Source organism: Rhinoderma darwinii, chromosome 3, assembly GCF_050947455.1.
Source record: "Rhinoderma darwinii isolate aRhiDar2 chromosome 3, aRhiDar2.hap1, whole genome shotgun sequence".
NCBI classification, from domain to species: Eukaryota; Metazoa; Chordata; class Amphibia; order Anura; family Rhinodermatidae; genus Rhinoderma; species Rhinoderma darwinii.
Window position 1 is genome coordinate 206,042,628 of NC_134689.1, and position 144,179 is coordinate 206,186,806.

Sequence of the window (144,179 nt, forward strand, 5' to 3'; positions counted from 1 at the left end):
AACAATAAGCAGAGATCTTGAAAAACGCAAGGAATTGATACAGGAATTATTTTGGAAAATGTTAACTTATTTACACAAAAAATATCAATCATTTGCTGAAGCTGGACAACCCCTTTAAGGCCATGTTTAGGATTTGCTGAAGATTTGCGTTGTATAATTTGCTGAGCAAATCCGCAGCATTTTACTGTACAATGCAAGCGGATAGGTTTTTAAAATCCCAAACCACATGCAGCATATTTTTTCATTGCAGGTTTATAGATGCGGATTCAAATTTGAAATCCCCAGCATGGCGTTTCCCTGACAGATTTATTGCATTTCAATTGCATATTTTCGCTATAGAAATCCCCAATTGACAATTTGACTGTGGATGCAAGTGTGTTTTTTGCTGCGGAATGGGGTGGAAGGGCTATTAGGAAGAAGGACTCAACCCTGAGAAGCAGCCATGTCTCCCTATAAAAGAATGGAGACAGAGGTTCACCTGCTAATAGACTTGGTAAGCATTAGGTCCAATAGAGACAGTGAGAGTTCATTTTTTTAATTGGGGACAAGATGTATTTGAGGATGTGGTAAGAGCAGAAGCAGCTGTAAACAGAGTTCCTATAAAAACTGTACATCTCTGGATGTTGTAAAATTACAACCCCCATCATTCTGTACACCAGAGGGGGTGAGATTTACACCACTTTAGTGATGAAAAATGTTAGCACTGACAGTGCAGTGACCACATGTGGGCAAAAACCACGCCAAAACGTGGTGGCCAATAGCTGCACGATCTTGCCGGTAATACCACAATGTAACTGGCAAAATAGTGCATCCATTGGTCACCACATGTGCTCGTGGTTTTGTCCGCATGCGGTAAACGCAACATAAGAACACACTCTAAATATTTTTGTGCACGCATTATTTGCGGACATATTTGCAACTTTTTTCATTTTAACGCCAATGACACCAATTTCCAAAAACGTGGACCGAGCTTAGCGAAAGAGGGTAGGGTCACCCGCTGGTCAACATATTTTTTATAAATCGCCATCAGAAATTGATGTAAATTATAGTGTAATTATACGCCAGCTCATCGCAGCCGTAGATATCAGCTTGTGGTTCACGGGTAGCCCAAGATGCACCAAATTTATTAAGAGGTGTGCGCCTCTTAATACATTTGTTGCTTTTTCCAGCGGGCTTTAAGACTAAAATATAAAATACTAGCCTTAGTTAATCCGGACCTTGGAGTTGAAATCTGTCAACAGAGGGCCTGTTACCTGTTAGAGGGTGAATGGGGGTCCCGCGGCCGCACACGGCCATTTAATCAGATCTGGTTTGCAACCAAGTAGTCCACGCCAGGAGAAATTTCAAGCCCACTCTATACCGGTACAAGAATGTCGCAGACACAGTTGATTCAATGTTCAAACTTTACTGGGGATTAACTCTCTTAGGTCCTATTCACATGAACATTGATTATATCCGTGTGACGGCCGTTAAATCAACGGCCGTCACACGGACCTATGCAATTCAATGGGGCCATTCAGACATGCAGTGTTTTTCATGCAGCGTGTTTCCGTTGCGTGAAACTCACTGAATGTCCTATTCTTGTGCGTTATTTGCGGATCACGCACCCTTAAAAGTAAATGGGTGCGTGAAAACCAGGGACAGTACACCAGTTCCTTGAAATGAAGAGAAAAAGTGAAAAAAAATTAAAAATAAAGAAATGTGCACCAACACTGACATCAACAACTGATGCCACATGAAATAAACACTGATGTCACACTGAACTGCAATGCATGAAAAACGTGTCCGTTTTTTGCAGACGCAAAACAGAAACGTTTATGTGAATATAGCCTTAGAGAGGCAGAATTCTTGAATGTTATATGTTAATGTTATATGCAATAACACAGTCTCTTAATTAATGCAACTATATACAGCGGCTGCCGGTAATGATGACAACCCGGCCATTACCAGCCCTTGATGGCTTGCAATCTTTCACTCCTGATGTTGGTACCTGACGGGAAGGTCTTCTGCTGGCCCCCACCAGACTGGGCTTATTGGATTCTGGCTGTACTTGTAAAGGAAGTTCTAAGAGCATCATGTGTTGACTGGACTTGCCGAATACTGCATAACTTTTGCCTCTCAAACTATCTGCAGCAGCCACTTGTTCGGCTTATAGGATTACAGATGGGGCCGTTTCTGGTGAGGGGCAAACCCGTTCCCTTTAACTGGGGCCCTTCATGGAACAGTAACATCAATAGCCAAGTCACTCTTTTCTCCTTCTACTAGCACAAACTCTACCATGTCTCCCTCTCCCAGACTGCAAGGGCACTTTGTCATACCGCTTTGCTTCAGATCCGTTCAGTGGACAATATATAAAGATATTATATATATAAAGATATTATTATATTATAGATAGCAATGATCCGCCTTATGAATCCATATCCCTTGTGAGCATTGAACCACTTTACTGCCCCTTGCACACGGACTGCTTGCACTTCTCCCAATGCCTGACTCTCCTCTGAGCTTGTCTGCTGACTAGTTTGTCCCATCAAGCAGTGCCTGGCAGGTGCTCCTGCAACTGTCACATAGCCTTGAGCAAAAGTTTGTGCTGCTAGCCCCACAGCATCGGGAGCAAAGTGTTTTCTGTAGCCTCTTGGAGACTGATACATTCTAGCAAAATGTCCAAGCTGTCCACAACTCCAGCCACTACGAGGGCCGACTGTTTTCTCTATAGGGTCATGAACACAACCTCCACTGCTTGTGTTTGCCCCTTTTAGCTGGGCAATCTCTGCTGCAAGTTCTTCAGCAAATTCCAGGAACACTGTCACGGGGACAGTGAGTAAACTCATGGATAATGCAGGGGTTGACCTATGGAGACTCAAAGTGTTAGGGTATGTTCGCAAAGTGTTAGGGTATGTTCGCAAAGTGTTAGGGTATGTTCACACGCTAAAGTAAAAACGGCTGTAAAATACGGAGCCGTTTTTAAAGCATCAAGCATTTCTTGATGCGTTTTTGGAGCTGTTTTTCTATTGAGACAATGAAAACAGGCTCCAAGAACGGCTCAAGAAGTTACATGCAGTTCTTTTTATGGGGCGTTTAATTACGCAGCGTTATTACGCTTACGGGAGGCTTATTCAGCAACTCCCGTCTCACTTCACCTGTGTCCTCAGGAGAACAGTCGGCTATCAAAAGGGGAGGACAAGTCTTTACTGCTCAGGGTTCCATATGTTACACAAAATGGCTTGACTCTTCATGGCTTTAATCGGGCCTAATTGCATACCTCCCAACTGTCACGGATTCAGTCCCGGATTTCGGGCTGTGTCCTGCTGTCCTGGGCGGCCGGGAGTATGTCCAGCTGTCAATTGTATCTGCGTCCTCAGGACGCAGATACAGTTGAACCCAATTCTGAAGCAGGGGACCATCAGCTCTCTGTTTAAGAATTAGTCGCCGTGGACTCCCCGGACAAATCGCTACTTTAAGCGCTGTGCTCGGGGGAAGCTCTTGACGTTACTATCCATATATGGACAGTGACGTCAGTGGCTATTCCTTAAGTGGAGTCCCTGTTGCCGATGATCTGCCCGGGGATTCCACTCCAAGAGAAAACCCCTGAGGTCACTGTCCATATATGAACATTGACGTCAGGGGCCCCTCCTAGAGTGGAATCCCCGGCCAGAGTCGGCAACGGGGATTCCGCTCAAGAAGTAGCCACTGACATCACTGTCCATATATGGACAGTAACGTCAAAGGCTTCCCCGAGCACAGCGCTTAAAGTAGCGCTGGGCCCGGGGAGACCTCTGTGAGCGGAGGAGCTCCCTTTGCTCCTCCGCTGTGAACTAATTCTGAAGCAGGGAGCTGATGGTTCCCCGCTTCAGAACTAGTGGCTACTTCTTGAGCGGAATCCCCGTTGCCACCGATCTGGCCAGGGATTCCGCTCCCAGAGGAAACCCCTGAGGTCACTGTCCATATATGGACATTGACGTCAGGGGCTCCTCCTGGAGCGGAATCCCCGGCGAGAGTCGGCAACGGGGATTCCGCTCAAGGAGCAGCCACTGACGTCACTGTCCATATATGGAAAGTGACATCAGGGCTTCCATCTAGGAGCAGAATCCCCAGCCTATGCTCTGGCTGGGTATTCCGCTCCTAGAGGGAGTCCCAATGGTGCTATCTGCAGGGGGGTGGAGCTATCTTCAAGGGGGGTGTGGCATTATCTACATGGACACTGTGACACTATATAGGGGCACTATCTACAGGGGACACTGTGGCGCTATGTACATGGGCACTATCTACATGGGCGCTGTGTCACTATCTATAAGGGCACTGGCACTAGGGACAGCTAAGTGGGCATTATACTGTATGGGAGCAACTATGGGGGGCATTATGCTGTATGGGGGAATTTGTTTGGCCATTATACTGTATGGGGGCATCTGTATGGGCATTATACTGCATGGGAAAATCTGTGTGGGCAAAATACTGTATGGGGCATCTGTGTGGGCATTATACTGTATGGGGAATCTGTGTTGGCTTTATACTGTATGGGTGCATCTATTGGGCAGTATACTGTATGGTGGCAGCTATGGGGCATTATGCTGTATGGTGGCAGATAGGGGCATTATACTGTGTGGGGCAGCTACTTGGTATTATACTGTGTGGGAGGCACTATGGGGGCATGATACTGTGTGGGCTGAACTTGGTGTGTATGGGCGGGGATTGGGTGAGATTAGAGGTGTGGCTTAAAAGAAAAAAAATTGACAGTTGTCCCTCTTTGTGATACTTGAAAGTCGAGAGGTATGTAATTGTACAGCATCACTCAGGGTTTTTAGGTCCCTCACTCAAGCACCTTACACTTGTGTCTATTACAGCTCACCAGTTTACTCCATGGTGTCTGTTTTTTGTGTCTGCTTGCTCATACATTCAGAGCAGGCCCCTCAAAGTCTTTCACCAGTCACACTGCCCTGCACCCACTTCCTCCTTCTATATATTCCTGCTAGTATAGAGCCATCTAGTGGCTAAAATAAATTATTACAGCAGATACACATGCAATACATACAAGACAAAACAAACAGACAATGGATCAGTCTGAATAAAAAGGATCTCAGTTCTTTTACGTAAGGTAGAGTACAGTGTTTAACCCCCTTACAAGCATAGGGGGGGGCAGTGAAGTGATAAGTAAGAGGACCCTACCGTCGCCAAACACTACTGTTTTTCTATTTTTCTGGATTTGTCAAGTAACTTGTTATTAACCACTGCCTGAGCAACAGAAGGACACTCGGCCTTTGGATATCATTGATTAAATTCAGCTTCAGTCCACTGTTGCTATTGGGTGTGTCATGACTGTGGGGTATGTGGACCCACTAGACTGCTCCACTCTAGCAGAGAAGCAGCTAGCCAAGCAATAGTCAATAACAGTCTCTCGGACAAGAGTACCTGGGAGGATGTACAGGCAGATGCTCAGAGTAGAAGACACGTGGCATGGGTGGTGCTTTTTTGTGGCAGATGACACTGGATGTGGCAGATGGCACCAGACGTGGCAGATGACACCAGACGTAGCAGATGATACAAGACGTGGCACATGACACCAGACGTGGCAGATGAGGCATACATGACTCCAACAATAGGCTTGGGAACTGGAACGAAACACAGCAACAGGATATGGGAAGCAGGAAACGGGAACACTGGGAGCATGTTACAACAAAGGGACCATTTTCATAGACAAACACAGGAAGACTAACATTGCTCTGGCAAGGAGAGGAAGGACAGAACCCTTTTTAAAGTCCAGTCCTGCGGTCATGGCTGCTGGTAAGTTGGACATGCCGGCGGTCAGCGACCGCGGCCATAGCAGTACCCCCCTTACGACCCCTCTTCTTAGGCGCAGAGCGTGAGAGGAACTTTAGGATGAAAGCTGGGGCATTGATTTTCTCCTTCGGCTCCCAGGACCACTCCTCAGGACCAAACCCTTTCCAGTCCACCAGATAGAATGTCTTTCCTGCTACCCTCTTGTAGTCCAGAATTTCTTTCACCTCAGAGATGTCAGAAGAACTGCTGGGAGCAACTACAGAACGAGGAGACTTACTGTAGCGGTTCAGAACCACGGGTTTCAGGAAGGATACATGAAATTAGTTGGGGTTTCTGAGAGTAGCAGGCAGCCGAAGTTTATAGGACACAGGGTTTATTCGTTGCAAGACTTCAAAAGGTACGAGGAACCTGGGAGCAAATTTGTAAGAGGGAATCTTTAAGCGGATGTTTTTAGAAGATAACCAGACTTTGGTTCCAGGGGAAAACTGAGGAGGTTCTCCTCTCTTCCTATTAGCATTCCCCTTCATGCATCAACCTCCTGTAGGATAAATTACCTGGCCTGCTGCAAGATGTGAAGAAAGTCCCCAAAAGCAGAGTTAGATGCGTGTGCCTGAGATGTAGCAGGAACTGGAAGAGGGACCCGTAGATGTTGGTTGTAAACTATGAAGAATGGAGTAGAGGCAGTAGATTCACTTGTGTGGTTGTTGTCGGAGATCTTGGCCCACGGAAGAAGCTGCACCCAGTTGTCATGCTGAATAGAAATTAAGTGACGAAGGTAATTCCCAATATTTGGTTAATTCTCTTGACTTGGCCGTTAGACTGAGGATGATAGGCAGAAAAAAAATCCAATTTTACATTGAGGCGTTTACAGAGGGCTCTCCAGAATTTTGAAGTGAATTGAACCCCCGACCGGACACGATGTGGAGAGACAAGCCATGTAGAAGGAAGATATGTTCCATAAAGAGGTTCGCCAGACAAGGAGCAGGGGGGGGAGACTGGTTAGTGGAATGAAATGTGCCTTCTTAGAAAAACAGTCCACCACGACCCAGACAGTAGTGCATCCAGCTGAAAGTGGAAGGTCCGTAATAAAGTTCATTCAATATGTTGCCAGGGTGCATCGGTCACTGGTAGAGGCTGGAGCAGACCAGCAGGTCTGGAATGAGCAGCTTTATTAGAGGCACAGACAGTGCAGTACGAAACAAAGTCCATAATACCTTTAGGTAGAGTAGACCACCAGTATTGGCGTGCAATTAGGTCCCGAGTTTTGCGGACGCCAGAGTGCCCGGCCAGTTTGGAACTGCATCCCAAGCGGAGAATCTTTTTCCTATCTGCAAGATGGACAGAGGTCTTCCCAGGAGGAATGTCTCTAATTTGCATAGGATTGACGGAAATAACACTGGAAGGGTCTATAATATATTGTGGGGTCTCTTCAGAGTCCTCCATCTCAAATGACCGGGACGGAGCATCGGCCCTCACATTCTTGTCAGCGGGACGGAAGTGGAGCACAAACTGGAATCGGGCGAAGGACAGCGACCGCCTGGCTTGACGAGGATTTAACTGTTGAGCAGACTAGAGATAGGTGAGATTCTTGTGGTCGGTAAAGATGATAATAGGATGTATGGCGCCCTCCAGCAAATGTCTCCATTCCTCCAAGGCCAATTTGATGACCAGTAACTCCCGATTGCCAATGGAGTAATTACGCTCTGCAGGGAAAAAAAGTCTTGAGTATTGGCCACACACTACTGCCTTACCATTGGAGTTTCTCTGGAACAACAGAAATGCACCTGCAACAAAAGAGGAAGCGTCAACCTCAAAAGGGAACTGACGGGATATGTCCGGATGATGGAGAATCGCGGCTGAAGTGAAGGCACTCTTGAGGCTGTTAAATGCTGACTCTGCCTCTGGGGTCCACACTTTAGCATTCACACCCTTTTTAGTAAGGGCAGAGATAGGAGCAGTCAGTGACAAGAAGTTTGGGATGAACTGCCGGTAGAAGTTTGCGTATCCCATAAATCGCTCTATGGCCAAAGGCCCTGAGGACTTGGCCACTCTAGAACAGATTTTACCTTCACTGGATCCATTTTGAGGCCTCGATTGGAGACAATGTAGCCCAGGAAAGGCAGAGAATTTTTCTTAAAGATGCATTTCTCCAGTTTAGCATACAAACGATTCTCCCTTAGCCGCGATAGGACATGACAAACATGCTTCTGATGCGTTGTCAGATCTGGTGAGTAGATCAGGATGTCATCCAAATACACCACCAAGCAGACATAGAGGTGATCCCGGAAGATGTCATTCACAAATGTCATTACACGGACCAAAGGGCATTACAAGATACTCGTAGTGTCCGTCTCGTGTTGAATGCAGACTTCCACTCATCACCACAGTGCAGAAAGTCTGTAGGAACAATTGCAAGTTGGAGATTTCAGGACCCTCACTTTCCCACATAGGATTATCCCATGCCAGAGCCTTGCCAGTAAGAAGGGAGATGATGAAAGCGATCTTTGTCTTATCATAGGGAAACAACCTTGCGTGCAGCCCGAAGTGAATCTGGTATTGATTAATAAATCCTCTGCAGGTCTTTGTATCCCCATTGTAGCGAGGAGGTAGCGGCAGGGACATTCTGGGATCAGCACTGACAGGAGGAGGCACCATGGAGAATCCAATCGATGCGCGATGGAGTTCACTGTCTGTAGGAACTGATCCTGCCATGACCGAAGTTCTCGCATGTCTATTTGCTTCACTTGGAATGCCGTCATGGTCTTGGGCTGACCAGCGGGGTCCGTGGCCTGAGGGTACCATCACGGCTGTGGGGTATGCGGACCCACTAGACCGCTCCACCGTAACGAAGAAGCAGCTGGCCAAGCAATAGTCAATAATAGTGTCTCGGACAAGAGTACCTGGGAGAATGTACATGCAGATGCTTAGAGTAGCAGACACATGGCACGGGTGATGCTTGGCGTGGCATATTACACAGGATGTGGCAGATGGCACCAGACATGGCAGAGGATACCAGACTTGGCAGATGACACTAGACATGGAAGATGATACCAGACCCAGCAGATAACACCAGACATGATGAGGCATACATTACTCCAACAATAGGTTAAGGAACAGGAACTAAACATAGCAATAGGATACGGGAAGCAGGAAACTGACAACAAAGGGACCATTTGCATAGACGAACACAGGAAAACTAACAATGCTCAGGCAAGGAGAGGAAGGGCAGAGCCCTTTTTAAAGTCCAGGGTGTTGCTGGGTTGATTTGTAAACTTTAGACAGGTTCACACGCTGGCCCTTTAACCCCTTTCCCAACATCCGCCATATATATACGGCGCACGCCGGGAGGGGGAATATGGAGCGGGCTCACGGGCTGAGACCGCTCCATAGAGCGAGTGTGTCGGCTGTGTGTTACAGCCGACACTTCCGGGTAACGAGCGGGATCCTGTTCGAGCGCGATCCCGCATGTTTAACACCTTAAATGCCGCGTTCAATAGTGATCGTGGCATTTAAATGACTAAAAACAGGGGTGCGACTCCCTGTAACGTCCCAACGGCACCCCCGCGGCGAGATCGGGGGGAGCCGTTGGTTAGCACAGCAGCCTGGGGGCCTGATGAAGTCCCCCAAGTCTGCCATTTTTTTCACATCCGGCAGGGCTTCACGGGAGACTGTCAGCATCACGATATACTGCAATACATTAGTAATGTATTGCAGTATATCATGCAAGCGATCTAACGATCGCTTGTTAAAGTCCCCTAGGGGGACAAGTAAAAAAAGTAAAAAACAGTAAAATAAAGTTTTTTTAACAAATAAAAAACATTAAAAAAATTAAAAGCTCAAAAAAAACAACTTTTCCCATTTTCCCTCAAGCGAGATGTAAAAAAAAATAAAAAGCTAACATAACTGGTATCGTCCGTAAAAGTCTGAACTATTACAATATATCATTATTTACTCCGCATGGTGAACGCCGTAAAAAAAAAAAATTTAAAACATCAGAATTGCTGTTTTTTGGTCCCTTCTCCCACAAAAAATTAAATAAAAAGAGATCAAAAAGTCTTACGTACCCCAAAATGGTACCAATATAAACTGCTCACCCTGCAAAAAACAAGCCCTCACACGGCTAAATCGACAGAAAAATAAAAACGTTATGGTTCTCAGAATGTGGCGACAAAACTCAAATTTTATTTTTAACAATCAGTTTTTTCCTTGTAAAAGAAAACTATATAAATTTGGTACCGCTGTAATCATATTGACCCACAGAATAAAGTTAACATACCGTTTTTACCGTACGGTGAACGCTGTAAAAACAAAACCACCCAAAAGGTTGAGGAATCGCTGTTTTTTTCCTACTCCACCCCACATATATTTTTGTTCTCGTTTCCCACTACATTATATGGTACAAAATATTGTGCTGTGAAAATCTAAAACTCGTCTCGCAAAAAACAAGCCCTCATACGGCAATATTGATGGACAAAATAAAAGAGTTATGGCTTTTGGAAGGTGGGGAAGAAAAACAAAAGTGAAAATACGAAAAATGGCTGCGGAGGGAAAGGGTTAAGACCGGGAGTGAGCGCGCGCGCGCACTACAGGACACAGGAGAGCACTGCAGCCATGTGTGTCAATGTCTCTGAGGAGTGGAAACATCGACATAAAGCTACTGTGCTGCGGTCGCGGCTGCTGGTTTGTGGGATGTGCCGGTAGTCAGCAACTGAGGGCATAACAGAATGCAGGGCGATCCTCAGGAAATGAGAGCAACCGATCTCTGATCACCTCTCGGCCGGTTGCTTGACGGCCTTGTGTAACACTGGTGGTGGGTCTGCATCTAAGTACACTGAAGGGCATGTCCTGAAGCTGCAGCTGGCTTGCTTCCCTAATGCGAAATCATACTGCTAGCCCAGAAGATACCTTTCTTAAATGGTTTGACATAGATGATATAGAGGACAGACCCTTTTTGGGATTATTGTTTCGTTGTTTGTCATTTGGCTCTTTTGTAAGATTTGTTTAGATCAAAAGCGGGGATATGTAGTGTGGGACTTTCCCTAACAGTCAATAGCCATAGAATAGTGCCATGAAAAAAACTGAGAGAGAAGGGTCTGAGTCCCCTCCACCATAGCAGGGCTATGGGCAACAGTCACGGCAAACGAGGATCTGGCCGATCACCAGATCAGAGTAGAGGACATTCGCAGGCTCCCCACGGCCCACAGTAGGAGATGAATATGAGGTATGGCACATGGGATAGCACCGGTTAAAATGGTGAAAGCTTACTAGTGTATTGGATTTGGGTATTTCAAATAAAGAAACATTTGAACTGGCCCGCTGGGTCTGGTTTCTATAAAAATTGTAAAATAAGAATAACAGAGCTAAATGAGAAAGCAGCATGGAGTAGATGGATTGTAGGGTCTTTTATAGAGCAACAAAAAGCCCAAGATATATTCACAGTAGGCACTAGAACAAGGTGGAGATAGGCAGCCTGAAGATGAGGAAAAGGGAGAGTTAATTTACAACATAGAACAAGTAGCAATGTCTCTAGTGGAACACACTGCAGTGGACCTAGAGGTCCCTGACTTGAGCACCCAGGGTACTCCAGAGGACACAGGGGCTAGATCTAAAAGCCCACTTTAAATGTCCACTGGCTCGGCTGCAGTGTACCCCACTGCAGACTCACATATAGCTCTCGACCCCAGAGCATATTGAGCTCTAGGTCAGGGCCACTGCCACTGAATTTATGCCTCCTCACTTTCCCACACCCCATAGGAGGAAATATCTGCCCCAGGGGAGGAAAAGTTTTGTTCGGAGTACATGGGGAGCTAATGATCACCCCAAAAATAAACCAGAAGGAAGTAGACAGGATGACTGTCATCTCTGGCCTCAGCCTACCCTGTTAGACAACAACTAATACATTGTACAAATCACCAGGCAGATAGAAGGATTTGTAGCGTCTATGGCCGCGCGGACCATCGTCCTGACAGCCATGGACGAGCAAGTTCCCGGCGGCATCTCCCTCATGGGAGACGCCGGCACTCACTTCCTGGTCTGGACACTGTCTCCCGCACTGTCGGAGCCTCATCTTAGCCTGAAACTCTTTGTTTTTATTAGAAAATAGAAAAACATAACAACATAACTAATACATAACATAAATCGCAACAATATATACAATATATACACAAAATACATTACTGCATTTTTTCCCATCCCTGGTCTTGGCCAATTTCCTCATCCATTTGCACTCATCCACATTCAACCTTTATCATATTCCCCCCTCCTCCCACCAGAATCCACTCACCCCCACTCACTCCCTTCCGTACTCATTCGTACTCATTCGAAACAATCAGCCGGAAATGTGTCAAACCCCCGGCCTACATACCTATATACATGGTGAAACACCATACACCGTACCGCACACATTATATACACCCTAAGATTTTTTTCAATTTTTAAAAAAAAAAATTGTTTATATATATATATATTTTTTTTTAATATATATATATTTTTTTATATATTTTTTTTTATTTTATATTAATATACTGACCCTAACTAATCTAAACTAACCCATCACCACACCAGGCCAACACCCCGCCCCATGTCCTCTCATGTCCGCTTAGTCCTGGCGTTGGCCTCCACCACCTCACCCTAAACCTCCCACTCAGACCCTCGCCCCATGTCTTCTCATGTTCTGCATAGTCCGGGCCCTCCCCACTCCCCCCAATTCCCCCATCCAACCTATCTAAACCCCTTTCACTATCCCTCACATATTCATAGCAACGAAACAACAAAACCACAACCCGAAAGCACCAAGTTCGGTTCCTGTAAGCCTTTATACTGCCTTTACGTATCAAAAAACAAAAACCTAAAGTGCACTGAACCAGCCTACCACCAGAAGGAAGGAGAAAAGAGACCCACCCGACCCCCCCAAGGTTAGGTCCCACCCATGCCGACACTTTCCCTATCGCTTCCCCTATCACTTTCCCCTATTGTTGTCCCTTCTCTTACCCTATGTTTAATCTAGCCCTAAACTTACCTTCCTTTCCCTATTATTCTCCCTATCGCTTTATTTTATGTGCCGAAACTAGGGCGAACCCCCCCCCCCAGACGAGCCGGATGAGCCCCCCCCCCCTGAAGGCCGATACCCTAAGGCACCCTAAATGAAAAGCCCCTCCATAAGCGAGAGGCTTTGGGTGCTCCCAGTCTATCGACCTCCAAAGAACGCACCTTCACCAGGTCACCGATGATGATCCCTACGACCTCATCAACCCGGAGGATTTTGCTCTGCGTAGATACTAAACACCGTGCTGTAATGACGGGGGAGGGGAGACACACAAGTGAGCCCTAATCTACACACCACTCAGTCCCTGCCTACTTGCAACGACCCGCCCTAGGCGACGGGGTACAACTGGGCGACGGTCCCTATGCTCAATAAGTGCACGACAGACAAACAGACAAGGGTACACAGAGCTAGGGGGAGAAAGGGGCAGTTGCCCACGGCAACACCGTGAACAACAAGAGAAGTGAACAAGCCGAGTCAAACCAGGAGAGTACGAGGTGCCACAACGCAGAGCAGGAGAGTAGTGAACAAGCCGAGTCAAACCAGGAGTGTACAAGGTACCAAACGCAGAGCAGGAGAGTAGTCAGCAAGCCGGGGTCAATATGAAGCAAGGACAATAGTACAAGAAGCTGCAGCAGGGCCAGGAAACCAAACGAGAAGAAATCACAAGCAAAGAGGAACAGGAAAGGCAGGTATAAATAGACAGAGGGCGGGAGCTAGCTCCGTCTGACCAGGCTGTGATAGGTTCTCCCACTCCTAAGCCTGCCACCCTGAGTGGTGGAAGATGGAGTCAGTCTCACAGACATAGAAGCAGGTGCAGACTGATTATCTATGGGTGTTAACCCCGAAGCTGTGCCTGGCAGATCCTTTACAGTACCCCCCCCCCTATTATGAGGGGCCACCGGACCATTTCTAAGTGGACCTGCTTTACTGGGGAAACGAAGGTGAAACTTCCTGACCAATATCCCAGCGTGAACATCCCGAGCGGGTACCCAAGTCCTCTCCTCAGGCCCGTATCCTCTCCAATGGACCAGGTACTGGAGGGAGCCTTGGACCATCCTGCTGTCCACAATCTTGGCCACCTCGAATTCTGCCCCCTCAGGGGTGAGAACAGGGACCGGAAGTTTCCTCGAGGGAGCCAAGGACGGGGAGCAGCGTTTAAGGAGGGAGGCATGGAACACGTCGTGTACTCGAAAATATGGGGGCAACTCCAGTCGGAAGGAGACAGGATTGAGGACTTCAATGACCTTGTACGGCCCTATAAACCGGGGAGCAAACTTCTTGGACGGGACCTTAAGGCGCAAATTTTTAGACGATAGCCACACCAGATCCCCGACCATAAACAAGGGGTTAGCAGAACGTTTTCTATCTGAGTTTTTTGTATGCTCTGGGACGCCTCTCGGTTCTTCTGAACCTGAGCCCAGACTGTGCACAGTTCCCGATGAACGACCTCTACCTTGGGATAGTTGGAACTACCAGGTGAAACGGAAGAGAACCGTGGATTAAACCCAAAATTACAGAAAAAGGGGGAGACCCCTGACGAGTTACTGACTCGGTTATTAAGGGAAAATTCGGCGAGGGGAATGAATGAGACCCAATCATATTGACAGTCAGAGATAAAACACCTTAAATATTGTTCTAGAGACTGATTAGTCCTCTCAGTTTGGCCATTAGTTTCAGGATGGAAGGCAGAGGAGAAGGACAGATCAATCTCCAACTTTTTACAGAAGGCTCTCCAAACCAATGAAACAAATTGTACCCCTCTATCAGAAACAATATTGACAGGGACCCCATGGAGACGCAGGATGTGTTTGACAAACAAGGTAGCTAACGTCTTAGCATTGGGTAGTTTCTTGAGGGGCACAAAATGGCACATCTTACTGAAGCGGTCTACTACAACCCACACCACCGACTTGCCTTGAGATGGAGGCAAATCGGTGATAAAATCCATGGAGATATGGGTCCAAGGTCTCTGGGGAATGGGCAAAGAACATAGTAAGCCCGCTGGTCGGGACCTGGGAGTCTTGGACCTAGCACAAACTTCACAAGCGGCGACGTAGGCCTTAACGTCTTTAGGCAACCCAGGCCACCAATAGTTTCTGGCAATGAGGTGCTTGGTACCCACGATGCCTGGATGGCCAGATAGTGCAGAGTCATGATTTTCCCTAAGTACCCTTAGCCGGAATTGCAGGGGAACAAACAGCTTGTTCTCAGGAAGGCTCCTGGGAGCTGAACCTTGATCAGCCGCAATTTCAGAGACTAAATCAGAATCAATAGCGGAAATGATTATACATGGAGGCAAAATACAAGCAGGATCTTCCTCCGAAGGAGGGCTGGCCATGAAGCTACGTGACAGTGCATCAGCCTTAATATTTTTAGACCCAGCCCTATAGGTAACCAAAAAGTTGAATCTGGTAAAAAATAGCGCCCATCGAGCTTGTCTCGGGTTTAGCCTCCGGGCAGATTCTAGGAAAACCAGATTCTTGTGGTCGGTAAGGACCGTTACCTGGTGCCTAGCCCCCTCCAGGAAGTGGCGCAACTCTTCAAATGCCCATTTAATGGCTAAGAGTTCACGGTTGCCAATATCATAGTTACTCTCAGTGGGCGAAAACTTCCTGGAGAAGTAGGCACAGGGACGGAGATGGGTGAGGGACTTGGTACCCTGGGACAAGACAGCCCCCACTCCCACCTCGGATGCGTCAACCTCCACGATAAATGGCTCCATTTGGTTGGGCTGAACCAGCACCGGGGCCGAGATAAAGCACTTCTTAAGGACCTCAAAAGCCTGGACAGCCTCAGGAGGCCAGTGGAGGAGATCAGCACCTTTGCGAGTGAGGTCCGTAAGAGGCTTAGCGATGACCGAGAAGTTAGCAATAAATCTCCTGTAATAATTAGCGAACCCCAAGAAACACTGTAACGCCTTCAGGGAGGCAGTTTGGGCCAATTCCGCCACAGCCTGGACCTTGGCGGGGTCCATGCGGAATTCATGAGGAGTGAGGATTTGACCCAAAAATGGTATCTCCTGGACCCCAAAAACACATTTTTTGATTTTCGCAAATAGTTTGTTTTCCCGAAGGACCTGGAGCACCTTCCTGACATGCTCAATGTGGGAGGACCAGTCCTTGGAAAACACCAGTATGTCATCAAGGTACACTACAAGAAATACCCCCAGGTAATCTCTTAAAATCTCATTTATGAAATTCTGGAAGACCGCGGGAACATTACACAACCCAAAGGGCATGACAAGGTATTCGAAATGACCTACGGGCGTGTTAAACGCAGTCTTCCACTCATCCCCCTCTTTGATGCGGATAAGGTTATACGCCCCCAGTAGATCAAACTTAGAGAACCATTGGGCCCCCTGAACCTGATTAAAGAGATCAGGAATCAAAGGAAGGGGATACTGGTTCCTTACAGTGACCTTATTCAAGTTACGGTAGTCAATGCATGGCCTAAGACCACCATCCTTCTTCCCTACGAAGAAGAAGCCAGCACCTACCGGAGAAGTAGAGGGGCGAATGTAACCCTTGGCCAGGCATTCCTGGATATACTCTCTCATGGCTTCACGTTCGGGACAAGAAAGATTAAATATCCTACCCTTAGGAAGCTTAGCTCCTGGTACCAATTCGATAGCGCAATCGTATTCTCTATGAGGAGGTAACACTTCGGAGGCCTCCTTAGAGAAAACATCAGCGAAGTCCTGAATAAACTCAGGTAGCGTGTTCACCTCCTCAGGGGGAGAAATAGAATTAACAGAAAAACATGACGTCAAGCATTCATTACCCCATTTGGTAAGATCCCCAGTATTCCAGTCAAACGTGGGATTATGCAACTGCAACCAGGGAAGGCCTAAAACCAAATCGGACGATAATCCCTGCATCAACAGTACAGAGCACTGCTCCAAATGCATGGAGCCAACAAGGAGTTCAAAAACAGGGGTATACTGTGTAAAATAACCATTAGCAAGAGGAGTGGAGTCGATACCCACTACCGGGACAGGTTTAGGCAAATCAATCAAAGGCATAGCTAGAGACATAGCAAATTCCACAGACAAGATATTAGCAGAAGACCCTGAATCCACGAAGGCACTGCCGGTAGCAGACCTACCACCAAAAGAGACCTGAAAGGGAAGCAAGATTTTATTACGTTTCATATTTACGGGAAATACCTGTGCGCCCAAGTGACCTCCCCGATGATCACTTAGGCGCAGAAGTTTTCCGGCTGCTTATTCTTACGCCTAGGACAGGTGTTCACTTGATGCTTGTCATCCCCACAATAAAAGCAGAGACCATTCTTCCTGCGGAACTCTCTACGTTGTCGGGGGGACACGGAGGCCCCGAGTTGCATAGGTACCTCTGAGTCTTCCGTGGAAGAGCGAAGCAACGGGACCTCGGGAGGCATCATGGGGGAGTCAGAGGGGAAAACACAAAAACGTTCAAGTTGTCGTTCCCTGAGACGTCGGTCAAGTCGTACCGCTAAAGCCATAACCTGGTCTAGGGAATCAGAAGAAGGATAGCTAACTAGCAGGTCTTTCAGGGCGTTCGACAGACCCAACCTAAACTGGCACCTTAAGGCAGGGTGATTCCACCGAGAAGCTACGCACCACTTCCTAAAGTCAGAACAATACTCCTCAACAGGTCTCTTACCCTGACGTAAGGTCACCAGCTGACTCTCGGCAAAGGCAGTCCTGTCAGTCTCGTCATAAATGAGTCCGAGAGCAGAAAAGAAAAGGTCAACGGAGGAAAGTTCAGGGGCGTCAGCAGCCAAGAAGAAGGCCCACTCTTGGGGCCCTTCCTGGAGCCGGGACATAATTATACCCACCCGCTGGCTCTCCGAACCTGAGGAGTGAGGCTTTAAGCGAAAGTAAAGCCTACAACTCTCCCGAAAGGAGAGAAAAGTCCTCCGGTCCCCTGAGAACCGGTCAGGCAACTTGAGGTGGGGTTCAAGAGGTGAGGTGAGGGGCACTACCATGGTAGCGTCAGGCTGGTTGACCCTCTGAGCCAGGGCCTGGACCTGTAGGGAGAGACCCTGCATTTGCTGAGCCAGGGTCTGAAGAGGGTCCATAGTAGTGTCAGGGACCAGGGAAGACTAGGTATATGGGCTTGTGATTATGTAATGATGGGGGTAGGGAAACAGACCAGTGAGCCCTAATCTACCCGCCACTCTGTCCCTGCCTACTTGCAACGACCCGCCCTAGGCGACGGGGTACAACTGGGCGACGGTCCCTATGCTCAGTAAGTGCACAAGACAAACAGACAAGGGTACACAAAGCTAAGGGAACCAGGAGTGTACAAGGTACCAAACGCAGAGCAGGAGAGTAGTCAGTAAGCCAGGGTCAGTATGGAGCAGGGTCAAATAGTTAGGAGCTGCAGCAGGGCCAGGAAACCACACGGGAAGAATCACAAGGATCAGGAAAGGTAGGTATAAATAGACAGAGGGCGGGAGCTAGCTCCGTCTGTCCAGGCTGCAATAGGCTCTCCCACTCCTAAGCCTGCCATCCTGAGTGGTGGAAGATGGAGTCAGTCTCAGAGACATAGACTCAGGTGCAGACTGATTACCTCTGGGCGTATACACAGAAGTTGTGCCTGGCAGATCCTTTACAGTAGGGCTCAGAAGGGAGGGAGCGCCATTTGGCTTTTGGAGCGCAGATTTTGTTTGGCATTTGTTCTGTTTGGGGTTTTGCTGGTATTTCAGTTTATAATGTGGGGGTATACGTAAGCTGTGCGGAGTACATCAGGGCATAATAAGAGGGTATAATAATGCAGTAAATAAATAATATTTCAGAGATATTTGGCCAATGTCGCACTGATAAATGGTGCCCGATCTTATCCGCTTTTGGACACTCTGCACATTCTGTGTCAACATATTCTGAGAGCCAGAACTTTTTTATTTTTCCGTCAAAAAAGCTGTGTAAGGGCTTGTTTTTTTGCGGGACAGGTTGTAGTTTGTATTGGTACTATTTTGGGGTACATGTGATTTTATGATCACTTTCCATTCAATGTTTTGTGAGGGGTGGTGATAAAAAAATTGTGATTCTGGCTTTGTTGGTTTTTTATTTTTTTTGCGGTGTTCACCGTGCGGGAAAAATAATATTATAATTTTATAGTTTGGGTCGTTACAGACGCGGCGATACCAAATATGTGTTTTTTAACGTTTTCCAATAATAATTGGCTTATTATAGGAAAAAATGCAGTGTTTGTTTTTATTAACTTGAAACTTTTATTTTTTACACTTTTATTCAACTTTTTTATTAACTTTTTTTTTGTCCCACTAGGGGACTTGAGGTCCTGCACCTCTGATCTTTAATCTAATGCATTGCACTACCCACGTGTAAAACTATGTTTGCAGACGCGTCTGATGACACAGTACCCTGTTAATGATGTGACGTAATAGTCCGTCAATTTGCATTAACAGAACAACTCCTGTGACGGACTATTACGTCACATAGCGTTAACTGGATTGCCAGACTATGTATATAATTACATAAGCATATATACCTACCTACCCACACATTATATTAAACTCACCCATTACGTGTAGAACTATATGCGCGCATTCAATATCCTAAGCGTGCTCAGCCCATTTAGTTAGGCAGTACACTGTGAAAAGTGGGGAGGACAGTGCGGCATGCGCAGTAAGCCTTTGATAAATCTACCGGCTAATGCACAGATACAGTGCCAGAACCAAGCTCAGTACATAAATACAGCACCAGGACTAAGCTCAGTACATATATACAGCACCAGAACAAAGCTTAGTGCATTAATAGAGCACCAGAACCATGCTCAGTAGATAGATACAGCACCAAAAACAAGCCCAGTACATAAGTACAGCACCAGAACCAAGCTCAGTACATATATATATATATATATATAGATATACAACACCAGAACAAAGCTCAGTACATAAATACAGCACTAGAACAAAGCCCAGTTCATAAAAACAGCACCAGAACAAAGCTCAGTACATATATATATATATATATATATATATATATATATATATACAACACCAGAACAAAGCTCAGTACATAAATATAGCACTAGAACAAAGCCCAGTTCATAAAAACAGCACCAGAACAAAGCTCATTACCTAAACAGTATACATCACCATAACCAAGCTCAGTACATTAATACAGCACCAGAACAAAGCTCAGTATAAAAATGCAGTATTCCGACTAGAATCAAGCTCAGTTCATACTGTATATAGAACACCAGAACAAAGCTCAGTACATATATATACAGCACCAGAACAAAGCTCAGTACATTAATACAGCACCAGAACCAAGCCCAGTACATATATACAGCACTAGAACAAAGCTCAGTACTTATATACAGTACCAGAACCAAGCTCAGTACATATATACAGCACCAGAACAGAGCTCAGTGCATAAATACAGAACCAGAACAAAGCTTAGTACATAAACACAACACCAGAACCAAGCTAAGTACATAAACACAGCACCAGAACAAAGCCCAGTACATAAATACAGCACCAGAACCAAGCTCTGTACATATATACAGCACCAGAACAGAGCTCAGTGTATAAATACAGCACCAGAACAAAGCTCAGTTCATAAATACTGTCATGCCCATGACCGCGGGCTGTCAGGCTCACACACCTCCTCACGCCCGCAGCCATGGATCTGCGAGCGCGGGCCCCAGTCTCCTCCTCAGCTCACCTCGGCCAGGTCCCGTAGGATGCGCGATCACGCTCGTGCCGCTCTTAAAGGGGCAGCGAGCACCGTACTCATAATTAATTTGGCCATAGTACCATGGACTACAAGAAGGGCTCAGCCCCTTCCTCCCACGCCTGAGCATTGTTGTCTCAGATTGAAGTATTTTTTTTTCTCTTTTCTTTACAATCCGGTCAAGACCTCCATGACGACACCTCCTGGCCACGACACATTTCTGAAGAGTCACATTTCTTCGGCTGCTCACTTTTCCAATGACTCTGAACCTATAAATGAATATAAAATTCTTAAGGTGCCACACTCTATGCCCCTGAATATAATCATATCATACACTGTAAACCCTGAATATAATAGTACCATACACTTTGCCTCTGAATATAATAATACCATCCTCTGTGCCCATGAATAAAATTGTGTCAAACACTGTAAATTAAAGCACCACACACACACACACACACAATGCCCCCTTTAGATCGTGCCCCTCATAGAGCCCCCTGTGGATAGTGCCCCTCATAGAGCCCACTGTAGATAGTGCCCCTCATAGAGCTCTCTGTAGATAGTGCCCCTCATAGAGCCTCCTGTAGATAGTGCTTCCCTTAGAGCCTCCTGTAGATAGTGCTCCCCATAGAGCCTCCTGTAGATAGAGCTCCCCATACAGCCCCCTATAGCAGTGCTCTCCATAGAGCCCACTGTAGATAGTGCCCCTCATAGAGCCCTCTGTAGATAGTGCTCCCCCTAGAGCCTTTTGTAGATAGTGCTCCCCATAGAGCCTCCTGTAATTTTGTTATTATAAATATATCCTATATATTTACAGCATCAGAACCAAGCTCATACATATATACAGTACCAGAACCAAGCTCAATTCATATATACAGCACCAGAACAAAGCTCAATACACAGGGGCGTTGCTGGGGTCTTAAAAGATCAGGGACACAAGCCCCTAGACATATATCCCCCCACCCCCCCAAAAAAATATTTTACATATATATCGGAGATAGCATATCTATAATACTAAGGCTCCTATAGCTACATCGTTGGATAGAATTAAATGTATTGTCTCAGCAGACAGTATCACAGATGATAGGCTTAGAGACATGGCCCCAGTAGACCGTATCACACATGACAGACTTAGGGCTCATTCAGACGAGCGTGAATTTCGTCCGTGGACTGTGCGTTGAAATAACCTGCTGGTGCTGTGTTGTATCTGGCTGGTTATGAAAAATGGGGGGGGGGGGGGTCTTTTTTTCCAATTATTCACTTAAGAAATAAATAAATTTAAAAAATCCCCCCCCAATTTTCATAACCAGCCAGAAACAACATAGCAGCAGCAGCCTAGCATTACCAGGGTGGGAAGGGCCACTGTTTTTGGCCTTTCCCAGCCTAATGATACCAGCCTGCGGCTGCCCCAGTGCTCTGCCTTCACTACAGATGGTCGGGTACTGGATCGTACCCGGCTCTTCCCAGTACCCCTGGTGGCGATTGGTACCAGGGTAATAATGGGGGTTAGTGTTAGCCTCTATGTTAGCCGTCATTCAGCCAGCAGCTATTACTAAAGCGGAAATAATAAAGTTTAAAAGAAAATACAAAGACATAGATAAAATAATTTATTGAAATAAAACCCCTACACACAACCCACGTTAACCATTTTATTGAAAATACAAAAAGCCGTCATCGAAGTAGTCCTCGAATCCGACGTAGTCCAACGACCGAACCTGTAAAAAAACACACGAAAAAAATAAATTGGTAACACATGTGCTAAACTTAGATACAGGGCCCATCAGACATGGGCCATGTATCTAAGAATACCATGTTAGACCCTGTATCTAAGCTTACCACAAGGTAGGCTTAGATACAGGACCGAGCAGACAGTAATCTTATACTGTCTGCTGGGGCCCTGTATCTAAGCCTAACGTGGAAGGCTTAAATACAGGGTCCATGCGTGATACTGTCTGTTAGACTCTGTATCTAAGCCTACCACAAGGCAGGCTTAGATATAGCACCCCAGCATACCGTAACGTTACACTTACCTCCTCTTCTGCTCTGGGTGCAGCGGATGTCTAAACACCATCTAGCGTTGTGTCGTCATCTGCGGCGCATAGCGTCCTGACGCGAGAAGACTTCAGGACTTCCGCTGCGCTCGGGAAGGAAGATGGGTAAGTATGTGTCATTACTATAGTAACAGGGCCCGTGCATTTGATTACATAGGCTCCAGTTACTATAGTAACTTTTAAAGATGCGTGCAGGCGGCCGAGGCCCGGTCGTAATTGTGTCCGCTGCAACACGAATGTGCCAGTCGCCGGAGATCCGGGGCACCGAGCCAAAGATCCGGGGCTTGGGCCCCGAAGGCCCGGTGCTAGCGAAGCCCCTGTTAATACATATATACAATACCAGAAACAAGCTCAGTATATATATACAGCACCAGAACCAAGATCAGTACATAAATAGAGCACCATAACCAAGCTCAGTACATATATACAACACCAGAACCAAGAACAGTACATATATACAAGACCAGAACCAAGCTCAGTACATAAATAGAGCATCAGAACCAAGCTCAGTACATATATACAGCTCCAGAACCAAGCTCAGTACATATATACAGCACCAGAACAAAGCTCAGTACCTATATACAGCACCAGAACAAATACAGCTCAATTTAGTGCAACCCCTGCCGTATAGGTTTGTACGGCGTAAAACTACAGCTCCCAGCATGGCCCAAACAGTGGTAAGGATATGCTGGGAGATGATGATTCACAAAAAAAAAAAATCATATCATAATCAAACCACCCATCATCTCGCTGCATATCATACAGTGACTATAGTGCTGATTAGAGGCAAAATAAACATTTACATTAAGGGCTCGTCCACAGGAAGCAGAATTTTCCGGACGGAATTTCAGACGGTAAAAACGCAGCAGAATACAGTAGCAGCATAGTGGATGAGATTTAACAAATGTCATCCACACAGTGCGTAAAATTTCCGAGCCGAAAATTTACCTGTGGTGCGTATTTTTCGGACCGCAGCATGTCCATTTCTGCTACGGAAAGTGTGCAGAATTGCTGCGTTTTTCAGAGGAGATGTCTCCATCTCCTAACATTGGGAAAAACGCAGCAATTTACGCACTGTTTTCTGCCGTTTTTTTTAGTTAAACAGTTTATAAATAATTACACATTGTTCTAATTTTTTCACAAGTCAGGAAATATTATAAATTAGATTCTAATTTATAACATTTCCATGTGCTGGTCACTAGAGGGAGCAATTCCCAAAATTGCAGCATTGGCATGTGGTAAAGCAACCTCATTGCTTTATGCTGCAAAATTGGAGAAGACACACTCGCTCTAGTGTGCTCAAACAATCCCCCCTCCTTTATCCTGGCTAGTGCCAGGAGAAAGGAGGGGGTTGAAAGTTCAAACCTCCTACACTGTGTGCCGCCATTTTTTGAGCGAATGCACAGTGTAGGAGGATTAGATACAGTGGTAATCACACAGTATAACACGAACATACGCACACATCACATACACAAACATAACTTACCTGCTCCTGCCGCCGCCGCTGTCGCTGGCTCCGCTCCCTGTCCTCGCTTCTCAACATATGGACGGAAGCCGCGACCGGAAGTAGTCATCTTGCTGTCCGGCCGCGGCTTCCGGTCCACATGAAAATGGCGCCGGATGTCGCTCTGTCGAAGACCTTCCTTTTGGACTGTGTGGGAGCGGCGCATGCGCCGTTCCCACACAGACGGCGTACACTATTAGTGAATGGAATGGCTCCCGTTCGCATTCTCTATGGGGATGTATGTGCCGTATTCCATCTCTGTATGTGTCGTTAATCGACACATACAGAGATGAAAAAAAAAATGGCAGCCCCCATAGAGAAGTAAAAGAAAGAAAAAAAAGAAAAACGTACAACACAAAAACACAAATAAATACAATTTATTTTAATTACATAATAAAAGCAATAACATATATAAAAAAAAAATTGTGACACCTTCCCTTTAAGCAAAATTTCTGCCTAAATTTTCTACAGCAAATTCACTGTGTGTGGACAAGCCCTACGTGGCTCACCGGTAACGTCTCAGATTCAAGTTTTCTCTTTTCTTCTCTATCCGGTCCAGACCTCTATGATGATTTCTTCCGGCCACAGCACATTTCTTCAGTTTTCCGCTCAGATGTCTTTAGCGTCTCACTTTTAAAACATTTCTGCACCTATAAAACATAAAATTAATTTTGCGCTGCCAATCAGCATCATTGTAAGACGCTGAATGGTCACGCTCAGAATGTGCCCGGCCATTTAGTGCTAATGCATGTATTTGTACCTGCGTGCTATAGACGCAGGTACAATTAGTGCAGGGGGGAGTGACGGTGGTTGGTTTCAGTGGCGCTGCCGCCCCCTCAGAGAGGCAGCAGCCTATAATATTCATTTGTATCTACGTCCAGAGGACGCAGATACAAGTGAACGTGGCTGTCGCTAGCACCGGGGCCCCCCAACAGGCATGAGGGGGCCCGGCCCATAAATGTTAGAGGCCAGGCGGCGCGGGCCCCTCATGCTGCGGGCCCGGTAGTTATGCCACTGTATCTATCTATCTATGTACTGTATCTATACTCTTTCTCTATCTATCTCATATCTATCTATGGCAGGGTACGTGTGTGTGTGTGTGTGTGTGTGTGTGTGTGTGTGTGTGTGTGTGTGTGTGTGTGTGTGTGTGTGTGTGTGTGTGTGTGTGTGTGTGTGTGTGTGTGTGTGTGTGTGTGTGGCAATGAGTTGGACGTGGTGTGTATTTTTTTGGAGCGGCTGCATGTTTGGGGGAGGTTTGTGGGGAGAACTCCATGATGCGGCAGAATTATTCATAACTATTCATATTTCTGCTGCATCTCTAGTTCCCGTATCAGTTCATTGACCTCTAGTTTATTTTGCGGCACAAGGGGAAGACAGACGTCTGCTGTAAGTGAGCATAAGGGCTCGTCCACACGATGCGGAATTGCCGTGGTTTTTCCAGACTAAATTTCGGACGTAAAAGCGCAGCAGAATACAGTAGCAGCAAAGTGGATGAGAGGTGGATAAGAGGTAACAAATCTCATCCATACGCTGCGTAAAATTTACAAGCAGAAATGGACCTGCGGTGCATATTTTTCGGAACGCAGCATGTCAATTCCTGCTGCGGAAAGTGTACAGAATTTCTGCATTTTTCAGAGGAGATGTTTCCATCTCCTAACATTGTGAAAAACTCAGCAAAATCCGCACCATTTTCTGCCCTAAAAAACGCAGGAAATGGTGCGTTTTTGCCGCAGCGGAAAGCCTCTGACTTTCAACGGAATTGCTGCAGAAATTTTCTGCCGCAATTCCGTTGTGTGTGGACAAGACCCTAAGTATTTTTATTATTTTTCATATTACTTTTTTTTTTTTTTTTTGCAGGTTCCGCTGGCCCTTTTGGACTTGTGAAGGATGATTTATTTGCTTATATTCTCTGTATGAAATTACATTGTGAATTATCAAGCAGGATGCCGAATTACTAAGATATGTATTATGTGAAAGTGATAATGTTTAAATGATTTAGTTTCGTGCAGCAGCCATCTTGTCTGGAGTTCCCATCTTGGTTTTATTGTAGTGAATAGGAAAGTCATTGCTCCTTTAATACAAGTAATGTTGATTTCGTATGTTTTATCTTTGACCTTGGTTCCTATGCGAAGATGGACAGGGAGGGAGATGGGAGGGTGGCAAGTATGTGTGAGGGAAGGTCTCCCCCATCTCCACGAGGACATTCTGTCCAAAAGAGATTAGACACCTGCAAAACCTGATGTGTGAAGAATTATAATGATGTATCTGGGATGTATTTTATTGTATGCTTTTTACTGAATAACAAATATTGTTACATTGTCTCTGATTGGTTTACCTCAAGCCTACACCCCTTCTGAATTTCAGTTTAACAGTTTGAGTTTGGTAATAAATCCTTCAGAGGAGCATTTTGAACATATCAGAGTGTCTGTGTGTTTTCTTCTCCTCTCTCGATATATATCGGTGAAATATCCTAATTAGGATACTGACTAATGGAGTCTGGCCTTGAGAGTCTGTTTGGACTCGTATAAATTTCAGTCTAATATATTTTGAGCGATGGATTTCCACGACAGACTACATCGTAGATTCGTTGGACTACATCGTAGATTCGTTGGACTACTGCAATGATCTATGTTTTTTTAAAATAAAGAAATAAAATGGCTAACGAGGATCTTATGGGGGAGTTTTTATTTCGATTTTCTTATGTATCTGTGTTTTTTTTTAAATACTTTATTAGCGCCTTACTAATAGCAGTTGTCTGTTTGACGACGTCCATTACTAAGGCGGGGCTTAGTATTAGCCAGTAAAAATACTATCAGTAATCCCCCATTATTACCCCGGTACCCACCACCACCAGGGGTATCGGGAAGAGCCGGGTACAATCCAGTACCCGAGCATCTGTAGTGATTATGAGGCTGGGAAAGGCCAAAAACCGTGGCCCTTCCTACCCTTGTAATGCTAGGCTGCGGCTGCTTTATTGTTTCTAGCAGCCGCAATGGGGGGGACTCCGCGTAGTTTTTTAAATAAACAATAAATAATTGACAAAAATAACGTGGGGTCCCCCTTATTTTCATAACCAGCTAGATACAACGAAGAAGCCCAGCATTACCAGGGTGGGAAGTGCCACAGTTTTTGGCCCTTCCCAGCATAATAATACCAGCCTGCGGCCGCTGTGTTGTGTCTGGCTGGTGTTACTAAGGTGCTAATAAAGTATTAAAAAACATAACTTCCTGTTTACACAGATTTTTGGCGCTGAAACCGCATTGGAATCTGCGCCATAAAACCCCCGAAATTGCCCTGCATTGATTTCAATGTGATGCAGAGGCGTCTTCTTCCCGGGCGCTCTCAGCAAAAAAAAGCAGAGTGTCCTTCCTTAGTGCAGCTTCCACCTCTGACCTTCTATTGAAATTAATGGGAGGCACAAAAAATCTGTGGCGCTCGTTTCCAAGTGTCTTTCATGGTGTTTTTTGCTCACAGTCCTTGTATCAGATTTAATGGATGCAGGCAAAAAACGAATTGAAAACCGCGGACAAAAAAACTGTGTGAACAAAGCCTAAGGCCCCATTCACACGACCGTAGAAAATCTCCGCAATTACGGACCTGTTCGGTTCTATTGGCCGCGGACACCTCTCCGTATCGCTATGGATATCTGTCTGTGCCGTAGAACTGTGCCGGGAATTATGGAGCATGCCCTACTTTTCGTTTTTTTACTTTGTATGGGAGCACGGCCCGAAAATGCGGCCACCAGCGGTCTGGAACCGGCTAAACCAGGGCACGGCCGTGTGCATGAAGCCTAAGAATGTATACACACAGTGAGGTATTGCTGCGTTTTTCTCACGTGGCCGAAAAGCACATCAAAAAATGCATGCGTTTTTACGGCAATTTTTTCGATGCGGTTTTCAGCTGCACTGTGTGAATACACCCTTACAAAATATTATTTATTCAAATAAAAACTCCCCCACACAAACCTCGGTAACCATTTTATTAAAAAAAAAAAGCAAAACGTAAATCGACAAGGTCCAAACTGTCCAGCAGAACCTGCAAAAAAAAAAATGTAGTTAGTTATATGAAAATTAAAAAATTTACCTACAGCAGACTTCTGTCTTCTCCCTTTTTAAAATGCAGGCGGTTTTTTGCGTGCTTTGTTCGTGCTTTTTGTATGTTTTTTGGCGCATAATTAGGACTCCCATTGACTATGAAAACATTTGGAGTGTTTTACACACCAAAGAATTGACCTGACGCCTCTTTTTTACGTTACGCTCTTTTTAACAACGTTCACGTAAAAAAGCGCATTGTATGTACTAACAGCGCGCTTTACCATTGATGTAAATGGGAAGCTTAATCAAGCGTTTTTTTACGCATTTTTTGGCTGAGGGCTGGGAGCAGACCTGCTCGAATGGGCCAGATCTATATCAGTGTCGATCTCGCCCGTTTAACCCCTCAGATGCGGTTCCCAATAGCGAGCATGGCCTAGCAGATGCATGTTCATTTTACACGGACAGGCAAGTAATACACCGCAATACAAAAGTATTGCAGTGTATTATAAAAGCGATTGGAGGATTGGATAGCGAAGTCCCCTAATGGGACTAGTAAAAAAGTTTTAAAAAAAGTTTAATAAAATTAATAATAAATAAATAAATAAGTGAAAAAAAAATTAAAAACCCACTTTTTCCCTTTACGAAATGCTTTATAATTAAAAAAGAAAAAAAGTTACACATATTTGGTATCACCGCGTCCACAACGACCCTAACTATAAAGTTCTTACATTACTGAACCTGCTCGGCGAACGCTGTGAGAAATAAGATAAAAAAACAATGCAAGAATTGCTGTTTTCTGTGAATACTGCCTTAAACAAAATGTGATAAAAAGTGATCAAAAGCCCTCATACAGCTGCATCGGCAGAAAAATAAAAAAGTCGTGGCTCTTAAAATATGGAGACACAAAAACAAATAATTTTGAAAAAACTGTGTTTTTAATGTGTAAAAAAGTAGTAAACATACAAAATCTATGGAAATTTGGTATTGTTGCAATTGTAACAACCCGCTGAATAAAGTTATTGCGTTCGTTATACCACACGGTAAACAGCGTAAATTTAGGATGCAAAAAAGAGTGGCAAAATTGATACTTTTTTTCTATTCCCCCCAAAAAAAGTTAATCAAAGTTAATCAATAAATTACATGCACCCCAAAATGTTGCTAATAAAAAAATACAACTTGTCCCGCAAAAAACAAGACCTTATACAGCTAAGTCGACACAAAAAATAAAAAAGTTATATTTCTTTGAATGAGATGATGGAAAAACTTAAAAAATAACTTGGTCATTAATTCCTAAAATAGGGTGGTCACTAAGGGGTTAAAGGGAATGTGTCGCTAGAATTATTATTTTTTTTTCAGTTAAACAATTAGTATTTAAGTGATTACACATTTTTTTATATTTTTTAATTTTTTCACAAGTCAGGAAATATTATAAATTAGATTCGAATTTATAACATTTCCATGTGCTGGCCACTAGAGGGAGCAGTTCCCAAAATTGCAGCATGGTCACTGTGGTAAAGCAACCTCATTGATATATGCTGCAAATTTGGGGTGGACACACTCTCCTCTAGTGTCCTCACACAATCCCCCCTTCTTTCTTCTGGCTAGTGCCAGGAGAAGGAAGGGTTTGAATATTTTCAAACCTCCTTCACTGTGTGCCGCCATTTTCTGAGCGACTGCACAGTGCTAGGAGGATTAGATACAGGGCTCGGCAGACAGTATCACACGAATATAATACACACATCACATACACGAACATAGATTACCTGCTCCTTCCGCCACCTCCGCTGGTCTACGCTAGTCTTCCTTGCACCTTCGAAGCGAAGCGTTGAACATATGGTCGGAAGCCGCGGCTAGAAGTCGCCATCTTACTGTCCAGCAGCAGCTTCCGGTCCACATCAATATGGCGCCGGATTTCGCTCTACGAACGAGCTTCGTTTTGGTCTGTGTGGGAGCGGCGCATGCGCCGTTCCCACAAAGATGGCGCACGCAACTGAGAATGGAACGGCTCCCGTTCGCATTCTCTATGGGGATGTATGTGCCGTATAGCATCTCTGTATGTGTTGTTAATCGACACATACAGAGATGAAAAAAAAAATGGCAGCCCCCATAGGGAAGAAAAAGTAAGAATACATTAAAAAGTTAAAAATAAAAACACAATTAAATAAAATTGTTGTTAATATTATATTAAAAGCAATATAATAATAAAAAAAATCATGACACCTTCCCTTTAAATTAGTTTTTCTTAAAATTAAATTTTACTTTTTGAGATACAGCTGCTCTGTATCCTGTATCGTTCACTAAGACCTGACAGAGCAGCTGTATAACTCGCTGAATCCTGTAAGCGGGACTGACAGGTTCAGTCTCAGCGGGTCACCAGAATCCACCTGTAATCGATCACATGTAAGTTATTAACTTAGATGTGATGGATAACAGGTGGATCCTGCGTGGACCCGCTTTCACTGAACCTGTGAGTCCCGCGTACAGGATTCAGTGAGTTATACAGCTGCTCTGTCAGGTCTTAGTGAACGATACAGGATACAGAGCAGCTGTATCTCAAAAAGTAAAAATAATTTTGAATAAAAACTTATTTGAAAGTTGCACCAAACACATTGACTGACATTTTTATTTAAAAAAATAAATTAAAAAAAATCACTTTCAAAAGATTTACATAGCCTTAAAATGTTTTATCTGACAAGAGAATAGAAAACTTTATTGCCAACTATGACAATCACAGAATAAAACATCTGCAATTTATATATTGAAAAATGTAAAAGCACAAACGGTCTAAATATAACAGGAAGAGAAACACATAAGGCCAGCACGTCAGACAATCAGATTAAATTATATAGAAACTTTTGCCCTTTATGAGCCCAGATGTCATCAAACATCACTGTAAGCAGCTTTGCACACATCCCAGTTTTCCCCAGCAACATTTGCTCTGATAATTGAGGAAACTTCTGTGCATGCAGTTCTTTCCTACCAGTTTAGGCTCACCAAGGAGAGACTATCATTAATAAGGAAGGCTTCAAACTTTCTCTTTTTAAAAATACTGATGTATGGTCAGAAGTTACTTTGTAAATGGAACAATCAATGCTTTCATTCTGCTTGCCAAGGTTATATAAAGGTACATGTATAAATGTAAATACAATTTCTCCTTTACCCTATACTAGATATAGTAGTAAACAAAGGCAATAGCGGGCACCACAGATAACTAAGTATCAGGGAGGTAAGTGCCACACACTGAGAACAATGTATGCAAAACATCCCACGGGAGAGACGAGGCCGTGTGTATGAAGGGCGCTTGCACACCAATATCAATGCAAAAAGTATACAAAAAGTTTATTTAAGCCATAAGTGCACAAAACACATGTGACCTACAAAGCATAAAAACCTGGATTCCTCCCACGTGAGGCAACCTATAACAGGATAAACCTCTTATCTGGGCGCTTACTATCACGAAATACAAAAGGTATAAGCCCAGCTGCTCCGAAAATAGCATCTATGTAACATCAGGTATTGTGCAGACATGTCAAAAAAGCTGCTGCCTGTATGAATGAGAAATGTACTTGTGGCTTTAATAAACTTTGTATACTCTTTGCATTAAAATTGGTGTGCAAGCGCCCTTTACGCCTCATGCACATGACCGTGTGCGCCGGCCGAGTCCCGTCAGTGATCATATCATGTCTTATCTTTCCTCGGATCGGGGACTCGGATAATTTTTCAATGACCTAATTTACCCACTAAAGTGAATGGGTCTGTGAAGACTATCGGGTGCCACTCGGATGCCATCAAAAATGTCCCGAGTGGCACCACGCTCGTGTGCATGAGGCATTAATGGTCTCGTCTCTCCCTTGGAGTATTTTGCATACTAGATACTATACAAATCTACTGTTATCCTCCCGGGGGGGGGGGGGGGGGGGGGGGGTTGTTGTTCCTATAACGTCTCTCTTGCATACACTTATGATTTAGGGCATATCTAAGTATGCCATAACAACAGGAAATATGGTCAGACAGCCCTGGGGTCTTTCAATGGGGCTGTCTGTCCATACTAGGGGTATTTTAGGTGCATCACAGGGATTCCCCTGTCTCTCCCTTTGAATGCCATGAACAGCGTAGATTGCGGAATTCAAAGGGTTCCCTCTGATCTCCACCATTAGAACAGCGCTGTCTCCGTGTATTACAGACGTTACCCTGCTCCAGATCGCACTGGCACACTTGAAGCGCCCGAACAACTGATTGCCTGCCGCTCAGGACGAGCATACTCATCCTCTGTCGTCAATAGGTTAAAAGAATATTCCAATGTAAGACATTTATAGCATATCCACGGGGTATGCCATAAATGTGATAGAAGCGGGTCCCAACTCTAGGAACCGCACCTATCTCGTGAAAGCGGGTCGCCCCGACCACCGTCCCGCCTGTTGAGGCCGGCACTTACCGTCACATCCAGGCAGAGAATTAATGGAGAGGTGGCCGCGCTTATACTAGACATATACTACGTTTAATCTTTATCATTCATTATGGATTTTTTAATTTGGCCCTAAAATATGTTGGCCGTCTGTGATTTTTGGATAAATTGTGCTGAAGTAAGAAAAATTCAGGTAGGCAAGCCTTGCCCAAGCACTGCACCCTATGCAGAGGAATCTCATGGGTATACAGCACTGGACCAGATATTAGGAGACAATACTCCATCCCTGGAACATTACCTCTGTACATGGCTGCCCTCACAGGGAGGAACACAGTGACGTCCTACTCTCATTTCTCTTCTACACAATTCAATAGTTCGCCCTTTATACAAAACCGAAACTGACAGTAGCACGCTCTGGAGGCGGGACGGGCGCACGTGCTTGTGGGCGGGCCCTGCTGCTCCGAGCTATCCAATAACAGTACTGCCCGGCTGCCGATATGACGTCACCATTAGCGGAAGAAAAAAAAAAAGATATCATCCGACACTGAGCAACCCTGAATGTGAATCGGTTTTGGAGACGGCCCCTCCCAATGACGTCACATCTGCAGCCCCGCCCCCTGGCCTGGCACTAGGAAAGGTATAGAAGAACGGAGAGCAGCGCGGTTCAGTATTGTTCACCGAATACTCGCGAAGCGTGTTGACAGTTACCCGTGCGGACATGGAATGTGGGGAACCGGAGTTCAATATCCTGCTGGCGACCGATTCTTACAAGGTGAGCGCTGCGCTGCGCCCGGGATGGATGGTGCGCCGTGCCAGCGCTATTACCTATAACGGGCTGCCGAGGGTCCATGGCCTCCTCGCTGACATTTAAACACCGGGGGCAGGGGGATGGACAGCATCCTGTATTGACAGCATGCAGCGCTTCTCGGTGTCCCTACGGGCAGGGTTATGGTGTGAAGGTCAGCAGCGTTATCACAGGGCTTGCTGCATACTCGCTTATGAAACAAGCGCCGTCCCCGGCAGGGACTACTGTGCGCCTGGGACATGTAGTCCTTGGGTTGAATGGCTGACACTTGACGCGGAGTTCCTCATTGCCAAGCACTAGTGATTGTGTGATATATATATATTCATACACATTGTGAAAGCCCTTGACCTCTTGTTGCACAAGTCTCGTCCTCCTGACAAGTTGCTGTTCTTGATCACTCTCATTGTACATTGGAGACGAGTTGAGGGTTGTAGTCACTTCTTTCGCAGCATGCGGGACTTTGGTCTAGTATGGCCACAAGTTGCAGAATTTGATGTGGGAAAATCTACACTTAATATTTACTTTTTTGCATGTTTTTTTTTTTTAGGTATAGATTTCAAAAGTTTTGGAATTTTATGCAGAAAATCTGCATCAACACTGCAGGTAAAATCCGCCCTTAATATCGTGTTTTTTTTAGGGGCAGATTCTATATTTTGATGCGGAAACAGGTGCAGATTTTGGTGCATTTTTTTAAATTTTTATTTTTTTTTTTTTTTTTTTTTTTTTTAGTTCGGTACAATTTTTAAACGAAAATGCAAAATAAATTGACGTGCTGTGGATTTTAAAATCTGCACCGCAGGTCAATTTACATTGAAAAAAAAAAATTCTGCATAGTGTATATGAGATTACTTGTAAGGGTATGTTCACACGCAGTGACCAAAAATGTCTGAAAATATGGAGCGGTTTTCAGGTGAAAACGGCTCCTGATTTTCAGACAGCTTTGTAACAACTCATGGCCGTTATTGGATCTGTTTTTCTTTGGGTCAATAAAAAAAACGCCTCCAAAAACGTCCCAAGAAGTGACATGCACTTATTTTTCGTGGGCGTCATTTTACGTGTCGTATTTTGACAGCGACGCGTAAAATAAAGGCTCGTGGGAACAGCACACCGTAAAACCCATTGAAAACAATGTGCAGATGTTTGTAGGTGTATTAGGGGTGTTTTTTTTCAGGCGTAATTCGAGGCGTAAAACGCCCGAATTACATCTAAAAACACTGCGCGTGAACATACCCTAAATGAGTACACTGCCGACTTGCAGCAGGAGAATCCTCCCGGCAAATAGGTAATACGCTTTGTGTGCATGTGGCCGGAGGGGGTTTCCAGATTGTTTCCACATTTTCCCAGGAATCTATAGATAAAAAAAAAAACAACAATTTTTACCATCTAAATGATTGTACTATCCTCGGCCGCCAGTATCGCCCACGTCCAGTGTGATGACTAGGCCGGATGCAGTGACTTTTCATCCATAGCGATGTGATGTCCCGCAGCGTGGACGAAACATCACGTCACACCGGACAGAGGGAAACGTTAGTCCATCTCTCACATTGTAATGCTATGGGAGACACGTTTACGATGGTATCCTCTCATTTACTACAATACTATATTATTTTGACTGTAATTTGTACGTGCAGTTGTTGTGTATCCCAAGCTGACAGATCTATTGACATCTAGGTAGGAGGAGAAGTTGTAGCAGTAATGTTTTGGTGTAAATACGCAAGCGTTCAATGCTCAGTTGTTTGTCAGTGAATATCAGCTAGAATAGCTCAATACACTACTCTATTGTCAAAACTCAGTGACAATCTGACAGACTAGAACCAAAAGCCAGTGTGAACGCCGTGCTACTAACGTTTTGGTCTCGGTACATTCAGTAGGTGTAATGGTGTAAAAATCAATCTTACGTTTCTAGCAATCTTGGGGAAAGTTAATCAGTGGTTAATAAACATTGTGACTGTTCTGGTCTGTGCAAACACAGTACGAGTCCAGCATTACAGTGTCCGCTTGGCGTACGCGCTAGGAAAGCTCCTGGCATTTCCGTCAAGTGTATCCCTAGACCCCCGTTCACCCGACAGAGGCGAACAGTGTCCTTTTTGGTCTGTCAGGCCGTATACTTTTTTTTTCAATGGTATTGAATAGAGTATTCTACGCAGAGGCATCTTGCAATAACGTATGGCGCGCATAATACACTTTTTTTTTTATTTTAACGTAGAAGCCTATGGAAAACGAAGGGTATGTTCACACAGCTTATTTTTAGCCGTAAACGCCCCAAAAAACGGCTGCAAATACGGGGGGCTGAACGCCTCCAAACATCTGTCCATTGATTTAAATGGGAAAAACGGTGCCTTTCCCAAGACATACACCAAACCTATTGTAAAAACGCTACATGACCAGAGCAAGTTTTCATTTTTGGTTTGAGGTACTCTTCAACTGTTTGGTGTTTTCCGAGCGCTCGTTCCTGAACAGCAGCCAAGGTTCTAGGGGGTCATCATTTCTTGATGTTAGAAGATTGTGACATTGTACACGGGGGATCAGAGTATATGAATCCGTAAACAGACTACGTTACTAGTATATACTGCCTCATTCAAGAAGGATATTTGGCTAGCTGCATTTCGTAGGGAGTTTTATCAATAGTTGTACTTTCACTTCTGTTTATAGTTTTGCAATGTCATGTAGTCTGGAATCTTAGTTCAGGGCAAAGTGCTTCACCAAGGTCAATGTTAGAATAGCGTTTACATGGCTCCCAGTAAGCAGAGCTACCTATACGCAGGGCTTGTTTCATGTTCTAAAACTGTCCCATCGTCCGTGTCTTGTGCCAAGATAGAATCTCTCTTCTGTTTTTGAAGTATCACAACTGTCTTTTTCTCATTGAAATCTATCCTTTAGGCATATACGTTCTGCTGTGTGAACAGGTGACCTTATGTTTGCTGTATATGATCCTGTACGTCTTGAATGATTGGAGGGGGAGGGGTGTTTTAAGTTCTAAGTAATGATATAAAAAGGATTTTCATATACAATAGAAACATGTGCATGCAGCTGTAGTTTTATTCCCAAAAATTATATTTGTCAGAGTAAGGCCCTGTACACATGACGTTGTGGCCTTAAGTTTAGCATTGGGAAAGCTCCCTACGCAGACTCTAAACGTGTCCATAGGGCTCTTAGTCCGACTGAGTCTAAAACATTGTCCTTTTGCCCTCCGTCGGGCTGGTATACGTTGGCATACTTTTTTTTTTTTTCACTAATACTACGCTATTTCATCCTGAGGGATCCTGCAAAAAAACTTATACCGTGCAGTATATGTATGTGTGTATATATATATATATATATATATAATTTTTTTTTTTTACATGGGAGCCTATGTGTGAGGGGTGCCACTGTATGGCATCCGTCACAGGCATACGTTAACATATAACTTGTGGAGAGTTCCTAGGGCTGGTGGTTCTCGGCCCTAGGGAAGCCCCTGACATCACGGTCCTTGTATAGATCGTAATGTCAGGGACTTACAACTAGAGAATCCCGGCCAGAGCATCGGTAGCGCACTGGCCCGGAACTCCAGGATTGGAGAAGCCCCTGACGTCATTGTCCATATATGGACAGCGATGGCTGGAGCTTTTAGCTACGTAGTCCGTGGCCAGAGCCATCTGTAGCTACATGCCCGAGGACTTTCGCACTGGAGCAGCCTCCGATGTTACTGTCCATATATGGACAGTGACGTCAGGGGCTCCTCCAGTCCTGGAGTCCCCGGCCAGAGCTCTTCCAATGCTGTGGCCGAGGAGTACATAGTTTAAAGCCCCTGACATCACTGTCCAAATATAGTGGAATCCTCTGCCAGATCATCGGCAAAGTCCCGAACATCACTGCCCATATATGGAGTGACGTCAAGGGCTTTCCCAAGATAGTCCCTGGCCAGAGCGCTTGCGATGCTCGGGCCATGAAATCCTTAGTATAAGGCCCCTGACATTACTGTTCATATATGGACAGGAAACTTAGGGGCTTCCCCAGGCTCAGCGCTTAAAGGGAACCAGTCACCAGCATTTCACCTATTGAACTCCACTCACCCCTCGCTGGCCGCTACTGTCAAATTTTCAATGCCGTTATCCCATCTCCTAAACTCCTCCAACCGTAAATATCTGCAAATGTTTAGCGCCTTTTATGGTAATAATCCGGCAATCTCGTTCGTTCATCTAATTATGCCCGCCCACCGCCGAAAACTTGCCCGCACTGAATGCTAAAATCTTGTCTGAGATGGCGTGCATGCGCCCGTCATGTATGGTCCGACAACCTTACCTTCTTTGTCTGGGCCTCAAATCTAGTTACTGCACGTGCCTTGTCTCGTGCGCACACACCAGAACAGGACCTCTATGTGCAAGGGCGGGATTTTGTGTGTGCTGGGGGGAGGCGAGAAGCTGTCAATCGAAAGTAAGGAGGCGGAACTAACTCTGAAAGCCCTGAGGAATGAAAATCTGACCAGGGCCGGCCTTAATATAGATGGTGCTCCATGCGAAATGATCTTTCGGTACCCCCATCATTTAAAAAAAAAAAAAAATGCCCCATCAAAAAAATTATAATGCTTCTTTAGTTCCCCCATACAGTATAATATATTACAACCCCTTCAAGGACACAGTATTTTGTCCTATAAGTGTGCCCACAGTAAGTGTCCCCCTGTAGATTTTGCCATACAGCCTCCCTGTAGACCATGCCATAATCCCCCATCTCCTCCTTGTAGATCGTGCCATACAGTCCCCCACCACCCCATGTAGACAGTGCCCCCAAACAAAAACTAAAATTCTACTCACCTAGGCCCCGCTCCCACGACTAACTGAGCTGCTCCACAACCGGATCCTTGCATAGGCCAGGGCACTCCTACCAAAAATTGCTTCGAGAAAGACAGACAGAAAATGGCTGAAAACAAGCACTACACTCGTTGGGTATGTTTACACGTTTTTTGTAAGGCAAAAAAAAAAATCGGCCTCAATTTCTTCAGGAATTTTGAAGCAGATTTTGTATTGACAGCGTTGTTTGACTTTTTTTTTTTTTTCTTAAGACGTTGAAGCTAATGCAAAAGACGCAGGCAAAAAAAACTCCAAATGGGCCCATCAGCCCCCCACTCACAGTAAAATGACCATCAGCCCACCACTCACAGATTCCCCCTTGTGGGGAGCGCCACACGGCCCCCTTGTGGGTAGTGCCACGCATCCCACAGCCCCCTTGTAGATAGCGCCACTGTAGCTCACTGAAGGAGCGCTGTGACCGGGGATTCCACTCCAGGAAAAGCTCCTGTCGTCTGTGTCCATTTATGGACAGTGACGTCATTGGCTTCTCCTGGAGTGGAATCCCCGGTCACAGCGTTGGCAATGCTGTGGATGGGGATTCCGCTTCAGGACATACATATATGGACAGAGACATCAAGCGGAGCGCTCCAGGAGCAGAATCCCCGGCTGCATGGGGACTCCGCTCCTTCAGGGAGCTACAGTGGCGCTGGTAGATAGCAGAGCAGGGAGATACTTCCTTGCTACAGCGGTAGCGACGGCACTGAGTGAAGAAGCGCCCGGGCGGAAAGGCGACTGCCGGGCATGGGCGCTTCTGAAACCAGCAAGAGAAGGGAGCCAGCGTAGCGCCCCCTTCCACCCGCTGGAGTGATGCACCCTGTGCGAAGGCACAGGACGCACACCCCTAAGGCCGGCCCTGGATATGACCCTCTTTTCTGCTCATTATCATATAGCATGGGAACACTAAAAAACTGAATAATAAAGTTAGAGCCTACTTAGAAGATAATTATAGGTTACATAAAAATGATTTTTCACCCACTTCCACTAGATATTGCTGGTTTAATAGGTGACATGCTGGTGACCGGTTCTCTTTAAAGTAGCGCTGTGACCAGGACTATAGGCGACGTATCCCACTGTATGCCTATACAGTGTGATACGTCTGAGGTATACGTTGGTACTCCTCCCGACGTATACCTCAGACGGAAGAAAAATAACGTGATGTGAACAGGGCCTAAGCCACGGATACCAATATGCAACCACTTGAAATGATACCGTGTCTGTTGGATTCAGTGGTGGCCCTTAATAAATAAACTAGCGCAGCTGATGCGCAATATATATTTAACATAGACTTCAGGCCCCATGCACATGGCCGTAAAAAACCGCAAAAACTGAGCTATTCACTTTCATTGAGCGCTGACACCTTTCCGTAGCACTACGGAAGGGTGTCCGTGCCGTGGAAATGTTCCGGGAATTATGGAACATGTCCGTTATTTTGCGGGTCGTGCTCCCATACTTTGTATGTGAGCACAACCCGAAAATGCGGTAGTCAGCGGCCGGCCGTACCCGCAATCGCGGGCACGGTCGTGTGCATGGGGCCTAAGACCCTTTCCTCTATTACACTTAGGCCTCATGCACACAACTGTATTATGGCTACATACAAGTGCATGGGACCTTACTGTACCTTGCTATCCCTGCAATTTCATTCGGACGCATACAAAGTTTGTTTTTTTTTCTTTCCCCTGTCCGTTTCCATATAAATCTGACAGAAAAAAAATTGTGGTGCTCTCTATCTGATACTTTTGTAGTTATTCTCTAGAAGCATCCCTGTATACTGCAGCACAGCATTTTTCTAAAAGAGAACAGCTTAACACATATGGCAACTGATGGAGCATGGTACGGCAGCACATGGAGGTCATACGAGACTGTATTCAAGTCTAAGGGTATGTTCACACAGCTTATTTTTGGCAGTTTTTCGGGCCGTAAACTGCCGAAAATTGGGAGCAGAACGCCTCCGAAACATCTGCCCATTGAGTTCAATGGGAAAAACGGTGTTCTGTTCCGACGGGCCGTTTTTTTGCGCGGCTGTTTTGAAAAACGGCCACGTAAGAAACAGCTGCGAAAAAGAAGTCACTTCTTGAACTGTTTTTGGAGGCGTTTTTCATTGACTCTATAGAAAAACCGCTCCAAAAAACACCACGAAAAACCCGACTTTTGAATAAAAATAGTCTAAAAATAAGGAGCTGTTTTCCCTTGAAAACAGCTCCGTATTTTCAGACGTTTTTGATTTTGTGTGTGCACATACCTTAGTAGTCATTTGCGTTGGAACTTAGCTGCTTTTTGTTTTATCTAGCCCTGGGGGCTTGGCAAGACTATTGAAGGTCTTCTGGCGTTTATACGCCAAAAAAAAGAAAACTGACGTAAGTTATAGTGGAAATCTACACCGCATTCCAAATTATTATGCAAATGTTATGTTTCACTGATTTTCCTAAATAGTCGATGCAAATGACACTCAGTATAATCTTCAAGCCCATCAACCGTTGGAGTATAATGCGAATTTTTATTGAACAAATCTCCTAATGATAACAGATTTTTTTTTTTTAGAAGTAAAAATCTCAAAATGCACTGTTTCACATTATTATGCACAACAGAGATCAAAACATTTTAAAGGTAGTAAAGAGAACTAAAATGGTAATTTGTTGAATTTGCAGCATCAGGAGGTCATATTTACAGAAATCAAAAGCTCTTTCAATCAAAAAAAAAACCGTAACAGGCCAAGTTACATGTTAACATAGGACCCCTTCTTTGATATCACCTTCACAATTCTTGCATCCATTGAATTTGTGAGTATTTGGACAGTTTCTGCTTGAATATCTTTGCTGGATGTCAGAATAACCCTCCCAGAGCTTCTGTTTTGATGTGAACTGGCTCCCACCCTCATAGATATTTTGCTTGAGGATGCTCCAAAGGTTCTCAATAGGGTTGAGGTCAGGGGAACATGGGGGCCACACCATGAGTTTCTCTCCTTTTTATGCCCATAGCAGCCAATGACACAGAGGTATTCTTTGCAGCATGAGATGGTGCATTGTCATGCATGAAGATAATTTTGCCACGGAAGGCACGGTTCTTCTTTTTGTACCATGGAAGAAAGTGGTCAGTCATAACCTCTACGTACTTTGCAGAGGTCATTTTCACACAGTCAGGGACCCTAAAGGGGCCTACCAGCTTTCTCCCCATGATTCCAGCCCAAAACATGACTCTGCCACCTCCTTGCTGACGTTGCAGCCTTGTTGGGACATGGTGGCCATTCACCAACCATCCACTACTCCATCCATCTGGACCATCCATGGTTGCACGGCACTCATCCGTAAACAACACAGTTTGAAAATTAGTCTTCATGTATTTCTGAGCCCACTGCAACCGTTTCTGCTTGTGAGCATTGTTTAGGGGTGGCTGAATAATGGCTTTATGCACACTTGCAAACCTCTGGACCATCCTACACCTTGAGGTTCGCGGGACTCCAGAGGCACCAGCGGCTTCAAATACCTGTTTGCTGCTTTGCAATGGCATTTTAGCAGCTGCTCTCCTAATCCTATTAATTTGTCTGGCAAAAACCTTCCTCATTATGCCTTTATCTGAACTAACCAGTCTGTGCTCTGAATCAGTCACAGTACGATGATCACGCTTAAGTTTTCTTGAAATATCCAATGATTTCATACCTTGTCCAAGGTATTGCACTATTTCACGCTTTTCGGCAGCAGAGATCATTTTTCTTTCCTATATTGCTTGAAACCTGTGGCCTGCTTAATAATGTGGAACGTCCTTCTGTAGTTTTCCTTTCATTGGGCACACCTGGCAGACTAATTATCACAGGTGTCTGAGATTGATTATAATGATCCAAAGAGCCCTAAGACACTACCATCCATTAGTTTAATTAAAAAACTAATAATTGAATGTTTGACACTTAAATCCAATGTGCATAGTAATTTGGAACACGGTGTATTCCCGTCTGGTATAGATTTTGCTTTGTGGGGTGTAGCAAGGTAGAGGGATTTGTAACCCCCCCCCCCCACCCCCCGATCGAACCACACCCCAACCGCCATTTCTGCATTAGAAAAATTTACCAGAATCCCAATCTATCCACAGGATAAGTGATCATTTTCTGATCTGAGAGTGAGGTCCGGACCTCCCAGATCCTCCTCGCTGCGCCCCTCACAGTGAGGGGGAGCTTGAAAGGAGTGGCGGTACAGCATGCGCCCGCCGCACCATTCGTTATTTTATGAGAGTGTTGTAAACATCTGAGCACTGTACATGGCTGTTTCCGTCAATCCCATAGACTATCCATTCAATGTCCTACTCACTGCGGTTGATCTGGGGATTCAGGACCCCAGTTCTCACGTTCGGGGAGGGTCCAAGTGATTGGGGCCCCAGCAATCAGAAAACTATCCTGTGTATAGGTAATAATTTATTTAAGATTTAAGGAAAACCCCTTTACAGTTTAAAAAAACAAATTATGCTCCCTGCTCCTTCTCCCATCTGAGTCACCTCAGCATGACGCGGCTCATGCAACGTACCGACGCCAGGCAGCGTCGGAATGTTGCATGCGTTGCAGCACTGAAGACTTTAAGTGCTGCTTTACATAGAAGACCCTCGCGCTGCTCTGCGTCAAGACCTTGTATAAGCCGCAGCATGCAGAGGGGAACCGGAGAAGTGAGGAGGTAAGGTGGGTACAATTGTGGCGCACTGTCACGGCCAGCAGGAAGATGCAACAGATTTATTAAGAGGCATGCACCTCTTAATGATACTGTTGCATCTTACTCCAGTGTAACAGATTACTAAGAATGGCATACAAAGCGCTGGTTTTATTAAATGTGCTTTGTTGCCAATTGACTTCAGTGAGCAGGGTGTAATGCTAAGGGCTTGTCCACATGTAATGGCATTGCAGCAGAAAATTGCAGGATTTCTGCTGTGGGAAAAACTTCACGATTTCCTGTTTTTTTTTTTTTGTTTTTTTACTGCAGAAAATGGTGCAGATTTTATTTATTTTTTTTTGTTTGTTGGGAGATGACATCTACTCTGAAAAACCCAAAAATTCAGTCCACTTTCCGAATTGACGTGCTGCGGCACAAAAAATACGCACCCTAGGTCAATTTCTGGTCGAAAGTTTTATGTTCTGTTCACACAGTTTTTTGCAGGCGGAATTTCTGCCTCAAAATTCAGTTTGGAAGTTTGAGGCAGATTTTCCTCTCCCTGCAAGCCGATTTTCGTGGCGTTATTCGCCCATGGTCATTGAGCACCGTGGGCATAAAACGCAGCGAAATACACATTCTCTGCCTCCCATTGAAGTCAATGGTCAGAGGCGTAAACGCCTCAAGATATGGTATGTCCCTTTCTCCCACGAGGCGGTTTTACCGCTCGTGGGAAAAAGACTCCTCCGCCTCCCATTGAAATCAATGGGAGGCATGTTCGGGACGTTTTTGATGAGTTTTGCGGCGCGGTTTCCGCGTAAAAAAACTCAGTGTGAAGCCTTACGCAGCGTGTGGATGAGATTTGTTAAATCTCACCCACTGTATTTTTCCATCCACAACTCCGGACGGATAATACACAGAAATTCCGCTACGTCTGGACAAGCCCTAATGCTACATGGAAAGTGTGGCCATACCTTCTGTTCTTGTCAGGGCTTCCAGCTGCCAGACCCCTGTTGATCCGCTCTCTGTCAGGGAAGCTGCCTATTTTGACAACCACTCTTTGATTATCTTAGCTGTTATCGATATTCGGTGAATCCTGTGTGTCCGAGACACACAGGACCCGCTCTCAGCCGAGCCGTTAGTTCAGCTGAACTGACGGAATCGCTGAGAGAGAGAACGGTACAGCTTCTATTTCTACAGGATACGTAGAAGTTGTGTCGTAAAAAGTAAAAACAAATGTAGTGTCAAATAAAAGTGCTTAAAATTACAAGAAATATTGATTTAAAGTGTACCTCCAATTATACTAACATTATTTCAAAAAATGATTCTAGTACAAGACTGAGCATAATAATCATTTTTTTTTAAAATAACTTTCATTAGCCACTTTTCTTCTAGTAGCAGCATGAACTGTCCATGCTGCCCGCGGCTCATAACTCTGCCATAGGAGACAGTGGCACCGCGGCTCCCATATCCAGAACGGCCTCCAGCGCTATAAAATGTAATGTGATCCTACAGCGCTGGAGACGGGAGCCGGGCGCACTCTCCCCTACTGCAAGCAGGCAGCAGAGACTTTACACAGAACGTGCTGCTTGTTGGAGGAAAAAATGCTATTGCAATTCATCTAGAAAAACTATTATTGTGCACAGTTCTGCACTATAATTTTTTTCCTAAATAATATCCGTATAATATGCTTTAACTGGTTGCCGACACAGGACAAGTATGCTCGTCCTGAGCGGCGAGCACTTCGCGCATTAGGACGAACATACTCGTCCTGTGTGACAGCCGTCTCTGCCGTCTCTGTGTGTGCGATCGAGAGCGGGGCTGTAATACACAGTCACGGCCCCGCTCTGACAGCGGAGAGGAGAGAAACATCTTCTCTCCGCTGTTAACCCTTTGAACACCGCGATGAAAGCTGATTGCGGCGTTCAAAGAGGGGGGACTGCACATTGATCGCGTCACAGAAAATAACTGACGCGATCAAAGCCCATAACTCATATGGCCAGGCAGCCCAGGGTCCAGTGAAGGACCCCAGGGCTGTCTGAACATATTTCCTGTTAGGGCATACTGAGGTATGCCCTAACAACTGCCTGTGTACGATCAGTAACAGGCTAATGTACTGGCCTATAGATCTATGCCAGTACATTACAGTTACAAAATCAAAATGATAAATCCCTTTATGGGATTAAAAAAAAAGTTAAATGAATGTAAAAAAAAAAAAGAAGGAAAATAAATAGTAAATAAAATACACAAACACATTTTAAAAAGTTTATTTATTATAAAAAAATATAAGTCCTGAAACATGAAATAATATAGACATATTTGGTATCGCCACGACCGTAACAACCTGTACAACAAATGTATACCATTATTTATGATCGGTGTATGGTGTAAAAAAAAAAAATATTAAAACTGCTGCGCAACTGCTTTTTTTTCCCCTGCATTTTAATCTAATTAAAAATGTATAGAAATTAAACGATAATGTATTTGTACCAAAAAATGGTACCTACATAAAGTACAATTCGTCCCGCAAAAAACAGTCTCCTACAACTACGTTGTACAAAAAATAAGAGTTATGAGCGTCGGGATGCAAAGAGGGAAATGTAAAAAAAATTGCTCTGTCCTCAAGGCCAAAATTGGCTGTGTCCTTAAGGGGTTAGTTAAAAAAAAAAAATTTCAAATGTATACATAGCGTTTATACACAGTATAGTACATCTCTGCTTTCATTCTCTGAAAGATTTTTTTTACACAAAACTGTTTGACCTAAAATGTATGACCCAAAACTGACAGCAACTGGTATGTGAGTTTTTTCATTACTGAAAAAATCCCAAAAATGTATTTTAAAATACAAGTTAAACATGCTCAACCAGAATGCAAAGTTCTCACATTTGTGTATCTACAGGGAATTAACACTGCACATAAAGCTTTGTGCTGATATTGCTTAGTGTACGTTCACTTGAATTACAAAATGTATATCACTGCCTTAATGAACGATTAAAATTGATCTTTATTATAGTAATCAGTACTAAAAAAATAGGCTTAATAGCCAAAAAGAACTGTGTAAGGCGAAAGCAGGTAGACCAGTAGGGAAACGCTAGTGGATACTGCAGTTGTCCATATGTATCTGCACTTGCGTATACAATAGAAGTCCCTATACGTTATGTTATAAACCTGGTGATCCCTGCCACTAGAGCTGTGTCCCTATAGGTGTGTCCCAACGCGTTTCAGCACTAGTCAGCTGGTCGAGCACGAGCCGAGCGCACGCCAGCCTAATATAGTCCTGAATCCCTCCCACCGTCTGGAGGCATGGCGCCCGACTGGCCAATCCCGAGCAGGCACGCTGGCAATACAAATGTGATTTTATTTCAGGGGATTGAACATATACGACTATCGGCTAGGGGGGTGATCTGGACAAAAGGATCCTGCAGAAAGGGGCTCAATGGATTTTCTACGGCTGATCTCATGCGGGTGACGTCACTCACGCGTGCCTGCTCGGGATTGGCCAGTCGGGCGCCGTGCCTCCAGACGCTGGGAGGGATTCAGGACTATATTAGGCTGGCGTGCGCTCGGCTCGTGCTCGACCAGCTGACTAGTGTCGTGCACGAGCCGGGTGAATGTCAATGGCGCTCTGCGTGTGCTAACCGGCCTACCTGTGTTTTTAATTCAAATAACTAAAATTGTGACCCCTGATGACGCGCACTAACAACTGAGGGTGCTGAAACACGTTGGGACACACCTATAGGGACACGGCTCTAGTGGCAGGGATCACCAGGTTTATAACATAACGTATAGGGACTTCTATTGTATACGCAAGTGCAGATACATATGGACAACTGCAGTATCCACCAGCGTTTCCCTACTGGTCTACCTGCTTTCGCCTTACACAGTTCTTTTTGGCTATTTAGCCTATTTTTTAGTACTAATTACTATAATAAAGATCAATTTTAATCGTGTATCTACAGGGCCGGTTTATACATCGATCTTGCAATTGCATCATTTTCTTTGTGTCAAGAGAAATTAATTACATTAGGATTTACATAAATTAGTGATGTAGCATATTTGTCACCTCTATTTAAATTGGCTTAATATGATATCCCTTCAGGGTTGCCAACCGTCTGTAAATTTATGGACAGTCTGTAAAAGGTGTTTTGTTTTTTTGTTTGCCGTCCGTAATTTCTGGCAGGACAAAAATTCCATTCTGGCCGCGGCAAATTTATGGGGGGGGGGGCAGACGGACGGAGCCAAGTGAATGACATTCTGAGTAAGGTCGGTGCTGGGAGTGGACCAGCCCAGTCACCTGACCTCACGTCAGTGATGTAAGGTCAGGTGACTGGACTGGTGTATTGCCGGGCAGGCACCAACCTCACTCAGACCGCTGCGTCATTCAGAGTTGCCAACAGTCCCAAATTTGCCGGGACTGTTCCGAATTCTCAGACCGTCCCGGCAAATTACTGTTCCGGGCCTGTCCCAGCAACTACCATATTCAATTGTATCTGTGTCCTGAGTACGCAGATGCAATTGAATACTATGGCATAGCAGGAAACTATCCGAACCCTGCTCTGACGTTCACTCCTCTGGGAGCGGAATCCCTGGCCAGAGCGTTGCCGGCTCTCTGGCTGGGGATTCCGCTCCGAGAGCGAACCCCAATGGCGCTATCTACAGGGGGGGCGGTGGGGTGAGGTGAGTCGGACTCACCAATCACAGCCCCACTTGCAGCATTCCTGTGAATAGGAGAAGGCTGTAATACTGTGAACAGCTGCTACTAGTGTGTCGGCATTTTACTGCCAAGTGTCAGACCACCACTGGTTAAAGCTGATAGGCCTATTCTCAGTATAGGCAATCAATATCTATCCGGATTGCCCCTTTAACTCCGTCCCACAAATGGGCATGACTGTACATCCATGTTAAAGATGGCTTAATGCAAATGAGCGTACAGTCACGTCCTGAAGATGAAGCAGGCACAGGAGCTGTGCCTGCGCCAGCTGCAGCGGGTGTCTGCTGTAATTTCCAGCTGACATTCCACTGCGACGGCGGAGATGGGAGTTCTCTCCTATCGTCTCTGTTTAACCCCTTAGATGCCGCAGGCAATAGCTATCACGGCATCTTAGTGGTTGACACAGGGAGGGGGCACCCTCTGTACCCCATCGGGCCCCCCGCAAGCTATTGCGGGGAGCTGATGGTTGCTATGGCAACCAGAAGGCCTGTCAAGTAAAAAAAAGTTTCAGAAAAAAAGTTTATATAATCAAAACCATAATCGCTCTGTTTTTCCCGAATTATTATAAAAGGACTTGATCAGGGAAAAACTATACATAATAGGCATCGCTGTGTACGTAACTGCCCAAACTAAAAATATCATGATTTTTTTTATTTATTTTTCTGCACCGTGGACACCGTAAAAAATGTAAATAAGAAACCATGCCTTTTTTTTATTTTTTTGGGTCACCTTGTCTAAAAGAAATAAACATTTTTTTTATAAAAAGTGATTAATAATTCGCAAGTACCCCAAAATGGTCAAAACTACAGTTCATAACACAAAAAAAACAAGCTCTCCCACAGCTCTCAAGTTAAAAAAAAATAACTTTTTTTTTTTTTATGGCTTTCAGAAAATGGCAACACTAAAACATATTTTTATTGTGGGAAAGTAGTAAAACGTAAAAAAAAAAATATATAAATTTGGTATTGCTGTAACAAACCACACAATAAAGTTAACATGTTTATACTGCATGGTGAACGCGTTGAAGATCCTAATAAACCGTGCTACAATTGCTGTTTTTTGGTTTCCTCGGCTCCCAAAAAAATGGGATAAGAACTGATTTAAAAAAATAAAAATAAATCGTATGTGCCCCTAAATGGACAATTAAAATTACAGCTCGTTCCACAAAAACCAAGCCCTCACGCAACTCCGTTCATGGAAAAATAAAACGTTATAACTCTCGGAACGGAAAGATGCAAAATGATGACCCAGGCTAATAATTTAGGTCCAGTAGTTTTTTAACTAAAAATCTCTCGTCCTCATTCGCTAGTCCCCATCGGTGGACCCTGTAGATGCAGCGGAGATGAGGACACTTTTTAGGGACTTGTGCTGCTTTGATTTCTTCACTAGCCCATTAAAGATTAAGCAATACCGGAGCGCAGATATTTTTACAATACCCTGCATTTACCACATAGCCGAGTCCCACGGTATGTACATAAAGCTGGCCGTGCACATCGTACAAATGGCATTGCATAAGGCTTACTTGCTTTCCTGATGTGCAGGTCGGTTGGGAACATTCCTTCAGTTTTAAGAGGTAATTATCAAGGCCCTAATATTTGGGAACCGGGGAGGGCCCAAGCAAGTCTACCCCAAAACGTAATTGTCTCTGTTGGAAGCGAGGTTGACTTCTATTATTGCAGGGCAAAACTTTCCCAGCGAATTTACCCAAACTGCACTTTTTTTGGGGTCCTTCCTTTGTTTGGAGAATGTGTTCCAAAAAGGGTATATGGAAGGTTCACCGTTTATCAGTGCGACGCCTGCCCCATAAAATACATGGCCTTTGCATAAAGCATTGGTTCAAAGTGTACCACACTAATCTATGGATTATTAATTTACCTCATTATTACGTCACCCTATTATGCCCTGATGTACTCTGCCCAGCTTACATATGCCCCCACTTTATAAGCTGAAACGCCAGTAAAACCCCAAACAAAAATACTACTAAGCAAAATCTGTGCACCAAAATCCAAATGGCGGTCCTTCCGAGCCTGGCAGTGTGCCCAAACAGCACTTCATGACCACATATGGGGTATTACTGTACTCCGGAGAACTCGCTCAAAAAACTTTCTAGATGCTGTTTGAATACTTTGAGGGGTGTAGTTATTAAAATGGGGGGGGGGGGGGAGTGGTTCCCAAAATATAGGCCTGTCAAAGCTACTTCTGAACTGGACCATATAAAAATAGGCTTCTGAAATGTTCTTGAAAGCTGTCTAAGGCTACATTCACACAAGCGTGACAGATTTTACGCACGTAAATCAGTGTGTGCATTGCGCTATGCATCAGTGTGCATTGCGAGTGGCATGCATATTTCACGCACTCACAAGCACCTTTTCTTTTTTTTTTTTTTTTTCAATATAATTGATGCGTAAAACACTGTCAGCACACAGATGTGCATGCGTGTGCGGTGCGTGGTTTTCATGCACCCATTGACTTCAATGGGCGGTTAAGTGAGTGAAAACACACCAATATAGGACATGCAGTGAGTTTCATGCAACGGACACTCGCTGCGTGAAACCTCACACGTGTGAATAGCCCTATTGAAATCAATGGGGCCTTGTGCTGTGCGTTGTTAAAACACATGGGTGAGATTCACTCTAGTGTGAATGAGCCCTTAGAAGCAGATACATTCACATTTATAAAAATGCACATTTTTGCTAATTTCCTCAATTATGGTGTTTTTTCATAAGCAATGAATTTATCAATCAAATTTTACCCCTCACGTAAAGTACAATTTGTCATGAGAAAACAATCTCTGGCATTCTTTCACCTATCCAAGAGATTCTAAGTTATTACCACATAAAATGACATTGGTCAGATTTTAAAAATGGGGCTCTGTCAGCAGGTCCAAAAGTGGCTGCGGCGGGAAGGGTGAATACTGCACTGTTAGGGCTTATTCAGACAAATGGGATATACGTCCGTGCAACTGCGAAAAAGTCACGACATGTCCGTTCTTTGGGCGTATTTCGCGCATCACGCACCCATTGAAGTCAATGGGTGTGTGAAAATCACGCGCACCACACGGAAGCACTTCCGTGGGATGCGTGTGATTCGTGCAACAGCTGTCAAACTATGAATGAAAACAGAAAAGCACCACGTGCTTTTCTGTTTACAAACATCCAAACGGAGTGTCATAATGATGGCGGCTGCGCGAAAATCACGCAGCCGCGCATCATACGGGGCTGACACACGGAGCCGTTAAGCGCAAAACACAGACGCTCGTGTGAATCCACCCTAAGGCTGGGTTCACACTACCTATTTTCAGACGTAAACGTGGAGTATTATGCCTCGTTTTACGTCTGAAAATAGGGCTACAATACGTCGGCAAACATCTGCCCATTCATTTGAATGGGTTTGCCGACGTATTGTGCCGACGACCTGTAATTTACGCGTCGTCGTTTGACATCTGTCAGACGACGCGTAAAATGACTGCCTCGGCAAAGAAGTGCAGGACACTTCTTTGCAACGTAATTTCAGCCGTTCTTCATTGAAGTCAATGAAGAACAGCTCAAGATTTACGAGCGTCAAATACGCCTCGCATAATGCGAGGAGGAGCTTTTACGTCTGAAACGACGCAGCTGTTTTCTCCTGAAAACAGTCTGTCTTTTCAGACGTAAGTCAGTTCTCGTGTGCACATACCCTTATGGTAAGTGGCATGATTTATGGCTAAAGCTGTCCAGACAATAGAGGTTTTGGATGGGTAAAAAGGCTGATTTGCACACGACCGTATTTTCATCTATCCTGAAATACGGTCCGTATTGCATCCATATTCCATCCGTATATACTAATCTGTAAAAACAGAGGGAGGATGCAAATGATGTCATCAGCATGTTGCATAGCAACGCTTCCGGAAATACAGACAGTATACGGATGCACATCAATATACTGTGCGTGTTTATGGAAGCTCCCATTGACTTCTATAGGAGAGTTCTTGCAATAATTACTTACAAGAATAGGACAGGTTGTATCATTTTTTCAGTACGGACACCCATCAGTAAAAATACTGAAAGGTGTCCGTGGCCAATAGAAATTAATGGGTCCGTAATTACTATCCATAATTACTGATATAAAATACGGTCGTGTGCATGGAGCCTTAGACTACGGCCGTCTTGTGACATATGCCAACAAAAAGATATCTGTGGAAAAGTTGATCTGCTTCTTGCATTTTTTTTGGTCGCCGTCCGGTACCATCTTTTAAAGTAGTTTATGAAAAACCACAAATTTGCACCTCCTCAATAGAAGCCCAGACTAGGCAACAGATCAAGACAGAGATTGATAGGTGATTTGTCATTTTATCTCATGCAGGTGTTGTCCAGAACAGATTTTCACATGCCAACCATGAACAAGTCGTTCAGAAAACATCAGTCTGAAATCCCTACGGTGTAGACCAATTGCTCTAGATTACAAAACTGTCCTAAGCTTATCCTAGTTTCTTAGGGTACGTTTACCCGACGTGGGCCATGTAAACGAGTGCCGATCAATGCGACAGCTCAGTGATCTGCGCTCGTTTTAAGGGAAATGTTCTGCCGACAACAATAATATTTAGGGCATCTAACAAAACAACCAACCGATGAACGAGCCTTTGCTTTCAGTGAACTCGCGTTGGCCCGATAATTGGCCAGTGTAAAAGGGCCCATAAGCCTCTGTTCACATAACATTTGAATATACACCTTATCAAGACAGATTTTCAGCGTCTGGGTGTTTCTATTCACTGACCACTGTTAGACTTCAGCACTTTAAATTCTTTACGTGATCAGTTTAAGTAAGCTAAATCCAAGACATTGGAAGTAGGCTTAGAATAGGAAAGATATTCCAGAAAATAAATGAAAGGAAATATCCATTATTCAAGCTACACTCACCACAAGTGCAAGATGTCAGCACATTTCTTGATGTCTACAGCCCAATTCTTGTGACTCATCCTGATCTATGAAAGCTCATGATTTGAAGGAAAAGAAACTGAAACTACATGGCGTTACGAGAAAAGGCGTGTGTGCAAAATCTCCTACACTCTCTAATAAAAGCTTTCCATTTCAAGCATTGCACATTTCACCACTCAGTCATTCAAGGACCTGATATGTTGCTTGCGACCCTGCATTTTCTGATTAATGAAAAAAATTCTAATGATCGGTACGCTTTAACAAGAACTCGTGAGAGCAACATTTTCTAGTGTTTAGGTATTTATTACAGGACCGTCTAGACAAGTCATAAAGAAAGGCTTTGGCCTTCATGGCGTCTGTACTGCTCATTTTAAAGAATTGCTAGTTTGTTGCGATGTGTACCAAAAACAAATGTACTTTGATTTCTTGACCCACACAACATCTGCATCGTTTATCAAGAGTTTGCTTTTGCAAATTAACTGAAGTGACCAGTAGAAAACTGTCATTTTTACAGTTGTCTTCAGCACTCTATTCCACAGCATAGTTTGGAAGTTCTCTGTAAAAGCTGGGAGATCTGGGAAGAAATATTGGCTAGTCATATCAATGTCTTATCGTACTATTTTATAACCGTAAAGAAAGTGTAGTAAGAGGGGCTGTCTCAGACTATATTGACATTTTCACAATCTCGGTCCCTCATTAAAACGTATACTTTTGTAATATAGTCGGCTTTAAAGTTCTCATCTGGTCTCCAGGGATGTGATGGCCAATCACTGACCTGGTCCAAAAGGAGATATAAAAAGCTTGATATACTTTTGAGTTGTATTTGTGTTTTTGTTTTGTTTTTCTTTTTGAATAGCTTATTACTCAAGCTGCAATGCGATAAGACCACTCCACTGAAATGGATGTGTTTTTATCTAGTACACAAATGGGCAGCAGTTAACCCATCAATATGTTCTGACAGCTTCTAAGCTTTTAAACCAACATTTTATTGGAAATTGCTGACTCGAACCTTCACATATTTTGCAAGAATGAAACTTCTATCTATTCATTAATTGAACATGTATGTATGTTCTTCCAGCACATTAGACCTAAATTCCAAACTGCTTTGTAGCTGGGAAGTTATGCTGTGAGTATTCCGCTATCAATGGAGCTGGCAGCTGGGCATTCTCTTTTGATGCTTCTGACCACCAGTCATGCATGGGTATAATTTTGTTTTCATATGTTTATGGCTATTATACAATGTTGAGATATCTGTATGGAAGGCATCCCGGCATAGTCCTTATGGCAATAGTTTGCTACATTCGTGGAAAATATCATGTAATCCATTTTTTATTTATTTTTTAATTGGCTCTACATCTACCACAATAAGAGCTGACGGTTTATTGGCTACTGCAGTACATTGTTGTTAGCAGACGTAATCATGTGTCAGCATTCATGATCGTGATGAAGTGTTTACTTGGAAAGCCTTTTCTAAAGGCCCTCTTGCACAAGGCAATGATCGGGTGAACGAGTTGTTTTTTTTGCCACGATTCGCAGTGAAACCCTGCCAGCTTACAAAAATCGCAAAAAGAAAAACTCATTTTGACTGTGACATGTGAACTCATCCTAAACGATCATTGCTCGGTTTGAAGGGAGCAAACTAGCACCAATCGACAAGCTGTTTTCACCGCTCGTTAAAGGTGGTTAAACGTGGACAATGTCTGCCCATGTCTTATTCACACAGACGTGTCCGTTTTGCGCGCGCAAAAGGTCCGTGTGTCAGCAGCATATGATGCGTGGCAGTGTGATCTTCGCAGTGTGTTTTTATGTTTGTTTACAAACAGAAAAGCACGAGGTGCTTTTCTGTTTTCAGTCATTTATTTTCCTACTGTAGCGCACATCACGCGTGGCACCCGGAAGTGCTTCCGTGTGCCGTGCGCTATTTGCACGCACCTATTGACTTCAATGGGTGCGTGCTGCGTGAAACACGGCCAAATATAGGATATGTCGTGAGTTTTACGCAGTGCACATACGTTGCGTGAAATTCACTGACAGTCTGAACGGCCCCATTCTCTAACATAGGTCCGTGCGACGCGCGTGAAAATCACGCGCGTAGCACAGACGTATAACATGTTCGTGGGAATAAGGCCTTAGGGTAAGTCCGCACATGGCGGTAATATCCACAGCAAAATGTTACACGTTTTGCTAAATACATTTTTGCGGATTTCACCTCTCATTGAAAGAAGTGAAGTCTTTGGTGAAAATCTGCAACAAAAATTGATATACTGTGGAATTTAAAATCTGCATCAGAGGTCAATTTGCACATAGAAATAGTTTCAGCATGTGTATGAGATTTGTTAATGTAGTTAAACGATTTAACAAACTTCTGACATGTCATAGTGACATGTCAGAAGTTTGGATTGGTGGGGGTCCGAGCACAGACTCCCACCGATCGCTAAAACGAAGCAGCTGAAGGACTCGTGTGAGCGCTAAGCCGCTTCGTATCTGTTCGGCTTTTTCCGGAAATCCGATGTATCGGATTACGGGCTCATAGACTTTCTATTGATCGCCGTTCTACCGCCAGTGGAGGGGGGGGGTTGATGGCCGTTCTACCGCCAGTGGGGGGGCTGATGGTCTTCAAGTGTTTTTTTTTTGCGTGACGTTTTTGTATTCGCTTCAACGAATCAAAAAAAAAAAAAAACGCAAGCAAATAACACCACTTAAAAAAAAAAAAAAAAGCGTCAAACCATGCTGTCAATTAAAAATCTGCCTCGAAACTCCTGAAGGGATTTTGAGGCAGATTTTTTTTTTTTTTCTGCCTTCCAAAAAGACCCAATGTGAACATACCCTAAGGCGGAATTCACACGAATGTGTGTGTGTTTTGCGCGTTGCAGTTCCGTGTGTCATAAGTGTTTGATGTGTGGCTGCGTGATTTTCACGCTTATGACACACCGTTTTGAGGTTTAGAAATCGAAATGAAGGAGGTTTTATTTTTCCCTTCATTTCTTGTTCTACTGTTGCGTGAATCACGTGCAGCACACGGAAGTGTATCCGTGTGCTGCGTGTGATTTTCACGCACCCATTGACTTCAGTGCACAAAAAACGCTCAAGTATAGGACATGTCGTGAGTTTCACGCAGAGGACACACGCTGCGTGAAAAACACGGAATGTCCCCATTGCCTTACACAGGTCAGTGCGACGTGCGTGATTTTCACCCGCGTATTACGGACGTGAACTACGCTCGTGTAAATAAGGCCTAAGAGTGTAGCGCTTGTTTAGTTTTGTTTTTTTTAGCCGTTCTCCCCCCGGGTTGCCTCGAGCCATAAAAAGGTTGAAAAACTGCTCTAATGTATATATTTTCCGAATAAATTATTATTTTATTTTTTTTAGGAAGTATAATATAGTTATTATTTTCATAGTTAAAGGTGTTGTGCCAAGGTAGACCTATCGCTTATCTACACTGTCTGATCTCTGGAAGCACCTCTGCTGGGACACCCCACCTATAACTAGAATGGGGATCCCAAGACCTCTGTTACTATTCACTGTACCCCCAACCTCCCCAGCAGTGTGGAGGAGCTTGTTTTTTGCCGCGGACAAGCATGAGCCCTGCCACTTCATTGACTGTCTATGGGACTAATGAAAAGATTCTGAACTCGGCTGTCTCCAGATTTAGGGCTTGTTTAGACGAACGTGTAATACGTCTGTGCAACGCGCGTGATTTTCACGTGTGTCGTACGGACCTATGTTAGTCTATGGGGCAGTGCAGACAGTCCGTGATTTTTGCGCAACGTGAGTCTGTTGCGTAAAACTCACGTCAGGTCCTATATTTGTGCGTTGTTCACGCACCCATTGAAGTCAATGGGTGCGTGAAAATCACGCATGCCACACGGAAGCACTTCCGTATGACGCGCGTGATTCGCGCAACAGCTGTCAAACTATGAATGTAAACAGAAAAGCACCACGTGCTTTTCTGTTTACAAACATCCAAACGGAGTGTCATAAGACTGCAGTTGTGCAATGAGGAGGAACAGGGGGCTATGGTGGGCCCCCCAGCGATCAGACACTTATCACCTATCCTGTCGATAGGTAATAAATTCAATAAAGGGGTATTCCCAGAATCTACATAGGAACAACCATTTTTTTTTTCTTCTATTATTGCTCCAATGCATCCAAAATATAAAATGAAGCTACTATCAAAAAATTAAGTTGTAAAATTGTTAGACCTACTGCCCACGTTCATCATGCTTTGAATGTAATCTTTTAACTGTCTGTGATTTTTGAAGAAAAATGTTTTATGTTTGTATTGTTATAATTTTTTCTGTTTCTTTGTGCAAGGTTACACATTATAAACAGTACCCACCAAATACAAGCAAAGTATATTCATACTTTGAGTGTCGGGAAAAGAAGACCGAAAACTCCAAGTTTAGGAAGGTGAAATATGAAGAAACAGTCTTTTATGGTTTGCAGTACATTCTAAAGAAGTATATGAAAGGTATGGCCACGGTTTGAAACAATTGGTGCTGTATTGTTTGTTTTGGTGTTTTTTTTTTTCATACCCTGAAATCAAAATCCTACAGCGAATCTCCGTGAAACATCTATGAAATATATAACTCTACATTCCATGGTCTGTTCACTGCTCTTGTGCTACTCCATACTCAAACATAACTTCTGTATTACTTATTCGAGAGCGAAGTGTAATGGTTATAGTGTGGAGATTAAACAGACAGATGCACTTATAATCTGGTGATCGAGCCTCTAAGTGCCCTATCTGCTACATAATGTGATTGGCGCTGTAATGTAGATAACAGTGGTTTTTATTTTGAAAAACAATCATTTTTGAGCAAGTTATAAGCAATTTTAGATTTATGCTAATTGGTTTCCTAATGGCCAACTTGGCGTTTTTTAACTTTTGACCAAGTGTGCGTTGTGCAGAGAAATGTATGATGCTGACCAATCAGCGTCATACACTTTTAAGCCATGGCCATTCTGTAGTCCCTTCCCAGCGCGATCTCGCGAGATCACGCTGTGCTGTGAGTACAGATGGACTGAATGGCCATGACTGAAGAGAAGTGTATGAGACTGATTTGGTCAGCGTCATACACTTCTCTCCACAACGCCCACTTGGTCAAAAGTTAAAAAACGACTTCCGGTTCTGGCGCTGCCATTTGAGGAAGGAGAAAGGAGCTCTCCAGACCTACGCTGCAAAAACATCGACTACTATATCCAGCAAACCCTCAAAACACACCAGGAGTGTCGGCATCAGACCCACAACCCGCAGCAGGCTAACTCCGGGAATTCCGGCATCGACAGCCATCTCCCCACGCTTACCGGAGGTTTCTAACGGTGTGCCCAGAACACCTCCGAGCAGGCCACGGGGGAGTCGCGGTGTAATACCCTCACAGCACCGGATAGCGACAAGGCACGACTGACTGACGTAACCGGTACCATGCAACTCCTATATACCTCACTAAAGCGGACTGCTCATTTTGGCGCCAAATACCGGAACAGCACATTGGTAGAGAGAGAGCGCCATCTCCCTGCTACACGCCGCCTCGGACACGTGCTGCGCCAGCTTTAACCTCCTGCAGCACACATACCCTGGCAAAATCAGGACTCACCCTTAGGGCAGAGACAAACGAACGCTGCGTTTTGCACGCGCAAAAAACATTTGACAGCTGCGTGTGTCATCCGTGTCTGATGCGCGGCTGCGTGATTTTCGCGCAGCCGCCATCAAAGAGATGAGGCTAGTCGACGGCCGTCACTGTCCAAGGTGCTGAAAGAGCTAACTCTTTCAGCACCCTCGACAGTGAATGCCGAACACAATATCGAAAAACCTGTTGAAAAAAAAAGAAAAAGTTCGTACTTACCGAGAACTTCCCGGCCGTTGCCTTGGTGATGCGTCCTTGGTGACGCGCCTCTCGACATCGGGCCCCACCTCCCTGGATGACGCGCCAGTCCATGTGACCGCTGCAGCCTGTGCTTGGCCTGTGATTTGGCTGGAGCTGTCACTTGGACTGAATTGTCATCCCGGGAGGTCAGACTGGAGGAAGAAGCCGGGAGTTATGGGTAAGTCAGAACTTCGTTTTTTTTTTTTTTTACAGGTTCATGTTTTTTGGGATCGGTAGTCACTGTCCATGGTGCTGAAACAGTTTAACTCTTTCAGCACCATGGACAGTGACTATCTCCTGACGTCGCGTACCGATAATTTTTTTGCCGGGTTCGGCCAAAACGAGTTCGACCGAACCCGGTGAAGTTCGGTTCGCTTGTCCGGCTTCGCTCATCGCAAAGACACTCCGTTTGGATGTTCGGAAACAGAAAAGCACGTGGTGCTTTTCTGTTTACATTCATCCTTTTGACAGCTGGTGCGCTGTTTCAGTCGGTTCGCAGGGAAGTGCTTCCGTGCAACCTGCGTGGTTTTCACGCACCCATTGACTTCAATGGGTGCGTGATGCGCGAAATACGCAGAGTTATTGAACCTGTCGCGCTTTTTGCGCAGCAGACAAACGCTGCGCAAAAAGCACGGACTGTCTGTACTGCCCCATAGACTTGTATTGGTCCATGTGTGCCGCGTGAAAACCACGCGGCCCGCACGGACCGAATACACGCTCGTGTGAATCCCCCCCTTAGAGAGAGTTACCACAAATTTGAAAACAGACACGATGCCACCGGTCACCCGGAAAGAGAAGCAGGTAGTGAGTCGCCCATCCTCAGACCAAGAAGATATAATGTCGGACGAGGAAGGGGGGGAGGGGACCTCGTATTCGACAATGATAGACTACAGGAAGTTGGCCATTGAAGTAGCAAAACGTATTACACCAGACATCCAGGACACTGGGCGATACCATATCAGCCTCACTGAAGGCACTGCAAAACGAAGTGTCACAACATGGCATACGTTTAGACGAAGTAGAACAAAGAATATCGCTGCTAGAAGATGACGCAGCAGATACACATGGCACAATACAGGAACTATTAGCTGAGAAACAAAAGATGCTTTCCAAAATTTATGACCTAGAGAATAGGTCGCGACGAAATAACGTTCGGATAGTGGGAATACCAGAATCCGTGCCGGCCACACAACTAAAACGCCTTTGTAAATATGACCTGCCGAGGACGCTGAATATGGAAGGACCGTGCAAAGTCGAAAGAGCACATAGAGTGGGCCCTGACAGGCAGAATTTATCACAACACCAAGGCCCAACGAAGAGAGCTCGACAAGTTATAGTACGCTATCTTGACTACTCTGATAAAGAAACACTGCTACGCTTGTACAAGACCAGAGGAGGACCGACTAAATTAAATGGTGTCAGTCATGCTGTTTGGCGACTATTCAGCGGAAGTCTCAAAGAAACGAAAATTATTTAGCAAAATCTGCACAGCGTTCCACAACCAGGGAATGAAGTTCCAACTACAATATCCGGCAACGTTAAAAGTCACAACTCCAAGCGGTACCATGCAAGTCTATACGGATCACCAGGAAGCAGAAGCGGTGTATAGAGATATACTTAAGGACCATGTGCCTTCAACAGCGGATGGCAGCGTTCCTGGAGGACGCTTGTAGCAGAACACACCACACCCAAAGGGACACCCGCCCAAAGAAAAAAGACTGCCGCAGACCCCAAGACACGGGTAGCGATCCCCCAGAACCACAAACGGGTCGACTCCTAGGTTGACAGTCGTGAGTACCAAAGATGACTGAATTTGGAACTGATTTGTCTGTTATTAGATATATGTAACACTAGTCGATGCTTAACGATAAAACAATAGTGGTACAAGTTTAAATCAGAAATATACATAAACATATGGACTGCTGATGTATTGTAAAATCTGGATTGTTGATTAGGCCATAACTAGAAGTAGGTTAGAGAAAGTCACATGACAGAAAAAAGAGAAGTCCTGAGTAAAAATGAAGGGAGGAGTTGGGATTCCCCGATGACCACGGGGAAAGTTAAGTTGTTTACTAATAGTTGGGTTCTATGGTTGAATGGTGGTCATATTCGTTCAATTGAGTTGAACTCCACGGAGTTAAGATTCCTCATCTATTCCTTATTAGCATGTAACACCTCTTATGGGTCACAGACGCAGGGTCCGACAACGAAATCACTTCAATTTAAATTCCTTTTATGAAAGTAGTGACATGGAATGTTAAGGGGCTTTTATCCCCACACAAGATCGATGGTCTTACGCCATCTCGGTAAAATGAAGGCTGACCTGGCCTTGCTCCAGGAAATGCACCTGGCAGAAAAAGATTTTTTTAGAATGCGTAAATTTTGGGTGGGAAATGTCTATGGTTCCCCAGCAATTCAAAAAAAAAATATGGGGTGATTGATTTTAATACACAAGAATTTTGCTTCCACTTTGCACTCGAAATATGTAGACACTGAGGGACGAATACTTCAAATCCTACTAGAAACACAATTGGGTGAAGTTAGCTTGTACAATATATACGCACCCAACACAACCAATCGCACCTACTTTCAGAACCTCCAAACTTCAATTATAGCTGACACTTGTACAATGAAGTTGGTAGGGGGGGACTTTAATTCAGTACAATGTGCAGCTGAAGATAGGAAACGAAATACCCATGCGTTGGCACTTGTCACAGATGGCATATTGCCTGAATTTTCACACGCCACACAACTAATTGATAGCTGGAGATATAGCCATCCTGATGGGGAATACACCTACTTCTCTCCATACCACAAATCCTGGTCTAGAATAATTAAATTTTTTTTAAGCAAACATTTACTGCAACGGGTAGAACAGGTAGACATCACTGATATGATCATATCTGATCATGCACCAATACGGCTAGTGCTGACAGATGCACATCCCAGGGGGGAGTTTATTCAATGGAGATTCCCTTCCAGTCTAGCAGATGACGGAGACTTTCAACAGCGGATAAGGGGATGGTGGTTGGAATATGCCAGTGATAATGCGGAACATGCTACTGACCAGGCGCTGTTTTGGGAGACTGCTAAAGCTGTCTTACAAGGGAGGCTCATATCGTATGTCACATTCAGGAAAAAACAGACACAGCAGAAATACAGAGAAAGCAGTGACCGTCTTAGAGTGGCATATTCCTCCTTTCTGGCTGACCCTTCTGATAAAAAACACAAATGGATAGACGCTAGAAGACAATTTGAATCATGGCTGGACTAAAAGGAGAAGTTTGGGAGATCAATCTATGAGGCCAAACTTTTTCGGTTTGGCAACAAGGCTGGAAAGATGCTGGCAGTATTGTCTAGAGGGTTTCGTCCACATACACATTACTAAACTGAGGGATCATGAGGACCGTATTCGAGCTGATCCTAGAGAGATGAATGGCATGTTCCAAGCTTTCTATCAGCAGCTCTATGCGACCTCTAGTGTGCCTGGAGATACACGGGGCAGTTGGTTCTTATCCAACCTGACCTTGCCTACTCTGGACCAGGGGCAGTTGGATGACCTGAATGCACCAATAACACTAGAGGAATTGCAGCTAACTATAAAATCATTACCAAATGGGAAAGCGCTGGGACCTGATGGCTACCCGGCGGAATTCTATAAAATACTACAGGAGCAAATAACCCTGACGTTACTATCATACTTTAACACCCTGATGAAGGGTGGAGCCATCCCGGCTGCAGCGAATACGGCCTACATCCGGGTCCTACCCAAAACTGGAAAAGACCTCTTATTACCGAGCTCATACAGGCCCATATCATTAATAAATCAGGACCTCAAGCTGATATCCAAGATTATGGCAGCCAGACTTGCTCACCTAATGCCTCTCTCTTGGTGGGTCCGTCGCAAGTGGCATTTATTAAGGGTAAATCAGCAGTCACGAATATTAGGAAAGTTTTGGGAGTCATGAACGGGGCGGTGGCTCGGCCAACACCGCTCAATCAATCGGCGCTTGTGCTAATGGATGCTGAGAAAGTATTTGATAATGTTGAGTGGCGATGGCTGGACATGGTCCTGGATAAATTTAACATACAAGGGGAATTTAGAGTATATCTAAAAGCGTTATACAATAACCCCACGGCAGCTGTTTGTACACCGGGATTTCGATCGACAACGTTTAGGCTACACAAAGGAACGCGGCAGGGCTGCCCCTTGTCGCCGCTTTTATTTGACCTGGCATTGGAGCCTTTGGTGCATGTCTTGGAACATGGGCAGATATATTCTGGCATACAAGTGGGCAAGGTGGAAGTTAAATCTGCAGTTTTTGCAGATGATATTCTGCTGTTTCTCTCACCCGTCTAGACATCTACCAAAAATTTTTTGAGGTGATTCATAATTATGGGTCATTTGTGGGCCTCAAAATTAACCCGCTCAAAAGCAAGCTCTTAGGTTTAACATTGCATAATCATACAGCAGATAGGAGCCTCCAGCAACTAGGTATAAAAATTGCAAAAGCGCAGATAACATATTTGGGGATCCGGATTGGGCGAACCCCGGGAACCTTGTGCCACCTGAATTATGAACCCATCTTTCGCAAAATAAAGCTGGAACTGCAAAGATGGAAAACATTGCCTCTCTCCATGTTTGGCAGATGCCATCTGGTCAAGATGATATCCTTCGCTAGACTATTGTATCCATTGCAGACATTACCTATTCTACTGAAACATAAGGATGTCAAGGATTTTAATTCCGCTATAACAAAATTTATATGGTCAAATAAATGCCCCAGGATAGCGTTCGCTAAATTACAGGGATACCACTGGCAGGGGGGGGGGGGGTGAACATTCCGCATTTGAGGGGATATAATATTGCTAGTCTTTTCCGACATTTTCTGGACTGAATACACAAAACTAACCACTATTCCAATCCGGGACTGGAGTCTGCACTAGCGGGAGAATGTGATCTCCAAGCTTTATTGCACACACAACTTATGTACCTCCCACACCATGTTAAATCTTCCGTTATACTACGAGACACTATAATGTGCTGGAAGGAAGTGAGTAAAAAACAGGGCTTATCTTTCCAATTGTCTAAATACTATCCTTTATGGTCGCATATACAGTTCCTGGCCGGGAGATCCTGTAGTCTATTTAAAGAGGCTCTGTCACCAGATTTTGCAGCCCCTATCTGCTATTGCAGCAGATCGGCGCAGCAATGTAGATTACAGTAATGTTTTTATTTTAAAAAAACGAGCATTTTTGGCCAAGTTATGACCGTTTTTGTATTTATGCAAATGAGGCTTGCTAAAGTCCAAGTGGGCGTGTTTAAAGAAAAAGTCCAACTGGGCGTGTATTGTGTTCGTTACATCTGGGCGTGTTTACTTCTTTTACTAGCTGGGCGTTGTGTATAGAAGTATCATCCACTTCTCTTCAGAACGCCCAGCTTCTGGCAGTGCAGACACAGCGTGTTCTCGAGAGATCACGCTGTGTCGTCACTCACTTCCTGCCCCAGGTCCTGCATCGTTTCGGACGAGCGAGGACACATCGGCACCAGAGGCTACAGTTGATTCTGCAGGTAAGTCGATGTAGCTACTTACCTGCAAACACTGATGCTGCTGCAGAATCAACTAGCCGATGTGGCCGACACGATGCAGGACCTGGGGCAGGAAGTGAGTGACGTCACAGCGTGATCTCTCGAACACGCTGTGTGTCTGCACTGCCAGAAGCTGGGTGTTAACGAACAGAAGTGGATGATGCTGATTCGTCAGCATCATACACTCCCATTCCTAACGCCCAGCTAGTAAAAGAAGTAAAAACGCCCCGATGTACACACATAATACACGCCCAGTTGTACTTTTACTGTAAACACGCCCAGTTGGACTTTTGCAAGCGTCATTTGCATAAATACAAAAATGGTCATAACTTGGCCAAAAATGCTCGTTTTTTAAAAATAAAAACGTTACTGTAATCTACATTGCAGCGCCGATCTGCTGCAATCGCAGATAGGGGTTGCAAAATCTGGTGACAGAGCCTCTTTAAGACATGGAAACAAAATGGGATAGCCACAGTAAAGCACATACTACATGCAACAGAACCGAGGTTAAAGAAGTTGCCAAAACTAGTGAGTGAATTTGGGATCCAGCCAACACACTTTCTCCAATACATGCAGGTCAGAACCTTCTGTGCAAAGCTAGTAGGAAACTTTGGAGAGAGAAATTGTTGAAAATCCATTTGATGAATTAGTAGGTGAAGAACCGCATAGGAAGTCCTTATCGGACTTCTACAAGTCTTTGAAGGATATTTACATACAAATAGAACCAAATAATCAATTCCCTTATTGGAGACGCATTTTTAAAACGACAGATGTAAATGCACAAATACTAGAGGGATGGAAAGCAGTGAGGAAACATGTTATTAATGAGGTATGGAGGGAGACGCAGTTTAAATTGATGCATGTGGCCATTTTTGCTTTTAACATGCCGCCTAATGGTAGAGAACCAGATCGACTACATTCGTGCCCGAAATGTGCCCAACCACATACTGATTTGTATCATGGCATCTGGGTATGTCCAGGTACACAAAGATACTGGACAGACATACTAACATATATTGCGAAACTATGGGACAGATCCCTGCCAATAGACGCGGAGGAGGACGGGACCTTGACATATATACCTCCGCTAGCACACATAATATTACTTCTAGCCAAAAGATGTATACTGAAAAACTGTCTGGAAGCTAACGCACCGACACTAGAACAACTAGTTCAGCAATTGAAAATTTGTCTGTACTCAGACAGGATTGATGCATTAATACACAAAGAATGAAAAAATGTTCTTGTTACAAATGTCTGACCTAGATATTGCGGCAGTGATGGCAGGGTTTCAGCAAACTAAATGGTATCTTACAGAAGATCTTAAGGGGACCTTGGGCAAGCTGAAGGTCAGAATACCGAGAAGTTAGACAGAAATACATAGAGTAGAGGAATATGAAGTGATAAGAGCGGAAAATAACGAGAAGATATTAAAAAAGACTGCCACAGTTGTTGAGTTATTTGTTTACAAATTTTATTGGATAGTATGCAATAGAAACTATTATGTAAATGCAATGTAACTGGTTTTGACTTTTCAACAAATGCAAAGTTGTACATAAAGCTGTACTTTCTCCAAGGTATGGGCAATGTCATACTTGGTTTCTTGTAACTGTAAAGGAAAGAAAAAAACAAAATACAATAAAAAAATGTTTAAAAAAAAAAAGTTAAACGCCCAGTTGTCTATTAAGAAAATAATTAGCATAAATCTAAAATTGTTCATAACTTGCTCAAAAATTATCACTTATAATCTGGTGACAGAGCCTCTTTAAAACTGTCATCTAAAAGCAACATACATAACAATCATAAAAGACATAATAGATCGCGGATAATGTGACTGTATCGGGTCTATTTATTGACTTGGTCAGCAGGTGTGCATTGTGAGAATTCCTGCCTAGCACCTTATTCTCCACAAATTTATCAGTCTAAGGGCTTATTCAGTCGAACGTATAATACGTCCGTGCTACGCGCGTGAAAATCACGCGCGTTGCACGGACCTATGTTAGTCAATGGGGCCGTTCAGACTGTCAGTGATTTTCACGCAGCATATGCCCGTTGCGGTAAAACTCACGACATTGCCTATATCTGCCCGTTTTTCGCGCATCATGCACCCTTTGAAGTCAATGGGTGCGTGAAAACCGCACACGGACGCACTGCCGTGTGATGCGCGCTACAGTTGTCAAAACTATGAATGAAAACCGAAAAGCACCACGTGCTTTTCTGTTTACAAACCTAAAAACAGTGTCCTAATGGCGGCTGCGTGAAAATCACGCAGCCACGCATCATATGTTCATGGCACACGGAGCTTTTGTGGATGCTCGTGTGAATCCGGCCTAAGGGTCAGTTCACACAGAGCTTTTTGGACACGGAAGCAGTGTCTGAAAATGCGCGAAAAAACTGACAAAAATGCCTCCCATTCATTCCAATAGGAGGCGCAGGCGTTTTTTCCCGCGAGCAGAAAAACCGTCTCGCGGGCAAAAGCGACATGTCCTATCTTTGGGCGTTTACGTCCCTGACCTCCCATTGACATCAATGGGAGGCAGAGAAAGCGTATTTCGTGGCGTATTTGCCCGTGGCGCACAATGGCTGTGAGCGGAAAACGCAGCAAAAAGCGTGGCAAATGGCCTGAATTTTCTGCCTGCAAAAAAACTCTGTGTGAACATACCCCAAGATGGCTGACTAAGCTCCTAAAATGTGGAAAGAAAGGCAAGGCGATCTGTCGTACTACCGCAAATGTCATTCAGTAAGTAGGAATAAGCCTACTATAATTGATATGTATATTGGGTGTACTTATTACCCACAGCTGCAAATCTTTTTAAAGGTTTAATTGATTTCCATGTTTCTCTGCAACAGGAAAAGTGGTGACCAAAGAAAAAATTAAAGAAGCCAAAGAGGTATATAGAGAGCACTTCCAGGACGATGTTTTTAATGAGATTGGGTGGAATTACATTCTCGAGGTAAGGCTATAATGGCTGTACTAGTTTGTTTTAAAGGGAAGGTGTCATGATTTTTTTTTATATTGCTTTTAATATAATGTAAACAAAAATTGTATTTATTTGTTTTGCTACTTTAATGTATTCTTACTTTTACTTCTCTATGGGGGCTGCCATTTTTTTTTCATCTCGGTGTGTTTCGATTTAACTACACATATAGAGATGGAATAAGGCAACTACAATGCATAGGGCACAATGAACGGCTCCCGTCCATTGCCTCTGCTATCTGGCTCTGTACTGCGTAGACGCAGGTCAGAGTCACACAGCAGAGAATCTGGATTGTAGGGAGATAACAGGCGCCATTATGAAGACCAGCTGTGCTGCAGGTAAAGTGTGTGTCTCTGTCCCCCTCTCACTCACAGACCCCCTGCTCTCGTGACCCCCGACGGGCAGCCCATGCATTGCCTTGCAGACTACAAGCTGACCTAAACGGCTCTTGTATTCTTCTGATGATACCTGCAGTGCAGCCGTGGAATCTGTCATCCCCTGCCGGTTTATTATCAGCGCAGCTCCTGCTGATAACATATCGTGCTTGTTCTGATCTTCTAAGGGCCGTTGCTTCTTTCTGTTCCTTGTAAAATCCCTACCAGTGTCTGCATGTAGCGGTGCGGACTGTGTGTCTGCATGTAGCGGTGCGGACTGTGTGTCTGCATGTAGCGGTGCGGACTGTGTGTCTGCATGTAGCGGTGCGGACTGTGTGTCTGCATGTAGCGGTGCGGACTGTGTGTCTGCATGTAGCGGTGCGGACTGTGTGTCTGCATGTAGCGGTGCGGACTGTGTGTCTGCATGTAGCGGTGCGGACTGTGTGTCTGCATGTAGCGGTGCGGACTGTGTGTCTGCATGTAGCGGTGCGGACTGTGTGTCTGTGTGTGTGTCTGTAGTTCACTTCACTTTCATCATTCTAAGGGTATGTTCACACGCAGTAAATGTCCCGAAAAACGGCTGAAAAATCGGAAGCAGAACACCTACAAACATCTGCCTATTGGTTTCAATGGGAAATACGGCATTCTGTTCCAACGGGGAGTTTTTTACGCGGCCGTTTTCCAAAAATAGCACGTAAGAAGACGCCCGCCAAAAAGAAGTGCATATCACTTCTTGGGACGTTTTTGGAGCAGTTTTTCATTGACTCTATGGAAAAACAGCTCCAAAACGGCCGTAAAAAACGACGCCAAAAACGCGAGTTTGATTAAAAAATGGCTGAAAATCAGGAGCTGTTTTCCCTTTGTTTAGGAAGCGTGTGAACATGCCCTTGGCCTTTTGGTGTGTCCTATAGCTTGTGCCAGCTGCAGAATCACACCCAAAATGGCAGCCGGACACTGCTTAGCAATTTGAAGACACCTTTTCCTGGCTTGTAGGAGAGGGGGGGGGGGTGAGATTCCCTCCCACATTTACAGCAGCTGTGAGTCAGGTTGCTTTGCCTTATTCACCTTGCTGTAATTCTGGGAAGTGCTCCCTCTGGTGGCCAACATAGGAAAACCTGTCAAATTATTTAATTTTGAATACTTTCCACCATGTGGAAGAAGAAAAAAATACAGCAGAAAACGTAAAGATATAATAGAAATAAGTAACTTAAGAAAAAAAAAAGTTTCATTCACGACCCATTCCCTTCAACAGATCCCCTATAAACTGCATGGGAGTACTTTATCAGATTTGGATAATTCTTTATAAAAATGTATCCGTGTTTGGTGCAACTTTCTAATTTACTTTTTATTAAAAATTATTTTTACTTTTTGAGATACCGCTGCTTTGTATTCTGTATATGGAGCAGCTGTATCTAGCGCTGAAACCTTTATCCGTCAGTTTAGCAGGACTGACTGATTCCGTGTCAGCGGGTCTGACACGCAGGACTCTGACACTGTACAAGTCAGTGCCGCTGACCTGACTGATACAGATAAAAATAATTTTTAATAAAAAGTAATTAAAATGTTGCACTAAACACTGAAAGTTTTTGTGTTTTTCATGTTTGTTTTAATAAAAATGAGTATCAAAGATGAACATAGCCTTTAAAGGAATTGTCTCATGTATTTAATTTTAGTTTAGTTCATTAGATTTAAGTATATAGATGATTAAATAATGTGTTTGGTCTTTTTTAAATGTTGTTGTAGCTTTTTTATTTTAATTTTTTTTTTTTTTTTTTGTAAAACCCTCCTTTGGGCCAGCCATATTGGAGACACACACTTGCTTTTTTTCTTTGCTGTACTGACTACACAGGAAGTAATGTATAGACTTATGGCAGCTGAAATAAAAGTTTAATCGTAAAAAATATATGGACATTTCTCTGTCCGTCTCCAAGAATTAATGGAATACACACTTCTCCCGCAGAGACCAGGGAAGATGCATACAGAGCCTTACTTGTATATCATGTATAGTGTTGCTATTGTGCTTTATCTAGGCTTCCAGTACTATAATAGAGTTGTCATTAACCTGCCCCCAATAATGAGATGATTCTCATCATCCTGTGCCTGTATATACAGCAAAGATGACAGGTGAGCTACAGGGGCCTGGAAATATCAGCTCTAGTGGCCAGTATGAAACTGTTATGTCATTAAAAAATATATCTATTTGGATAGTTGCATAAACAAAAGCAAAAATGGCACAAAATTGTTTAGTGTTTATCAAAAGTTTAGTACGGTAGTTTTTTGTTTTTTTTTTGTCGAAATCCTTTATTTAGTGATTAAAAACAAGGTTTTGTAATTGTCCAAAATAGAAGGTAGGAGCAGCACAGTAAGTCTGGACCAAACAAGGGTCAATAGGTTGCCAGCCTCCAGGAATCCGACTTGTGGATCGTGACACAGGCTGCATTGACCAGCTGAAACGTTGCATCCTCTTCAGATAGAAGGTCTCAAAAAAAAACAAAAAAACGTTTATTTGCCCATATGTGGAGTGCTGCCTTTTTTTTTTCTCGAAGGTTTTGTAATTGACATTTATTTAAAAAAAAAAAAAAAAAAAAAAAGTCACTGTTTTTACTTCTGCAGTTTCTATATATTACCGTACATAGAAGCTGCAGAAAGCTGTTCTGAGACTAATCCGTCATTGAGCTGCCTAGACCGCTCGGCTGACCGCAGTTACGGTGAGTCAAAGTGGATCCACAATTGCTTTGCAAAATAAAATAAAAAGGCCTCCAAATGGTGGCTATAACCTTTTTAAGTGCCATAGTTGATTTGCAATGGGAGTTTGTAACCCAAATAGTTTGAGATTGTGATCTGCTATTTATTGGAATATTTCCCCTGCACCAAACTTTCAAAACGCATGCTATAAAAAAAAATGGCAGTCACTCCTCTTTCTTTCATTTTGGGAAGACATGTAGGTACTATTGAAGATTGTCTCAATGTGAAAATCTAGATTGATTCTTAGGGTATGTGCACACACACTAATTACGTCAGTAATTGACGGACGTATTTCGGCTGCAAGTCCCGGACCGAACACAGTGCAAGGAGCCGGGCTCCTAGCATCATACTTATGTACGATGCTAGAAGTCCCTGCCTCGCTGCAGGACAACTGTCCCGTACTGTAAACATGATTACACTACGGGACAGTTGTCCTGCAGCGAGGCAGGGACTCCTAGCGTCGTACATAAGTATGATGCTAGGAGCCCGGCTCCTTGCACTGTGTTCGGTCCGGGACTTGCGGCCGAAATACGTCCGTCAATTACGGACGTAATTAGTGTGTGTGCACATACCCTTAAGGCAGTTTTACTTAGGCAGATATTTGCCCATGTTTTAACCACTTTTAACAAACACTGATCGACAATATAGCTTGTTTGCTCCATTCATACTGAGCAATTATTGGGAGTATGCTGACTATCGTTACTACGATCTTTTGTCCCCATACATTAGCATCTTGTCGGCAGGACATCCACATTTTATGTCTTTAAAAGATGCAATCTGCCAACGAACGAGCGTTTGCTTGTTCATCGACTGGTCGCTGACCTGTTTTAAACAGGGCAATGATCGTGGTCACGTGTTCGTACAAACGCTCGTTCACCTGATTTATTAGCCCGTGTAAAAAGGCCTATAGTCTTTACTTATATCTTCAATTAATGATCATTGAGAAACAAAATACAGTGAAACCTTCTGAGCCGGCCACCCTTAATTGCACAGAAAAATTGTATTTTATGGTGGTGGTCCTCTCAAAGCAAAAAAGTAGACAGAATGAAAAAGTATTTTTTAATGCAGTCTGCAAACATGTTCAGCACACAAATAAATAGCCCTCTAATTTTACTCCCCAGCCTGGTTCCCCCTCTCATTCTTAGTCCCCAGCATGGCCCTCTCTAATTTCTGGTCCCCAGCATGACTCCCCTCTAAATCCTGTTTCCCAGCAGGGCTCTCCATTAAAGCTCCCGATCTCATTCTTGTACAGTACACCAGCATGGCTTCCCTTATTCTTCGACCCCAGTCAGGCTCCGTTCTCCATATTCACACACACACACACACACACACACACACACACACACACACACACACACACACACACACACACACACACGACACCTGGTTAGTGCAGCATTATGTGAGCGCTATTGATTGTCAAAACAACGGAAACCTTTAGCAACGTTTCCTTCACCATTGAGACCAATGGTGATGCAAACGGAAGCTAAGGTTTTTGTTTGCCTTTCCGTTGAGGGGTTAACCCGACGGAAACCTCAGACGGAACCCCTTACCGTAAAGGGGCTCTGTCACCACATTATAAGTGCCCTATCACCTATATAAGGAAATTGGCGCTATAATGTAGGTGACCGTAATGCTTTTTATTTAGAAAAACGATCCAATTTAAACCATGGATGTGGTAAACATCAGCCTGGACGTGATGTTTATTCAGAATCCTGATACTTCTGAATCTTTTCTGTGAGATTCCAGCAGGGCAAGCGTAATCTCGTTTGAAATGACAGGTTACATTGTAATCTCGCGAGATTACGCTTGCCTTGCTGGAATCTCACAGAAATGATTCAGAAGTGACAGGATTCTGAATAAACATCACGTCCAGGCTGGTAGTGATTTATAGTCATTATCAGGACACTGCAGTAATGTTAGTGTTTGTGTATGTGGCTGCACATAGCGATACAACTATATCGCTAGTACAGTGTAAACAGGGGTGAACCTAGCCTGTCTGCCGCCTGAGGCGAACTATAAAAAGACGCCCCCCCCCCCCCCCCCAAATCTATCGGAGTTTCCTCATTCCTAGCTTTACACATCGAACACGCAATATATACATTTTTTAAATAGGAAAGCATTTGATGTTTTTGTTAGGCCCTGTTCACATGGAGTATTTTGACGAGTTTTTGGGCGCGGAAACCGCTCCGCAAAACTCGTCAAATACCGGCCGAAAATGCCTCCCGAGAAAGAAGGGACATGCCCTATCTTCGCGCGTTTACGCCTCTGACCTCCCATTGACATCAATGGGAGGAAGAGAGAGGGTATTTCGCAGAGTTTTTCGCCCGTAGCACTCAATGGCCGCGAGCGAAAAACGCGGTGAAAATCGCGGCAAACGACGTGCAGGAAGGACAAAATTTGCCTCGAAATCCCAAACAGAATTTTGAGGCAGAATTTTCCTCCTGCAAAAAACTCAGTGTGAACACAGCCTTAAGGCTATGTTCACACGGAGTATTTCGGGGGAGGAATATCTGCCTCAAAATTCCGTTTGGAACTTTGAGGCAGATTTTCCTCTCCCTGCACGCCGATTTTCGCGGTGATTTTCGCGCCGTTTTTCGCCCGCGGCCATTGAGCGCCGCGGGCATAAAACAGCGCGAAATACGCTTTCTCTGCCTCCCATTGAAGTCAATGGGAGGTCAGAGGCGGAAGCGCCCGAAGATAGGGCGTGTCGCTTTTTTTTCCCGCGAGGCAGTTTTACTGCTCGCGGGGAAAAGACGCCGACTCCTCCCATTGAAATCAATGGGAGGCGTTCTCGGGCCGTTTTTGCCGAGTTTTGCGACGCGGTTTCTGCATCAAAAAACTCGGCAAAATACTCCGTGTGAACATAGCCTAAAAGTGCTGTTTGAAGTATGGAAAATATTTAAAGAATTATTCTTACTGCCAATCAGTGCAGTGCAAATAGTACAGTCTGCCCTGCACGGCCCCATATCTCTCCTCGGCAGCCAGTCTCATTTGTGGCGTCACTCTCTGCAATTACATTCAGGCCAGTCCAGGACGGATTGCGCTTAGCGCTGTTTTGAAGCGGCACGTCCTGGGCTGGTTTCTTTGCTCTACCTGCTGTATTGTAGTGGTCTGCCTGTGCTGACTTGATGCCAGTGGTGGATTCATATGATCTTTGGCCCTGGGCTTTACACAAGTTATGGGCCCACATACCACACGTAAGTATCACCTACATGTCAAAGTACATCACATGCCACTCTGCAGACTGTCTCTTAGCCTGATCATCTGCTGCCACTCACACTTCCCCACAGCCCCCACCACAATAATTTACATAGATTGTAAGACCAACATTACCAATAATACCGCCATATTGCTACTGAATAATACCCCATACTGTTACTGAATAATACCCCCATACTGTTACTGAATAATACCCCCATACTGTTACTGAATAATACCCCCATACTGTTACTGAATAATACCCCCATACTGTTACTGAATAATACCCCCATACTGTTACTGAATAATACCCCCATACTGTTACTGAATAATACCCCCATACGGTTACTGAATAATACCCCCATACGGTTACTGAATAATACCCCCATACGGTTACTGAATAATACCCCCATACGGTTACTGAATAATACCCCCATACGGTTACTGAATAATACCCCCATACGGTTACTGAATAATACCCCCATACGGTTACTGAATAATACCCCCATACGGTTACTGAATAATACCCCCATACGGTTACTGAATAATACCCCCATACGGTTACTGAATAATACCCCCATACGGTTACTGAATAATACCCCCATACGGTTACTGAATAATACCCCCATACGGTTACTGAATAATACCCCCATACGGTTACTGAATAATACCCCCATACGGTTACTGAATAATACCCCCATACGGTTACTGAATAATACCCCCATACGGTTACTGAATAATACCCCCATACGGTTACTGAATAATACCCCCATACGGTTACTGAATAATACCCCCATACGGTTACTGAATAATACCCCCATACGGTTACTGAATAATACCCCCATACGGTTACTGAATAATACCCCATACGGTTACTGAATAATACCCCATACTGTTACTGAATAATACCCCCATACTGTTACTGAATAATACTTCCATACGGTTACTGAATAAAACTACCAAACCATGATCACCTATTACTACAACATAGTGTCAGAAAAAACCCACCATACTGTTCGTGAATAAATCACACTATATATAGACCAATATTACCACCATATAGTGACCTTATAGAGATAGATGCCAGTTATACACAAGATATCTGCAGAACATATAAGTGATCACAGTATAGTTATATCGAGTGACTATTGTGGCAAATTTTACGTTTTTAAAATTTTTATACTGCTTTTTTTTGGTAGGTTCCGCTGGAGCGTTTGGACTACGTCGTAGATTCATTGGACTACTCCGATCTAGTTTTTAAAAAAAAAAAAATGGTGAAAGAGGGTTGCAAGGGGGAGTTTAGATTTCAATAAAAGTTTTTCTTATGTCTGTTTTTTTTTAATACTTTATTATGGCCTTGATAATGGCTGTTGTCTGATTGAGAGCGTCCATTACTAAGAAGGGGCTTCGTGTTAGCCAGTAAAAAGGCTATCACTAACCCCTATTATTACCCTGATTCTCACTGCCGCGAGAGGAGTACGATCCAGTACCCGACCATCTGAAGCGACGGTAAGGCAGCAGGGTGGCCACAGGCTGGTTTTACCAGGCTGGGAAGGGATAAAAAACATGGCCCTTCCCACCCTGGTGATGCTAGGCTGCAGCTGCTGTATTGTATCTGGCTGGTTGTGAAAAATAGCGGGAACCTCACGTCTTTTAAAAAAATAAAAATAATAGAAAAAAAATTACGTGAGATCCCCTCCATTTTTCATAACCAGCCAGATACAATAAAGCAGCAACAGCCTAGCATTCCCAGGTCGGAAGGGCCATGGTTTTTTGGCCATTCCGAGCCTGATAGTACCAGCCTGCGGCCACCCCAGTACCCGCCCTTCTCTTCAGACGGTCGGGTGCTGGATCGTACCCAGCTCTTCCCAGTACTCCTGGTGGCGGTGGGTACCGGGGTAATAATAGGGGTTAGTGACGGCCTTATTACTGGCTAACACTAAGCCCTTTCTTAGTAATGGACGCTCTCAATCAGACAGCAGCCATTACTAAGGCGGTAATGAAGTATTAAAAAACAGACAAAGAAATTTATTTTATTGAAATGACAACTCTTCCACACAATCCACTTTAACCATTTTATTAAAAAAATAAAAATAAAGCTTAAATCTACGAAGTAGTCCAACGAATCTACGACGTAGTCCAAATGGTCCAGCGGAACCTGCAAAACAAAAATGAGCAGAATGAAAAATAAAAATAAAGTTTGCTGTCCCCACAGACGTACAAACATATGAATAAATAGCTACCTTCGGAAACATATTAAAATAATTCGAAAAATTAGGCCCATAAAATAAAACATATCAAATAAAAAAAAATAATTATAACACCTTTCTTTTAAAGAGAACCTTTCACCTCCCCATCCATGTACAGCATGTAATATTTGGCGCCCGATATTTAAATAACCCCATGAACTGTCAATGGGGAGGTAATTGGCAAGGGGGAGTGTAACATCACCATGACACTGTCCAATCAGCTACGGTCAGCGTTACAGCAAGAGCTGGAGAGAGCGCGTGCGCGCAGCTCTGCCACCACCAAGGAACACAAGAGGAGGAGAAGAAGAGTGTGAATTCTTCTTCTTCTGTTCCATGGCATCAGAGCTGTGCGCGCACGCACGCTCTCACTCTTTAGCTCTCGGCAGACAAGGACGATAAGACTGATCTCTCACCTGAGATCAGTCTTGTACTTGCCTGCCGAGAGCTGAAGAGTGAGAGCGTGCGCGCGCACATGATCTCCTCTCTCAATGCTCTTGCTGTTGACATTGTAGCGGATTGGGCAGTGTCACAGCGATGTTACATGCCCCCTTGCCAATTACCGCCCCATTGGCAGTTCATGGGGTTATTTAAATATCGGGCGCCAAATATTACAGCACCGATATCTAAGTATGGAAAGAGGGTAGGAAAAAATATATAAAGTGCCCCAGAGTTTGTGCAGCCCTGACCATTACATGCTGCACTCAAATGCAAATCTGTGGGCAGGTGAAAGATTCTCTTTAAAGTGTAACAACTTTTTAAAAAACTTTTGACATGTCAGAAGTTTTGATCAGTGGGGTCCGAACACTGAGACCCCCCACTAGTCGCTAAAACAAAGCAGCAGAAGTGCTCGGGTGAGCGGTGTGCCATTTCAATTCTGTTTGGCTTTCCTTGGAGCAGTACACCGCTCACTTGGCTGAAAGTCGATCATAAATGAAGCGGCACAGTGCTCACCCGAGCACTTCTGCTGCTTCGTTTTAGCGATCGGTGGGGGCCTCAGTGCTCGGTCCCCCACCGACGAAAACTTCGGACATGTCACTATGATATATAAAGATATCTATTAATTCGATTGGCGCAAATTTTAATTACAAATCATTTTCAATAAAAAGTACTTTTTAAGATACAGCTGCTTTGTATCCTGTATACAGAGCAGCTGTATATAGCGCTGAGACCTGAATGCATTAGGTCGCCTATTACTGATCACATCTAAGTTATGAACTTAGATGTGATCGGTAACCGCTCGATCCTGCAGGACTCGCTGACACTGAATCAGTCAGTCCCGCTGACCTGACAGATACAGCACTATATACATTATATAATATATTTATTTTAATTAGCGGGGGCAGATTTATGGGGAAGGATTAGGGCCTGTTCACATCAGCGTTGGCTTTCCTTTCCGGGGTTCCATGGGAGGTTTCCGTCGGGTGAACCCCGCAACGGAAAGTCAAACTGAAACCACAGCTTCCGTTTCAGTCACCATTGAAATCAATGGTGACAAACATTGCTAATGGTTTCCGTTCGTCACCATTCCGGCAGGTTTCCGTTTTTGTGACGGAATCAATAGCGCAGTCGACTGCGCTAATGGTGACCGAAACAGAACTGTGGTTTCAGTTTGACTTTCCGTTGCGGGGTTACCTCCGACGGAACCCCAGAACGGAAAGCCAACGCTGATGTGAACAGGCCCTAAGGCTTCTTTCACACTAGCATTAATATACGTTTACCTCTCGTCCTCTGACGGAAGAGAGGATCGATACGTTAAACAGAAAGCAACGGTTCCATTAGAATTACCAATGCTTTCAATGGTAATTCTTTTGTATCAGTTGCTTTCCGTTTGTCTCCGTTTTTTTTTTTTTTTAAAGGAAACAAAAGTGCAGTCTCCAGAACTTTTATTTCCGTTCAAAAGAACGGAAACCTAGCGAACGGAGACAAACGGAAAGCAACTGATACAAAAGAATTACTATTGAAAGCAATGGTAATTCTAATGGAGCCGTTGCTTTCCGTTTAACGTATCGATCCTCTCTTCCTCTGACGGAAGAGAGGTAAACGTATATTAATGCTAGTGTGAACAAAGCCCAAAACAAGATATTAATATAAAAAAAAAAAACCCAGCTGGGATTTGAACCAGCAACCTTCCATGTGTAAGGCAGACAAGCTGACCACTACACTATAGAAGCTGTCATAGTCAGTGTCTGAAACTGTAGTAATTGAGGGTTTATTTAATGACAGGCACTATAAGGCTGTGTTCACACTGAGTTTTTTGCAGGAGGAAAATTCCTCCTGCAAAAACTGCTCCAGTAGGTTTTTGCACAGTGGTTTGACAAAAACTCGTCAAAACACTCGTTGAGGTTTTTTTTTCCTCTTTCTGACTCATTGAAATGGGGTTTTGGAGGCGGAAACCGCCTCAAGATGGGTCATGTTGCTGCTTTTTACCACGACGAGTTTTTTTTACTCGTGGTAAAAAAACTCGTCTGCCTCCCATTGAAATCAATGGGAGGAATTTTCGGGCGGTTTTTGAGGAGTTTTTTGGCGCCGTTTCTGCCCCAAAAAACGTGTCAAAAAACTCAGTGTGAGTCTCTCCTGTCTCTCTGCTGCGTGTGGGCGTTTTACTGACAGCAGAGGGCTCTATAGGGGGGAATTATACTATATATTATCACTATACTGAAAGGTTAGGGGGGTCTGAGCATCTGACTGACTGCTCTAAAGAGCTCTCTGCAGTAAGTCAGACAGACACTCAGACCCTCCCCCACCCACACTAATCCTTCCATTATAGTGATGTGAAGGCTCTATGGGGTGGATTATTCCAGTCCCATAGAGCCCTCTGCTGTCAGTAAAATGCCCAGACTCCCCCTTGCAGTATACTCACGTCACGGGTCCAGGTCCCAGCAAGGCAGGACTTACCTCGTGCTGCTCGTCGCTCCTCCTGCAGACTTGCTCCTCTCTGGCTGCATGTGCTGTGTACAGCGTCAGAGAGGAGGAGGAGTGTTACAGACGTTCGGCACGTCTGCTATGTGCGTCTGCATGGCCCCTCCCCCGGTCCAGTCCGTCCCGGGCTGAAAATGGGTAGGTGGTGCCGCCTGAGGCCGTCGGCTCACCTGGCCTCATGGCAGATGCGGCACTGAGTGTAAATGAATGGAGAGAAGTGTATGACGCTGATTGGTCAGCGTCATACACTCTGTACAACGCCCACTTGGTCTAAAGTAAAAAACACGCCCAGTTGGACATTAAGAAACTCATTAGCATAAAGCTAAAAATCGCTCAAAGTGGTTTAACTCCTTTCTGACCGCCCACTTCTTTTGGCGTCGTTGTAGGAGAGGCTGATGAGCGCTCCTGATCTTAGAGCAGCCTCCTGAACACAGCTGGGGTCGGCAAACATCCGGGCCCCAGCTGTTTAACCCTTTGATTATCGCGGTCCGTGACCGCGGCATGATCAAAGGGAATTCTCCTCTTTGTATCACTGGGATTCCAGTGATGCGATCAAACACCGAGGAATCCCTCTTCAGTCACACCCTGGGAACCTACAAAGGACCCCAGGGCTGTCTGTTACGTTTGCCTGCTGTTCATAGTGACACAGTGTAATGTATTAGCATACAGGAGTTTGCTAATACATTTACAAGTAAAAAAAAGAAAAAAATTACAAATAAAGTTATCCCTTGATGGGATTAAAAAAAAAAAGTAACAAAAAATTAATTTAAAAAAAGTCCCAAAAAGAGTCTTTATTTTGCATAAAATACATTTTATTGCCCCTACACTAAATAAAAACAAAAAACCTACCCATATTCGGTATCTACACGACCGTAATAACCTGAAGAATTAATCTAATGGATTATTTAGCGTGAAACGTGAACGGGATAAAAAATAAACAAGAAAAACTATGAGAATCGCTTTTTCCTATATTCACGCCGTACAATTATTATTTTTTTTTTTACCCCCAAACTGTGGGGGAATAAATACTATTTCTCTTGCATAAAAAAAGGCCTCATACAGCCACGTCAATGAAAAATTTAAAAAGTTATGGCTGCTGAAAGGCGGAGAGGCAAAAACAGAAAAATTGAGCTGGTCATTAAGGTCTTTTCGGGCCCGGTCAGTAAGGGCTTAAAATAGATAGTTTTTCTAAATAAAAAGCACTGCTGTCACCTACATTACAGCTCCGATCACATTATGTAGGAGATAGGGCACTTATAAGGCAACGCAAATGTGAACAGGCACTGAGAGAAAAGGAGGAGAGGTGGGGGGTGTGTGGTTGTGGTTTGTGTGTTTTTTACATGTCCCACCATAACGTAATACCTTGCAGGGGACCCAGAAAGACGGTTTAGTCCACTTTAATTGCAATAATATTCTAACTTGTGCTATCTTTTATATATTTATAGTGAGTGTGTCAAAGTCAGGCAGCACTCCATAAAATCAAGGGTACTTTATTGCCCTCAGTGCAACGTTTCCGCTCTGTCCACCCACTAGAGCCTTTCTCAATCACTGCTTGAGAGGCTCCAGTGCAACGTTTTAGCTCTGTCCACGAAGGTAAAAAAAAAAAAGTACCCTTGATTCTATGGAGTGCTGCCTGACTTTTTGATTCTTAGATACATGGGACGTTGATCTGTTCCCCAAGGCTTGCACCCACAAATCTCATTAAAAAAAAAAATGACCCTGAACAATTTTGATATGACCCTGCTATACTACAGTTAACAGGATATATGGCTTCCTCAATCTTCTTGTCTCCAATATAATAATAATAATAAAATAAAATTATAGGACCTAATGTAAGTAGTGCTCAATCATGTATCAATTTCTTACAGAGCAATATTTTAAATAACTCTTTCCCCCTAATGTAAGGCAGAATTTAATTCTCAATTAAGATTTATGGCAAATACTTCTAATAGTCCTCTACTGCATTGAAAACCCATGACTCTGTCTAAATGGCTACTAATGTCAGACACCGAATCACTAGCTTACTATCAGGGTATGTTCACACTGCCTATTTACGGACGTAATTCGGGCGTTTTTGCCCCGAATTACGTCTGAAAATAGCGCCTCAATAGCGCTGACAAACATCTGCCCATTGAAAGCAATGGGCAGACGTTTGTCTGTTCACACGAGGCGTATATTTACGCGCCGCTGTCAAATGACGGCGCGTAAATAGACGCCCGCGTCAAAGTGACCTGTCACTTCTTTGGCCGTAATTGGAGCCGTTATTCATTGACTCCAATGAATAGCAGCGCTAATTACGGCCGTAATTGACGCGGTGTTCAAGCGCCTGCACATGCCGTTACGGCTGAAATTACGGGGATGTTTTCAGGCTGAAACATCCCCGTAATTTCAGCCGTAACGGACGCCCTCGTGTGAACATACCCTAAATACGTTTTGTGTTACTTTGATGCAAAAGTATCTGACTTTATTTAAAAAAAAAGAAAAAAAAGACACCTGGAGTTTCTGCACAGAGGTGTGTGCTCGGGGGGTGCTGGACTACCCTCTTCTGCAGCTGGTATGTGGTTCGCCACTAGAAGGGGCCTGGAAACCTAAATGCAAGAGTTCGTTCATTTGAATCTATTCCTTGGTGCTATGAAAAAATGTATAGTTCATCTATGCACATATTTAATACTTGTATGCAGTGATGTCCTATACGTCATTTATAGTGTTACCGATCTGTGTATGTACTCATCGGTTTATAATAAATTCACATTCCTTATTTGTGTGTGGTTTTTGTTTTGGGCCACAAACTCAAGCTCCACTAATGATGGCATAGTTAAGGGCCTTATCCCTAATTTTCTAAAGCCCCTGCCCATTAATAATGGCTGAAGTGCAAGTGTCTAGCTAATTACTGAACATTTCTAATGTAATATTAGTATAGAAGGTTGAGAAGCCTTCACCACATGCACCAAGCCAGCGTGGTCTGTTTTAGGAACCTGGCATTTAAATGCTGGCACCCGGTGCTATCTGTAGGATTGGAATTTTTCAGCTCCCTGCATTCTAGAACAAGAACACTATGTGAAGGACAAATTCATTTTTATTTTTATTCCAGGACCGTTTCTGCATCTCTTATTTTTTTTATTATAAATGCCCCATTTAACCATTTTTGTGTCTTTGTTATGCTTTACAGAAATATGATGGCCATCTGCCAATTGAAGTTAAGGCTGTGCCTGAAGGTAGCGTAATCCCGAGAGGGAATGTACTGTTTACAGTAGAAAATACAGATCCTGAATGCTTCTGGCTTACAAACTGGATAGAGGTTTGTTTTAGTAATCTAATTAATACTCCTTTTTTGTATTTATAGATTTACTACTTTTTGTTAGCTTTTTCTCTTTTGACTGTTATAAGGTATAGATTCAGACGCGTAACTTTCACTTGATCCAGGTGTGTGCAGTAATTGTATATTCCTCAACTAAAATGTTTTTAATTTTTTTTTTTTTTTCACTATGTATTTAAGCCTTAGTGTATCCCTCATCTTTCTATCTGATGGTGCACGTACACCCTAGGCCCTGTTCACAACAAATATTTGCCCTACGTTTATTATGCACCATGGGAAAGCTCTTCACATACATGCTAAACGTGTCCATGTTAGATGAAGGCTAAAAGTTTTGTTTTTTTTTTTTTAGTTTTGTTTTCCATCTTGCCAGATCTTGTAAAAAAAAAAAAAAAAAAAACAACAATCGTAGAACGTGCTATGTACATTTAAAAAATTAAATTAAAACAATTGACCTGCCGCTTTATGGCATACGTCACAGGCATCTGTTTATCGGATACGTCGTGGGCTTTCCTATAGCCTTTCGTGACTTATCGGTTAAACTGATACCATTATAGTCTATGGGTGACTGATGCTTCGAATGGATGCTTAATAGTGTCATTTATCAACTGTAGACTATAATGGTATCAGTTTAATGATCATGTCGTGAACTCTAATGACCCTAGTTCATGACATATCCGTTTACCGGATATTATTAAAGTTTATGGTGACTGATGACGTTATTGGGCATCCGCTACAGCCTAAGCTTTTTCCAGACGTATAAGCTAAACATATGCAAAAAACATGATGTGAACATAGCCATCGACCAAACAGCTATCTTAGGCTATTTCTCTCGACCCCTTACACGCACACTCTCTACCAAACCATGTTTTATCTCTCGTGAACAAGGAACCAGTCATGTTAAAATCCAACATGCCTAATTCTTGTTTCCCTGACATTTGCGGTCGGGGGAGTGTGGGGACACCCCGGTACACATTAGATGGTTGGCGGGATCGCCGACATTCATCTTATGTATGGGACCCTGTAATCATCTTACAACAGACTGACACGAAGCTTAGTGGGTGGCCGTATTTTCAATTCATTAGGCTCTGCAAAAGCAGTGTTTGTACTGTATAATTTCTTTTCTAGTACACTCTAAGTTAGTACAGGTAGGGAAGTGTTACAAGAAAGCTGAGATCTTAAGTAAGCATAAGTCATTGCATAATATCAAGAATACAACTGTGCTGTCTCCATTGGTAAACTAAAAGCACAAGAGCTCAGATACTTTCAGCTTGGCATAATGCAGAGGATTAGTTCTGGTAGTTCTAGAACGCAGACATTTTTTCGTCAACTGTAAATGCTGTCTTTAAGAAGAGGAAACCGCAACAGAATGGGACCAGTACTGAAGCTAATAGCGGCAATGCAAGTATGGTCTGTCTGATGGATTTGATTACCAATGGCTGAAAAAACAATTCTGAATATTGCCAAGCCTCAACTGGAGTGGTGCTAAGCTTTCTCTCACTAGAGTTGCAGAAATGTGTTTTTATTAAGAGCTGTCGTACTTCTCCATCTGGCAGTTTGTTGGCCGAAACTAGATTCGGTATGTGTTAAGGGACCTTATAAGCACCCCAAATAAGTAGTGCCAACTGTAAAGCTTGGTGGAGGCGTTTGGGCGTATTCACGTGCTGTTCTTTTGCAGGGGTCTTTTATTTTCTATTTTATTTTTTACGTAAACTCCTCAAAACCCTGAATGCAACCTTTTGGCTTAGTTCTATTGTAGTAAACTGCACGAGAATACCTACACCATGTTTCAAAATCTAGTGAAAATTCTTACAAAAGAGTGGAGGCTATTATAACCGCAAAGGATAAACCAATTCATATTAATACCATTGGCTTTGGAGTGAGATGGGAAACCAGAACATATGATGCAGTGTTTTGGGGTCTATTTACAAATTGCCAAAATCACTCACTTGTAAAAGGAGGGATCCAGATAATACGTGATTTAGAAATTGTGGTCCACAGAAACGTCAAACGTAGACACAACTGTTAAATTTTTCGTCAGACCGCTTAGCCTATGCATTTTTATTTTTCATCATTTACAAGTATTTTAATTTCTGATTTCACCTCTACCAATCCTTACGTGTTTGTTGATATTTTTCATATAGACCATGCTTGTGCAAACTTGGTACCCAATTACCGTTGCAACAAACTCAAGAGAGCAAAAGAAGATTCTTGCCAAGTATTTATTGGAAACATCTGGTAGTTTAGCAGGTCTGGAGTATAAATTACATGACTTTGGCTACAGAGGAGTTTCTTCACAAGAGGTAAGATTTCACGATCATGTTTATATTTGACCCTCAGGTGAATACTGGAAACCTCAAACTATACCCTCTGCAGGGGATTTCCAGTATTCATCTTATTTTATCTTGGTTCGTTATTCTGTTGGAAATAAGTTCACTTACCAATACAGTTAGAAATCAGACCCTTTCACCCACTGCCCCCCCCCCCCCTACTTTGCCATAAATGCCAAGTCTGTGCATCGTACAGCGGTGGCACAATCCAGGTTATTGTATGTATGATTTATATAGTGGTCTGCCTTTTTCCACAGATCTGTTAGTTACAGCTTTGACATGATTTTGCGCAACCTCTGTACTGAATGCACTGTATGGACTTGGCATGTGCAGTTATCCTACGACTGCAGGGGGAGGGGGCACAGCAGGCTAACCAAGTCAAATTTTTAAGAACTGTATTCCTGTGGATATTTCCTAAATGTGTCTGATGGGGAAAACCCCTTTAACCCGTTAGTGACCGCCGCATAGTGTTTTTACGACAGCCACTAATGGGATTTATTCCGATGCAATAGCCTTTTTACGGCGCTGCATCGGAATAAATAAACAGAGCAGGGAGCCGTTAAATCTCCCTGCTCTCAGCTGCCAGAGGTAGCGGAGGGCTGGGGGCATCCCTGCTCGAACGTGTGAGATCGATATCCGTATCAATCTCACCCGTTTAACCCCTCAGATGCGAGCGCCGCATCGGAGTTGTTTTGGAGAGAGGGAGGGAGCTCCCTCTCATCCCAATGACACCCGGCGATAAGATCAGAGTGTCTGTGTCTCCGATGGCAGCCGGGGGCCTAATAAAGGCCCCCAGATCTGCCTGTAGTGAATGCCTGCTAGGTCATGCCTCTGGCATCACCTAGCAGATGCCTGTTCATTTTACACGGACAAGCAGTAATACACTGCAATACAGAAGTATTGCAGTGTATTATAAATGTGATCGTTTAATCGCATAGTGAAGTCCCCTAGTGGGACTAGTAAAAGCGCTAAAAAAAAAGAGTTTAAGTGGAAAAAAAAATGAAAAACCCACTTTTTCCCCTTACAAACTGGTTTATTATTAAAAAACAAAATAAAGCAAAAAAGTTACACATATTTGCTATCGCTGCGTCCTTAACAACCCAAACTATAAACTTATTACATAATTTAACCTGTACGGTGAACATCCTAAAAAATAAAATAAAGCATGCAAAAATTGCTGTTTTCTTTGAATCCACCCTTAAAAAAAAATAAAAAATAAAATGATAAAAAGTGATCAAAGAGTCACATCTGCTCCAAAATGGTACTGATAAAAGAAAGCCCTCCTACAACTGCATCAGCGAAAAAAAGTTATGGCTCTTCAAATATGGAGACGCAAAAACAAATAATTTTGAAAAGTGTTTTCACTGTGTAAAAGTAGTAAAACCTACAAAATCGATATAAATTTGGTATTGCTGAATAAAGTTGTGTTATTTCTACCACACGGTAATCGGCGTAAATTTAGGACTCAAAAAAAGTGTGGCGAAATTGCAGTTTTTTTTTATTCTACCACTCCCACCCCCCGGGAAAAAGTTAATAAAAGTTAGTCAAATTCCATGTAGCCCAAAATGGTGCTAATAAAAATTACAACTTGTCCCACCAAAAACAAGACATTATACAGCTAAGTCGACGCAAAGATAAAAAAAAGTTATAGCTCTTTGAATGAGACGATGGAAAAACGTAAAAAATGGCTTGTCATTAAGGTTTAAAATAGGCTGATTCAGTACAGCTTAACCCCTTAATGACCAGAGTGTAGATAGGCAGGAAACTACAGCGGGGAGATAAAATGAAGAACACAGGCTGTGTATCTGTGAAAGAGAATGGCGAGCACCCATGGCAGATCAAGCAAGATATGTTGTGTGTAAAACCGCGTCCAGGTATGGATATTACCATCATATGTTTTGTTATTGGTAAGTAAACTATTATTTTATATTAAGACTGCAGGAATTGGGGCTTCAGCTCACCTTGTCAACTTCAAAGGAACAGATACTGTAGCAGGGATTTGTTTAATAAAGAGGTACTATGGAACAAAGGACCCAGTTCCAGGATTTTCTGTGCCAGCTGCAGAACACAGGTAGGTTATTTCCTTCAAATATTCACAACTTGAATGGCAATCGCTGTATCACACAATCATGAGTGTAGTGAAACATAAATTGGCTTCAGTAGTAGGTGTGGTGTCCTTCCTCAAATATAGTGTCGCTTGTTTTTCCTGCTAGAAATAGAAAAAAAACACTTGTGGCACAGGGTAAGTGAACAATAGACAAAACAAACCTCTTGCTACTATAGTAACTTTGCAGAGGCTGCTTGGTACAACATGGTACCTAATGTCTCTTACTAATGTGTTCTAGGCACATAACGTGAAACTGTTGGCCTCCTTGCAAGTTTTTCTACGCAGTGCAGCGGTGGCGGCGTGGTAGAGCAATGGTTTGAGAGTGAAAAAATGTCAGAGGCGTCATCAGTGGAAAGATTAAACTTGCAGTTTGATTGCAAAAAAAAAAAGAAGACCTGTGATCAATGTTGCAATGACATGATCCAAATGTATACCACCAATTCCAACCATTTGTTTTGAAGGGGTAGTGTTTGTCTTTTCACCTTCCACCAACTGTATAAAAACCGAAGTGAGGCAGGAAGGATGGACTATAAGGCCCCATGCAAACGAACGTGCTTTTGCGGCCGTAATTCCCCCGAAAATCCAAGGAAGAATTGCGGCCCCATTCATTCCTATGGGCCCAAGCATACGACCGTGGCTTCCACGGTCCATGCATGGCCCAGGAGCCTGGACCGAGGAAAGAACGGACGTGTCTTTTATTACAGCCGTGTTCTGCGGTCCAGGCTCACAGGAAATAATGGACGCGGCCATGTGCACGGCACGCGATTTGCGGGCACCTCGCAAGTGTCACTCGCCGGCCGACCCGAAAATCACGGCCGTGCACATAGCTACGGTCATGTGCATGAGGCCTAAGTGAGGACTCATGTCAACTGAGGAGACTATATGAAAGGCTCAACTGGTGCTCATAGAGCAGGACACAGGGATTCTCCCTTTGATGTTCTTTGTACCCCTGCGCTCTATGCACTGCCGCCTCTGGCCCCAATGAGCATAACACCATTAGTTGTGCCTGGAGTGTGCCTTTTTAATATGGCTACGTACTTTTTTACTTCTACATCTATTAATTCTATGGCCAACGTACACCTTTCCGTATATTTACGGGAAGGTGTCCGGGCCATAGAAGGCATTCATAAAAAATATGACTTCCTATTTTTTTTATTTACGAACCCTTACATTATAATGGGAGCGCGGCCCTGCAAATTCGGGTGACTGCGGCTGGCCATGCCTGTAATCCTGGGCTGTGTGCAAGGGGCCTTAATGAGAAATATGTTACATGTCATACCAAATCTGTGGAAAAATTCACAACCTAAGAAGTCGACTCACTGGTCTGTACAGGTGATGGCAGCTAGTATCCCCGCATCATAGGGAGGCAGGTGTCTGATTCCTACAACGGTGCTTCAAAGAAATTTACAAAAAAAAAATAAATCCCTCCTTTTCTGTCAGTTTTGAACCAGTTATGTTTTCTCACAGAAATGTGTTTTGTAAGACCACAGGTTGCCAAATTGATTGCTGAACCAGTCACATTCAAATTGGAAAAAACTGTGCCAAAAATTGTTCACCTCTGCATTCTGGCAGGCATAACTTATTTTTTTATTTTTCTTCTTTCCAATATTGTGTAAAGCCTAGTTGTTTTTAAGAAACACAATTCAACATGTTCTGTAAAAAAAAACAGAATTTTTTTTTTTTTCTTAGGAACATTTTCAGTATATGGGGCATCATGACAGGAGAGGTGCAGCACAGAGAAGTGGGGTAAATGGAGAGTCATTGGGACACAGATGAGGAGCAGGTAGGGGAAGCTGCCACATACAGCGTGCAGCCCCTTTCCTCGTATCTGCAGCTATTGAGAAGATTAAAGGATGGGCAGTGTTCCTTAAAAACCAAAGCTCCCTTTTTTTATTTTATTTTGTTGCTTTCATTTCAGTGTGTGCTGATAGTAGAATGTGAAGGGAGAAGATGCTTCTGTTAGGCAAAACATCTTCTTGCCCGGTTAATTAAAATAGTAACAGAAAAATGTAAGACCATATTTTAAGAATACCTATCACAAGCAAAACCCGAACTGTTTTAATGGAAATAAATCCATTCATCCAATCCCACGAAAAATAATTGTATTATTGGAATTTAAAAAAAAAATTATATAGTATATTTGTAACCTCTTTTGTAGAAGTCTCATGCTCAGTATGCAAATTACCCGATTTCCATTAGGAGTTGGTCCAAACTTTCTGGTGGGGGGGGGGGGGTAGCGGCACTCCCAGCATCTTCCCGCAACTCCTATACAGCATCAAACCACAAGATCTCATGGCTTGGACTAAAAGACCAGTCTAAAGCGATGGATAATCCACAATCCCCCTACCAGGAAGTTCAAACCAGACTCCTGTAGGGTGTGTGGTAATTTGTATACTGTGCACTTGACATGTTCAAAGGGATTCTTTATTTTTTATTTTTTTTTTTATTTAGAAAAATATTTTTTTTTGGGCAGCTAACGATTTTTGCATTAAAACAGAAGTTATTGCTTGTCGTAAGTACTTTTTAAACTTTGAAATCCTATGTTCATGCAATCCCTCTTACATATGTAAAGGTGGCTGCGTTTCCTAGAACAGGTAAAGGTGTTACTACATTAATCAAGGTGACACAATTTTCTTCCTTATTTGCGGTTTGACACAACATCTGATTAAAGGGAATAATGTTCCCCCTATGTTCTTACATTTATCTTGTATTCATATGTTACAGTACAATTACTGCCTGGGGAAAAGACCACGAGATGGATGCTTTTAAACACATTGTAACACAGTTTTCTTCAGTACCAGTTTCTGTGGTCAGCGATAGTTATGATATTTACAATGCCTGCGAGAAAATTTGGGGAGAAGATTTAAGGAGTTTAATAGAATCAAGAAGTGCAGATGCTCCTTTGATAATTCGGCCAGACTCTGGAGATCCCCTTGATACTGTTTTAAAGGTAAGATAGCGATAGAGTAGAAGTTAATTTATTTCCCTGCATTCTACATTTATGTTTAGTCTTTGTTCACAAAGTTCTCAATATGTAATTCTATATGTGGGGCTTTATTTGTAGTGTGTATAATGTGTTTTTTGTTTTTTTTGTTTTTTAAAGTTCACATTTTTGTTTTCTAGGTGCTAGAGATTTTAGGAAGAAAATTCCCTTTGCAAGAAAATTCAAGAGGTTATAAAGTTTTGCCACCTTACATCCGTGTAATACAAGGAGATGGTGTGGATATAAACACTCTGCAAGAGGTGAGGGCTATGTTGCAAATACTTTAATGCTACGTATCTATGCAGTTCTATTTGTTTGGTGTTTTGGGGAGGGGGGATTTTAAATCTTAATTGACAAGTATGTTCAACTTCTTGTGCTTTGACACTACAAACCATAATGAAAGAAAATATTCCTTGTAAACATTTTGGAAGCACCTTTCTACTATTTTTATTTCTACAAATGTCAATACACCTGTGGAGTTTCGCCCCGTAATGAAAATATGAGGCAAGGATAAAAGCTGGATTTTTGTAGAACAGTGGCTCTGTGGGGGCTTGTACTGTGGTACGTCAGTAGTACTATTGCTTTGTCTGAAGAGTACCGTACATTTAAGGAATCTCTATATTCTAATAAAATACTTTTTCACTGTTCAGGATATTTTATTAAATAAGACATTTGTTTTTTCTTTTCAGATTGTAGAAGGAATGAAGAAACATAAGTGGAGTATTGAGAATATTTCTTTTGGATCTGGAGGGGCTCTCTTACAGAAACTTACCCGAGACCTATTAAACTGCTCATTTAAGTGCAGCTATGTGGTGACCAACGGTCTTGGGGTATGCAGACATATATCATACTAGATTATTTAACACTTCTATTATTGTTGGAAGGTTTTTGTTTTTTTTAAGTAAATTTATGCATCACATATTTTTCCTACAGGTAAATGTGTTTAAAGATCCTGTGGCTGACCCAAACAAAAGATCCAAGAAAGGGCGACTGTCCCTTCACAGAACCCCCACAAATGAGTTTGTGACCCTTGAAGAAGGCAAGGGTGATCTAGAGGAATATGGACCAGTAAGTAAAGTAACAATCTATATCCTTATTAGAACCGTTCATAATTTATTGTTCCGATCACGAACTGCTGCCCTAAAGAAGTTCTTTGCCTAAACCGGGCCAATTTGACCTTGAGTCAAAGACCTAGGTAATCTGAGACAGACTGGTTATAAGGAAGGCAGTGCAAGACACCATATAAAGGGCTGCAAATGTTAAGTAATATATGCATAGCAACTAACTAACAAATTAAATGTTCAGCTCACAGTTGCATTGGTAGAAAAAAGACAAAGGAGCAAGGATCTTGGAGGCAGTCACGCTATTTCCTTCTTGGCCTGCGTTGTGTATATTTTCCTCATAATTGTAGGTGGAGAAGTTATACCCCTGAATAACCATTGTGTGTTAAAGATTGGCTTAAATAAAATGTCTCCTGTATTTAGTTTCATTAGTTAGATATGTCTGTAGAAGAGTGTTTGTTTTTTAAATGTTGTACTTTTATTTTTAATCTTAAAATCTTTCTTAAAGAGGCTCTGTCACCAGATTTTGCAACCCCTATCTCCTATTGCAGCAGATCGGCGCTGCAATGTAGATTACAGTAACGTTTTGTTTTTTTTCAAAACGAGCATTTTTGGCCAAGTTATGACCGTTTTTATATTTATGTAAATGAGGCTTGCAAAAGTCCAAGTGGGCGTGTTTAAAGTAAAAGTACAACTGGGTGTGTATTGTGTTCGTTACATCGGGGCGTTTTTACTTCTTTTACTAGCTGGGCGTTGTGTATAGAACTATCAGCCACTTCTCTTCACAACGCCCTGTGCAGTGCAGACACACAGCGTGTTCTCGAGAGATCACTCACTTCCTGCCCCAGGTCCTGCATCGTGTCGGACCAGCGAGGACACATCGGCACCAGAGGCTACATTTGATTCTGCAGCAGCATCGGCGTTTGCTGGTAAGTCGCTGATGCTGCTGCAGAATCAACTGGTGCCGATGTGGCCGACACGATGCAGGACCTGGGGCAGGAAGTGAGTGACGTCACAGCGTGATCTCTCGAGATCACGCTGTGTCTTTGCACTGCCAGAAGCTGGGCGTTCTGAAGAGAAGTGGCTGATACTTCTATACACAACGCCCAGCTAGTAAAAGAAGTAAAAACGCCCCGATGTAACGAACACAATACGCGCCCAGTTGTACTTTTACTTGAAACACTCCCAGTTGTACTTTAGAAAGCCTCATTTACATAAATATAAAAATGGTCATAACTTGGGCAAAAATGCTCGTTTAAAAAAAAAAATCTCCATTGCAGCGCCGATCTGCTGCAATAGGAGATAGGGGTTGCAAAATCTGGTGACAGCCTCTTTAAAGGCAGTCATAGTGGAGCATATACCGTATTTTCCGGACTATAAGGCGCACATAAAATGCTGAGAATTTCTCAGAAATAGAAAGTGCGCCTTATAATCCGGTGCGCCTTATATATGAACCCGACAGTAAAGAGAGGGGTTCATACAGGATCCTTTACCTCTATCGTGGGCGGCAGGGGTCGGCGGCGGCATACCACAGCACACACCATGCTCCTCCCCCCCGTGCGCCTAGGAATGAACTGAAAAAGTACGGTAAGGGTATGTGCACACACACTAATTACGTCCGTAATTGACGGACGTATTTCGGCCGCAAGTCCCGGACCGAACAGTGCAAGGAGCCGGGCTCCTAGCATCATACTTATGTACGATGCTAGAAGTCCCTGCCTCGCTGCAGGACAACTGTCCCGTACTGTAAACATGATTATACTACGGGACAGTTGTCCTGCAGCAAGGCAGGGACTCCTAGCGTCGTACATAAGTATGATGCTAGGAGCCCGGCTCCTTGCACTGTGTTCGGTCCGGGACTTGCGGCCGAAATACGTCCGTCAATTACGGACGTAATTCGTGTGTGTGCACATACCCTAAACGTTTTGATTTGCAATTACAGCTGAACCAGTTGCAAGTTATTGTTAAAAAGTGTAATAAATTTTGACTTGCAGTCTGAGCAATGGTTTATTTAACGGTAATGTGCTGCGCCTTATAATCCAGTGCGCCTTATATATGAAACATGATTGCTTATAAGGCATTCATAGAAAGTGCGCCTTATAATCCGGTGCGCCTTATAGTCCGGAAAATACGGTACAGTGAAGGAAATAAGTATTTGATCCCTTGCTGATTTTGTGAGTTTGCCCACTGTCAGACATGAACAGTCTAGAATTTTTAGGCTAGGTTAATTTCACCAGTGAGAGATAGATGATATAAAAAAAACAAACAGAAAATCACATTGTCAAAATTATATATATTTATTTGCATTGTGCACAGAGAAATAAGTATTTGATCCCCTACCAACCATTAAGAGTTCAGCCTCCTCCAGACCAGTAACACGTTTCAAATCAACTTGGTGCCTGCATTAAAGACAGCGGTCTTAAATGGTCACCTGTATAAAAGACTCCTGTCCACAGACTCAATTAATCAGTCTGACTCTAACCTCTACAACATGGGCAAGACCAAAGAGCTTTCTAAGGATGTCAGGGACAAGATCATAGACCTGCACAAGGCTGGAATGGGCTACAAAACCATAAGTAAGACGCTGGGTGAGAAGGAGACAACTGTTGGTGCAATAGTAAGAAAATGGAAGACATACAAAATGACTGTCAATCGACATAGCTCTGGGCTCGATGCAAAATCTAACCTCGTGAGGTATCCTTGATCCTGAGGAAGGTGAGAGCTCAGCCGAAAACTACACGGGGGGAACTTGTTAATGATCTCAAGGCAGCTGGGACCACAGTCACCAAGAAAACCATTGGTAACACATTACGCCGTAATGGATTAAAATACTGCAGTGCCCGCAAGGTCCCCCTGCTCAAGAAGGCACATGTACAGGCCCATCTGAAGTTTGCAAATGAACATCTGGATGATTCTGAGAGTGATTGGGAGAAGGTGCTGTGGTCAGATGAGACTAAAATTGAGCTCTTTGGCATTAACTCAACTCACCGTGTTTGGAGGAAGAGAAATGCTGCCTATGACCCAAAAAAACCCCGTCCCCACTGTCAAGCATGGAGGTGGAATCATTATGTTTTGGGGGTGTTTCTCTGCTAAGGGCACAGGACTACTTCACCGCATCAATGGGAGAATGGATGGAGCCATGTACCGTCAAATCCTGAGTGACAACCTCCTTCCCTCCACCAGGACATTAAAAATGGCTCGTGGCTGGGTCTTCCAGCACGACAATGACCCGAAACATACAGCCAAGGCAACAAAGGAGTGGCTCAAAAAGAAGCACATTAAGGTCATGGAGTGGCCTAGCCAGTCTCCAGACCTTAATCCCATCAAACTTATGGAGGGAGCTGAAGATCCGAGTTGCCAAGCGACAGCCTCGAAATCTTAATGATTTACAGGTGATCTGCAAAGAGGAGTGGGCCAAAATTCCATCTAACATGTGTGCAAACCTCATCATCAACTACAAAAAATGTCTGACTGCTGTGCTTGCCAACAAGGGTTTTGCCACCAAGTATTAAGTCTTGTTTGCCAAAGGGATCAAATACTTATTTCTCTGTGCACAATGCAAATAAATATATATATAATTTTGACAATGTGATTTTCTTTTTTTTTTTTTTATATAATCTATCTCTCACTGGTAAAATTAACCTAGCCTAAAAATTCTAGACTGCTCATGTCTTTGACAGTGGGCAAACTTACAAAATCAGCAAGGGATCAAATACTTATTTCCTTCACTGTACTTTATTTTATTTATTTTTTCCCCCTGTATTGTCTGTAGACCATACAGCATAGTGTGTGTGCTTTATGGCAGCTAAAATGAATGGGAGTCAATTGACAGAGAAATTTTTAGTCTCCGGATAGAGATATGGAGTACTGCCCCATCCCACAGAGTGTGTTGGGGAAATGCATACAAAGCCTGATCTGTGTGTATAGTGTGTCCTACGTTATCTAGACCCCCAGCAGTACAATAGAGCTGTCATTAAAGGGGATGTGTCGCTAGAATTTTTTCTCTTTTTTTAGTTCAACAATCATTATTTGAGTGATTACACATGGTTTTAATTTTTTCACGTCAGGAAATATCACGTTTTCAAGTCAGGAAATATTATAAATTTGATTCTAATTTATAATATTTCCATGTGCTGGGCACTAGAGGGAGCACTTCCCAAAATTGCAGTATGGTCAATGTGGTAAAGCAACCTCATTGCTTTATGCTGCAAATTTGGCGTAGATACACTTGCTCATCACATACACGAACATAACTTACCTGCTCCTGCTGCCGCCTCCGCTCCTATTCCTTGCGCCTTCGCTTCCTTGAACATATGGCCGGAAACCGCGGCCGGAAGTCGTCATCTTACTGTCCGGCCGTGGCTTCCGGTCCACAAAAATCTCCGGATTTTGCTCTGCCAAAGACCTTCCTTTTGGTCTGTGTGGGAGCGGTGCATGCGCCGGTCCCACACAGACGGCGTACGCTATAGTGAATGGAATGGCTCCCATTCGCATTCTCTATGGGGATGTATGTGCTGTATTCCATCTCTGTATGTGTCGTTAATCGACACATAGAGATGAAAAAAAAAATGGCAGCACCCATAGAGAAGTAAAAATTAAAGTAAAAAGTAGAACACACTAACACAAATACATTTTCTTTTTTTTATCATACTAAAAGCGATATGATAAAAAAAATAATTCATGACACCTTCCCTTTTTACTTAACCAACTTCTTAATGATATTGATGTTGTTCTGCTCCTTCTATCCCAGTCTATAAAGCAAAGCTAAAAAATGATCTACAGATGACTGGAAGCGTCAGCCTATTGTGACTGCTCTAGTGGCCATTGTAAAAACTGGACTATTTCAAGACTTTGTGTGTGTGTTGGGTTTTTGTTAGAAGTAAAAAAAAAATTAAAAAGATTAAATAAGCTGCACCAAAATAAAAGGTTTATAATAAAAGCCTGATTGGAAGAATGTCATGTAATTTTTTTTTCTATTTTTTGTGGGGTGATAAATTCCTTTTTAAGATATAACTTTGGAGCTGTACCAAACAACCTGATTGAAGCGTATCCAAATCATTATCTCTTTTGATGTCTACAGTCAAATACAAATCATGGATTAGATTAATAATGGGGGTGTTATACATAAATTAAATCCTACCAGAGATTGGCTTTTAATGGTGTTGTTTTTATGCAGGATCTTCTCCGCACAGTGTTTAAGAATGGCAAGATATGTGCGTGTTACTCGTTTGATGATGTAAGAAGCAATGCTGGACTAAAGAACAGAGAGCTCGAGGAAGAGATTCAGTAGATGCGGTCCTATGTATATCATTTTGTATGTAAATCTTAGATAACTTTCACTGTACAGAGCTGTGTCCCTTTTGTGTTATTGGTTTTTTTTATGCCAGTTTGTCAATGCTTTTATCTGAATGACCGTTTCCCTATGCCAATATCTTCAGAGTATCTCCACCGATCTGGCCTGAAATGAGCTCTTTCCTCCAGATAATACACGTGTCTCCTTAGTTTTGTACAGCAGGAAACTGTATAATATATTTAATCTTAAATGGTTCCATGTCTATGCTTGTATATTTTAATCTCACAAGCACAAAATTACAAAGCCAGTATATTGTGTTTTTAGTTCACTTTCCAATGATTTCAGAGTGGAATTCTTTATAAATATTTCTATCATCTCGTTTAGATATATTTTATAAACTGAAGAAATGAAGCTGTACTCACTTTTTATTTGCCTTGTATAGTTAACACTAATCTTTAAGTGTGTCTTAAAGCAAATATTAGCCTTTTGTGTGGCATCTATGATTACATTGGTGTTTATTCTAAAACACACGGCTTCATATATGCTGTATTGGTATAATGTACCAGTTATACAAATGTACACGGCCATCTAGTCCATTAACATGATTCTGGAAATTCAGTGTTTTATTATACATTGACTTTATAAAGCTTTACAATAATCTCCATTCATTCATCTGCATATAATAGGCTGTCGTTCCAGAAAAGCCAAAGACTAATTGTCAATACGATTGTCATGTTCAATCATAATAAACCTCTAATAATGTCATCCAATATTTGATTCAACCTTTTGGACTGTTTTTTTTTATTGCCGGCTGTAGAAATGAACACAGGCGCTAAGGCCTGTAAGGCAAGTTCAGTCTAATATATTGTGTTCTTCAGTCAAAGCATAGAGGAACTCACAGTGCAGCGGTTAGGATTTTGAGAACTGGTACAAAAGCACGGCAGAGTATTTCTTGAACTACAGAAACCCACACATGTCGTCGTTCTGTTTCTCCAGCTTGGTAGGTAGGGTAGTGTGTAGGTAATTCATACAATTTTGAATATCTAATTGTCTAATGTACTGTATATTGACTTTAGTTTTGTAATTACCACTTTTGCTGTATCTAAAATTGCATAGCGATGTTGGGCTATAAAAACTGTTGGTTAGGTGCATATAGAAGTAAAAAAACGCAGTACATTTTTAAAGCTGATGTCACAATGTTGTACAGGAAACCACCTAATTTACCCTATCAACTGGAAACCACTCACACATTGCTTGTTGCTATTTGGGTGGAAAAGAGAAAAAATAAAATAAAAGCCTTCCTTCTCTCTGTTAGGGTATGTTCACAAGGCTTATTTTCGGACCGTAAATGGCTGAAAAATCGGAAGCAGAACGGCTCCAAACATCTGCCCATTGATTGCAATGGGAAAAACGTTGCTCTTTTCCGACGGGCCGCTTTTTTATGCAGCCGTTTTGAAAAACGGCCGCGATAAAGTGCATCGCACTTGAGACTTTTTTTGGAGCCGTTTTTCATACTCCATAGAAAAACCTCTCAAAAACGGCCGTGAAAAATGCGACTTTGATTAAAAAACATCTGAAGATCAGGAGCGGTTTTCCCTTGAAAACAGCTCCGTATTTTGAGACTTTCTATTTTTATTTTGTGTGTGCACATACCCTTAGGGTCCAGTCATGTGTTTGACAAAAAAAAAGAATTGGATTGGAACTTGGACCCTTTTTATGGCTGGTTAATGAGTTTATTTCTGAAGCTGAAGACTGAAGGGGGTTTTACACTGGGCGATTATCGGGCAGACAAGCGTTCACAGAACGCTCGTTCCCAATAATTGCCCTGTGTGAACAGGCAGCTATGAGCAGATAAACGAGCATACACTCGTTCATCTGCTGATTGTATCGTTTTAAAGAACTGAAATATTATCGAGCGCATGATGTATGGGGACAATCGGAGTAACGACCGCTCGTCCTCATACATGGCTCCTTGTGACAGGAGCAAACGAGCGCCGATCAACGAGCGGTCTCGTTGATCGGCACTCTTTGCACCAGCCAAAATTGGCCGGTGTGATAGGGCCTTTACTCTCGCTGATACACTTTTTTTATTTTCTGAAAAGAGTAGTCTTTAGTGGAGGTCTGTGAATGTTTTACCATCCAGTACTTGTGACCCTGTGGCGATGGAGACCATCCAAAGCTTGTAGTAAAAACATTGTCCAATTTGAACGTCACACTTTAAATAGTAACTTGCAGCAATAAAGAAATCCTTTAAAACCTTTAGTACGACAAATAAATATGAAAAGCTTGAGTATACACAATCCCGTTTTGAAAACACATATTTTTTTTATAGAAACTGTTTCATCTTCCATGGACCTATAGAAATTCTGCAGTAAAAAAAAATTCCTTCTGCATGTTTTAATCTATTTGTGGCATTTGATGTATTTTTCTATTGAAGAGTCTATTTTCATTGTTTTAACTTGATTTTCACCTTACTTGCCTTTTTTTAGGTTTTCTAAGAGTAGTGTATTTGATAAAAATGAGCGTTCTATTATGCTGACTTTCCTAAGCTGTCATTGTAGAGGCCACTTGTGTTATAGTATTGGAAGGGGAGATCTCTGCATTTGTCCATCAATGCGTCTTTATTAAACTGATGCATAGTTTTCTGGCATTACACTGACCCATTATTCTGCACTGGATATTTTTCTGATCATTAGTTTACTTTTAGGACCAGGTGTATTTTCTACAGTGTTTTGGAGGCCAACAAAATAACATAAAATATGTATCCAACTTGTGATCGCTGATCCGAAAAAAAAAAAGCATGTAGACTTGGATGAATAGGGTTCATTTGATTCCGGCGTGTTATGCTAAGGTGGCCACACTTTGTCTGATGCTGCTTTTTTATAAGGATCATGTCTGGGTACAATATTACATATTGGGTACAATCAAAGATGGCTGCGTGCTTCTGGCATTGTACAGTCCTATTACAGTCAGAAGATCAACACATAGACTGTCAATTAAAATTGTAAAAAAAAAAATACGTATTTTTGTTAGTATGCGCTCTATCTGTAATCCTACATGGCCAGCATATCCTGACCAAGAGGAGAGACTTTGTTCTATTTAGATAAATATATTAGAATCTCTTCCATGTAAAACCCTTCATCTGCAGACAGGATCTGCAACCTTGTGTCAACGCCTCTGATCCCAAACAGTGGTGAGTTTAGCTTGGTTTATTATAGAGCATGGCCTCTTGGTTGTAGGAGTTAATGCCTAAATATAGATTTCATTCCTTTGAGGGTTCATCCACACACAGAGTAAACACTGCAGAATTTCCATCCGGGTTTTCTGCGCAGTAAATACGCAGCCTTTTACAGTAGCGGCAAAGTGGATTAGATTTGAACAAATCTCATCCACACGCTGCAAAAAAAAACCCCAAAAAAACCACATGAAAATAAGTGCGGAAATTGGCTTGCGGCATGTCAATTTCTCTTGCGAAAACTCTTCAGAATATCCGCACGGAAAATCCAGTATTTACGCTGTGTGGAGGTATCCTGAAAGTGTTGTGTACCTCTTGATGGCTATATGCTGTGGTCGTTGTTGTTTTTTTTTTTTTTTTCCCCCTCTTTGTGGCTTTTTAATGGTCATCCTATAAAAGTATAAACTATTTTAATACGTGCATCTAAAGTTCCCTACCTGCTATTTTTATATGTAAAACAAATTGAGATTAAGAGGGACTCCGCTGCTTTCATTGTATGTAACATAATTTCAGATTAATTTAGCATTGATATGGGCACGCACTGAAGACCATCTCTAATAGACTCTATTTTTTATTTTGTTCAACAGAATCACTGTTTTGTTTTCCAATAATTGGCACCTTATGGTTTTAGAGCCACACCTATGGAATGCCTTCTCTTTTACTTTGCACTGTAAGGAATATTCACTGTTGTCTGAGCTTAGTCCGACTTGGGTAACCTACCATAGGTTTCTGCCTCTGACGTAAGTGAAATGAGGAGGATGTTTGCAGTGTCTTCTCTTCCATTGGTTTCCTATTTTGAGTCCAAGCAGGGCTTGTATGTACGGTCGTATAATTTATTTGATCTTTATGTAGTGTTCTACTGCATTTTATGTATGTATGTATGTATGTATATATGTTTCCTTCTCTGCGCTAGATTTTTTTTTTCTTGTAGAGACTCCTGTCTCAGTTGGAAAGCTGAGTGCCCTGATATTTCTTTTAAGATTGCCAGGTTTTACATTCCTGAAACTATGTGGAATGTGATGTTTCAAAGTTTCTATCCTATGTCAAATTTACTATGTTATAAAGATATACGGTGCCCTGTATTAAATATGAAAGACAATAAAACTCTACCTTCCCGTTGTAAAATGAATTGTACTTATTTTTTTCTTGTGTGGGGGAGGGGATTCTACCTGTGGTATTTAGAATGTAGAAAATGAATTGGCTGGGTTTACAGTTCAGTCAAATTGCTGGCATTGTGTGGGAGATCTAGTCTAAATCCACTTTCACACAGCCGTATTTTGCATTGGAAGCCAAAGCCAGGAGTGGATTCCAAACAAGGAAGAGTTAAAAATCTTTCCATTACACTTTTTCTCCGTATAGAATCTACTCCTAGTTTGTTTCCAAATACTGACACAAAATACTACCATGTGAAGGAGGCCTAAGGAAAGCTGTTCAGGGTGCCCATTAAACTAGGTGACCGTTTTTTAGACTTTGGTCAAGGAACCCTGTATACGTAGTGGGAAATAGAGACCCAACACACTTAAAATGTAAATAAAATGGGTATTCCTGTTAAAGAAAATAATAGTTAATCATAGTATAGCTTTCATTATAAGATTTTCCAATATACTGTATATCAATTTCTCAGACTTCATTCAATAGTAACCTTCATTGTCTACTGCGAAAGGATGATGATGATGTCCTAGTCATGTGATGGACACACAGGTGCACAGCTTGTTATAGTACAGTTATTGGGCTAGGACTACACACAGACTTGTGGGAACTGTGCACCTGAGTGATCATCACAACAGGACAGGTTTTCATCCTCTCAAAGTAGACCATGAAGATATTTTTATCCTCTTGAAAGCAATCCATGAATGTTCTGAACAACTTTAGTCAATGGTGCTTTTTTATGGGATTCCTCTAGGAGATACTTGCCTTATGACTTCCACAACCTATATAACTGCATCCATATTCTCCAATAGCGATTTCATTCAAAAAGTTGATCCTTGAAGTTTTTTGTTTTTTTTTAACCAGTTTTTCTGTCTTCTTTAAACATTAAAGCCACCCACTTGATTATAGGTAAATAACCTTTATCATTCATTGTGATGTGGACATCCTAGCATCCATTTTTTGTTTTTTTTGTTTTTAGTTCACAGCAGGTGATCACTTGATTTTACTGTTACATTGTCCTGATTTTAAAGCAAAATCTGTCATTTGCCAGACCCCTCCATGATTCTACTGAAAACTTAAATCGCCATAGCACCCCATGGTCTATGTTCATTAGAACCGGTGGTCTTTTGCTTACGGTAATATAAAACTATCTTATCAGATTTTTAGAATGTTTATAACATATACAGTAGAACAAGGGAGCCTGGAAAAATTAAATGGTAGCAGCCTTAGAACAATTAAATGGTAGCAGCCTTAGAACAATTAAATGGTAGCAGCCTTAGAACAATTAAATGGTAGCCGCCTTAGAACAAAAGATCGTACTAAAGCAACTCACTTAAAATTGGCATGACACCTGGTTCCTCATAGTACATGCGCTGGTGTATTCCTTTTCTTCAGTTTTATAGCAGGGATCACTCTTTTAGGAGTTGTAATGTCAATGTTTTGGAGTACCCTATGCACAAAGTGACCTGTGTGCATCGGCAGTCTGAACCACCTAGCAGCTACCAGTGTCTCCGCTCGATATTTGCACATTATGCTTACGAAGCGTTCCCTGCCCCCTCCACTGTGTGGGAGCTTCCTTTCCTCTTTATAGGATCAGTGGACCTGCTGCTGAACCTCCTAATAAATGCCAAAGCGGCTGCTGAACCTTATGTTGTAGACCATCGCTGCTGCAGAGCCAACTAATAGATACCACAACTTCTGCTGCACCTCCTAATAAATTAGCTCATAGAAATAATTCACAGAAAGTGCTTATTCAGACAAGTGTATTATACATATGTGTGCTGTCTGTTTAAAAAAAAAAAAAAAAAAAAACCTGACCGCACACTGACCCATTCAATACAGTGGTGCTGTGCACACGGCCATTGATTTAAAGGACTGTAAAGCGCCTGGGGAAAAATAGGATGTGTCCAATTTTTGTCCGTTTTCACTGATCCCTCATTAGACAAGTCTGAGGGATCTGTGAAAACTGGTCCTATTTTTTTATGTCCGAGTTTTTACACTTTTTCGTCTGAATAAGCCCTAAGGTTGGGTTTTCACGTAGTGGTTCTTGCGGTGTGTTTTTTTTGTTTTTTTTTGCCACGCCAAGAGCGCCACATGCAAACCCAGCCTTAGACCATATTCATTTGGTGCATTCAAATCATAGTTTATTGCTGTAATTTGACCACACAGTGTGAATATACCTTTTATAATGGCGAAAGCAAAAAAAACAAGACGACTTTTCTTGTAATTTCTGTTAGACCCTCCTCCCACTGACTGTTAAAATAGAAAGAATGGGAAATTGTCTGTTTTTCTTCTTCATGGTTGGGAATCGCACGCATCCGCAGAACAGAGGTGGGACCCGCATCTGACATTTATGGCATATCCTGTGGATATGCCATAAATGTCCCTGATGGGTAAAACTCCTTTAAAGAGGCTCTGTCACCAGATTTTGCAACCCCTATCTGCTATTGCAGCAGATAGGCGCTGCAATGTAGATTACAGTAACGTTTTTATTTTTAAAAAAACGAGCATTTTTGGCCAAGTTATGACCATTTTTGTATTTATGCAAATGAGGCTTGTAAAAGTCCAAGTGGGTGTGTATAAAGTAAAAGTCCAAGTGGGCGTGTATTATGTGTGTACATCGGGGCGTGTTTACTACTTTTACTAGCTGGGCGTTCTGACGAGAAGTATCATCCACTTCTCTTCAGAACGCCCAGCTTCTGGCAGTGCAGACACAGCGTGTTCTTGGCCAAAAATGCTTGTTTTTTAAAAATAAAAACGTTACTGTAATCTACATTGCAGCGCCTATCTGGTGACAGAGCCTCTTTAAGGCTACATCCTCCGATATTACTACTGGGTCGAAGTTTGAAACTCTTTGCATTCAGGACCCTGGCAGTAGAGGGCGTTCTTTCTAGGATTTACATGATTATGGCTGTTTCTCTTTTCTGTCCAAATGGGAACACCATTTAAATTGTGAAATACTTTGGATTGGAGTTATTGTATCCTTGACCTTTCCAAAACCTCAATTAATAGGACTTTTGTATGAGTCTATTTATGAGGTACTTCTACAGCGGTACCTGGTCCCCTATCGTTTTGCCAGATTTGGCCGCAAGCTTCCCCTTAGGGTAGGAACACACTAAGCGTATACACTGCCGATTTCCTGCAGCGGGTTTTATTGCAGAAAATACGCAACGTAGTACAGCAGCAGCAATGTGGATGAGATTTGAACAAATCTCCACACACAGCTGAAAAATATCAGCCGAGAAACCGTTCATAAACTGACCAGCGCTGGAGTAATTTAATCTGCAGCATGTGAATTTACGCTACAGAATCGCTGCTCTTCTGTTGCAGATTCTCCCCTTTATTTCGGGTTTTATATTCCCATTGAATTCAAAGAGCCATGTGTTGCGAATTTTGTGTAGGCGACTACGCTATTGATTCCGTCAAAACGAGGGAACCTTTGCACAACGGAGACAAACAAACTATTGGGACCATCACTGTCACCATTGAAATTAATAGTGATGGAAACAGAAACCTATGGTTTGTGTCTGTCAGGTCTCCGTTGCGAAGGAAAGCACTGACGGAACAGAGCCCTAGTGCAGATGTGAACGAAGCCTTAGAGGGGCAGTTAAGTCTTAGATTATGGGCTGTGAAAACGAGACTGCTCAATTATCAGCGATTGTTTGCTCTGTTTACAAGGAACAATGATTGCTTATCTATGGGGACGAGCACTCATTACTCCGATCGTTCGTCCCCATACGGTTTCATCATGTTGGCAGCAGGGAGATGTGCTGCCGACCGATAATAATTAGTGCTGCATAAAAGACCAGATCAGCCGATGAACGAGCGTTTACGCAGGGCAATGATTCGGAATGACTCGTTTGCCCGATCATTGGCCCATGTAATAGGGCTCTTAGACGGTATAGTTATGACTGAATGCCTCACAATTGACTGGTTTTAACAACTCCTGATACAATCCTTACTGCTTTATTTATAAGTATAGCTTTCTCGTTATCCTGGTCTTCAAATAATATTCACAGTACATACTTGAAAGCCAGATGGAGACTTGTGCTGCACAATGGCGCAAAGCTTACTGCGTGGAACATTGTATTTGCTATGTTTAGACTGCGCTTGAGAGATTATTAACTTATGCAATGAATGACTAGGAAAGATTTAGGGCTACGTTCACACAGTGCAGTTAAATAATTGCTTTAAATTGACAGCAGTGCATATACCCTGTGCATTTTGGTTACCCTATTTGTTAGCTTTTGCATTTGTCGCAGCTATTTACTCTGTATTCCTTCTCAATTCGGTGATTTTGACATTTTTATTGGTAATGTTTACATTTATAATTAGAGGTTCCTGAAAAGATTACCCAACCAAATGCCGTTGTGTGCCACAAGAATAAGGAAGTAAATGTATAAAGAAAACAAGCACAGTAGAAGGAAGTTGGCACCACTCTCAATCTTCACAGCATGGAACAGGCAGATCGATGCAAGTGGAGTCAGGGTTTCCTCATTTAAGTAAACTTCGGGCGGTGCTCAGCATAAAAACAGACGGTCTTGTAGTATAATATAGATTAAAAAAATGAAAATGCGGCACTCACCCGTTTGCAAATCTTCTCAACTTTGTGTCACCTTGGCGAGGGTAAAAGCATTACAGGGAGGACAGCTAGTTGTAGGTTACAGCCTGTTTCGCGCTGGAGCTTGTGCTTCTTCTGAGGTAAAAGCATTACAGGGAGGACAGCTAGTTGTAGGTTACAGCCTGTTTCGCGCTGGAGATCGTGCTTCTTCTGAGGTAAAAGCATTACAGGGAGGACAGCTAGTTGTAGGTTACAGCCTGTTTCGCGTGGGAGATCGCGCTTCTTTTGAGGTCAGAAGAAGCGCGATTTCCAGCGCGAAACAGGCTGTAACCTTTAACTAGCTGTCCTCCCTGTAATGCTTTTACCCTCGCCAAGGTGACACAATAAAGTTGAGAAGATTTGCAAACGGGTGAGTGCCGCATTTTCATTTCTTTCATCTATATAAATGTATAAAGAACATTTAGCCACTGTAGTGAAAGTATTATTCAACACCGGACTTTAAAAGCGTAGTAGTATATATTATGCTTGGCAGGGGTAGGATCACCATATGAACAGGGCCGATTCTAGCTTTTCTGCTGCCTGAAACTAAAATTTAAATGACGCCCCCCAGATTTTGATTGACATCCCCCTGGCTTTTCTACATCACTAGCAGCCTGCTCCCAACTCTTTCAGATGCGGCGTTGACTTGTACTGGCATGTGCGGGGCAGCTGGGCAGAATACACCTCGCTGCACAGTGCATGCCCAAATAGTACAAGGCAATGGCGCATCCGAGAATGTTGAAGGAGACTAGCAGTGATGTATAACAGCCAGGGGGATGTCAAACAAACATGGAAAAGAGTCAGGACTGTGACTCTTAAGGACAGCGGTACCACCCCATGACCCTTTAATGAGTAATAAGCATATAGCGTGCGTCATTTTAAAAGTTGATTTGATAGATTTTGCTGCATCTGAAAAAAACATACAGGGGAATGTTTGGAAATATTGTCAGGTCATGTATTACCGCATGGTGGCGGTTCAAGGGGTTAAAACTACCTGACGGGTTCCCATTAAATATACAAGTAATTGAAAACAATTCTATCTGCCTGCAATTTTGTTTATTATAAATATATCCTATATAATTACAGCTCCAGAACCAAGATCAGTACATACATACAGCACCAGAACCAACCTCAGTACACACTAGTCCTTCTCTTTTTTTTTTAATCAGTTCAATTTTATTCAAAAAAACTCCACATTTATTACAGGTCATTGTACGTTCTCAAACAGTATACAAGTAAATTTCAACAGACCCAATTCTTTGCATTAAACCAAACATTCCCTTCCCCCCAACTCCCCCCTGTATCCCCCCAGCCGGTCTATTCAATACAACTTTTCCGATCCTCTCCCCTTATGCACCCCCCCGTCCGTGGCCCTATACCTGCACTTGTTGCCTTAGTGTCATTAGCTCCACAGAAGCATACCCAGATTGATCAATCCACCTAGCCCATTGTTTGTCAAACTTGCCCCTGGACCCCCTCTTGGAGTATATCCTATATTCCATCAGAACCTGTGAGTTAAGTGCCCCTATGATTTCTTGTTTTGATGGTGGCTCCGCATCCAGCCAGTGCTTTGCTATTCCTTTCCGAACTTGATACAGTATTTTAGCAATTGCCAGCCCTGACATCCTATCTCCCACCAAATCTCCAACATACCCTAGCAGCATTACCACAGGATCCCATGGGATCTGTACCTCAAACACTCTCCCCACTAGTTCCAATATTTCCGTCCACAGACTCCCCAGCCTCCCGCATGTCCAGAACATATGAAGAATGTCTGCTTTTTCTTCCGGGCACCTAGGGCACTTGGCATCTTCTCTTAATCCCATTTGTTTCAGCACCCACGGGGTCCTATACACCCTATGAATCAGAAACAACTGCGATCTTCGTTGTGCTACATTAATGGACAAAGTACATGTTGCTGCCAATACCGCCTCCCAGTGGTCTGTTGTAATAGGACCCACATCCCTCTCCCATATAGCTTTCACTGGTGCCATAGGATCTCCCAGATGTTCCACCAATAACCTGCGATAAACCAATGAAATTAATCCTTTTGATGTTACTGCTTTTGCAATATGCTCCAACACCCCCGCTGCATGCATCGTCAGGTCCACACTGACCGCTTGTGTCTGCACAGCGTGCCGAATCTGCAGGTACTGATAGAACATGCGGGAGTCCAGTTGAAACTCCTCCCTCAGTTGTTGAAAAGATTTGAGTATGTCTCCCTCGTACAACTGACTCAATCGTATTATGCCTTGCTGCTCCCACCCCTGCATCCCTTCCAATTTACCCAATTCCCCCAAATAAACATTCCTCCAGAGCGGTGTATATTTAGTGCACTCTCCTATCCCCAGCAATTGCTTGCACTGCCACCACACCCTGTGTATAAGAAGCAGAGTAGGTCTGGTACTCGCCATCTGTTTATAGCTGTGCGCTTCCAGTCCTGACAACGGGTTCTCCCCCCCCCCCAGATATGATAGGATGCGCGCACTGGACCCCCATGTCTCTTCCTGCTCCCACCCCCAGAAATGCTGACATTGGGCAGCTAAATAATACACCCAAGCATTGGGCACAGCCAGGCCCCCCTCCTCCTTTGGCAGCTGTAATTTCTCCAGTTTAATCCTAGGTACTCCCTTCTTCCATACTAGGTCCCTAAAAAGGTTATGCAATCTCCTGAACCAATATTTGGGGATCCATACCGGTGAGTTATGTAGGACATACAGCACCTGGGGCATAAGGATCATTTTAATCAAATTTGTCCTACCCAGAGCCGATAGCGGTAACTTATTCCACGCCTCTACTTTGGCTTTTATCGTTGTTAACAGTGGCATTACATTAAGGGACATATAATCCTGCACTTTCGCCGTCACCCTCACCCCCAAATACTTAAACTCCGTAACCACAGGTATCTCCACCTCCTCTTCCCCATTCTGGATAACCCCCGGATCCATGAGCATTAGAGCCGATTTTGACCAATTAATGAGTAATCCTGAATATTTCCCAAACCTTTTAATGAGGGCCATCACTAACGGTAGTGTGCGCTCGGTATCTGCCATGAATAACAGCATATCGTCTGCGTATAGTGCAATTCTCTCCTCCACCCCCCCATATCTCAACCCCTGAATATGTTCATGTTGTCTCACTGCACACGCCAAGGGTTCCACCGCCAACGCGAACAACAATGGAGATAATGGACATCCCTGACGCGTTCCCCGCTCCAGCGCAAACCGATCCGATAGCACCCCATTCACCCTTATCCTTGCTGTCGGGGCCACATACAACAACTTTACCCATTTTATATAATTAGGACCAAATCCCATTTTTCCCAGAACTGACCACAGATAATTCCATTCCACGCAATCGAATGCTTTAGCCGCATCTAAGGACATTATGGCTCTCCCCCCACAATTATCCGGCAGAACTTGTAAATTCAAGAACAGCCGTCTCAGATTCACCGCCGTCGATTTGGATGGCATAAAGCCAACCTGATCTCCGTGTACCACCCCAGCTACTACTTTAGCTAGTCGAAGCGCCAATACTTTCGCCATGATTTTAATATCCGCCGTCAGCAGTGAGACTGGTCTATAGGAGCCCGGGAGCTGAGGATCCTTCCCCTCTTTAGGCAGAACTACTATAGTCGCTTCATACATTGTTTCTGGAAGCCGCCCCCTATCGAAGCTATCTAAAAGAGTGGCCAATAACTGCGGCGCAAGCTCCTCCCCATATTCCTTAAAAACTTCCACCGGGAGACCATCCGGCCCCGGCGCCTTTTCACTGGCTAGTATCCCTATAGCCGCTTGTAGTTCCTCCAGAGATATTGGCTCCTCCAATGTCCCTCTCTCCTCCCCTCCCAACCTAGGAAATTCTATCTCCCCTATATACTCCTCCAGCTGCCGAGGTGTGTGCTCTGCCCTAGAGGCATACAAATCCGAGTAGAACTGCTGAATCACTTTCAAAATCTGTCCTGTATCAGTCTCCAACTTCCCCCCCTCCCCTTTAATAGTGTGTATATAATTATTCTCCCTCTGCGCCTGCGCCATTCTTGCCAACAGCCGTCCAGTGGTTTCCCCCTCCTCATAATATTGGCGTTTTAAAAACATCCTTTTGTTATCTGCCCTTTCCAACTGATGTTGCTTTAACAACCGCTGCGCCTCCACCCAATGCTTCAATGTGTCTGGTGTGTTATCTATTATATGCAGCCTTTCTGTCTCCGCTACCCTTTCCAACAGCGCTTCTCCTAGTTGTCTAGACCGTGTTTTTACTGCTGAAATGTGCTGGATGAACACCCCTCTCAGCCACGCCTTCATTGCGTCCCACAGTATCTCTTGCGGTACCGTTCCTGAGTTGAACTGAAAGTATTCCTTTATGAGGTCTAAAATTTGTTTATTGTCTATCAGCTTTAGCCAAAAGGCATTGAGTTTCCAGCACCCTTGCCCCCGCCCTTTCCTCCCCTCCGTCTCTACCTTCATTAACAAAGGAGAATGATCCGACAACGCTCTTTGCAAATATTCTATCTGTGCTACAAATGGTATCGCTGCCGGTGAGCACAAGATTAAGTCTATCCTGGATAAAGACTGATATGTGGAAGACGCACAAGAATACTGAAAGCTATTTGGATGTTTATCCCTCCATATGTCCCGCCAACCCATTTCAGCAACCAGATGGCCAAAAGCTGTTACCCCTCCCCCTGTCATGCCGAATTTGTCCATATTGGTATTCAATACTGCGTTAAAATCCCCCATCACTAGTAACGGCACCTCCGGGTACCTAGCCAGTTCCTCCACCACTTTCTTGATACATCCGCTAGAAAACGGAGGGGGGACATACAACACTACTAACACACAATTCCAATGATACATCGTGCAATGTACCCCCACATACCGCCCCTCCCCATCCTGGAAGGAGTCGTGACATACAAATGGCACTGCCCTATGTATGAGAAGACTCACCCCCCTTGAATATGTAGTATGGTAAGAATGAAAACTATGGCCTACCCAGGCCCTATGCATCATGGAAACTGAATCCCTAGTCATATGCGTCTCCTGTAGTCCTATCACCCTCGACTCCTGTTTCCTAATAAAATCAAATACCGCCTGTCGTTTTCTGGCTTCCCGCAGGCCCCGTACATTCCAGGACAAACAATTAAGTGATCCCATCATCCCTCAACATATCCCAACACATCCTATCCTTTTCTCGTAATTTTACATATCCGACCGGCTGGGTCTTCTCTCCCTCCCTCCCCTCCCCCCCCCTGCAACTTCCCCCGTAAACCTACCCCTTTCCAAGGGTTGGGGCAACAGAACATGTCTGCCATTACCCATAACAAGCATCGGCAGGTCAACTCCGCCCACCGTACATTCAACAATACCATAACTCGTTATGTGCTTTTCCCGCTTAACTGACCATCCCTCCCGCTGCCATTTTCTTGCAAATAAACTACCATCCCTTCAGCATATCTGTACCCCTCAATGTCCATAAACACATTCCTCCTCTTCCGGTCTTCCGCGGTCCCCGCAACCATGCCCACCAACTCCAATTCCAATCATATGCCACATCTTGCCATTTTTCCTACGACACCTGGTTCAGTCCCGCATCCCCAGCCTCCTTTTGTCAGCCGGTCTGTTCCGGATCAACTCCGTCCCTCTGCCGGTCTCAGCTGACTTTCATGGCTATCCAACCATCTAACCGCTTCTCTCGGTGTCTCAAAAAAAGAAGTCGTGCCCAGCGCCACCACTCTCAAACGGGCAGGACACATCATGGAATATTGCACTTGTAATGCCCTTAGACGTCTCTTTATATCCATAAACTGTGATCTTTTCCGTTGCACTTCCATAGAGAAGTCCGGGAAGAAGGACACTTTCACCCCATTAAAGGAGATGTCTTGACGCTCTCTAGCTTTCCTCAGGATCTTGTCTCTATCTTTATAATGTAGAATCTTTATCAGCACCGGTCTCGGCGGCCTTCCCGGAGGGCCAGGTCTGGTCGGCACCCTGTGCGCTCTCTCCACCGCAAATAAAGGGGTCAATTCCTCTCTACCAAATGTGTCTATCAGCCACTTTTCAAAGAAGTCATCCGGATTCGTTCCCTCCACTCTTTCCGGAACCCCCACAAGGCGCACATTATTCCGTCTCAGCCGATTTTCCATATCGTCTGTCTTAGCCAGCAATGTCGCCACTGCCTGCGAGTGTGCCTGTACATCCTGCTTTATGTGAGGAATCGCATCCTCCATGTCTGAGACTCTCCCTTCCACGGCCGTAGTGCGTTCCGCAACTTTCTGCAAATCATTCCTGAGCAGCAAAATGTCCTCCTTCAATCCACCCATCTGGCTTGCTAAGGTATTAAGGACCATAGAATTCTGCTTCACCGCTGCCAAAATGTCCTTTAGGGAGGGTTCCTCCTTCCTTACTCCACTTTTCCCTCCAGCACCTGGCTGATCCTGCATGGCGCCACTCATCTCCTCCTCCTCCTCCTCCTCACTTCTCATGTCCCCCGCCAAAGGAGAGTACCTGGATCCATATGATGAGCCTCCAGCTGCCTGATCTCCAGCCGACTTTCGCTGCTGTGCAGCCGCCCCCCCTGCTCTCGGCGTGCGGGCGAACCTCTCCAGCTTCTCCACAACTTCCTGCCGGAGGCCTCTATTGCGGCCTTCCTTCTCTTCGGCGCCATCTTGAGCGCGGGAACCGGGACTCGCTGGCGGCGACTTCTGCTTCTTGGAGCGCGTCATTATGGCCGGGTACTCGTGCTCCTCCACCTCCAGACTCTGGTAAGACCCTGGGGAAGCTATTTTCCCCGAATTTTACGGGATATATGGACCTTAAAGGATGAGTACAGCGGGAGCTCCGGTCACACACGTCCTCTCACATTCACCGCTAGGCCACGCCCCCACACTAGTCCTTCTCAATGAATTAGAATATCAAAAAGTCTGTTTATTTCAGTAATTCAGTTAAAAAAGTGAAACTCCTATATTATATAGATTCATTACACACAGTGATCTATTGCCAGCATTTTTTTGCTGATGATTATGGCTAACCATTAATGAAAACCCAAAATTTAGTCTCAGAAAATTAGATTATTATATAAGCCCAATTTCAAAAATGATTTTTAATACCGAAATGTTGGCCTACTGAAAAGTATGTACAATATATGCATTTAATACTTGGTCGGGGCTCCTTTTGCATGCATCAATGCGGTGTGGCATGGAGGCGATCAGGCTGTGGCACTGCTGAGGTGTTATGGAAGTCCAGGTTGCTTTGATAGCGGCCTTCAGCTCATCTGCATTGTAGGGTCTGGTGTCTCATCTTCCTCTTGACATAACCCTATAGATTCTCTATGGGGTTTAGGTCAGGCGAGTTTGCTGGCCAATCAAGCACAGTGATACTGTGGTTATTAAACCAGGTATTGGTACTTTTGGCAGTGCCAAGTCCTGCTGGAAAATGAAATCAGCATCTCCATAAAGCTGGTCAGCAGAGGGAAGCATGAAGTGCTCTAAAATTTCCTGGTAGACGCTGCGCTGACTCTGGACTTGATATAACACAGTGGACCAACGCCAGCAGATGACATGGCTCCCCAAACCATCACTGACTGTGGAAACTTCACACTGGACCGCAAGCAACTTGGATTGATGCCCCTCCACTCTTCCTCCAGACTCTGGGACCTTAATTTCCAAAAGAAATGCAAAATTTACTTTTATCTGAAAACAGGACTTTGGACCACTGAACAAAAGTGTTGGTCCACTGTGTTATATCAAGTCCAGAGACAACGCAGCCGTCTACCAGGAAATTTTCGAGCACTTCATGCTTCCCTCTGCTGACCAGCTTTATGGAGATGCTGATTTCATTTTCCAGCAGGACTTGGCACCTGCCAAAAGTACCAATACCTGCTTTAACCCCTTCAGGACACAGCCTGTTTTGGCCTTCAGGACGCAGCCAATTTTTTCAAATCTGATATGTTTCACTTTATGTGGTAATAACTTCGGAATGCTTTTACCTATCCAAGCGATTCTGAGATTGTTTTCTCGTGAGACATTGGACTTTATGTTACTGGCAAAATTTGCCCGATACATTAAGTATTTAATTGTGAAAAACACCAAAATTTAGCGAAAAATTAAAAAAATTAGCATTTTTCTAAATTTATATGTATCTGCTTGTAAGACAGATGGTAATACCACACAGAATTGTTGCTAATTAACATCCCCCATATGTCTACTTTAGATTGGCATTGTTTTTTGAACATCCTTTTATTTTTCTATGACATTACAAGGCATAGAACTTTAGCAGCAATTTCTCACATTTTCAAGAAAATTTCAAAAGGCTATTTTTACAGGGGCCAGTTCAGTTGTGAAGTGGATTTTAGGGCCTTATATATTAGAAACCCTCGATAAGTCACCCCATTTTAAAAACTTCACCCCTCAAAGTATTCAAAACAGCATTTAGAAAGTTTCTTAACCCTTTAGATGTTTCACAGGAATTAAGGCAAAGTAGATGTGAAATTTTCAAATTTCTTTTTTTTTTTGCTGAAATAAATTTTTCATCTATTTTTTTTTGTAACACAGAAAGTTTTACCAGAGAAACGCAACTCAATATCTATTTCCCAGATTCTGCAGTTTTTAGAAATACCCCACATGTGGCCCTAGTGCACTTATTGACTGCAGCACCAGCCTCAGAAGCAAAGGAGCACCTAGAGGATTTTGGGGCCTCCTTTTTTATTAGAAAATATTTTAGGCACCATGTCGGGTCTGAAAGGCTCTTGCGGCGCCAAAACAGTGGAAATCCCCCAAAAGTGACCCCATTTCGGAAACTATACCCCTTGAGGAAATTATCTAGGGGTATAGTGAGCATTTTGACCCCGCAGGTTTTTTGGAGAAATTATTGGAAGTAGGCCGTGAAAATGAAAATCGACATTCTTTCAAAGAAAATGTAGGTTTAGCTAATTTTTTCTAATTTCCACAGGGGCTAAAAGGAGAAAATGCACCACTACATTTGTAAAGCAATTTCTCCCGAGCAAAACAGTACCCCACATGTGGTGATAAACGGTTGTTTGGACACACGGCAGGGCTTAGAAGGGAAAGAGCGACATTTGGTTTTTGCAGCTCAAATTTAGCAGGAATGGTTTGCGGAGACCACGTCGCATTTGCAAAGCCCCTAATTGACCAAAACAGTGAAAACACCAAAAAAGTGACTCCATTTAGGAAACTACACCCCTTGAAGAATCCATCTAGGGGTGTAGTGAGCATTTTGAACCCACAGGGGTTTCATAGATTTTATTAGAATTGGGCAGTGAAGATAAAAAAAATACTTTTTTTCCAATAAGACGTAGCTTTAGCTCAAAATTTTTCATTTTCTCAACAAATAAAGGAATAAAAAAAAAACAACATTTGTAAAGCAACTTCTCTGGAGTACGGCAATACCCCATTTGTGGTCATAAACTGCTGTTTGGGCACACGGCAAGGATCTGAAGAGAAGGAGCGCCATTTGGCTTTTGGAGCACAGATTTTGCTGGATTGGTTTCTTGACACCATGTCACTATTGCAAAGCTCCTAAGGTACCAGTACAGTGGAAACTCCACAAAAGTGATTCCATTCACAAAACTACACCCCTTGAGGAATTCATCTAGGGGTGTAGTGAGCATTTTGACCCCACAAGTGTTTCATAGATTTTATTAGAATTGGGCAGTGAAAATTAAAAAAAATCCTTTTTCTTCAATAAGACGTAGTTTTAGCTGAAAATGTTTCATTTTCTCAACAAATAAATGAAAAAAAGCACCACAACACTTGTAAAGCAACTTCTCCTGTGTACGGCAATACCACATATGTGGTCATAAACTGCTGTTTGGGCACACAGTAGGGCTCAGAAGGGAAGGAGCGCCATTTGGCTTTTGGAGTACAGATTTTGCTGGATTGGTTTCTGGGCGCTATGTCGCATTTGCAAAGTCCCTGTGGGACCAAAACAGTGGATCCCCCCCAGAAGTGACCCCATTTTGGAAACTACACCCCTCAAGGTATTCACTTAGGGGTGTAGTGAGCATATTAACACCACAGGTGATTGGCAGAAATTGGTGTGCACTCGATGTTGCAGAGTGAAAATGGAATTTTTTTCTATAGATATGCCAATATGTGGCGCCCAGCTTGTGCCACTGGAGACACACACCCCAAAAATTGTTAAAAGGGTTCTCCCGGGTATGGCGATGCCATATATGTGGAAGTAAACTGCTGTTTTGGCACACTGTAGGGTTCAGAAGGGAGGTAGCGCCATTTGGCTTTTGGAGTGTGGATTTTGCTTGTAGTAGTCTTGTATTGAGTCTTACTGGTGTTTCCGTTTATAATGTGGGGGTACATGTAAGCCGGGCGGAGTATATAAGGGGCATAGTCAGGTGGTATAATAATGGGGTAAACAAAAACAATAAAATGATCCATAGATGTGTGTTACGCTGTGACACAATCCTTTATGCACAGGCCGGTGTCGCACTGATAAACTGTGTCCTTTCTTATCCCCCTTTTGGTCCACACTCCGCACCTTTGCAGTTTGAGGAATTTTGCTGAGAAGTGTTGTCCTGGTATAATACGGGCACCCTCGCTTTCAGCAGATATGTTTGGGCCCTCCCCTTCCTGGTTCCCTAATTTTAGGGGCCTTGATAATTCGCCACTTGAAACAGAAGAAATGTTTCCCTCGGGCCGGCACAACTGCATATTTTTATTTCCTGGCTTATTGGAGCCTTAACTAATTTTATTTTTTCATAGGCGTAGTGGTATGACGGCTGTTTTTTTTGCGGGACGAGCTGTAGTTATTATTGGTACCATTTTGGGGTACATGCGACTTTTTGATCACATGTTATCCTTTTTTTTTTGGGAGGCAAGGTGACCAAAAAACAGCAATTCTGACATTATTTTTTAAATTCCTTTTATACAGCGTTCACCACGCGTTATAAATTACACGTTACCTTTATTCTGCAGGTCAGTCCGATTCCGGTGAAACCTAATTTATAGAACTTTTTTATGTTTTACAACTTTTTGCACAATAAAATAACCTTTGGAAAGAGAATGGATTTTTTCTGTCGCCAAGTTGTGAGAGCCATAACGGTTTTAATTTTTTCGTTGATGGAGCTGTATGAGGGCTTATTTTTAGCGAGACGAGTTATAGTTTTTATAGGTACCATTTTTGGGTTCATGCGACTTTTTGATCACTTTTTATTTCAATTTTTGGAAGACAAAGTGACCAAAAAATAGCAATTATGTCAGTATTTTTTTGTTTTTTTTTACGGCGTTCACTTTGCGGAATAAATAACATAATATTTTTATAGTTACGGTCGTTACGGTCGCAGCGATACCAAATATGTATGGCTTTATTATTTTTTTCAATAATAAATGACTTGATAAAGGAAAAAGGGCGATTGTGTTTTGTGTTATTATTTGAAACTTTTATTGTATTTTTAGAACTTTTATTTTTACTTTTTTTACACTTTTTTTTTACACTTTTCTTTAGTCCCACTATAGGACTTGAAGGTCCAACTGTTTGTTTGATGTTCTAATACATTGCACTACCCATGTAGTGCAATGTATTAGAACTGTCAGTGGTTCACTGACAGCAAGCCGATCAGGCTCAGCCTCCGGGCGGGGCCTAATCGGCTAACGTAATGGCAGATAGGAAGCCTTTGTTAGGCTTCCATTTGCCATAGCAATCGCCCCCCCCCCCCCGCAACAATCGGCCCCCGCAATCGCGTAGCGGGGTGCCGATGTTGCTATAAGAACTTAAATGCGGCGGTCACTATTGACTGCCGCAATTAAGGGGTTAATCGGTTCGGATCACCGCTGTGATCCGACCCGATGTTTTCCCCCAGTACTAAGGCTGCTAGTAGCAGCCTGTACTGGGAGATGCCGGGCTGCGGGGAGCGCCTGTGTGCTCTGTTAGGAGCACACGTGGATTAACGGGCTGCAGGCACAACGACCAGCTTTGCAACCCGTTAATCTACGTTGGGTGGTCGTGAAGGGGTTAATAACCACAGTATCACTGTGCTTGATGGGCCAGCAAACTCGTCTGACCTAAACCCCATAGAGAATCTATGGGGTATTGTCAAGAGGAAGATGAGACACCAGAACCAACAATGCAGATGAGCTGAACGCCGCTATCAAAGCAACCTGGGCTTCCATAACACCTCAGCAGTGCCACAGGCTGATCGCCTCCATGCCACGCCGCATTGATGCATGCAAAAGGAGCCCCGACCAAGTATTGAGTGCATATTCTGTACATACTTTTCAGTAGGCCAACATTTCGGTATTAAAAATAATTTTTTAAATTGGTCTTATATAATATTCTATTTTTCTGAGACACTAAATTTGGGGTTTTCATTAACTGTTAGGCTGGGTTCACACGACCTATTTACGGACGTAATTCGGGCGTTTTAACCTCGAATTACGTCCGAAAATACGGCTCCAAAGCGCTGGCAAACATCTGCCCATTCATTTGAATGGGTTTTACGATGTACTGTGCCGACGGTCATTTTTTTTACGCGCCGCTGTCAAAAGACGGCGCATAAAAAAGACGCCCGCATCAAAGAAGTGCCTGTCACTTCTTGGGATGTCATTGGAGCCATTTTCCATTGACTCTATAGAAAAACAGCTCCAATTACGTCCATAATGGACGCTGCGAAAAACGCCTGCACATGCCATCACGTCTGAAATTCAGGATCTGTTTTCTCCTGAAAACAGCTCCTTAATTTCAGCCGTAACGGACGTGCACGTGTGAACCCAGCCTTAGCCATAATCTTCAACATTAAAAGAAAAAAAATGCTGAAAATAGATCACTCTGTGTGTAATGAATCTATATAATATATGAGTTTCACTTTTTGAATTGAATTACTGAAATAAATTAACTTTTTGATGATATTCTGATTCATTGAGAAGGACTAGTGTATACAGCATCAGAACCAAGCTTAAGGGTATGTTCACACGATGAGAGGCATTTACGTGTGAAAAGACAGACTGTTTGCAGCTGCCTCGTTTCACACGTAAATGCTCCTCCTCGTAATTTACGAGGCGTCTGAGACGCTCGTAAATCTTGAGCTGTGCTTCATTGAGTTCAATGAAGAACAGCTCAAATTACGTGGCAAAGAAGTGCCCTGCACTTCTTTGCCGAGGCAGTCCATTTACGCGTCGTCGTTTGACAGCTGTCAAACGACGACACGTAAATTACAGGCTGTCTGCACAGTACGTCGGCAAACCCATTCAAATGAATGGGCAGATGTTTGCCGACGTATTGCAGCCCTATTTTCAGACGTAAAACGAGGCATAATACGCCTCGTTTACGTCTGTAAATAGGTCGTGTGAACCCAGCCTAATACATAAATACAACACCAACACAAATACAGCTCAATTTAGTGCAACCCCTGCCGTATAGGTTTGTACAGCGTAATACTATAGCTCCCAGCATGGTCCGAACAATGGTAAGGATTTGCTGGAAGTTGCTGTTTCACCAAAAAAATATCATCCCAGCTATCATCTCGCTGCAGATCATACAGGGACTACAGTACTGATTAGAGGCAGAATAAACATTTACATTAATTGATTCACCGTGACAATCTCCGATTCTAGTTGTTCTTTTTCTCTTTTCTTCTCCATCCTGTCCAGACCACTATGATGACTTCTCCCGGCCACGGCCCATTTCTGCAGTTTTCCGCTCAGGTGTCTTCAGCTTTTCACTTTTCAAACATTTCTGCACCTATAAACGAAAATAAAATTCTCATGAAGCCACACACTACGCCCTAAATATAAATATAATGGTGCCATGCACTGCACATCTAGTTATAATCGCACCATACACTGTGTCCCACACAAACACAGTGCTCCCTGTAGATTGTGCCCTACATAGATCCCCCTGTAGATGGTGCCCTACATAGATCCCCCTGTAGATAGTGCCCTACATAGATCCCACTGTAGATAGTGCCCCACATATAGCTCTCCCTGTAGACAGAGCCCCACATATAGCCCCTCTGTAGATAGTGCCCTACATATAGCCCCCCTGTAGATAGTGCCCACATATAGCTTCCCTGAAAATAGGGCCCCACATATCGCACCCCTGAAAATAGTGCTCCACATATAGCCCCCCTGTATACAGTGCCTCACGTATAGCCTCCTGTATGTAATGCCTCATGTACACCGCATTCCAAATTATTATGCAAATGTTATTTTTCGCTGATTTTCCTAAATAGTCGATGCAAATGACAGTCAGTATAATCTTCAAGCCCATCAACCGTTGGAGTATAATGCAAATTTTATTGAACAAATCTCCTAATGATAACAGATTTTTTTTTTAGAAGTAAAAAACTCAAAATGCACTGTTTCACATTATTATGCACAACAGAGATCAAAACATTTTAAAGGTTGTAAAGAGAACTAAAATGGTAATTTGTTGAATTTGCAGCATCAGGAGGTCATATTTACAGAAATCAAAAGCTCTTTCAATAAAAAAAAACTTAACAGGCGAAGTTACATGTTAACATAGGACCCCTTCTTTGATATCACCTTCACAATTCTTGCATTCATTGAATTTGTGAGTATTTGGACAGTTTCTGCTTGAATATCTTTGCAGGATGTCAGAATAACCTCCCAGAGCTTCTGTTTTGATGTGAACTGCCTCCCACCCTCAGATATTTTGCTTGAGGATGCTCCAAAGCTTCTCAATAGGGTTGAGGTCAGGGGAACATGGGGGCCACACCATGAGTTTCTCTCCTTTTATGCCCATAGCAGCCAATGACACAGAGGTATTCTTTGCAGTATGAGTATACGTCCTTCTTAAGTAGTTTTCCTTTGATTGGGCACACCTGGCAAACTAATTATCACAGGTATCTGAGATTGATTACAATGATCCAAAGAGCCCTAAGACACAATACCATCCATGAGTTTAATTGAAAAACTAATAATGAAATATTTATGACACTTCAATCCAATGTGCATAATAATTTGGAACACGGTGTATAGCCCCCCTAAAGATAGTGGCTCACATATGGCCCCCTGTATATAATGCCCCACATATAGCAGCCCTGTATCTAGTGCCTCACATAGCCCCCTGTATACAGGTCCCTACATATAACCCCCTCTATAGATTGTGCCCAACGTATAGCCCTCCCCTCCTGTAGATAATGCGACGCACACACGTTCCCGCGCCAATGCAGAGCTGCCCTCTTCTAAGCAGGTCTGCTGGGGCTGAACGATGCAAGCGACGTGATGACATCATCGCGCCGCTTGCATCGTTGAAAGGCTCTGATTGGCAGGGCAGAATGACTTGCCCCGCCAATCAGTGCTTTCAACAATTGAAGCGGCGCGCGTCGTCGAAAGGCCCTGATTGGCGGGGCAAGTCATTCTGTCCCCCTAATCAGCGTCATTGCAAGGCGCTGAATGGTAATGCCCAGAACGTGCCCGGCCATTCAGCGCTTATGCATGTAATTGTACCGGCCCTGTGTATGAACGAAAGCTGTAATAGCAATGGCATAAATTTTTATAGATTTGACTTCTAAAGGTTATGACCCAAGTGATATGTTGTTCCCTAGCTGGATTCCGCATAGTGCCCTTTCCAGTAATAGAAAAGGTCATCATACTTCTGCAGCCAGCTTAGCAAGGCTGTCTAATTATAGTACTGCATCCACATGTTGTCCCAAACATTTAGAAGAAAACATTACAGCAAATAATAAACTGGAAATACAGAGCTGCTCAGGGAAAATTTATTTATAAGTTACACCGAGGCCGCTTGACTATTCTTAACTTTAAATGATGTGCACAATGCGTATGGTTCTCAGTTCTTCATGAGGACGTGACTGAATCTACATCATTATACCTTTCCCATTTCATGTTTTATTTAGAACAATAACGGACTGTGGTGACCACTCATGGAGGACATTGAGGTTTTTTTTAAATATTTTTTCCCCCATATAATTTCATCATAAAGATAACTCACATATTTTCAGAGCTCTTCCAACCATCATTATGTCCTTAGAAGGGAAGATGCAGAACATATGCTATAATTAAAGTAAGAATATTTCCTATATCTTTGGTTAAACGATGTTTTTCTAAAATTGCACCCAATACATTATATTGAAGAACTGTTATAATAGAAAATGCTTGCTGCCCTGTATGTGGCCTTATGAGACGATTCTTTATTTCACCAGGAGCTTTTGCTCTCAGTTTTATCATAGCTTTTTCCGATCATCAAAATTACAAATTTTCTTCTGTCCTAGAAGTCAATTCAGAATGATAAAATAAATAAATTTTGTATGAAGGATATTGTCTTTAAGCCATTGATGATCTGTCATCTCCGAAACATCCCTCGCAGATTTAGTAGTACTTTATGCATCAGCATGCAGTGCTCGGCCCGTTTAGTGGGGTTTTCCGAGATGAAGGTCTCTTTAACCCATTGTAACATACATGTATGTTATCATAGAGAGGTAATTCCATTACGATGCTGTGTCCTTGCGAACATGAGCAGGAGGGTGACAGCCACACTAACAGCCATCTAACCCTGTAAGCACTGCGGTCAGTACTCAGAGCTGTCCAGTATTAGTACCTGTTGGTATGCCCTGACCGATAACTCTGCATGTACTGTATGACATTACATTATAGTTTCAAATGTGTAAAAGTCTCCTAATGGGACTAAACATTTTAAAAAATATATATATATCTAATTTATTATAAAAAATAGTACCACAAATTTTAAAAACCATATAGTTAAAAGGTTGTTAAAGGGTCAATTTCATCTGTGTATCTTAATCAAAATGGCTGCAGACAAATATTTATTAGGGGTCCTGCCCCCCCTGTCCAGCCCTCCAATGCTGGGTTTTCAGAGGTTTTTATCACTTTTTTCTGTTGCGGTTTTTATTTGCTTTCACTTATTAAAACCCCACAGGCAAAAACAACATTGCAAAATTGTGGTAAAACACATTGCGGGTTTTAAAATGCAATTTTAAGGCCGGGTTCCCACGTAGAGTAAACACTGCGGAATTTCCACAACTAAATTCTGTGCGGAAATTCTGCAGTATTTACAGTAGCAGCAAAGTGGATGAAGTTTAAAAAAATCTCATGCCCACGCTGCGGTAACCTGTAATGTGAAGTACAGGTTACTTCTACACTAGGATAGCAACTGTATTAACAAATATGTAGTAGAACTTGTAAAGCAAATTGTTTTGCTTTTTTTCCTCGCGTGCCACCAGGACTTTCAGGTTTTATGTAATTAATCATTTAATAGGTTCTAAACGCATCTGAAATAAAGCTCTGTACTGAAAGCACCTTTAAAGCTGCCCAATGTTGTTGTCAGGCCTAGACTTTTTGTAGTGCTACAGATTGAGTTTTACTATTGAGGTACAGCTGCAGTCCACATGAATACATTGAGATGCATGCAATCTTGTGGACTGCAGCTGTAAATCAAGAGTTAAAAATCGATCAGTAGTACTACAAAAAGTCGAGGTGTAGTCCTGGCCTAAAAATTCAGATACTTTCCTTAGCTATGTATAAGCAGGGTTGAGGAGCAGTCAAGGGGTTCCGTCTCTAAAACAGATGCCATCCTGCCATGTCTTTTTCTAATTTTATATTAGGTACCACTGAAATTAAAGGGGTTGTCTCAAAGAGGGAAAAGCTTTGGCATTTTGGTAAGCCCACCACATGAAAATGTTCTCTATTTTAATGGGGTTGTCCACTACCGGATAACTGATGACCTATCCACCGGATAGGTCATCAGTATATGATCGGCGCGATTCCGACACCAGGACCCCACATCGATAAGCTGCTCCGGCAGCCTGCGGGCCCCGGGTGTCATTGCACAGTATGCAATGTACGGAGCCGGAAAAAGATATCCCCGTACACTGCATAGCGACCGACCTGTAGAACTGCAGCTCTGTTCCTATTCATTTGAATAGGAGCAGAGCTGCAGCTCGGCCGATATTCCGTCACCAAAGCCATATATGGTGGATAGGTCACCTGTTGTCCGGTATTGGACAACCCCTTTAATGCTCAATTCACCAGTTTCTATGTATTATAAGCACAGGCAGTCTTAATCTAATCTTAATCTGAAACTCTTGTAGAAATAGTTTAGTTCTGAATTGGCTTTGAGGGCCTTATATATTAGAATCCCCCAATAAATCACCTGATTTTAAAAACTGCACCACACAAAGTATTCAAAATACCATTCAGAAAGTTTCTTAACCCTTTAGGTGTTTCACAGGAATTAAAGTAAAGTAGGGAGGAAATTTACAAATGTTATTTTTTTTGCTGAAATTCATTTGTAATAAAAAAAAATTCTGGAACACAAAGTTTTAACAGAGAAACTCAATATTTATTGCCCAGATTCTACAGTATTTAGAAATATCCCACATGTGGTCCTAGTGCGCTAATGGACTGAAGCACAGGCCTCAGAAGCAAAAGAGGCACTGAGTGGATTTTGGGGCCTCCTTTTTTTCGAATATATTTTAGGCACCATGTCAAGTTTGAAAAGGTCTTGTGGTGTCAAAACAGTCGAAACTCCCCAAAAGTGACCATGTTTTAGGAACTACACCCCTCAAGGAATTTATCTAGGGGTATAGTCAGCATCTTGACCCCACGGGTCTTTTGCTATATGTATTGGAGTTAGTCTGTGAAAATGAAAATATAATTTATCTAAATCTAATTGTTCTGAAAAAAACATAGAAATTTTTAATTTTTACAAGGAATAAAGAATAAAAAGCACCCGAAAATTTATAAAGAAATTACTTCCGATTATGGCAATACACCATATGTGGTAATAAACTACTGTTTGGACCCACGGCAGAGCTCAGAAGGGAAGGAACGCCATTTGGATTTTGTAGCGCAGATTTTGCTGGAATAGTTTTCAGGTCCCATGTCCTTGGAGGGACCAAAACAGTGTATACCCCTCAAAAGTGACCCCATTTTGGAAATTACACCCCTCGAGGAATTTTTCTAGGGGTATAGTTAGCATTTTGACCCATAGGTGTTTTAAATCAGTTGAAATCCATATAGGTTCATGAAAACCAAAAATAGCTTCATGAGTATGTTAAAACATAGATAATTTTATTTCAACATCGTTAAAAAGAATTATATCAAATTAAAAATAAAGATAATGTCAACAGAAAAGACACCACCGCAAATCGTAATAAGTATCACAGAGTGATCCCAAATACAGAAATTAAAAAAGCTTCTAATAGTATAATGATGGATGGAGAATTAAATCCCACCAGAACCAGAACATGCCAAAATCTCACACTGAATGTTATGGCTCATACAGCAGTAACATAAATTAAGGTACAATCAACTATATGGACCAGCATACAAAAGCAAGAGGTAACACGAATGAATAAACGTAAAATACATGTGGCTTTATATGACTTAACACACTTAAGAGTGTCTGAAGAGTGAAGTCTGGCGTGTGTACTGCTGACTTCAGTGAAATTAGGCAGTGAAAATAAAAATCTTTTTTTCTGAAAAAACAGCATTGTTTAATTTTTACAAGGAATAAAGGAGGAAGAAAAAAAAAACATTTGTAAAGCAATTTCTCCCGATTACGGCAATACGCCATATGTGGTAATAAACTGCTGTTTGGACCCACAGCGGGGCTTAGAAGGGAAGGAGCGCTATTTGGCTTTTGGAGCTCAAATTTAGCTGGAATGGTTTTTGGGTGTCATGTCGAATTTGCAAAGCTCCTGAGAGACAAGCAGGGGAAACACCCCAAAAGTGACCCCATTTGGCAAACTACACCCCTTAAGGAATCTATCTAGGGTTATAATGGGCATTTAGACCCCACAGGTCTTTTGCAGAATTTATTAGAATTAGGCTGTAAAAATGAATATCAAAATTTTTTCCACTGAATTGTTGCATTTTTTCATTTTCATAAAGGAGGAGAAAGCACCCCAACATTTGTAAAGCAATTTCTCCCGAGTACGGCTATTCCCCTCATGTGGTCATAAATGTTGTTTCATTAGAAATTAATTAACCCTTTCAGGACTGATCCATTTTTTGCTTTTTCATTTTAGTTTTTTCCTCCCCGCGTTCCAAGAGCCATAACTTATTTCTTTTTTCGTCAATAGAGTGGTGTGAGGGCTTATTTTTCGTGGGAGGAGTTGTAGTTTCTATTGACACCATTTAAAGTACTGGGAAACTGAAAATACATCTATTTGCTGAAACTGGGAAAAACTGTGATTCCTCCATTGCTTTTTGGGTTTCGTTTTTACGGCTTTTACCGTGCGGTAAAAACAACAACTTAATTTTTTTGTGCGACTCAATACGATTACGGTGATATCAAATTTTTATAGTTTTTCTTATATATTTTACTACTTTTACAAAGTAAAATCTATTTGTTAAAAAAAATAATTGTTGTGTTTCACCACATTCCGAGAGCTATAACTTTTATTTTTTGGTCGATTAAGCGGTGTGAAGGCATATTTTTTTGCGGTATGAGCTGTCGTTTTTATTGGTACCATTTTTTGGTACATACAGCTTTTTGAACACTTTTTATGAAAAAATTTTTAGAGCTATGGTGACCAAAAAAACTGTGTTTTTGGCTAGTTAAGTTCTTTATTTTTTACGGCATTCACCATGTGAGTTAAATAATGATATATTGTAATAGTTCAGACTTTTATGGATGCAGGGATACCAATTTTGTTTATTTTTTTTATATTACTTTAGAGGAAAAATGGGAAAAGGTTTTTTTTGGACTTTAAATATTTATATATTTTTTTTCACTTCTAATAACTTTATTTACTTTTTTTTTTTTTTTACACATTTTATAAGTCCCCCTAGGGGACTTGAAGCAGCGATCATTAGATCGCTGGTACAATACACTGCAATACTAATATATTGCAGTATATTGTCATTTTTGCAGACTTCGCACTGATCGCTGTTCCAGTCCGTTAGTCCCTGGTGTCAGCTGTAATACACAGCTGACACCCGCAGCGTATGGCACTGGCTCAGTGCGTGAGCCCGCTCCCTACATCACCCCCCGCAGCACGACATGCTATTAAGTTGCGGTGCGCAAAGTGGTTTATGCGCAGCGGATGGTGAAAATTACAATATGCCATTTTAGTGCACAATATGTTGTGCCCAGTTTGTGCCACTGAAGACAAAAACCTCATAAAATGTTAGTTGGGTTCTCCCGGGTATGGTGATGCCATATCTATGGACATGAACTGCTGTTTGGGCACGCTGTAGGGCTCAGAAAAGAGGGAGCGCCATTTGGCTTTTGGAGCGCAGACTTAGCTTGGTAGTAGTTCTGTTTGGGGTTTTACTGGTATTTCAATGGTTTATAATGTGGGGGCATACGTAAGCTGTGCAGAGTACATCAGGGCATAATAAGAGGGTATAGTAATGGGGTAAATAAATAATAATCTGCAGATGTGTGGCTAGTGTCGCACTGATAAATGGCGCCCAATCTTATCCGCTTTTGGAACACTCTGCACATTTAGCATCGCCATATTCTGAGAGCCAGAACTTCTTTATTTTTTCTTCACCGGAGCTGTGTGAGGGCTTATTTGTTCCGGGACAATCTGTAGTTTTCATTGGTACATTTTGGGGTACATGCGATTTTTTGATCACTTTTTATTACATTTTTTGGCAAGCAAGGTAACCAAAAACCATCAATTCTGACAATGTTTTTTATAACGTTCACCCTGGGCTATAAATAACAATTTTACTTTATTCTGCGGGATGATACGATTACGGCGATACCGTATGAATATAGTTTTTTTATGTTTTGTAGCGTTTGCGCAATAAAATCACCTTTTTTTTAAAAGAATTTATGTTTTGTGTCACCATATTCTGAGAGCAATTACTTTTTTATTTTTAAGTCAAAAAAGCTGTGTAATATTAGGCTCGTCTTTTGTGGGACGGGTTGTAGTTTTTATCGGTACTATTTTGGGGTACGTCCAAAATTTGGATCACTTTTTATTCTATATTTTGGGGAGGGGTGGTGACCAAAAAATAGTGATTCTGTCCTATTTTTCTGTGGTTTTCACCGTACATGAAACAATAACATTACAGTTTTATAGTTTGGGTCGTTATGAACGTGGTGATACCAAATTTGTGTACTTTTTTTGAACGTTTTAATTTTTTTCCTATAATCAAAGACTTATTATAGGGAAAAAAAAACATTTTTAGTTTTTGTAACTTATAACTATTATTTTTAAACTTTTATAAAATAATTTTATTAACTTTTTTAAACTTGTTTTATTTTGTCCCACTAGGGGACTTGAAGACTTGCAGCTCTGATTGCTGGTAGAATACATTATTGTTAGGGATCTGCCAGGTACTTCATCTAGCTACACTCCTGGGATTAATCAATCCACACCTGAGGCCAGACCTGTTCGACTGACACCTTCTCCCACCAACCAGGGTGGCAGGCTCAGGAGTGGGAGAGCCTATCGCGGCCTGGTCTCTCGGAGTTAGCTCCGCCCCCTGCCCTTTATTACCTGCCCTGTGCTCTCCCTCAGTGCTTGTAATTCTTTTGGATTCCTGGCCCCACTGCTGCTTGCTCCAGCCTGCTTCTGCCGTGCTTCTGCCTTGCTGCAGTTCTGCTTGACCTGCTTTGCTTGCCCTGGCTTGCTTCTGTCTCCGTGTCCGCTCGGGTGTACTCACTTCGTCCTGGTCCTGACTGTTCGTTCGCCGCCCCGTTTCCTCGTGGCGTTCCGTGGCTACTGCCCCTTCCCTTGCGTGTTCCCTGTTTGTCTTCCTGTGCACTTAGCCAGCGTAGGGACCGCCGCCCAGTTGTACCTCGTCGCCTAGGGCGGGTCGTTGCAAGTAGGCAGGGACAGGGCGGTGGGTAGATTAGGGCTCACTTTCCCTTCACCTCCTTCCTGCCATTACATAATTACAAGCCCTTACCTAGTCTACCATTTCTCCTACGCTGACGCTATCATGGACCCCCTTGAGACCCTGACCCAGCAGATGCAGGGCCTCCCCCTACAGGTCCAGGCCCTGGCCCAAAGGGTCAATCAGGGTGACGCTGCTTTAGTAGTACCCCTCACCTCACCTCTAGAACCCGACCTCAAGTTACCTGACCGGTTTTCAGGGGACCGTAAGACGTTTCTCTCCTTCCGGGAGAGTTGCAGACTGTATTTCCGCCTAAAGCCCCACTCCTCAGGTTCCGAGAACCAGCGGGTGGGTATCATCATATCCCGACTCCAGGAAGGGCCCCAAGAGTGGGCCTTCTCCTTGGCTCCTGACGCCCCTGAACTTTCCTCTGTTGATCGTTTTTTCTCTGCCCTCGGACTCATTTACGACGAGACTGACAGGACTGCTTTAGCCGAGAGTCAGCTGGTGACCTTACGTCAGGGTAGAAGACCGGTTGAGGAATACTGTTCTGATTTTAGGAAGTGGTGCGTAGCTTCTCAGTGGAACGATCCGGCCCTAAGGTGCCAGTTTAGGTTAGGATTATCTGACGCCCTGAAGGATCTGCTGGTTAGCTACCCCTCGCCTGACTCCCTTGACCAGGTTATGGCCCTAGCAGTACGACTTGACCGACGTCTCAGGGAACGTCAGCTAGAACGCTTCAGTGTGCTCCCCTCTGACTTTTCTGCGATTCCCCCCGAGGTCCCGTCTCCTCGCCCCTCCACGGAGGACTCGGAGGTACCTATGCAACTCGGGGCCTCCATGTCCCCTCGACAACGTAGGGAGTTTCACAGAATGAATGGTCTCTGCTTCTACTGTGGGGACGACAAGCATCTACTGAACACCTGTCCCAGGCGCAAGAATAAGAAGCCGGAAAACTTCCGCGCCTAAGTGATCATCGGGGAGGTCACTTGGGCGCACAGGTATTTCCCGTTAATGTGAAACGCAATAAAATTTTGCTTCCCTTTCAGGTCTCGTTTGCTGGCCGGTCTGCCACGGGCAGTGCTTTCGTGGATTCTGGCTCATCTGCTAATATCATGTCTGTGGAATTTGCTATGTCTCTAAAGATGCCTTGTATTGATTTACCTTATCCTATCCCTGTAGTAGGAATCGACTCAACACCCCTTGCTAATGGTTATTTTACTCAGCATACTCCTGTTTTTGAACTCCTGGTTGGCTCCATGCATTTGGAGCAGTGCTCTGTACTGGTGATGCAGGGATTATCGTCTGATCTGGTTTTAGGCCTTCCCTGGTTGCAGTTGCATAATCCCACATTTGATTGGAATACTGGGGATCTCACCAAATGGGGTAATGAATGTCTGATGTCATGTCTTTCTGTTAACTCTATTTCTCCCCGGGAGGAGGTAAACACACTTCCTGAGTTTGTTCAGGACTTCGCCGATGTGTTTTCTAAGGAGGCCTCCGAGGTGTTGCCCCCCCATAGAGATTACGATTGCGCTATCGATTTGGTACCTGGTGCTAAGCTTCCTAAGGGTAGGATATTTAATCTTTCATGTCCTGAACGTGAAGCTATGAGGGAGTATATCCAAGAATGCCTGGCCAAGGGTTTCATTCGCCCCTCGACTTCTCCTGTAGGTGCTGGCTTCTTCTTCGTGGGGAAGAAGGATGGTGGTCTTAGGCCGTGCATTGATTATCGTAACCTGAATAAGGTCACCGTAAGGAACCAGTACCCACTTCCTTTGATTCCGGATCTTTTTAATCAGGTTCAGGGAGCCCAATGGTTTTCTAAGTTCGATCTACGGGGGGCATATAACCTTATCCGCATCAAAGAGGGGGATGAGTTCAACACACTCGAGGGTCATTTCGAATACCTGGTCATGCCCTTTGGGTTGTGTAATGCCCCTGCTGTCTTCCAGAATTTTATTAATGAAATCCTGAGAGAGTACCTGGGTAATTTTCTTGTTGTGTACCTTGATGACATACTGGTGTTTTCCAAGGACTGGTCCTCCCACGTGGAGCATGTCAGGAAGGTGCTCCAGGTCCTTCGGGAGAATAATCTGTTTGCTAAGACTGAAAAATGTGTCTTTGGGGTACAGGAGATACCATTTTTAGGGCAAATCCTCACTCCTCATGAATTCCGCATGGACCCTGCCAAGGTTCAAGCTGTGGCGGAATGGGTCCAACCTGCCTCCCTTAAGGCGTTACAGTGTTTTTTAGGGTTCGCCAACTATTACAGGAGATTTATTGCCAACTTCTCGGTCGTCGCTAAGCCTCTTACGGACCTTACCCGCAAGGGTGCCGATGTCCTCCATTGGCCCCCTGAGGCCGTCCAGGCCTTTGAGACTCTCAAGAAGTGCTTTATCTCGGCCCCCGTGCTGATTCAGCCCAACCAAGAGGAGCCATTTATTGTGGAGGTTGACGCTTCCGAGGTGGGAGTGGGGGCCGTCCTGTCCCAGGGTACCAGCTCCCTCACCCATCTCCGCCCCTGTGCTTACTTCTCTAGGAAGTTTTCGCCCACGGAGAGTAACTATGATATTGGCAACCGCGAACTTCTAGCCATTAAATGGGCTTTTGAGGAGTTGCGGCACTTCCTGGAGGGGGCCAGACACCAGGTAACGGTCCTTACGGATCACAAGAATCTGGTTTTCCTAGAATCGGCCCGGAGGCTTAATCCTAGACAAGCACGGTGGGCACTATTCTTTACCAGATTTAATTTCTTGGTTACCTATAGGGCTGGGTCCAAGAATATTAAGGCTGACGCTCTGTCACGTAGTTTCATGGCCAATCCTCCTTCCGAGAAGGATCCCGCTTGTATTTTACCCCCTGGTATAATCGTCTCTGCCACGGATTCTGATTTAGCTTCTGATATCGCGGCTGATCAGGGTGCAGCTCCCGGGAACGTCCCTGGGGACAAACTGTTTGTTCCCCTGCAATACCGGCTGAGGGTACTCAGGGAAAACCATGACTCCGCTCTATCCGGTCATCCTGGCATCTTGGGCACCAAACACCTCATTACCAGAAACTATTGGTGGCCTGGGTTGCCTAAAGATGTTAGGGCTTACGTCGCCGCTTGTGAGGTTTGCGCTAGGTCCAAAACCCCTAGGTCCCGACCTGCGGGCCTACTACGTTCCTTGCCCATTCCCCAGAGACCTTGGACCCATATCTCCATGGATTTTATCACCGATTTGCCTCCATCTCAGGGCAAGTCGGTGGTGTGGGTGGTAGTCGACCGCTTCAGCAAGATGTGCCACTTTGTGCCCCTTAAGAAGCTACCTAACGCCAAGACGTTAGCTTCTTTGTTTGTGAAACACATCCTGCGTCTCCATGGGGCCCCAGTCAATATCGTTTCTGACAGAGGGGTACAATTTGTTTCCTTATTTTGGAGAGCTTTTTGTAAAAAGTTGGAGATTGATCTGTCCTTCTCCTCCGCCTTCCATCCCGAAACCAATGGCCAAACGGAAAGGACCAACCAATCCCTGGAACAATATTTAAGGTGTTTCATCTCTGACTGTCAATTCGATTGGGTCTCATTCCTTCCCCTTGCTGAATTTTCCCTGAATAACCGGGTCAGTAACTCGTCAGGGGTCTCCCCGTTTTTCTGTAATTTCGGGTTTAACCCTAGGTTCTCCTCCGTCTCCCCTGGTTGTTCCAATAATCCTGAGGTAGAGGAGGTTCATCGGGAACTGTGCACTGTCTGGGCCCAGGTTCAGAAGAACCTAGAGGCGTCCCAGAGCGCACAAAAGATTCAGGCGGATAGTAGACGTTCTGCTAACCCCCGGTTTGTCGTCGGGGATTTGGTCTGGTTGTCGTCCAGGAACTTGCGCCTTAAGGTCCCGTCCAGGAAGTTTGCTCCCCGATTTATTGGACCTTATAAGATCATTGAAGTCCTCAACCCTGTATCCTTCCGTCTGGAGCTCCCCCCATCCTTTCGCATACATGACGTCTTCCATGCCTCCCTCCTTAAACGCTGCTCCCCGTCCTGGTCCCCCTCGAGGATACCTCCTGTTCCCGTTCTCACCCCTGAGGGGGTGGAATTCGAGGTGGCCAAGATTATGGACAGTAGGATGGTCCAGGGCTCCCTCCAGTACCTGGTCCATTGGAGAGGATACGGGCCGGAGGAGAGGACTTGGGTACCTGCCCGTGATGTTCACGCTGGGGTATTGATCAGGAGGTTCCACCTCCTCTTCCCCACTAAACCGGGTCCCCTTAGTAAGGGTCCGGTGGCCCCTCATAAAAGGGGGAGTACTGTTAGGGATCTGCCAGGTACTTCATCTAGCTACACTCCTGGGATTAATCAATCCACACCTGAGGCCAGACCTGTTCGACTGACACCTTCTCCCACCAACCAGGGTGGCAGGCTCAGGAGTGGGAGAGCCTATCGCGGCCTGGTCTCTCGGAGTTAGCTCCGCCCCCTGCCCTTTATTACCTGCCCTGTGCTCTCCCTCAGTGCTTGTAATTCTTTTGGATTCCTGGCCCCACTGCTGCTTGCTCCAGCCTGCTTCTGCCGTGCTTCTGCCTTGCTGCAGTTCTGCTTGACCTGCTTTGCTTGCCCTGGCTTGCTTCTGTCTCCGTGTCCGCTCGGGTGTACTCACTTCGTCCTGGTCCTGACTGTTCGTTCGCCGCCCCGTTTCCTCGTGGCGTTCCGTGGCTACTGCCCCTTCCCTTGCGTGTTCCCTGTTTGTCTTCCTGTGCACTTAGCCAGCGTAGGGACCGCCGCCCAGTTGTACCTCGTCGCCTAGGGCGGGTCGTTGCAAGTAGGCAGGGACAGGGCGGTGGGTAGATTAGGGCTCACTTTCCCTTCACCTCCTTCCTGCCATTACAATTATACTACCTATTTAGTGTAATGTATTATAATTGTCAGCCGGAGGCTGGTCCTCATAGGCTTCCGTACATGGCCATTGTCTGGCCTCCAGTTGCCCTGCCAACCATCAGCAGCCCCCGAAATCGCATTGCGGGTGTTGCCGATGTGCTACAAACCCCCTAAATGCGGCAATCGCAATCGGTCGCCGCAGCTAAGGGGTTAATTGCCGACATCAGCGGCGAATTGGCTGCTGATCGGCAACAGGGAGAGCAGGGCAGACACCCTGAACAGTTAACCGCCGCTGCTTGGGTTAACTTTTAAATTCCAGAGGTAACTGCACGTCACGGTGCGCTAACAAACTGCTCGCCTTGACGTGCAGTTACGTCAAGGTGTGGGAAGGGGTTAAATAGCACCTGTCAGCTCATCTGTTTTAGTAAATACTTGTTATTGCACCCCCCCCCCCCATAAAACAGTGATTCTAAAGCATATTTTCTTAGAACTCTGCGTTGTACAGTACCTTTGTCAATTTATTCATAGATTTCCAGGAGAAATAGCAATTAAGTGTTCCCATTGTCAATAGGGTGGGAACTGACACTGTCCAAGCAGTGCTGACCGTGTCAGACTGTGTATGGACACACCTTATTGACAAGGTGAATGGTAACACCCATCTATACAGTGAAGGAAATAAGTATTTGATCCCTTGCTGATTTTGTAAGTTTGCCCACTGTCAAAGACATGAACAGTCTAGAATTTTTAGGCTAGGTTAATTTTACCAGTGAGAGATAGATTATATATAAAAAAAAAAAAAAAATCACATAGTCAAAATTATATATATTTATTTGCATTGTGCACAGAGAAATAAGTATTTGATCCCTTACCAACCATTAAGAGTTCAGCCTCCTCCAGACCAGTTACACGCTCCAAATCAACTTGGTGCCTGCATTAAAGACAGCTGTCTTAAATGGTCACCTGTATAAAAGACTCCTGTCCACAGACTCAATTAATCAGTCTGACTCTAACCTCTACAACATGGGCAAGACCAAAGAGCTTTCTAAGCATGTCAGGGACAAGATCATAGACCTGCACAGGCTGGAATGGGCTACAAAACCATAAGTAAGACGCTGGGTGAGAAGGAGACAACTGTTGGTGCAATAGTAAGAAAATGGAAGACATACAAAATGACTGTCAATCGACATCGATCTGGGGCTCCATGCAAAATCTCACCTCGTGGGGTATCCTTGATCCTGAGGAAGGTGAGAGCTCAGCCCAAAACTAAACGGGGGAACTTGTTAATGATCTCAAGGCAGCTGGAACCACAGTCACCAAGAAAACCATTGGTAACACATTACGCCGTAACGGATTAAAATGCTGCAGTGCCCGCAAGGTCCCCCTGCTCAAGAAGGCACATGTACAGGCCCGTCTGAAGTTTGCAAATGAACATCTGGATGATTCTGAGAGTGATTGGAAGGTGCTGTGGTCAGATGAGACTAAAATTGAGCTCTTTGGTATTAACTCAACTCGCCATGTTTGGAGGAAGAGAAATGCTGCCTATGACCCAAAGAACACCGTCCCCACTGTCAAGCATGGAGGTGGAAACATTATGTTTTGGGGGTGTTTCTCTGCTAAGGGCACAGGACTACTTCACCACATCAATGGGAGAGTGGATGGAGCCATGTACCGTCAAATCCTGAGTGACAACCTCCTTCCCTCCACCAGGACATTAAAAATGGCTCGTGGCTGGGTCTTCCAGCACCACAATGACCCGAAACATACAGCCAAGGCAACAAAGGAGTGGCTCAAAAGAAGCACATTAAGGTCATGGAGTGGCCTAGCCAGTCTCCAGACCTTAATCCCATTGAAAACTTATGGAGGGAGCTGAAGATCCAAGATGCCAAGCGACAGTCACGAAATCTTAATGATTTACAGATGATCTGCAAAGAGGAGTGGGCCAAAATTCCATCTAACATGTGTGCAAACCTCATCATCAACTACAAAAAACGTCTCACTGCTGTGCTTGCCAACAAGGGTTTTGCCACCAAGTATTAAGTCTTGTTTGCCAAAGGGATCAAATACTTATTTCTCTGTGCACAATGCAAATAAATATATATAATTTTGACAATGTGATTTTCTGTATTTTTTTTTATATAATCTATCTCTCACTGGTAAAATTAACCTAGCCTAAAAATTCTAGACTGTTCATGTCTTTGACAGTGGGCAAACTTACAAAATCAGCAAGGGATCAAATACTTATTTCCTTCACTGTATATGTGATAGATAGAGAAGAGGAGAATCCTGCTCTCTCTTCTCTATATGTGTCCAATGTACAGAAAACATGATAGCAATTAAGGGGATTTTACACTGGGCGATTATCGGGCAGACAAGCGTTCATAAAGCGCTCGTTGCCGATAATTGCCCTGTGTAAACAGGGCAACGATCAGCAGAACCAGCAAATGCTCGTTCATTTGCTGATCGTATAGTTTTAAAAAACGGAGATATTATCGTTGCCGACATGATGATAATGTATGGGGACAAGGAATCGTAATAACGACCGCTCATCTGCTGATCGTATCGTTTTAAAAATGTCAAATATTATCTTTGTCGACAGCACATCTCCCTGTGTAAACGGACATGATAATAATGTATGGGGACGAGCGATCGGAGTAACGACCGCTCGTCCCCATCCTCCTCCGTGGCAGGAGCAAACGAGCGCTCGCTGCACCAGCCGATTGTCGGCCGGTGTAAAAGGCCCTTTAGGCTCCATCTACTAGCTCAGAAAGAACTGAGATTCAGAGATAGAACCTGCAGATGGGGAAAACTGCAAAATAATGCACAATACAAGTCATATAATGGCCAGAAATACTGTTGTTCCTCATGAACACACATATGACAGCTTATTCTGAAAAGTTAGGTACACTTTAATAACATTACAAAGGGTATGATTATTGCACTATTACATCTCCAGGAAAAAAGGAGAATAAAATATACAAGTCAACATAAAAAATAAGGAAGTAATATCTAGGCTTATGAAATCAATAGCAATGTATGTAAGAGGAATTTCCTTTAAATAAGTACAGAAAAAATAGTGTAAGAAAAGACTGATTACCGTATATTTCGAACTATAAGACGCAGTTTTTAGCAAGAATAAATCTTGCTAAAAAGTCCCTGCCTCTTATCGTCGGCATTCAAGGGATCCGGCTGCACCAGGCACCCTGACTGCTTCTTACTTAACCCCTTCCCGACCCATGATGTGCCGGCACATCATGGAGCGGGTCTAATGATCGCTGGTTCAAGTCCCCTAGGGGAAAAAAAATATTAAAAGTTAAAAAAAAAGCCTTTTCCCATTTTTCCCCAAGCACAAGCAAAAGTCAGAACTATTACAATATAGCATTATTTGACAGGCACGGTGAACGGCGTAAAAAAAAATAATTAAAACCCCAGAATCGTTGTATTTTGGTCACCATAGCGCTAAAAAGAATGAAATAAAATGTGATGAAAAAAATCGTATATACCAAGAAATGGTGTTAATTAAGAGTGATAACTCTCCGAGTACAGATACTGTAGTAGTGTTACCTGGAGTCCTATGTAACACCACAGATAACACACCGTGATAACTCTCTGAGTACAGATAATGTAGTAGTGTTACCTGCAGTCCTATGTAACACCATAGATACACAGTGATAGTTCTCGGCAGAGGCGTAGCTAGGTTCTCCAGCACCCGGGGCAAAGATTCAGTTTGGCGCCCCCCCCCCCCCAACCTCTTTCCCGACATCTCCTTCCCCCTCGCCGTGTTTGTTTTCTCTACCAATCGACGTGTCATTTCTTTTTATGTAACGCGAGCATAAAATTATTTGTACATTTCACAAGCAATATGGTTCTATACACAACACCAGAACCAAGCTCGGTACATATATTTAGCCCCAGAACAAATACAGCTCAATTTAGTGCAACCCATGCCGTATAGGTGTGTACGGCGTAAAACTACAGCTCCCAGCATAGCCCGAACAATGGTAAGGATATGCTGGGAGATGCCGTTTCACAAAAAATAAATCCTATCATAATCATCTCGCTGCAGATCATACAGTGACTACATTACTGATTAGAGGCAGAATGAACATTTACATTAAGTGACTCACCGGTGACGTCTCAGATTCTAGTTCTTTCTCTAATGTATGGGGACGAGCGATGGGAGTAACAAGCGATCGGAGTAACGACCGCTCGTTCCCATCCTCCTCCGTGGCAGGAGCAAACGAGCACTCGCTGCACCAGCCGATTGTCGGCCGGTGTAAAAGGCCCTTTAGGCTCCATCTACTAGCTCAGAAAGAACTGAGATTCAGAGATAGAAACTGCAGACGGGGAAAACTGCTAAATAATGCACAATACAAGTCATATAATGGCCAGAAATAGTGTTGTTCCTCATGAACACACATATGACAGCTTATTCTGAAAAGTTAGGTACACTTTAATAACATTACAAAGGGTATGATTATTGCACTATTACATCTCCAGGAAAAAAGGAGAATAAAATATACAAGTCAACATAAAAAATAAGGAAGTAATATCTAGGCTTATGAAATCAATAGCAATGTATGTAAGAGGAATTTCCTTTAAATAAGTACAGAAAAAATAGTGTAAGAAAAGACTGATTACCGTATATTTCGAACTATAAGACGCAGTTTTTAGCAAGAATAAATCTTGCTAAAAAGTCCCTGCCTCTTATCGTCGGCATTCAAGGGATCCGGCTGCACCAGGCACCCTGACTGCTTCTTACTTAACCCCTTCCCGACCCATGATGTGCCGGCACATCATGGAGCGGGTCTAATGATCGCTGGTTCAAGTCCCCTAGGGGAAAAAAAATATTAAAAGTTAAAAAAAAAGCCTTTTCCCATTTTTCCCCAAGCACAAGCAAAAGTCAGAACTATTACAATATAGCATTATTTGACAGGCACGGTGAACGGCGTAAAAAAAAATAATTAAAACCCCAGAATCGTTGTATTTTGGTCACCATAGCGCTAAAAAGAATGAAATAAAATGTGATGAAAAAAATCGTATATACCAAGAAATGGTGTTAATTAAGAGTGATAACTCTCCGAGTACAGATACTGTAGTAGTGTTACCTGGAGTCCTATGTAACACCACAGATAACACACCGTGATAACTCTCTGAGTACAGATAATGTAGTAGTGTTACCTGCAGTCCTATGTAACACCATAGATACACAGTGATAGTTCTCGGCAGAGGCGTAGCTAGGTTCTCCAGCACCCGGGGCAAAGATTCAGTTTGGCGCCCCCCCCCCAACCTCTTTCCCGACATCTCCTTCCCCCTCGCCGTGCTTGTTTTCTCTACCAATCGACGTGTCATTTCTTTTTATGTAACAAAAAAGGTTGTGACCCTTAGTGGCTGGCGGGCACAATATACATTTATAAGGAGAAGGCTGTCTGCAACAGCTAAGCCCAATTTCCCAGCCACCACAATATAGGTAAAATAAAAAACTTTTATTCAGCTACGTATAGCCTAGACAGACCACATGAATATTAGATTAAAATTGTCAACAGCCGAGAACCGGATACATATAAGTGCTATCTGAATAAACAGACACACACAGTATAGGCATAGGAGTGTCAGTATTCCCTATCCAGTTAGAATTGTAATTCATAAAGTGTCCAGTGAACAACAGTAAGTCAGGTCGACGGCTGTGTTTAAAATATTAGCAGCCCCCCCGACATGTTTCGCTACTAAGTAGCGTCCTCAGGGGTCCACGGGGCTAATCATTATTATTTGTACATTTCACAAGCAATATGGTTCTATACACAACACCAGAACCAAGCTCGGTACATATATTTAGCCCCAGAACAAATACAGCTCAATTTAGTGCAACCCATGCCGTATAGGTGTGTACGGCGTAAAACTACAGCTCCCAGCATAGCCCGAACAATGGTAAGGATATGCTGGGAGATGCCGTTTCACAAAAAATAAATCCTATCATAATCATCTCGCTGCAGATCATACAGTGACTACATTACTGATTAGAGGCAGAATGAACATTTACATTAAGTGACTCACCGGTGACGTCTCAGATTCTAGTTCTTTCTCTAATGTATGGGGACGAGCGATGGGAGTAACAAGCGATCGGAGTAACGACCGCTCGTTCCCATCCTCCTCCGTGGCAGGAGCAAACGAGCACTCGCTGCACCAGCCGATTGTCGGCCGGTGTAAAAGGCCCTTTAGGCTCCATCTACTAGCTCAGAAAGAACTGAGATTCAGAGATAGAAACTGCAGACGGGGAAAACTGCTAAATAATGCACAATACAAGTCATATAATGGCCAGAAATAGTGTTGTTCCTCATGAACACACATATGACAGCTTATTCTGAAAAGTTAGGTACACTTTAATAACATTACAAAGGGTATGATTATTGCACTATTACATCTCCAGGAAAAAAGGAGAATAAAATATACAAGTCAACATAAAAAATAAGGAAGTAATATCTAGGCTTATGAAATCAATAGCAATGTATGTAAGAGGAATTTCCTTTAAATAAGTACAGTAAAAAATAGTGTAAGAAAAGACTGATTACCGTATTTTTCGGACTATAAGACGCAGTTTTTAGCAAGAATAAATCTTGCTAAAAAGTCCCTGCCTCTTATCGTCGGCATTCAAGGGATCCGGCTGCCCCAGGCACCCTGACTGCTTCTTACTTAACCCCTTCCCGACCCATGATGTGCCGGCACATCATGGAGCGGGTCTAATGATCGCTGGTTCAAGTCCCCTAGGGGAAAAAAAATATTAAAAGTTTAAAAAAAAAGCCTTTTCCCATTTTTCCCCAAGCACAATGTAAAATATATAAAAAAAAATTGTATCGCTGCATCCGTAAAAGTCCAAACTATTACAATATAGCATTATTTGACAGGCACGGTGAACGGCGTAAAAAAAAAATGAAAACCCCAGAATCGTTGTATTTTGGTCACCATAGCGCTAAAAAGAATGAAATAAAATGTGATGAAAAAAATCGTATATACCAAGAAATGGTGCTAATTAAGAGTGATAACTCTCCGAGTACAGATAGTGTAGTAGTGTTACCTGGAGTCTTATGTAACACCACAGATAACACACCGTGATAACTCTCTGAGTACAGATAATGTAGTAGTGTTACCTGCAGTCCTATGTAACACCATAGATACACAGTGATAGCTCTCGGCAGAGGCGTAGCTAGGTTCTCCAGCACCCGGGGAAAAAATTCAGTTTGGCGCCCCCCCCCCCAACCTCTTTCCCAACATCTCCTTCCCCCTCGCCGTATTTGTTTTCTCTAGATTCTAGTTCTTTCTCTCCATCCGGTCCAGACCTCTATGGTGGCTTCTCCCGGTCACAGCCCATTTCTCCAGTTTGCCGCTCAGATGGCTTCAGCTTCTCACTTTTCCAACATTTCTGCACCTATAAATAAATATAAAGTTATCATTATACCACACACTACACCCCTAAATATAATAGCGCCAAACACTGCACCTCTAATTATATTAGCACCATACACCGTGTCCCCCACACACACACTGTGCCCCCAGTAGATAGTGGCTGTCATAGAGCCCCCTGTGGATAGTGCCTGCCATAGAGCCCCTGTAGATAGTGCCCCACAAATAACTCCCCCTATAGTGCTCTACAGATAGCCCACCCCTGTATATAGCCCCCTGTAGATATAGCCCACCCATGTATATAGAGCTCTACAGATAGCCCAACCATGTATGTAGCCCCCCTGTAGATATAGCCCACCCCTGTATATAGTGCTCCACATATAGTGCACCCCTGTATATAGTGTTTCACAGATAGCCCACACCTGTATATAGCCCCCCCTTGTACATATAGTCCACCCTTGTATATAGTGCTCCACTAGATAGTCCACCCCTGTATATAGTGCTCCACAGATAGCCCACCCCTTTATATACTATATACAGGGGTGGGCTATCTGTGGAGCACTATATACAGGGGTGGACTATATGTACAAAGGGGCTATATACAGGGGTGGGCTTTCTGTGGAGCACTATAGGGGGAGCTATTTGTGGGATACTATATACAGGGGTGGGCTATATCTACAGGGGGACTATATACAGGGGTGGGCTATATCTACAGGGGGACTATATACAGGGGTGGGCTATCTACAGGGGGACCATATCTACAGGGGGACCATATCTACAGGGCTGGGATATACACAGGGCTGGGATATACACAGGGGGGCAATATACAGGGATGGGCTATATACAGGGGTGGGCTATACACAGGGGGGCTATATACAGGGGGGCTATATCTACAGGGGTGGGCTATACACAGGGGGGCTATATACAGGGGGAATATATCTACAGGGGGCTATATCTACAGGGCTGGGCTATATCTACAGGGCTGGGCTATATACAGGGCGACTATATCTACAGGGGGGGCTATATACTGGGGTGGGCTATCTATGGAGCACCATATACAGGGGTGGGCTATATCTACAGGGGGCTATATACTATATAGCCCACCCCTGTATATGGTGCTCTATAGACAGCCCACTCCAGTATATAGCCCCCCTGTAGATATAGTCCCCCTGTATATAGCCCCCCTGTAGATATAGTCCCCCTGTATATAGCCCAGCCCTGTAGATATAGTCCCCCTGTATATAGCCCCCTGTAGATATAGTCCCCCTGTTTATAGCCCAGCAGATATAGTACCCCTGTATATAGCCCAGCCCTGTAGATATAGTCCCCCTGTATATAGCCCCCCTGTAGATATAGTCCCCCTGTATATAGCCCCCCTGTAGATATAGTCCCCCTGTATATAGCCCCCCTGTAGATATAGTCCCCCTGTATATAGCCCCCCTGTAGAGATAGTCCTCCTGTATATAGCCCCCTGTAGATATAGTCCCCCTGTATATAGCCCCCCTGTAGATATAGTCCCCCTGTATATAGCCCAGCAGATATAGTCCCCCTGTATATAGCCCAGCCCTGTAGATATAGTCCCCATGTATATAGCCCAGCCCTGTAGATATAGTCCCCCTATAGATATAGTCCCCCTGTATATAGCCCAGCCCTGTAGATATAGTCTCCCTGTAGATATAGTCCCCCTGTATATAGCCCAGCCCTGTAGATATAGTCCCCCTGTAGATAGACACCCCCCGTAGATAAAGTCCCCCGTGTAGACAAAGTCCCCCCCGCAGATACAGACACACACTTCTATTACAATAATAAATAAAAAAATCAAACTCACCTTATTCCCGCTCCCACGCCGTCCGGCAGCCATGGAGACCTGCTCTCTTCTGCGCAGGTCTCCAGGGGGTTGAACGCGGCGTCTATGAAAGGCGCTGATTGGCTGGGCAGGATGACTTTCCCTGTCAGTCAGTCAGCGCCTTTCATCGACGGAAGCTTCACTGGTACAAAAGGTACCAGTCGCTTCATTCGCAGAAAGGCGCTGAATGGCCGGGCACGGAACGTGCCCGGTCATTCATTGCTTCTATTTGTACCTGTGTCCTTGCGACACAGGCACAATTATAGTGCAGGAGGAGGGGGCGCTGGCGCCCCCTCTGAACTGCGCCCGGGGCACATGCCCCGCCTGCCCCCCCCTAGCTACGCCCCTGGCTCTCGGAGTACAGATAATGCAGTAGATGTTACCTGCAGTCCTATCTAACATCACAGATAACGCACAGTGATAACTCTCTGATTACAGATAGTGTATTAGTGTTACCTGCAGTCCTAAGTAACACCACAGATAACACACATAGTGATAACTCTCTGATTACAGATAATGTATTAGTGTTACCTGCAGTCCTGCGTAACACCACAGATAACACACAGTGGCACATGCAATATTGTTAGAATGCACATCCGCCATACATACACGGATAGTGTTAAGAGGTTAAAAGGATTGTCCAGGTTTAAACTTTTTATGTGGCAGCAGGAGAGGAGGGCTTCAAATAAAAAAGCAGCCCATACTTACTAGGGCCGGCATCAGCACCTGGCAAACCCAGGCGAGTTTCGGGGCCCACTACCCTTGGGGGGCCCACTCGGCCGCCGGGTGCTGACGCTGCCGTCGTCACGGCATCACTGTCCACATATGGACATTGATGCCAGGAGCAGAGCAGGAGTACCGGGGCAGAGTGCTAGTTGTGCTCTGCCCGCGACTATAGCTCTGGGGCTGCCTCGGAAAACACTGTCCATATATGGACAGTGACGTGAGGGGCCACTCCTGAAGCGCAAACCCCACCCAGAGTGTCGGCAATGCTATGGCTGGGGATTCCACTCCTAGAACGAACCCCAAAGGCGCAACCTACAGGGAAGGTGGCAGTGTGGCACTACCAGGGAGGGGGGCTGTGTGGCACTACCAGGGAGAGGGGCTGTGTGACACTACCTGGGAGGAGGGGGCAGTGTGGCTCTACCTGGGAGGAGGGGGCAGTGTGGCACTACCTGGGAGGAGGGGGCAGTGTGGCACTACCTTGGAGGGGGAGGCTGTGTGGCACTACCTTGGAGGGGGGCGCTGTGTGGCACTCCCAGGAAGGGGGGCTGTGTGGCACTACCAGGGAGAGGAGGCTGTGTGGCACTGTCTACGGAGGGTGCTAAACTTATGGGGGAACAAACAGGGGGCTTAACGTCTATATGGGGGCATAAACAGGGCCTAACGTCTATATGGAGGCACAAAGTGACATTTTCTGCCATTCTACTGCCGCCGTGAGTTCCCCCACAAAGGGGCCTACTAAGTCTTGTGTCGCCCAAGGGCCCACATAAACCTGGAGCCGGCCCTGATACTTACCACTCTCCTCCCAGATGTTCCTGCGCTGGGGGCGTCTGTCATCTCTGTTCTGTGTGTACACAGAGTGACTGCAGCGGTGAAATCAGGCTATTAATAGGCTGCAGCGATGGTGTACGGTCAACATGATGTCACCGATATATACAAACAGAGAACAGATCTGACGGGAACCCCCAGAGCAGGAATGTCTGGGAGGAGAGAGGTACGTATAAGTTGTTTTTTTTTCATTTAAAATCCTCCTGCTGCTCCAACAATATGTTTAATTTGTATTCCGGACAACCGCTATGCCCACCTTTGAAATAGTTGTTGTTTTTTTTAAATAATCAGTGTGTTTTGTGCAACTTTCTAAATAAATACTTTTTATTAAAAACAAATTTTACTTTTTGAGATACAGCTGCTTTGTATTCTGTATACAGGGCAGCCGTATCTAGCGCTGAGACCTGAATCCGTCAAGCCAGTGGGACTGACGGGTTCAGTGTCAGTAGGTCCTGTGTCATCTAAGTTATGAACCGTTGACATGCAGGACCTGCTGACACTGAAACTGTCAGGCTGGGTTCACACGACCTATTTTCAGACGTAAACGAGGCGTATTATGCCTCGTTTTACGTCTGAAAATAGGGCTACAATACGTCGGCAAACATCTTCCCATTCATTTGAATGGGTTTGCCGACGTACTGTGCAGACAACCTGTCAATTACGCGTCGTCGTTTGACAGCTGTCAAACGACGACGCGTAAAAATACAGCCTCGTCAAAAGAAGTGCAGGACACTTCTTTCAGATGTAATTTGAGCCGTTCTTCATTGAACTCAATGAAGCACAGCTCAAAATTTACGGCTGTCAGAGAAGCCTCGCAAAATGCGAGGAGGAGCATTTACGTCTGAAACGAGGCAGCTGTTTTCTCCTGAAAACAGTCTGTCTTTTCAGACGTAAAAGCCTGCTACCGTGTGCACATACCCTTAGTCCCACTGACCTGACCGATTCAGGTCTCAGCGCTAGATACGGCTGCTCTGTATACAGAATACAAAACAGCTGTATCTCAAAAAGTAAAAATAGTTTAATAAGGCTCTGTTCACATGTGCGTCAGGGCTCCTTTCAGGCGTCCCACCTGAGCTATCTGTCAGAACGGAACCCTGACTGAATCAATACTGTAGTCGACTGCGCTTTTGATTCCGTCAAAACGACGGAACCCTTGCACAACGGAGACAAACGCAAACCATTTGCACCGAATCCGTCATCATTAAAATCAATGGTGATGCAAATAGAAACCTATGGTTTCCTTTTGTTTCAGTCAAGACTCCATTCTGACGGAAAGCTCAGATGGAACGCCTGAACGGAGCCCTGACGCAGATGTGAACGAAGCTTTAAATGTAATTACAAAGTTGCACCAAACACACAGATTTTTATAAAAAAAACATTAAAAAAGTTGTACGTAGCTTTTCATGT

General features: G+C 43.6%; 1 protein-coding gene across 2 annotated transcripts; it reads left to right on the forward strand.

Annotated features, from left to right (window-relative positions):
* Positions 1 to 33,014: 33,014 nt before the first annotated feature.
* NAMPT (nicotinamide phosphoribosyltransferase) lies at positions 33,015 to 99,746 on the forward strand. Of its 2 annotated transcripts, XM_075857283.1 has the most exons (12): positions 33,015 to 33,267; positions 56,687 to 56,843; positions 66,680 to 66,783; positions 81,465 to 81,593; positions 83,753 to 83,911; positions 85,873 to 86,009; positions 88,770 to 88,995; positions 89,169 to 89,288; positions 89,718 to 89,858; positions 89,962 to 90,096; positions 95,266 to 95,403; positions 99,205 to 99,746. In XM_075857283.1, the coding sequence occupies exons 1-11, from the start codon at positions 33,214 to 33,216 to the stop codon at positions 95,377 to 95,379; spliced, it is 1,476 nt and encodes a 491-aa protein (XP_075713398.1). In that variant the 5' UTR covers positions 33,015 to 33,213; the 3' UTR covers positions 95,380 to 95,403; positions 99,205 to 99,746. The 2 variants fall into 2 exon arrangements, with proteins under 2 accessions (XP_075713398.1, XP_075713397.1); XM_075857282.1 differs by having other exon boundaries at positions 95,266 to 99,746.
* Positions 99,747 to 144,179: the final 44,433 nt, after the last annotated feature.

Excerpts from the sequence above, each read along its gene's own strand:
- NAMPT (XM_075857282.1), top strand. The coding sequence starts at position 33,214 with ATGGAATGTGGGGAACCGGAGTTCAATATCCTGCTGGCGACCGATTCT. Across the intron at positions 83,912-85,872 it reads GAGGAGTTTCTTCACAAGAG|ACTGCAGGAATTGGGGCTTC; the intron begins GTAAGATTTCAC and ends TTTTATATTAAG. Across the intron at positions 89,859-89,961 it reads TGGTGACCAACGGTCTTGGG|GTAAATGTGTTTAAAGATCC; the intron begins GTATGCAGACAT and ends TTTTTCCTACAG.